At 44.2% G+C, this 112,358-nt stretch overlaps 1 protein-coding gene across 3 annotated transcripts; it reads right to left on the bottom strand.

The window, feature by feature from the left end:
* Positions 1 to 25,777: 25,777 nt before the first annotated feature.
* KAT6A (lysine acetyltransferase 6A) lies at positions 25,778 to 99,238 on the bottom strand. 3 transcript variants are annotated; one of them, XM_035117427.3, is made up of 17 exons: positions 99,016 to 99,238; positions 96,455 to 97,383; positions 73,754 to 73,862; positions 71,555 to 71,670; positions 69,691 to 69,772; positions 68,944 to 69,079; positions 67,561 to 67,877; positions 66,663 to 66,781; positions 56,068 to 56,183; positions 54,603 to 54,744; positions 53,601 to 53,762; positions 51,563 to 51,656; positions 44,723 to 44,954; positions 39,723 to 39,936; positions 36,091 to 36,807; positions 34,694 to 34,991; positions 25,778 to 30,801 (listed from the first exon to the last, which is right to left on the bottom strand). In XM_035117427.3, exons 2-17 carry the CDS (start codon positions 97,055 to 97,057, stop codon positions 28,148 to 28,150), a joined length of 6,111 nt encoding a protein of 2,036 aa, XP_034973318.1. In that variant the 5' UTR covers positions 97,058 to 97,383; positions 99,016 to 99,238; the 3' UTR covers positions 25,778 to 28,147. The 3 variants fall into 3 exon arrangements, with proteins under 3 accessions (XP_034973318.1, XP_060132411.1, XP_088527503.1); XM_060276428.2 differs by having other exon boundaries at positions 39,729 to 39,936; XM_088671377.1 differs by lacking the exons at positions 96,455 to 97,383; positions 99,016 to 99,238 and adding an exon at positions 75,466 to 75,687.
* Positions 99,239 to 112,358: the final 13,120 nt, after the last annotated feature.

The following is a 112,358-nucleotide window of genomic DNA, read 5'->3' as shown; positions in this document are numbered from 1 at the left end:
CTAGTTATCTCCCGCTTGGACTACTGCAATGCGCTTTACATGGGGCTACCTTGATGGTGACCCGGAAACTGCAATAAATCCAGAATGCGGCAGCTAGACTGGTGACTGGGAGCGGCCGCCAAGACCACATAACACCGGTCCTAAGAGACCTACATTGGCTCCCAGTATGTTTCCGAGCACAATTCAAAGTGTTGGTGCTGACCTTTAAAGCCCTAAACAGCCTCAGTCCTGTATACCTGAAGGAGCATCTCCACCCCCATTGTTCAGCACTGAGATCCAGCGCCAAGGGCCTTCTGGCGGTTCCCTCACTGCGAGAAGCAAAGCTACCAGGCAGAGGGCCTTCTCGGTAGTGGTGCCCGCCCTGTGGAACACCCTCCCATCAGAGGTCAGAGAGATAAACAACTACCTGACATTTAGAAAACACCTGAAGGCAGCCCTGTTTAGAGAAGTTTTTAATCTGTGTTGTTGTTGTTGTTTAGTCGTGTCCGACTCTTCGTGACCCCATGGACCATAGCAGGCCAGGCACTCCTGTCTTGCACTGCCTCCCGCAGTTTGGTCAAAGTCATGTTCGTAGCTTCGAGAACACTGTCCAACCATCTCGTCCTCTGTCGTCCCCTTCTCCTAGTGCCCTCAATCTTTCCCAACATCAGGGTCTTTTCCAAGGATTCTTCTCTTCTCATGAGGTGGCCAAAGTATTGGAGCCTCAGCTTCACGATCTGTCCTTCCAGTGAGCACTCAGGGATGATTTCCTTAAGAATGGATAGGTTTGATCTTCTTGCAGTCCACGGGACTCTCAAGAGTCTCCTCCAGCACCATAATTCAAAAGCATCAATTCTTCGGCGATCAGCCTTCTTTATGGTCCAGCTCTCACTTCCATACATCACTACTGGGAAAACCATAGCTTTAACTATACGGACCTTTGTCGGCAAGGTGATGTCTCTGCTTTTTAAGATGCTGTCTAGGTTTGTCATTGCTTTTCTCCCAAGAAGCAGGCGTCTTTTAATTTCGTGCCTGCTGTCACCATCTGCAGTGATCAAGGAGCCCAAGAAGGTGAAATCTCTCACTGCCTCCATTTCTTCCCCTTCTATTTGCCAGGAGGTGATGGGACCAGTGGCCATGATCTTGGTTTTTTTGATGTTGAGCTTCAGACCATATTTTGCGCTCTCCTCTTTCACCCTCATTAAAAGGTTCTTTAATTCCTCCTCGCTTTCTGCCATCAAGGTTGTGTCATCTGCATATCTGAGGTTGTTGATATTTCTTCCAGCAATCTTAATTCCGGCTTGGGATTCATCTAGTCCAGCCTTTCGCATGATGAATTCTGCATATAAGTTAAATAAGCAGGGAGACAATATACAACCTTGTCGTACTCCTTTCCCAATTTTGAACCACTCAGTTGTTCCATATCCAGTTCTGACTGTAGCTTCTTGTCCCACATAGAGATTTCTCAGGAGACAGATGAGGTGATCAGGCACTCCCATTTCTTTAAGAACTTGCCATAGTTTGCTGTGGTCGACACAGTCAAAGGCTTTTGCATAGTCAATGAAGCAGAAGTAGACGTTTTTCTGGAACTCTCTAGCTTTCTCCATAATCCAGCGCATGTTTGCTATTTGGTCTCTGGTTCCTCTGCCTTTTCGAAATCCAGCTTGCACTTCTGGGAGTTCTCGGTCCACATACTGCTTAAGCCTGCCTTGTAGAATTTTAAGCATAACCTTGCTAGCGTGTGAAATGAGCGCAATTGTGCGGTAGTTGGAGCATTCTTTGGCACTGCCCTTCTTTGGAATTGGGATGTAGACTGATCTTCTCCAATCCTCTGGCCATTGCTGAGTTTTCAAAACTTGCTGGCATATTGGGTGTAGCACCTTAACAGCATCATCTTTTAAAATTTTAAACAGTTCAGCTGGAATATCATCACTTCCACTGGCCTTGTTATTAGCAGTGCTTTCTAAGGCCCATTTGACTTCACTCTCCAAGATGTCTGGCTCAAGGTCAGCAACCACACTACCTGGGGTGTACGAGACCTCCATATCTTTCTGGTATAACTCCTCTGTGTATTCTTGCCACCTCTTCTTGATGTCTTCTGCTTCTGTTAGGTCCCTACCACTTTTGTCCTTGATTATGGTAATCTTTGTACGAAATGTTCCTTTCATGTCTCCAATTTTCTTGAGCAGATCTCTGGTTTTCCCCATTCTATTGTTTTCCTCTATTTCTTTGCATTGCTCATTTAAGAAGACCCTCTTGTCTCTCCTTGCTGTTTTTTGGAAATCTGCATTCAGTTTCCTGTATCTTTCCCTTTCTCCCTTGCATTTTGCTTGCCTCCTCTCCTCCGCTATTTGTAAGGCCTCGTTGGACAGCCATTTTGCTTTCTTGCATTTCCTTTTCCTTGGGATGGTTTTCGTTGCTGCCTCCTGTATAATGTTACGAGCCTCCATCCATAGTTCTTCAGGCACTCTGTCCACCAAATCTAAATCCTTAAACCTGTTCCTCACTTCCACTGTGTATTCATAAGGGATTTGATTCAGATTGTATCTTACTGGCCCAGTGGTTTTTCCTACTTTCTTCAGTTTAAGCTGGAATTTTGCTATAAGAAGCTGATGATCTGAGTTACAGTCAGCTCCAGGTCTTGTTTTTGCTGACTGTATAGAGCTTCTCCATCTTTGGCTGCAGAGAATATAATCAATCTGATTTCGATGCTGCCCATTTGGTGATATCCATGTGTAGAGTCGTCTCTTGTGTTGTTGGAAGAGAGTGTTTGTGTTGACCAGCTTGTTCTCTTGACAGAACTCTATTAGCCTTTGCCCTGCTTCATTTTGAACTCCCAGGCCAAACTTGCCAGTTGTTCCTTTTATCTCTTGATTCCCTACTTTAGCATTCCAATCCCCTGTAATGAGAAGAACATCCTTCTTTGGTGTAATTTCTAGAAGGTGTTGTAGGTCTTCATAGAATTGGTCAATTTCACTTTCTTCAGCTCCGGTAGTTGGTGCATAAACTTGGATTACTGTGATGTTAAAAGGTCTGCCTTGGATTCGTATCGAGATCATTCTGTCATTTTTGAGATTGCATCCCATTACAGCTTTTGCCACTCTTTTGTTGACTATGAGGGCCACTCCATTTCTACTACGGGATTCTTGCCCACAGTAGTAGATATGATATTCACCCGAACTGAATTCGCCCATTCCCTTCCATTTTAGTTCACTGATGCCCAGGATGTCGATATTTATTCTTGTCATCTCATTTTTGACCACATCCAGCTTACCTCCACTCATGGTTCTTACATTCCAGGTTCCTATGCAATATTTTTCTTTACAGCATCGGACTTTCCTTCCGCTTCCAGGCATATCCGCAACTGAGCGTCCTTTCGGCTTTGGCCCAGCCGCTTCATCAGCTCTGAATCTACTTGTACTTGTCCTCCGCTGTTCCTCAGTAGCATGTTGGACGCCTTCCGACCTGAGGGGCTCATCTTCCAGCGTCATAACTTTTCTATGCCTGTTGTCTTTGTCCATGGAGTTTTCTTGGCAGGGATACTGGAGTGGCTTGCCAGTTCCTTCTCCAGGTGGATCACGTTTAGTCAAAACTCTCCACTATGACCTGTCCATCTTGGGTGGCCCTGCATGGCATAGCTCATAGCTTCTCTGAGTTATTCAAGCCCCTTCGCCACGACAAGGCATTGATCCATGAAGGATCTGTGTTATTTGTGAATCTGTGTTATTTTAATGTATTTTTGTATTTGTTGGAAGCCACCCAGAGTGGCGGGGGGGAAACCCAGCCAGATAGGCGGGGTATAAATTAATAATAATAATAATAATAATAATAATAATAATAATAATAAAGTGAAAATGGATTAATTCCAATAGAGAATGAAGAAAAACAAGATGGACAAGCACCAGCCGGGGACAATATAACTGACCTTAAAAAAGAGGAGGAAGAAGTATGGAACATTGTTCCCCCAGTGGGAGAGGGGGAACAAGACTCATGTTCGATTCAAGGAGTCCTCAAAGAAGAACCAGCGTGTAATAATGTCCTCCCAGTGAGAGAGGGAGGGCAGGATCCATACTGGGGCCTGAGCTTAAGTGGAATAAAAATTGAGATAGGGCTGAAAAGTGGATTAATTAATGAATTTTAGATTGAGGATAGTTGATGATTGTTGTTGTTTTTGTAGATCAGAATTGGTTGTGAGATAATGGAAAAATTCCGTTAGAATGATTTAAGATGATAAATGAAAATAGCTTAATTTAGATTTAAAAATGGACCCAGTGTGGGGGGAATCGAGGAAGTCCACAATGTCAAGTTAATGTAAGAATCAATATGTTTTTTTTCTTTTTCTCTTTTATTTATGTTTTATTTTTAATTTTTGCTTCTTGTTTTTTGTTTTTGTGATCGAAATGTTTGAAAATTAATAAATATTATTTGAAAATAAATAAATAAATTTAGATTTTGATTAATTAATGAATTTTAGGTTGAGGATAGTTGATGGGTTTATTTTTTATTTTTTTGTAGATTAGAATTGGTTGTGAGATAATGGAAAAATTGTGCTAGAATGGTTTAAGATGATAAATGAAAATTGCTTAATTTAGATTTAAAAATGGACCCAGTATGGGGGGAATCAAAGAAGTCCAAAATGTCAAGTTAATGTAAGAATTGATATGTATTTTTCTTTCTTTTTCTCTTTTGTCTATGTTTTATTTTTATTTTTTGCTTTTTGCTTTTTGCTTTTGTTTTTGTGAATTTTTGTATTTTGAAATGTTTGAAAATCACTAAATATTATTGGGGGGGAGATGGCGAATGGAACTTAGTCATTGTGAGCTCTTTAAAGAATTTAAAGATTGTTTTATAATTTAAAAGACTGTCTTATGTTTTAAAGATTGTTTTAATGAGCACAGAAGCCAGATAAATCCAAATATTCCGCAGTTTTTCCTGTTTTACTGGCTGTTAACCCTGCGGATTCGGATACATAGACAGAGTACAGAATAAAGGAGTGCGGCAGTAATTTATTAGTATATTACTCCTTTGGAATAAGTCATTCACAATCAGGAGGACCTCCCTTGCTAGCGTGGGAGATATTTCCCGGCTTTGTAACTCTGAGAGTAAAAAGAGAGATGACTCAGCAACCGGGTAGCCCTGCTGATAAGAGGAGAGGAGCTGGGAAATGTAGCAGAGAATCTGAGGACATAGAGGATTTAGAGGAATTGGCCCTTTCCAAGCAAACAAAAATTAGCGAATTTTTCCCTGGAAAAACAAAGGATATTTTCAACATACCGGTTTCAAATAGCTTCTCTCCAATAGCAGAGATGACTGAGGAGGAGGTCATGCTGAAAAAATCCTCTGATAAACAGTTTGCTAACTCCCCAGGCAACAATGCCACTAAATCAAAAGGCCTAAAAAGGATTCAACTATGGTTATTCTGCCCAAAGACCCTACTGCCGTGTTTCTCCGAAAATAAGACACTGTCTTATATTTATTTTTCCTCAAAAAAAAAAACCCCACTATGGCTTATTTTCAGGGGATGCATTATTTTTTTCCTCCTCCTCCTCCTCCTCCTCCTCCTCCTCCTCCTCCTCCTGCCGCGGCCAGCATTGCTGCTGCGCCTATCACTATGTCTTATTTTCGGGGTATGGCTTATATTCCTTGAATGCTTAAAAATCCTGCTATGGCTTATTTTATGACTACGTCTTAAAATAGGGGAAACAGGGTAGTGAACGAGAAAGCTGCCTCTCTGAAATATTATTTGAACACTCAGCCACCATAGACCTGGTTGCTAAAACTGTGGACTACATCTTTAAATATATAAGAGACATCCGAGGATCCCTAGAGAAGATTGTCTCTCTTGTATCTTTAAATCGCAAAGAGAGACTTTCAGATACCTTATTGGATAATTGGACTGAACAAATGCCCAGAGCATCTGATTTTACCCAACCAATCTCCCAGGTTGACTGCAAATATGAAAATACACAAATTAAGGAAGAACAGCATTATATATCTTCTCACAATCTCCTCTTGCAACCTACTAAAGCAGGCATCCCCAAACTGCGGCCCTCCAGATGTTTTGGCCTACAACTCCCATGATCCCTAGCTAACAGGACCAGTGGCCTGGGATGATGGGAATTGTAGTCCAAAACATCTGGAGGGCCGAAGTTTGGGGATGCCTGTACTAAAATCTGCTTAACTGTCCACCCCTTCAGAGGCCAGGTGGTTAATTAGTCCTCCAAGAACGATGCAAAGAGGCACTTAGCTGGTTTTCTGGGGGTAAATCCCCATTCCATCGATTTGAACTGTATTGATCATATCAACAGTAAGCCACAAACGCAGAGAGTAATACTCTCCTTTGAATCCAAAATGTTCCCAGCTTCTATAATGTCTTTAAGAAGCACTCTAATCAACTTTGGAATTTTTGGCGCAAGAGTTTTTATTAATATTAAGATTTGCCCTCTCTTACTCAACTGTTCTTTTAAAAGGAAAGCGGCCAAGCCTGAGGACCCTCCAACTACTATGACTTTAACACCTTTGACCCCAGATTTAATTAGTTGGACAGAGGCCCCCTTCCCTCCTCTGACGAAGGCCACTCATTTAGATAATTCTATGGAGGATGAATTACTCTTATCCTTTTCCCATTTGCCAAAATCTGAACGAACAGAGACAGGATGAGTTACTACTCTGTCTTTGTAACTCAGAAGATCATGCTAATACAAATAAGATGAACCCCTCCTCTAATTTAGATCGGAAAACGGGACATGAAGAATTCCCGATGTTGTTTGAATTTACATGTCTGACTTGTCTAACGGAAGCACCCACCGAAAACCTTGTTGTGCCCCGCATCCCGACATTAAAGAATTTACCACTTAATGGATGTATTCACCACGACTATGAGAAGACCTTGGACACTGTTGACAAGATGAATTGATTCTCACCCTTCCTTCTGTCCTGGGATGTTGCTGGATGGCAATATAAAACAGTGGATAAAGATTTCATCAATTATGTGTCACAGTTTAAGATCCTCCTCCTCCAAGAAACTTGGATGCAAACCCCATTTGAACTCCATAATTATTTTGCCTTCCACTCCTGTGCTTCAGTCGGACCAAAAGGGGGGAGACCCTCTGGAGGTTTGAGTACCTTTGTGTCGACCGCCTTAAGGTCCTGCCCTAGGCAATTGGGAATTGACAAAAAATGGGTTTTTGGTTGTTATTTTCTAGCCATTTTAAGATCATATGTATTAATGTTTACATCCATCCACTTATGAAACATAAATGTGTGGGATGAGCTGGAAGATTGCGTCCTCAGCCTCCTTATTTTAACGCACGATTAGGTCACTCTGACGAACAGCTGATAAATGAATGTGGAATAGGTGGCCTAAATGTGAATGCTGAAACCTGGCCTCTTTTTAGACGACGATCACTAGATCCAGTTGCTAACTTTGCTGGTGCATGCCTTGAAAATTGCCTAGGGTAAGTGACCATTTGCCTTTAAACCTTAAGAGGATTGAACTATCAAGATCCCCCAGACGCTGGCTCAGCCCGCAGGCAGCCAAATCCAACGACCTAAAACAAAGAGGTAGATCTAGAATTAAATGGTCCTCTCATGTTAATGATAACTTTAGCCTTTGGACACAATCAGCAGACGGCCAGCTTCTCCTAGATAACTTGACCTCTGACAATATCAAAGGGACCTCCCCAATCGATCAATATAATCTATTAATCTTAAAGCTTCAACCACTGTTTTTGAGAACCAGAAGCCCCAAACAGGATGGGTGGGTGCCCTATTAATAAAAAATGGTTTGACCATGAATGCATCCAAGCAAAACTTATCCTTAGAGAATGTTTTAGGGCCTTCCATCAATGCGCCTACAACAATCCCTGCAGATGTATGGGAAGAGGACTATAGTGCATTGTTCAGGGCTGACGACAATTGTCACAAAAGTTGTCAGCATGTTGGTGCAGGTTTGGACTGCCAAAAATTGATTAGCTCGTGAGGCGCCACCACGGAGCAAAACTTCATTTGTATTCCATTTGTTAAATGATAATCACAACCTGAAATCTTTAATCTAAAAAAACTCAAAAGATTTTTTTCTGAATAGCTGATGCTGGAAATTTTAATTGGAAACAGTCTTCACCTCCTCCTGTTGCAAAAGGTTTCTTTAGTGGTGTCAGGGAGAAGGCAGATTGGGATCTACTGGTAGATTGCTGGATGCAAAGTTTTCTTATTTCCAACTGTTTGATAATGGCAAACCCCAAAAGAATTGACATTATTGAAATGAAGAAAGTGGAGGGTGGGGGCAGGGATGAGAATCAAATTAATTATTATTTTATTTTATTTTATTTATCACAAATGTAACCCTAGTTCAGTCAGGTATAAAAACATATGTTGGGGATCAGAAATATTTTATTACATGTCTCTTTTGTACCTGGCTCCTGTTTGTGAAAGCATAAGAATATTCTGTGTTTCTGCATATCATTCTCAGCATGAACCCCATTTACATAGTAAGTGTCAAACACTGGCTCATGTAGAGATACAACAGACAAAGCATTGGCAACAAAGGGGAAATCGCTAAACCACAGAAAAGGGAGAATGAGGTCCAATATCTCACTGTATACAGCTCACACAAAAACTGAGAACCATGAAGTGCTGTTGTCCAGTTTGCCCTACCTACATCTTCATTGGGAAAGCAAGCCCAGGACAGGGACAACCCTACACACTGCAGTGATATGGCAAAAGGACCAACTTCCCAGTGGATACTGATTGGGAAGAGGAATGTCCAAAGCAGTGACTCACACAGGATTGCAACGGGGGCCTCCTCCTCTCTGGGTAGTTGCTTTTGGCTCAACAAAGCCAACTTATTTCATCAGTGCCTTCCTCAAAACACATTTTGGGAATGATTCTTTTATTGGGGCAAGGCAAATTTTGTAATGGATATGGGGGGGGGGTGAAGTTTCTTAAGAAAAGTCATTCCTGGATTGAACCTTTCTATGTTTTGAAGTGCTCTCTAATTATGTATCACGGTTCTATAACGGTTGGCCACCTGTTGATTCTTTGCTGTGTTCTACTGCATTGTAATGTTTTCATTACTCAACAAAGTCTTTTTTAAGAAAAGAAGAAGAGTGATTCCAGTTATTTTCATCCAAACTGGAGCTAATAAAAATGCCTGCATAATATTTGCAGAAATATTAAAACCCTCCTAAGGCAAAACTGTCATTGAAATCTGCAAGCCTGTACTAATTTTCCTGGGAGAAAGCCCTGCTAAACTTAATGGGTGGTTGGATGGCCATCTGACACAGGGGCGTAGCCAGGATCAAAACTAGGGGGGGGCAAGCCATGGTCGTTCAGGGGTGGGGCCAAGGCACAGAAGGGGAGGGGCCACAAAGTGGGCGGGGCTAAAGGGCCAACGGGCCTGATGACATCGTGGCGGTGGCAGCAGCGGCCACCTTGTGCTTCTGGGGCTGGTAGCGTTGGCGGCTACCCTGCTTGGCTGGAGAGGACGGGAGGGTCGGGCAGGCGAGAGGGGGTGGCAGGGTGGGCGAGGGCGAGGGCGAGGCAAGACATGGCCGCAGCCACGACGGCTCCGAGGCGTTGCTGCATATCAGCATAATATTTCAACCATGGTTCAAGCCCCACCTTAGGGAAAAAATCCTGCATTGCAGGGGGTTGGACTAGATAACCCTTGTGGTCCTTTCCGACTACAATTCTACGATTCTATTGATATATTACCATACCATATGCATCGTTTTGCTTTCTTGAATTGTCCTACTCCTAGGCATAGCAGCCAACTCCTAGAGGCCTAGGTGCCTCTCCCCCCCCCCCCAATTACTGGTAAATACCGTATTTGAAAGAGTCATCCCCATGTGGGGCTTATCTGCCCCCCCCCCCGTATTTTATTAAGGATGGAAGAGGGAGGGAAGGAAGGAAGAAATAGAGAGAGGGATAACTCATATTTGTGGGTGCCTCTGGGTGACGCTGTGATGCTGGAACTCTGCATGTACAGGAGCCTTGTAAGCAGCTTTCGCTCTGCTTGATTTACAGCAGGCACGTCCAACAGGTAGATTGTGATCTACCAGTAGATCACTGGATGTCTGTGGTAGATCACTGGTAGGTCACTGGCACCCCTAAAAAAAGCTCACCCAAAATTTTCCTCCTCCCTCAAAAAAGTTGAACTATGACCTGAAACCCTAAACAAAAATGGGCCTCCCTCCTAAAAGAAGCTCAACAAGTTTGACCTAAACCCAAAAAAACAGGGCTTCCCTTCCTTTAAAAAAAAACTCAATAGCTTTGACCTGAACCCCCCAAAAGGGGGTAGATCACCCCCAGTTTTAAACTCTGAGTAGATCAGAGTCTCTTGGGAGGTGGCCACCCCTGATTTACAGTATACAGATGCAGGAGGAGGGGCAGACTAGAACACCAATGCTTTTTATAAACATCACTGTGTCTGTCAAAGCTACAGCCCCCCCCTTTCTTATTCACTTCTTTTTAGCCTTGCAGAGCCACCTTATTCAAATTGAATCCTCTGAGTCTGCACCCTCATTAAATCGCCAATAGAACTCTTAATGCTCCTGAATGCTCATTAACAACTGCCACTTAAGAACAATAGGGTGAAATGGTCAGCTATCGAATCTTGCCTGGGGATATATGCTCCATTGTCTTAACTGCTTAACTACTGGTAGCCACTTTGCTTTATTTATTTGATGTGTTTTTGTTACTGCTGTGTCCCCGTCCCCCCCCAGCAAGCGGAGACTTAGCTGCTCTTGCTAAAGCAAAGCCCTTTCCACTTCAGTTTTTGGAGGGGAAAAGTGCTGGTTATGGTCTGTAAAATACATTAATTTTTTTGCTTCTAGGGGGGGGGCAGCTGCCCCCTCCTGCCCCCCTGCCTACGCCCATGATCTGACATGGATGCTTTAGCTGAGATTCCCTGCATCGCAGGAGGTTGGGCTAGAGGTGGCTGTTTGCATCCTTCCCAGCTCTGTGTGGGAAGAGAGCCAGTGTGGTGTAGTGGTTAAGAGTGGTAGACTCGTAATCTGGGGAACCGGGTTCGCGTCTCCGCTCCTCCACATGCAGCTGCTAGGTGACCTTGGGCTAGTCACACTTCTTTGAAGTCTCTCAGCCCCACTCACCTCAGAGTGTTTGTTGTGGGGGAGGAAGGGAAAGGAGAATGTTAGCCGCTTTGAGACTCCTTCGGGTAGTGATAAAGCAGGATATCAAATCCAAACTCTTCTTCTTCTCTGCAATTCTAAGATTCAACATATTGAGACTTGTTCTAGTTGCCAGTGCCCTAGAGCCATAAACCATTCCAAAATTCCTGAGTTTCCAATCAAGGAAGTGAAACTAAGCTCTGCCCTCCATCAGTTTTCAGATAGGTCTGTCTGAAAGTCATGTCATCATAACTGTTATGTTTATCATCATCATTATTATTTAAATAAATTGAAATAAATATTATGTTAAAAAATCAGCCCCCATATACATTACTACATTTTCATTGCCCTGTTAAAGGAGTCATTCCTATACTGTGTTATGAGGAATGAATTGATGGAATGATAACTTCGCTCCTGTGAGCCAAAAGCAGCTACCCAGATAGGAGGAGGCTCCCTGGAATCACAGAATTGTAGAGTTAGAAGAGATACCCAAAGGGTCATCTAGTCCAACCCCCTGGAATGCGTCATTGCAACTCTATGTGTCATCTCTTTGGGCATCTCTCTTCCCAGTCAGTCTCCACAGCCTCCCTGTTCTGGGTTTGTTTTCCCAAAGATGAGGTAGGTATCCCAGACTGGAGAAGAACACTTTAAGGCTTTCAATTTATATCCCACCTTCTCTCCCAATGAAGCCCAGGGCATCAAACACATCAACAACAATATCATTAAAGGCATTCCAGAAACAAATCCCATCCTCTCCCATCCTGATTCCATGGATGCCGACAGGAGTATCTTTCAGCCAGTATCTTTTACAATGAGGAGGGGCCTGGTCAAGATGCAGAGCACCTGCTTTGCCTGCAGAAGGTCCTGGCCTCAATCCCTGGCACCAGCACAAAGGAATGGGAAAGATCCTTTTCTGGAGAATCACTGCCCAGCAATGCAGACAATACTGAGCTAGCTGGACCAATGACCTGGCTTGAAATAAGGCGGCTCCAGATGTTGTGGAGCAGCCCACACCAACAGATGTTTTGGACTACAAATCCCATCAGCCCCAACCAGCACATGCTGATTGGGGTTGTAGCCCAGCCCATCAGGAGGCAGAGAAGGTGGCTGTCTAGGGTGGCTCAAAGCCTTGTGGGAGGGGATGCAGAAGGTCCTAGCTTCAACTCTTGGCAGCGTCTCCAGTTATAAAGGCCCACATAGCGGAGGATGAGGAAGACCTCTGGCTGAGATGCTAGAGAGGCACTGCCCAAGGGAGTGGATGGTCCTGGGTTGAATGGGCAAGTAGGCTTACCCAGAGCATAGGATCACTTGACCACGGCCCTAAAGCCATTGCATTCTACAATGATTTACTCCACCCCAGCTGCAACCAATTATACAAAGGCATCATGGATGCCTACATGCTGTTGGAATCCATCTGTCTGGAGAGACCATGGAGTACGTCTCCGGAATGAAGCCACACCGCTGAAATAGCAACAAACGAAGTGACCTCCCCAGGGTGCAAGCCTGGGCAGTATGTTTGGAGGTCCTGGGTTGCCCAGACCCTGCTCTCGGCCTTGCTGGTTTTTCCAAGGGAAAGTAAAGCAATACCTTTGGCACAATCTTGGCTGCGGAAGTTGCTGGAAGGAGGCATTCATGGTGCCATCCAACCCTCTTAGGGACTTTTCATCTCGCAAAGATACCCTGCAAGACAGAGGGAGTTTAGGATCAGTGTTTTCCTTCTTCTAGACAGGCTACCATCCCACCATGACAAGCCCTTGTTGTTGTTGTTGTTGTTTAGTCGTCTTAGTCGTGTTCAACTCTCCGTGACCCCATGAACTAGAGCATGCCTTGGAAAATCTCACTTTCTTCTCAAAGCTTCTCCTTTTTTATGTCCATGGAGTTTTCTTGGTAAAATACTGGAGTGGTTTGCCAGTTCCTTCTCCATTTAGTCTAAATTATCGGCTATGACCTGTCCGGCATAGCTCATAGCTTCTTGGAGTTATTCAAGCCCCTTCACCACAACAAGGCAGTGATCCATGAAGGGGATGACAAGCCCTATCTGCCCCTAACTTCCCTCTACAGCATGTGCAGAAACTGCCTTCTTGACCATTAGATCCACTCTTGGCCTTGTGCACTCAATCTGCCTGAGCCAGTCTTTGCAGGCAGGGGAAGTCCCTCACTCACGAGGGTATGAGACCCATCGGCTAACATCATCTGGTTTAGCCAGCCAGTTGAAGCGTGTGGTTGCTGTCCCCTGCTGACAGCTTCTTGCAGCCACAGGGTTTAGTAAGCAGAAAGAGACAGGAGAGGAGAGGGACCAGGAGACAAAGAGGCAGGCTGGTGAAGAATCTGGGGGGTCTCCCCCTCCTGCTGTGACCAGCTCCCCTCCCCCCCCCAGTCTCCCAGGACCAGAAGAGGCAAGAAGGTGGCAGAGCAGAGAGAGACACATGGACAGTCTCAGATTGCTTGAGAAGGACCCAGGGGAGGAGGAGACTTAGAGAGTGGTGGGAAGGCAGGAACTGGCAGTCCTCACAACTGCCTCACTGGGGCAAGACCTACTGGGAAGGGGTGCTGCTGTGACCACTAGGACTGAGCAGTTTTGTTTATTTGAATAAAAAGTTAACTCCACTGACATCGGGTGCTTTGTTGCTTTATTGTTGAACTATGCTTAACAGCAAGTGTAAAGCTGCGGATTTTTGTGTGTTTGGAATGTAGCCTATAGTACAAAACTAAGAGTCACATTTGTTGCTACACCCACTTTTGCCTCTGGCTACACCCACCACTGGTGTGCGGCCCCCAGAAAGTTGCCCATGAAGGAATATGTGCCTGTGGGGCTCAACAAGGTTCTTCACTCCTGCTATTGTGGGGAAAATACTGGGGAAATATCCATTCATACACTCAGTTAGGAAGGACAGGCACAGTAAAAAGGTAAAGGTAAAGGGACCCCTGACCATTAGGTCCAGTCGTGACCGACTCTGGGGTTGCGCGCTCATCTCGCATTATTGGCCAAGGGAGCCGGTGTATAGCTTCCAGGTCGTGGCCAGCATGACAAAGCCGCTTCTGGCAAACCAGAGCAGCACGTGGAAACGCCTTTTACCTTCCCGCTATAGCGATTCCTATTTATCTACTTGCATTTTTGACATGCTTTCGAACTGCTAGGTTGGCAGGGGCTGGAACCAAGCAACGGGAGCTCACCCCGTCACAGGGATTCGAACTGCCGACCTTCTGAACAGCAAGCCCTAGGCTCAGTGGTTTAACCACAGTATTTACTGCTAAAATCTCAATGTCAATGTCAATGTTACTGTTTGTTTGTTTGTTTGCCTGCCTGCCTGCCTGCCTGCCTGCCTCTTAAATTTCTATCCCATCCTTCTCCCAGATGAGCCCAGGACAGCAAACACAAGAGTGATGAAAAAATTAAAAATATTTAAATCAATTCCAATACAGGTGCAGACTGTGAAAGATCTCTACAGAAAAGGTTTGTGGGAAGAGGAAGGTCTTCAGCAGGAGCTGAAAAGGCAACAGAGGCAGCACCTGCCTAATCTTCAAGGGGTGAAGGTAAAGGTAGCCCTGACCATTAGGTCCAATAGCAGACGACTCTGGGGTTGCGGCACTCATCTTGCTTTACTGGCTGAGGGAGCTGGTGTACAGCTTCCGGGTCATGTGACCAGCATGACCAAGCCACTTCTGGTGAACCAGAGCAGCGCACAGAAATGCCGTTTACCTTCCTGCTGTATTTACCTTCCTACCTATTTATCTACTTGCACTGCATGCTTTCGAACTGCTACCGTAGGTTGGCAGGAGCTGGGACCGAGCAACGGGAGCTCACCCCATCGCAGGGATTTGAACCGCCAACCTTCTGATCGGCAAGCCCTAGGCTCTGTGGTTTAGACCACAGCACCACCCGCGTCCCACAATCTTCAAGGGGAGGGCATTCCAAAGGGCAGATGCCACAACACTCAAGGCCCAAGTCCTGCATTTTGTGGAACAGACCGCCTGATAAGTTGGTACAGTGGTACCTTGGTTCTCAAACTTAATCCATTCCGGAAGTCCGTTTCAAAACATTCCAAAACCAAGGCGCGCTTTCCCATAGAAAGTAATACAAAATGGATTAATCCGTTCTAGACTTTTAAAAACAACCCCTAAAACAGCAATTTAACATGAATTTTACTATCTAACGAGACCATTGATCCATAAAATGAAAGCAATAAACAATGTACTGCAATCACAGAATCAATCAGTAGCTGAACTGGGTCCCACAGTGTCACAAAAACAAAACCACAAAATAAATAGCAAAAACAGGCAGAACGCAGCGTAACACTCAAATCGGAAGCGGAACACTAAAAACGGAGCATGTTCAGCTTCCGAAAAAAGTTTGCAAACCGGAACACTTCCGGGTTTGCAGTGTTTGGGTTCCAAGTTGTTTGAGTACCAAGGTGTTTGAGAACCAAGGGGCCACTGTACCTCCAGGAGACCCTCCCACCTCCAGAGGTATATGTGTGGTGAGATGACCTTTCAGGTATCTTGGTCCCAAGTTGTCTAGCACTTTATGCAACAGAGTCAGAACTTGTTGTTGGTTGGCTGGTTTGGAGCATTTGTATCCCACGCTTCAGCAAAACAGGCTTCCATTAAAACAAGGCAGTCCCTGGCCACTGGCTTACAATCTAAAAAGACACAACACACCAGAGAAAAGGGATAGGGAGAAAAGCAGAGTGGGGATCAAATGCAGGCACAATTTTTTTAACAGTTGCTCTTATACTGGCCAGCCAGCACAGTTCAGTGGGAGAAGGTGCCTGGTGGAGCTGGTCTTTTGGCAAAGCTGATGGCATGAGCCCTGCCTGCTTCCCACCTCTCCTGCTGATGCAGGACTTGGCCCAGTTGCTCAATATTGCCATCCCACCAAGGTCCAGGGCAGCGCAGCCTGCCAGCAGCCACTGGGGAAATATGAGAAAGGCAGGAGAAAGGAACCTCTTCATGAGCATAACAGAAGACAGATGGTCTCTGAAGGGAGCTCAGTCTATGAGCTGATGGGACAGGCCCCTCTCAGCAGTGGGATGGAACCGGCTCCACAACCCAACCTGCCAACCTTTGCCACTACATGCATTTGCAAAGGTGTGTGAGGCTTTCATGTTCCTGCACGTTTTTGAGGATGTGCCTTAATTTGCTATTCTCGCCTCTCTGTTATCTACTTTGTTACTGTTTGATTATATTTAATTGTTTAATATTGCAGGGTTGCATTTAGATTTTACTGTTCATTGGAAGTGACTTTAGATTTTTTTAAAAAAATACTGAAAATATTTTGGTTAAACAAGATAAAGTGGAAAAAGGAAACAAAAGGTGCATAAAAATGAAGTGGCTTTAGATTTGTCTTTTGAACCTTTAAAAACAGGTATTTTTTAAAGAAAGAATGATTTTGTGCTGTTTGCACACATATGGAAGGCCAGCGGCTGTTATTTATCGCTTTGTAAGTACAGAAACGGTTCAGCAATGGACAATGCAACCCAGGAAGGTTGTGTGATGCCTTTTCACTTGAGAGTTGGTTCACACATATGGGCTCATCAATCACTGACCCATCAAGGAATGACCTACAGTCATAGAATCGACTATGAGGCTCATCTTGTCCAATCCCCTGCAATGCAGGAAACGTTTGCCCAACGTGGCCTCAAACATGTGTGAATGGCACAAGACAGATGAATCACCAGAGACTTGTATCTTCCTATCAACTGAGCAAGTAGATAAAAGTTGGGTTTTTTAAGGCTCGGGGACCAAAGTAGCCTTCTACCTGGCCCTCAGGACTCTTCCCAGGCTACATTCCTTCCTGAGCTGCACCCCTCCCAAGCCCTGCTTCCTTGAGTGTTTTTGCCTGGCTGCAAATCCGATCATGCTTTAGGCTCCATTCACACTAATTTAAATCAGTATCATCCCACTTTAAACAGTCATGGCTTCTTCTCCAAAATCCTGGGGACTACATTGTCATTAAGGCTGCTGAGAGTTAAGTTAGCTGTGTCTATTGATTTCAGTCAATCTACTTTTTAAGCAGGACTATCACGAGACATAACCCATAAGTGGGAAATGAAACCAAATACAACCAAGCAAATTAAAAGATGATTAAATACTGACATCCCAAAACAGGAGATAGACAAACATCAGGGGCTGGATAATGGCTCAATAGTCAATGAAAGCCTACTAGAACTGGGTTTGGGCATGGGGGGGTTTACCCCTCCATCCAGCAAGGAAACCAGAGGGGCCAAACATACATCTGGAGAAAACATCCACAGAGAAAGCCCGATCCTATGTAGCAACCAACTTACTTTCAATGGCAGGAAATGGTCAGACTCTGCCAGCCCAGCCCATCCCCCCATCAGAATGGGCAGAAAGTATCATAAAACTGTCCTTCAGATACCCTGGACCATGTGGGATTAAAAAAAAAATGCAAAACCATGACTTTGAATTAGAATCAGAAAGAAATGTGCTTCTGCAAAGACTCCAAAAGAAGAAAGTGGAAAATGTTATAAAAAGCAATGGGGAATGTTCAGTTATTGAAATGTTGCCTCCACCTAGTGTTTAAAAGTGTTGCTGAGCAGTGCAGTTTGTTCTCTCGTCTGGCTTGCTCACTAGCTGAGGTTGCTTTCGGTTGCCAAGCCTCATACTTTTAGGCCAACCCTGTTTGCACGTTGATCATGTGTGTGGCCTTAAGCACCGTACAGAACAGAGCCAGCCATTTGTTAGGCATAATTCCCCTGGTTTTTTATTCTTATTATTCTTTCGTGTAAGCCAGGAATGGCTGCTATTTCTCCTCCTCTCCAGTGTGAACTTTAATAACATGGATGGAACCACAAATCATGCTGCCCCTCTAGAGCTATGCTTATTCTGCCATTCTGTGGTGAAACAGTGTGAAAATGGGCATCAATATTTGTACTTGGAACTGGCCAGATCAACAGTCGCCCCCAAGATGTCTGCTTTGCCCATAGTAGGCGCCAGAAACAGGCCGTGCCAACTAATCTAGCTTGGTCCCCATCTGTCTTCTGCTGAGTTCTAAAAGGGCAATGTGAAGAAACTGGGAGACGAAGCCAATGCCCCAGAAGACAGAATCAGAATTCAAAATGACCTTAACAGATTGGAAAACTGGGCACAAGCTAACTAAAGGAATTCCAATAGGGACAAATGTAAGGTTCTGCACTTAGGCAGGAAGTATCACAAAATAATATTGGGAAAAACTGGGTATTAAGAGTGCTAACATAAATCATATACCCCAGTTTCCCAGTGGCCCTTCAAAGTACGCTTCACGCAGAGTTTATAGAAAAACAAAATACGCAAACAGAAGTTGACTTAGCTAAAATAAACCACCAAGAGTTTAAAGACTTTCCCAACCTAGCATGAAACCCCTGACTAGCAGAATACTGTTTAAAGTATACAGAAGAAAAACAAAAGGTTGGCTTTCTTTAACAGAAAAACAAACAGACTTGGAAGAGACTTTAAACTAAAGATAAACGCTCTCTCCCAGCAACTTTACATACCCACAGTCCAACCCTTCAAACCTCCCTCCATACTCCCACACAACTACCACACAAAATGCTTTCCAACAGAGCCTTATATACATGGAGTAGAGCCCACGCCTGTGAGCAATTAAACAGAAATTACCAGCACCTGTTTTTCTTAAACAGACAGCATTGACATTAGACCGGCTCAAAAGCAACTTTGATCATTCAAGAAACCCAACAGGAAGAACCAGATGCACAAATATAGGATGGGGGACACCAGCAGTACCTGTGAAAAGGTACCACGAGCTTAACATGAGTCAACAGTGTGATCCAGCAGCAGCACAAAAACCTAACACTATTCTAGGCTGCATCAACAGACATACAGTGCTCAGATCAAGGGAAGAAATATTCCCACTTTCTTCTGCCTTCCCTCAGGAGGTTATGGACTCTCCTTCCTTGGAGGTTTTTAAACAGAGGTTGGATGGCCATCTGTCATGGGTGCTTTAGCTGAGAGGGGGTTGGACTAGATGACCCATGGATCCCTTCTATGATTCTAACCCCACGCCTTGCTGGATCACAAACCAAGGAACAGGTGAGACTCTTGCCTTCTTGGCACAGGATTCTAAAGTTTAATTGTCAGAGATAGGACAGGTGTCCTATCCCTGACTTTGTGCTCTGCTTTGCTCTAGAGATCTTTCCCCACCTCCTCCTTCTTTTCGGTGTGGACCTGTAGCACATGCTTATTCCCACTCTCTAGGCTTTGGGTTACAGATTCTTTTTATTCCCTAGAACTAATGTGCAAGTCCCCTTCATGGATCAATGCCTTGTCGTGGTGAAGGGGCTTGAATAACTCAGAGAAGCTATGAGCTATGCCATGCAGGGCCACCCAAGATGGACAGGTCATAGTGGAGAGTTTTGACTAAACGTGATCCACCTGGAGCAGGAACTGGCAAGCCACTCCAGTATCCCTGCCAAGAAAACTCCATGGACAAAGACAACAGGCATATAAAAGTTATGACGCTGGAAGATGAGCCCCTCAGGTCAGAAGGCATCCAACATGCTACTGAGGAAGAGCGGAGGATAAGTACAAGTAGATTCAGAGCTGATGAAGCGGCTGGGCCAAAGCCGAAAGGTCACTCAGTTGCGGATATTCCTGGAAGCGAAAGGAAAGTCCAATGCTGTAAAGAAAAATATTGCATAGGAACCTGGAATGTAAGAACCATGGATAATGGTAAGCTGGATGTGGTCAAAAATGAGATGGCAAGAATTAATATTGACATCCTGGGCATCAGTGAACTAGAAGGGAATGGGCAAATTCAGTTTGGATGACTATCATATCTACTACTGTGGGCAAGAATCCCGTAGAAGAAATGGAGTGGCCCTCATAGTCAACAAAAGAGTGGCAAAAGCTGTACTGGGATGCAATCTCAAAAATGACAGAATGATCTCGATACGAATCCAAGGCAGACCTTTTAACATCACAGTAATCCAAGTTTATGCACCAACTACTGAAGAAAGTGAAAATGACCAATTCTATGAAGACTTACAACACCTTTTAGAAATGACACCAAAGAAGGATGTTCTTCTCATTACAGGGGATTGGAATGCTAAAGTAGGGAATCAAGAGATAAAAGGAACAACTGGCAAGTTTGGCCTTGGAGTTCAAAATGAAGCAGGGCAAAGGCTAATAGAGTTCTGTCAAGAGAACAAGCTGGTCATCACAAACACTCTTTTCCAACAACACAAGAGACGACTCTACACATGGATATCACCAAATGGGCAGCATCAAAATCAGATTAATTATATTCTCTGCAGCCAAAGATGGAGAAGCTCTATACAGTCAGAAAAAACAAGACCTGGAGTGAAGTCAAATGGGCCTTAGAAAGCACTGCTAATAACAAGGCCAGTGGAAGTGATGATATTCCAGCTGAACTATTTAAAATTTTAAAAGATGATGCTGTTAAGGTGCTACACCCAATATGCCAGCAAGTTTGGAAAACTCGACAATGGCCAGAGGATTGGAGAAGATCAGTCTACATCCCAATTCCAAAGAAGGGCAGTGCCAAAGAATGCTCCAACTACCACACAATTGCACTCATTTCACATGCTAGCAAGGTTATGCTTAAAATTCTACAAGGCAGGTTAAAGCAGTATGTGGACCGAGACCTCCCAGAAGTGCAAGCTGGATTTCGAAGGGGCAGAGGAACCAGAGACCAAATAGCAAACATGCGCTGGATTATGGAGAAAGCTAGAGAGTTCCAGAAAAACGTCTACTTCTGCTTCATTGACTATGCAAAAGCCTTTGACTGTGTCGACCACAGCAAACTATGGCAAGTTCTTAAAGAAATGGGAGTGCCTGATCACCTCATCTGTCTCCTGAGAAATCTCTATGTGGGACAAGAAGCTACAGTTAGAACTGGATATGGAACAACTGATTGGTTCAAAATTGGGAAAGGAGTACGACAAGGTTGTATATTGTCTTCCTGCTTATTTAACTTATATGCAGAATTCATCATGCGAAAGGCTGGACTAGATGAATCCCAAGCCGGAATTAAGATTGCCGGAAGAAATATCAACAACCTCAGATATGCTGATGACACAACCTTGATGGCAGAAAGTGAGGAGGAATTAAAGAACCTTTTAATGAGGGTGAAAGAGGAGAGCACAAAATATAGTCTGAAGCTCAACATCAAAAAAACCAAGATCATGGCCACTGGTCCCATCACCTCCTGGCAAATAGAAGGGGAATAAATGGAGGCAGTGAGAGATTTTACTTTCTTGGGCTCCTTGATCACTGCAGATGGTGACAGCAGTCACGAAATTAAAAGACGCCTGCTTCTTGGGAGAAAAGCAATGACAAACCTAGACAGCATCTTAAAAAGCAGAGACATCACCTTGCCGACAAAGGTCTGTATAGTTAAAGCTATGGTTTTCCCAGTAGTGATGGATGGAAGTGAGAGCTGGACCATAAAAGAAGGCTGATCGCCGAATAATGGATGCTTTTGAATTCTGGTGCTGGAGGAGACTCTTGAGAGTCCCATGGACTGCAAGAAGATCAAACCTGTCCATTCTGAAGGAGATCAGCCCTGAGTGCTCATTGGAAGGACAGATCCTGAAGCTGAGACTCCAATACTTTGGCCACCTCATGAGAAGAGAAGACTCCCTGGAAAAGACCCTGATGTTGGGAAAGATTGAGGGCATAAGGAGAAGGGGACAACAGAGGACGAGATGGTTGGACAGTGTTCTCGAAGCTACGAACATGAGTTTGACCAAACTGCAGGAGGCAGTGGAAGACAGGAGTGCCTGGCGTGCTCTGGTCCATGGGGTCACGAAGAGTCGGACACGACTAAACGACTAAACGACAACAATGTGCAAGTATGTTCAATGGTTGAATTGCTGCCCCCATACCGGCAAGTTCACAGTCTGAAGCAGCCTCCATTTATGCCTTCTCCAATTCATCTAATAAACCAATGAAAGATTAGCATGTAGGTTGAAATGTGTAGTTCCTATAAAAAAGGTCACAGGTTCAATTCCTACCACCTCTGTTTAAAAGAAGTGGTGGGGACCTGTGGCTCTCCAGCTGTCAAGACCCCAATTCCCATCATCCCCAGTCAGCATGGCCAATTGTCAGGGATGAGTTGTAGTCCGTCAACAGCATCTTAAAAAGCAGAGAGGACGAGATGGTTGGACAATGTTCTCGAAGCCACCAAGATGAGTCTGACCAAACTGTGGGAGGCAGTGGAAGACAGGAGTGCCCGGCGTGCTCTGGTCCATGGGGTCACGAAGAGTCGGACACGACTAAACGACTAAACAACAACAAGTCTGTCAACCTCAGGATCTCCTATCTCCCCATTAAAAAGGTGAAGGACAGGTGGTAAGAGAGCTGCTTCAGACCAAACAGCAGTCTTTCCTGTCTGGGTACCCTCCAGCTGTTTCGGACTACAACTTCCATCAGCCCCGACCAGCACAGCCATGTTGGTTGGGGCTGCTGGAAGTTGAAGTTCAAAGTAGGAAGGCACCAGAGTTGGGGAAGCCATAAAGAGCTGCTGCAGGTCAAGTACTAAATATGGCGTTAGGTAGGTAAATGGTCTGAGCTCACCATAAATCAGCTTTCTATGACCATCATCTATGGAATCATAGAATAGAATCACAGATTAGAGTTGGAAGGGACCACAAGGCTCATCCACTCCAGCTGCCTGCAAATCTTTTTGCCCAGTGTTGTGCTAGAACTCATTTCTCAGCAATGCTGTGTTGCCCATCTGCTAGGACAGGGGTCCCCAAACTAAGGCCCGGGGGCCAGATGCAGCCCAATCGCCTTCTAAATCCGGCTCGCGGACTGTCCGGGAATCAGCATGTTTTTACATGAGTAGAATGTGTCCTTTTATTTAAAATGCATCTCTGGGTTATTTGTGGGGCCTGCCTGTTGTTTTTACATGAGTAGAATGTGTCCTTTTATTTAAAATGCATCTCTGGGTTATTTGTGGGGCATAGGAATTCGTTCATTTTTTTAAAAAAATACAGTCCGGCCCCCCACAAGGTCTGAGAGAGAGTGGACCGGCCCCCTGCTGAAAAAGTTTGCTGACCCCTGTGCTAGGATCATTCTTGGTTGTTTGCCTGGCAAAACTTTCCTCTGCAAGACTGACAGTCATTAAGGAGAACTTTGCCCCAGGATGAGAATGGAAATCGTGTGCCAGCGGTGCAGCAGCAGCAAGAGGCCCCATTAGCAAAAACATGCCTCTAGTTAAGAACAGTTTCAGGTTAAGAACAGACCTCCAGAATCATAGAATCATAGAGTTGGAAGAGACCACAAGGGCCATCCAGTCCAACCCCCTGCCAAGCAGGAAACACCATCAAAGCATTCTTGACATATGCCTGTCAAGCCTCTGCTTAAAGACCTCCAAAGAAGGAGACTCCACCACACTTCTTGGTAGCAAATTCCACTGCCGAACAGCTCTTACTGTCAGGAAGTTCTTCCTAATGTTTAGGTGGAATCTTCTTTCTTGTAGTCTGAATCCATTGCTCCGTGTCCACTTCTCTGGAGTTCTATATGACATCCTTTTATATATTTGAACATGGCTATCATATCGCCCCTTAACCTTCTCTTCTCCAGGCTAAACATACCCAGCTCCCTAAGCCGTTCCTCATAAGGCATCGTTTCCAGGCCTTTGACCATTTTGGTTGCCCTCTTCTGGACACGTTCCAGCTTGTCTGTATCCTTCTTGAACTGTGGTGCCCAGAACTGGACACAGTACTCCAGGTGAGGTCTGACCGGAGCAGAATACAGTGGTACTATTACTTCCCTTGATCTAGATGCTATACTCCTATTGATGCAGCCCAGAATTGCATTGGCTTTTTTAGCTGCTGCATCACACTGTTGACTCATGTCAAGTTTGTGGTCTACCAAGACTCCTAGATCCTTTTCACATGTACTGCTCTCAAGCCAGGTGTCTCCCATCCTGTATTTGTGCCTTTCATTTTTTTTGCCCAAGTGTAGTACATTTCTCCCTGTTAAAATTCATCTTGTTTGCTTTGGCCCAGTTGTCTAATCTATTAAGGTCATTTTGAAGTGTGATCCTGTCCTCTGGGGTATTAGCCACCCCTCCCAATTTGGTGTCATCTGCAAACTTGCTCAGGATGCCCTCAAGCCCATCATCCAAGTCATTGATAAAGATGTTGAATAAGACTGGGCCCAAGACAGAACCCTGTAGCACCCCACTAGTCACTTCTCTCCAGGATGAAGAGAAGCCATTGATGAACACCCTTTGGGTTCGGTCAGTCAGCCAGTTACAAATCCACTGAATGGTAGCATTGTCTAGTCCGCATTTAATGAATTAAGTTCGTAACTAGAGGTACCACCGTACAAATTTAAATCCAGGAATACTGCACCTGCCTTTTAGAGTTTTAGGGTTGAAGGTAGTAGAAAGCAATAGGTTTGGGAAGAGCAGAAATGTCAGGGGAGACTCACTAGTCAGCAATATCCCAGGATGTCACCTTGATTGGTAGAAGCCAGTTTCCATGTGTTTCAATTTAAGCTTCCACCTTTTAATCCCTGAAGCTTTTTAGCTTAGACAGTTGACATCCTACAAATATTGTAAAGGGTGCAGAGTGGGCAACAGCCAGTTTGAAATGGAAAATTGCATTTTACAAAATTTAGAATAAAGTGCAGCTCAAAAAATCTGGTGCTAGAAGAATCCAATTTTCACCCACAACCAGGCTTCAGCTGGACTCTGCATTGTGTAGGTCCAGTTCACCTCCTGCTTTACCTTCTTGCCCTTAACCTGAGACCACTTTCCAGTTCAGCCCCCAACCTGGTACCCTCTAGGTATTTTGGACTACGATCCCCATCAGTCCCAGTAAGCATAGCCATAATACAGCCAAGCATCTTATGGAAGTGCTGGCTAGGAGATGCAGTCCAAACATCTGGAAGGCTGTTCTTGTTGCTTAGCTTTCATTTTGGGAGGCTTTAGTAGTTCTTGAACAAGCAAGCTCACTAGGACAGAGTTAGTCCCCACCCCCACCCCGGGCTGCCTCCTAACACAGGTGATAGTTGGAAATTTTCTGATTAGACTTTGTAGTTACCAATCCAGGGGCTTAACCCAGCCATGGAAGGCTTCTATTTTGATGTCCAATCTAAAGCATCCCGCCCCCACCCCCGATATTAGCTAACCAAGACATGAACACATAGTCTCACTCAAGCCTCATCCCCACATGCCTCAGCGGCTCACTGCAATTTATTGCATGAACTTCAGTATAAATGGAGGACTCTACCAAGTTGGTGCTTTGAGGGGAACAGTTAGGCCACATTCACACAGTGCATTTAAACTACTAGGATACCAACTTATGGCTTCCCTCAAAGAATTATGGGAGCTGCAGTTTGCTGTATGTGCTAAGAGTGGATAGGAGATCCCTATTCCCCTCCCCACTCATGGAACTACAATTCCCAGGGTGGCTTACCAACCATTCTCTCTTCACAGGGAGCTCTGGTCAGATAGGAAAAACATTCAGCTTTGGCGCTGTTCAAAGTATGCTCTCTTCCATTCATTGCCGCCTGAGCATTTGGGGGTGATACCGTAGCATGTCTAGAGTTTTCCCCACTGATAAACCTAGCACACACACAGTGTCCATCCTGCATGCTAAGTATCCAAAGAGAGACCCTTGGCTCTCCAACGTTTCAGAGGAAGAAAAATTTGATGTGCAAAACCAGACATCCAAAATGGCTCAACATAATTTATTTTTTTATGTTAAAATGTACAGAGTTCTTTTGAAAGTACTTGCTAGAAAGGGGGGAGGGAAAAAGTGATATTACATACAAGGAGAGGAAGGGAGGCCGGCCGGCCCAGGAGCGCATGACATGGAGAATTACAAAGGGTTTATCATCCAGGCACCCCTTCCCCTTTTTAAGCTTACAAGTCACCAAGAACAAAGTACAAAGAAGTTACAAAACAGGAAAAGCAAATATAAACAGACAGGAATAGACGCGGCTTCATTTTGTACATGCGGCTTTAGAGGCATCTGGAACTCTAGTCACACACTCTAGAGATCTCTTTAAAGAGAATTTTCATCTTTCTTAAAATAGTCTTTAATATTCTACAACAAAGATAAAAAATTTTAAAGATGGAATGAAATGAAAAAGCTCTTTTTTTTAAAAGGCATCAAAGTCACTAACAGTGAGTTTTTTTTAAATTTCTTTTAGAAGATTACCAAGTTTATTTTGCTAAAAATACATTATTATTATTATTATTATCATTATCATTATTATCATTATTTCTTAAACAGAAGGGGGGGTGACAGGTACCAATATTACTGTGTCAGATTTTTTTTATAATATAGAAAAGAACATTGGGTTCTCTACAATAGTTCTACAGTCACAAAGGTTTGTGGAAAAGAGGGAGCTGCCCAATTGATTTTTAAAAACCATACAAAAAACCCAAAACCAAAAAAGGTTAACAGCAGACAAAAAATAATAATAAAATTACATGGCCCTTGTGCCAACAGCTTTGCTTTTGACACCCCGAAAACACCCTGCCCCCCTGCAACCAGGAAGCAATGCCAGCTCAGATGACCAGGGAAGGAAGGAAGGAAGGAGAGGGCAGCCCGAGACGTCTTTCGACACAGATGAGGTGAGCCTGGATTCATAGATATATACAGGGACAAGGATCCTACACAGCCTTGTACACATGCTGAAGAACTAAGAGAAAATGAGGGCTGGAAGCCCCTGGGATTCTGCTTTTATACTCAACAGTATAGAGGAAGTCCATTTTAGTGCAGTTGAACCCCCCTCCCCCCTCCACAACTGCCTTTCAGGTTTCTTTGAAAAAAAATTCTTTACACATCTAAGTCAATCTAAGTGCGTCTGTAGCTCTACAGGAATATACAGAGAACTTTACATTAGAAGGATAAGCTACATGTCCCCCTCCTTATCGTTAGTTGATGGTGTGCCCCCAGGTGTGGCATCTCTTCACAGGATGACGGGATGGATTGCACTGCACGGACTTGCCCTGCCCTCCTGTCCTGTCTCCCTCGCCTTCCCTCCTCTGGCCCCCCAGATGCACACAGCTGAAGGAACACCCAAGAGTGACCCTCTGCAAGCTGCTAGAGCCCTACGATGCACCTCGGGGCAAAGAGGCCTACGCTCAGCAGTGCTGGCAACAGGCCAGCCAGGGAAGAAGGTGGCAGGCTCTTGACAGCCATTGAAATGTGTGCAAGAACCTTCAGAATCTCAGTCCATAAGCAGAGTTGTGTCCCAAGATTCACATGCCAGATTTCCAGCTGCAGGGCTCACTGAGCATCCCATCTCCCTAACCTCCCCCCGCCCCGCTTCCCGGCTGCACTTAGCTTGCTCTCAAGATGCTGCTGCTAGGCCAAGGCAATGGGCGCACTTTTGAAGTTACATTTAAACTGTACTTTAGTTCAGAGAGAGAAAGATGGGGACAGAGGAGAATAAACCACTCAGAGTTCCTATTTCTGGAGGGGTGGCAGAAGAGGACCAGAAAGTTTGCCTTGGGCTCTATTATCCCATCCTTAAGCCGCCACCTCAAAGCCTGCTGTTGGGCCTGAAGTAGGAAAGAGAAGCTAGGGGAGGGTGGGAAGGATCTGACCTTTAGAGATGGCACCATCTTAGGAGCTGTGCACAAGGGACAAATGGAAAAGGAGAAAGAATATGGCGGCTGAAAATGAGATAATATGACAGTTTTGAACACTCTGCCCAGATGGTCAGCAAAGTAAGACTCTTTGTTAAATTACAGAACGGTTTTGTGCACATTTTCAATTCCCTCCCTGAAAAAAAATAAAAGTAAACCCAAACCCCATTTTAAAAATGGATTTGCACTGTGAAGTGTTTCAGGATCATGAAGGGAAAACAAAGACCCAAACCAAAAGAACCCCACAAAACATGAAAAGAATAAAGACCAGGCCCCCTAAAAATAAAATAAAATAAACCCAAAGGGAACAAAACCCCATCTAAGATCTACAGCAATATTTAACTGGAAAAAGGTCCATTGTCTCTGGTTTGTCAGTATAAAAGGTTCCTTTATTTATAGAGAGATTTCATTGAGTTCTTGAAAGACGGCAAGTTTATCTTGCTCATCTTCTCATGTAGGGTCCGTTGAGAGACTGCTTGGGGACCCCAGCAGCATTCATGTAGCTGTGATGAGAGGGGCCAGTGTACATCATATTCCCATGAGGGTTTGGCTGCATAGGCTGCTGGGGATAGGCCTGGCTCCCCATCATTCCCATTTGCATCTGCATAGGATACTGGGCTGTCTGGTTCATGTAGGCAGGGTTGCTATGGTAGCTGCTGTTCATCATGGGCTGGGTCATCCGGTAGCTGTTCATAGCATTCAGGGTGTTCATATTCATGGAGTTGACGTTGTAAGGGGCGGTGGGCATCAGGTTCACCCCCATGTTCATGCCGCGCTGGACAGCCAGCGTTCGGGGGCCAGCCTGCATGGCAACCGCAGGGGGGCTGCGCCCGTAGAGCTGCTGCTGGTGAGCAGCCGCTGAGGGCAGGGGTGCCGACTTGGAGCGGATGGAGATGTGCCCCTTGACGGGCATCTGCCCCTGCAGCCTCTGGGTGTGGGGGATGCCGATGTTGGTGGTGGACATGTTGCACTGGAGGAGGGGCGAAGCGAGGTTCATGGTGGTGGACGCCAAGTTGGGAGGGGGTGTCATGGTGGCTTGTGCTTGGGGCGTCCCGGCCAATGGGTGAGACGGAGCCAGCTGCGCCAGGCCAGTGTTGGACAAAGACACGCTGGTTGCATAGGAAGTCACAGCGGGGGAATGGCTGTAAGGCATGGCATGAGGGTCCATTATGGTGTTGGTCAGCTGCTGCAACTTGGCTAGGCTGAAGGTGGCCGAGGGCTGGGAGTAGCCACCGGCACCAAAATCCCCAGGAATCCTCTCGTAGATGCTGATGTTGCCCGTGCTGCCGGATTCCGGGATTTCCATGATCATGGGGGCTGGAGTGAAGCTATTGTTCATGCTACACTGGGACAAGGAAGGCTGCTGCTGCTGCTGTGCTGGAGGAGGGGGCTGCTGGGGCTGCTGGGGCTGCTGGGGCTGGGGGGGCTGTGCCGCCGGCTGCTGGTTACTCGGAGGCCTTTCAACCACGCAGCTCTGGGGGGACTTGATATTGCAGTTTGTGGCAGGCTGGACGCTGCCCTGGGGCATCATGCTGCAGCTGTTGCCCATGCTGGCTATTTGCTGGGTAACGACGCAACTGTTCTGGGTGAGGCTGCTGGAGGAGGACAGGCCGCCGTAGGAGCAGCTGCTCTGAGAAGAGTTGTTACCACAGATGCTGCCCCCCATGGTCGAGTCGTAGCTGCTGGGGTTCTCGTAGTTCTCTGTTGTGCTCTCGATGCTGCCGAGGTCACTGAAGCCACTGTCCACCACCTGCTGAGAATGGTCCGATACGGAAGGCACATCCATCATGGGGCTGGTCTCCATGTTCTGCATAGAAGGGGCGGAGAGAGAACCTTGCTCGGGGCTTATCTGGGTGTAGCCGCTCTCCAGGGCACTGGGCACGCTGGGGCTACTGACGGAGCGCACCGACTGGCTAGGGTGAGACTGGACAGAGGAGATGGGGCTGTTATGTTCCGAGGCCTGGCAGTCCTCAACCATAGACATCTGAGGATCCTCTTCCGCTTGGGTGTAGCTCTGCAGGTTCTGACAAGCCGCCAGGGTCTCCTCGCAATCCTGGTAGGCTACGTCGTGCTCATTGTTCTCCTCCTCCTGCGTCAAGGACTGCACTGCTTGGACGGTTTCAAGATCCAGTTCGCTGTGAGGGATTGGTTCCTCTTCCTTCAGCTCAATTAATCTTTCCTTAGCATGCTGCTCTTCCTCTTGGTCATCTTCGGAACCAGGAACAGGATCTGATCCCACCGATGTCTCATGGGAGGCTTGCTCCTCCTCAGAATCTGCCTCTCCCGCACTCTTGTTCTTGACATCCTCTTCTCTGCTGTCCTGTGTGCTTGTTTCTAAAAAAGGCTCCTGAGCGTCAGGCTCTTCCTTTAGTCCCTCTGTTGCTGCCTGCTCCTCCAGTTCATTCTTCTTGGCAGGCTCCACCTGCCCATCATCTTCTTCGTCATCTGCATCGTGGTCTTCATTCTGGTTTGCCACAGCTGCCACTTCCTCCTCCTCTTCCTCCTCCTCACGCTCAGGTTCTTCCATCTCCGGCTGCTCTTCTTCCGACTGCCTCTGCTCTCCGAGGCTCTGGGGCTTCTCCACCTCTTCCTCCAGGTCAGGTTCCTTAACTTCTGCTGCTGGGCTGCTGTTGCCGCTGCTGTTGCTGCTGCCTAAGGGAGAAGCCCCTCTTGCTTCACTGGCAGCTGCACCTTCCTCTTCCTCTCCCAGGTCCCCAACTTCTGGAGGCCCTTCTTCTTCCTCCTCTTCTTCTTCCTCCTCCTCCTCTTCTTCTTTCCTTTCCTCTACAACATGCAGAAGCTCTTCCTTCTGCTCAACAGGCTCTTCCTTCTCCTGCACTTTTGGTTTGCGACCTGGTTTCAAAGCAGCTTCCGTGGGGTCAGCTGCCTCTTCAGTGGCAGCTGCCAAGACCTTCCCTCTCTTCAGCTTGAAGCCTGGCTTGCGGCCAGGCCTCTTCTTCCAGTGGATGGGCTTGCGGCTTTTGCCCTTGGGCCAGCCCTTCTTCTTCTTCAGGGGGGTGGAAGTGTCTGGCTGGAGTGGGGAATCTTTCGCTTCACATTTTCTCAGCACCGAGACTGGTTTCAAGGTAGGAGAGCCTAAAGAGGAGGGAAAAGGAGGGGGGAAAGGTTAAGCAGCTGGACCTCTTGTCCCAAGTCCCCACTAGGGCTTGCAGCTGAAATATCTGTGGTTGATTAACCACCTGCCTGTTAGTATTAAAGGTAAAGGTAAAGGGACCCCTGACCATTAGGTCCAGTCGTGACCGACTCTGGGGTTGCGGCGCGCATCTCGTGTTATTGGCCGAGGGAGCAGGTGTACAGCTTCCGGGTCATGTGGCCAACATGACAAAGCAGCTTCTGGCAAACCAGAGCAGCACACGGAAACGCCGTTTACCTTCCCGCTTGGAGCGGTACCTGTTTATCTACTTGCACTTTGACATGCTTTCGACTGCTAGGTTGGCAGGAGCTGGGACCGAGCAACGGGAGCTCACCCCGTCGCGGGGATTCGAACCGCCGACCTTCTGATCGGCAAGCCCTAGGCTCTGTGGTTTAACCCACAGTGCCACTGCCTGTTAATATTACATACTGCCAAAAGCTCTATAGAGCTGCTTCTCTAAGATGTTACAGGAAGTTCAAGGTAATGTGCAATTAAGCAAGTTACCACTCCATATCTAAAATAAATACTGTATTTCAAGCTGCCTTTTGCACTCAATTGTTGCCCCCACAGCTGACTGACTGAAGATTTAGTCTGCTATAGTCTACTAATTAAACCTTGTAGCCCTACCTAAAGAACAAACTGCACATCTATTGGAGGGTGGGGCTGGTGTGTTAGAGGAAGGAGATTCAGATGGGTCTCCTGACCTGAAACTGCTTTCTTTCTCTCCCACCTTCCCAGTTATTGCATTTACACCTCAAGCCTTGAAAGGGCACAAGCCCAAAGGGCTCTCAACCAAAGGTGAGCAGCCAGAGCAAGAGATGCTGGCCAGTGAGATGTCAATCAAGTGGGAGATGAAGCAAGCCAATGGGCTGGTGGAGAAGGAGCACATGGACACTGGCTGGCTGCAACTATTATCTCCTAAAATAAGAACTATTTCTGCTGCTCAGCTTTTCATGGGAAGAGCCTGCTATTTAAAGGACAGGCAGAAAATCACTCCTTGAGTTTGTAGATAATGCAATGAACAAATGAAGCTGCCTTGACAGAAGGAATTTTCTCCATCCAGCCCACCGCTGTCACTGACTCTTCAGAGCTGTGGGTCACTATGTCTTTTCTTTGCAGCACTTGTAGCAGCCTATAGGCACCATTTCAGTATTTCTGCTTTAAGGTTTTGCTTAATGTTTTACGGGATTGTTATGGTGTTTAAATATCATGTACAGACATTTGGGTTGTGATTTTATTATTGCAATTTGTGTGTTCCACTTGGAGACTTTGTTGTATTAAGCGGTGTATATATAATCTAATGAAATGAACATATTCGCAGCCACCAACTACAGCTTGTGCCATGGCATTTGCAAAGATTGCCCAACCTTTTCCAGCTTTGAGATGTACGACTTCCCAGCTCTGTGGCACAGGGGTGTAGTAACAACTGTGATAGAACTAGCCGGAGCCTGCGGCACTCTTAGACAGCAGTAGGGGTACCTGTGAGCCAGGCTGAGGCTGCACTCCTGGTGGCCTCTTGCACAGCTGTGCTGTGGCTGGGACTAGAAGCGAGCTGCAAAACTACACAAAGGCACAGGGCACCACAGGGACACACAGTGTGCACACTGCAGAAAGGCCTTTTCATACTTTAGAGCTCAGCCCCCCCCCCCTGATACAGCCCCTTTCCCATGTTCACAGTGCATTAACCAGCAGCCCAGGGGGGCAAGTATGGCTATACAATTTGGGGGGTGGGGGGGGAGTGGGATAGAGAAGAACTGAAAGAATAATTCATAGCTTTGCACAAGAGGATCATTTCCTTGTGGATTGTGGTAAGAGGGTCAGTTGGAGCCAAAAGCCTCTGCAAGGTAGGATCTTCCACACACCTCAATCTTCCTAATTCAATCCACAGCATCTATCTTGCCAACAGCTGCTCCCATGTGGCATACTAGCCTCTCTCAACCTTGGGCGCACAGATATTGTTGGACTACAACTCCCATCATCCATAGCCAGCAGAAGCAACAGTCAGGAATGAGGGAAGTGGTAACCCCAAAACACCTAGGAACCCAAGGATGAAAAAGGCTGCTCTACTGGAAGGAGGAGGAATCAGTGGGAGCAGATTCAAATGTTTTGTACTGCAGTTTTGAAAAAAGGTAATAGAGCATTATAGCCAAGTATTTTACAGTAATTGACTCATTCACATGTAGAGAGCATAACCATCTGCTTAACAGATTACTACAAAACTACACTTAACAGAACAGGGACATCTGGGCTTAGTGACTGCTGTTTAACCTCTTAAAAGTTAAATGCAGCTTAATAGTCTAAATTCAAGGCTAGATGCAAAAGCACTTTGGAGAAGGTTAAGAAGCTACAGCCTAGCATGAACTTTTCCCACCATGTCATCGACGGCAAAAGGAGAATGGCAGGAGGGTGAAGAATGAACTAATTCCGGTTCTTATGGAACTGAACAAATGCCTATTAGATGAAGAAATGTGGACTGCTACTGTCTTATAATGGCTTGGTAACAGATGAATGGAGGGTTGCAGATAAAGGATCAGACACAGAACATCCTCAATGATACTGCTTTCTATTATGTAACTTAGTTTTATGATCTTATATTCTGTTCTCTGAGGAATGCTTTTCCAGCTCTTTGATTCCAGAAAAGGCATTCAGCTAATCTAGAAAGAAGGTACTTAAAGAGATTCCTGTAAATCTAGTCTTGGGGAATCTAAAGCCCATGCAGCGGACACTGTACATTATGTACTGTGCAGTCCATTCTGTGTACCCCTTAGGAGTAAGCTTTTGACTGAAATACTGGAAATGATTGCTATAAAGAATGATTCTGATAAAATGCCTTGTTTTCATCATGGATATAAACAAAACATTAAAAGAGCTTTTATATGCAGCACCTGCACAAAAACTAGGCCAGTCGGAGATGGTATCTGGTTGCTGAGAGCCTTTGGTTCATGTGGCATATATATGCTGACTACAGGACTCAAAATGCCCGTGCTTCTGCTTTGCAGTGACTGATCTCACTAAATGAACCACACTGAAACTAACAGGCTATGTGATGGAAGTGGGTGCTTTACCTTCTACTTTCTTACCACCAGGTGAAAGGAGGGACAACAGATGCCTGCCCTGGTAAGCTTGCTCATTGTTGTTGTTGAATTCCCCCACCCCACCCCTACCAGTAGGCCATGGAGTTCATCCCAGTTCCTTAAGCAACTTGTATGTCACCAGCTGGCCCCCTGGGGCTTGGCCTTTGCCCTCATCCCTTTCAATAGAAGTTTCATTGCCACCCAAGGCAGGAACGGGGAACCTGTGGCGCTCCGGATGTTTTAGCCTGCAACACTCATGGCCATACTGGCTGGTGGAAGCCCAAGAACCTGTGTGTGTGTATGTGTGTGTGTGTGTGTGTGTGTGTGTGTGTGACAGATTGCCCTTGGTCCAAGGGCTCTGGTAGCTCTTGCCCTTTGTCTTTTCCCACATCCATGCTCTCCCCACATTTTCTTCCCTAGTTGTCACATCTCTGGCGATCCTGCAACCCCTTTTCCTGCTGCCCCTTCGCAGCTTCCAACTGGTCTCCACAGCTCCTCCTCAGTCCAACCACACGAGAGCATTTCTGCCCTTCAACATGCTGTAGGGCAGCTGGTGGCAGAGAGGGATGGAGCGAATGCTCTAGCCAGGGCCACACACTGCATAACTCCTATACAGGAAAAGTCACGTATTCCTGGGACTGGGCAATCTTGCATGTTTCATATGGGCACTGAGTGCAGGGAGGGAGCAGTTAGCTACCTTTCTTATAGCAAGTTACACTGCACTGAAGCACCCACTGACAGCTTTTCTTGAGAAACCTACCAGTGGCATCATCAGACTCCTCTCCACCCTGAGATCCTCTCTTTGAGGAGGGCCTGTGCCTGAGGGAGCCTTGGGGAGAGAGGCGGCGAAGATATCCCCTCGGGAACAGCTCACTTTCTTCCTCGTCCTCCTCATCCTCCATCTCAAAGGTGGGCTCCAGTTGAGGCATGGGCCTTTCAGAATCGGAGTCCTCAAAAGGCTCATCCAGGACCTCAGTCGTTTCAGAGATGGTTTCTGTCACAACGCTGCTGTTGTGATATTTGCGCTTGCGGACCCGCCTCTTCCGGGGAATGGGCTTCTGCACAAACAACCACAACCAAGTGACAGATGGTTACATACAGCACAACTCAGTGAGGCATGTTTCCCACTGAAAGTGGGAAACTAACAGAGAGAGAAGCTCTATAGCATGGGGAGAGGAGACATCCGGGTAGGGGGCATTGTCATTTCCTATGGGTTCACATTGGCCAGGACAGGAAGGAGGGGAGGCGACTGGAGAACATGTAAGTACTCCAGTTTCAGGACTGGCATATTCCGCCCCTACCCCCCCCCCCACCCGTGTCAAGGGCATGCCAGGCCCCCCACTGCACCTACCATCAAAATACGGAGAGTAGAGAACTAACTGTAGCTGCAACGAAGAGGCCTCTGGAGACATTCTCTGCCCATAGAGAGAAGTCCTCAATATCCTAGGGCCCCCCAGGGCCCTCTTTCAAAGCCTAAACCTACTGCATTTCCCTGGCATAAAGATAAAAATCTCAGAAGCCAGAAGACCCGTTGGATAAGAGTCCCAATGGTTGTGAGTGAGACGTCACTCCCTTAACTTGCAAAATGGGGGGGGGGGTTGAAAGTTCCCTCCCTGAACTGCTACTTATAAAACAGTAAATTTGCAAAAAACTAAATTACAAAATTAAGTTTTTCTGGGCTTATTATTATTAAAAGCATACACAGTCCTGAATATGATCACCTTCTTACGCATAGCACATAAAGCCTACAAACCAGGGGTAGGCAACCTAAGGCCTGTGGGCCGGATGCGGCACAATCGCCTTCTCAATCCGGCCCACAGATGGTCCGGGAATCAGCATGTATTTACATGAGTAGAATGTGTCTTTTTATTTAAAATGCATCTCTGGGTTATTTATGGGGCATAGGAATTCATTAATTCCCCCCCCCCTCAAAAAAAAAGTCCGGCCCACCCCATGGTCTGAGGGATGGTGGCTGAAAAAGGTTGCTGACCCCTGCTACAGACTCAATAGCTTTTAAGGAACCTATCCAAGGAATGAGAGAGATTCAACAGGCAAGCAGAAGCTAACACGGGCAAAAGGGTTCAATGTGGAGCTACAAGGAGAAAAACTCTGAGTTGTGTGGAGCTGCTAAGCAGACAGAAAGGGAGAAAGACACACCTTTCGCTTCAAGGTGGGTTTGGTGAGAACTGGTGGGGAGGTGGAGCAGGGGCTGACAGGCTCCTCCCCCTCCTCTTCACTGCTTTCACTGAAGTGCCTCGGCAGTGTCCTCTCACCCTCGCGGTGTTGCTGGGGTATTCGGTCGCACTCCTTGGAGAGTCTGCCTTTGAGGGGCTCGTGGGTCTTAAGCTGCCCTCTCCACACTTCCATGCCTTCGCTGTATCTCCTCTGAGTCACCGAGGGCTTCTCCCCTTTGCCATACTGCCCATGGGAGATGGGGGACTTTTCCTCATCTTTGCCAAAGTGTCCCCGGGGAGCCGGGGACTTTTCCTCACATTTGCCACACTGTCCCTGGGAGGAAGTGGTTCTCTCTTCAGTCTCCCCAAATCTCTCTCGGGAAGCAGCAGCAGCAGCGGCAGCGGCAGCAGCTGCAGCTGCCTTTTCCTGACACTCCCCACAGCGACCTCCCCTGGCCATGGCTGACTTCTCCTCTAAAAGCAGTTTCAAATCCTTCTCTGCAAAGGACTCCCGTGGCTGTTTGTTCTTCCGACGGCCCCTCCGTGGAATCTGGTTGTTTGCAGGAAGACCAGCAAGGGGAAGACTTTGTTTGTTTGGCCGCACAGAATTGGCTGGAGAAACAATGTCTGGCTTTTTTTCACTCTCCAAAGGAAAGTAAGACTCTCTCTCTTTTTTCTCCCAGGATACAGATTTGATCACCTGGTATAAAGAAGAAAACCAAACTATTTTATTTCAGACTTTCATGCAACTGTTAATTCCTACAGACATCAGGTTGCTGAGAAAGTTGGTTCTGCAGCCAAAGATTGGGAAAATCTTGATCTCTCCTTCATTCCACAACTCCTGGTCATGTCCACCTTTCCTTTCTTCCGATTCCCCCACCAGTTTTCCTCTCCCACATACCTCCCCATTAGCTAGCCGACTTCCACCCTCAAGCCCACTCCCTCTTCCTGGGCCCCACCACTACTTCCCTGCGTTTTCTGCTCTCCTTCCTTGGCCTCAATTTTTCTACACTTCCCATGCAGGTCTACCAATGACTATGGAAAACCTCATCTGAACAATCCTATCCATCTTTCCATCCAAGCTGCATAAATTTCCCGTCACTATATAGGCCACATAGGGAATATTTTTATTCCGAAACTGGGTTCATGAGTGCAATAGACCCCAGGGGTTTAAGTTCGGATGAGCCAAATTATCAGACCTAAGCCCATTATTCAAGAATAGTACATGCACTGTTCCATGATTCAGTCCTAATCATCTCCAGTTAAAGGATTTCAGGTTGCAGAGTAGGAAGGCTTCTGTCTTGAGTGCAGAAAGGAGCAAAGCCTGTGAGATCTTTTGTAGTTGTTGCAGCTTGATGACAGGAACAACACTTCTAGTAGTCAGACCATTACATGCCCTCTTCACCCCCGTCCATCGTGGCTGGCAAAATCCAGCAGAATGTTGGGTGGATGGGTCCAAGGAGTCATAAATGTCTTACTATGTGAGGAAATTAAGCCCAATACCTGCATCCAGTGGTTTCAGAAAACTACGGCCCAGTCTTTAGTATTTCATTTCTGAAAAACGTGATAGTCAGCAAGTGGCAGGGGTATCTGGGCAAAGGTGATCTAGACCCATTTCAGACTGATTTCATGCCCATTTTTAGTATTAAAACAGCCTCAGTTGCCCTGACTGATTGCCTTTATCAGAAGAGAAAGACCAGGAGGTGGGAACAACCCTTTTGGTTCTCCTTGATCTCTCAATGGCTTTTGCCATCATTGACCATAGTCTCATTTTGAAACCAATCAGGGGGTTGGGAGCTAGAGGCACTGTATTGCAGCAAATCTGCTTCTGCCTGCAGGGTCATTACCAGAAGGTAAGACTAGAGGAATGTTGCTCAGCCCCATGAGTTCTGAGCTGTGGGGTCCCACGGGGTCCATTATGTCTCATATGCTAATTCAACATTTATATGTTAATATCACACAGCTCTCTTCCTCTCCCTCCTTCCATCTAAATCAGCAAAAGCTGTGAGGTTGGACTGGTGCCTGGCTGAAGTGATGAGCTAGATCAGGCATGTCAAACCTGCGGCCCTCCAGATGTTTTGGCCTACAACTCCCATGATCCCTAGCTAGCAGGACCAGTGGTTGGGGAAGATGGGAATTGTAGTCCAAAACATCTGGAGGGCCGCAGGTTTGACGTGCCTGAGCTAGATGAAGGCCAATATACTGAGACTAAACAGTGGGTGATTCTCGGGTCCTTTGCAGTCCAAGAGCATTCCTGGATTCCAGCCAGGTGGCTTCTGCAGATAGGAGTGATTGCACCCAAATTAGGCTAGTTTGCCAGCTATTAGCCTGACCTCAGTTGCCCATACTCTAGTGATTGAATACAATCCAGAAGCTGCCGCTACAGCAGAATAAGGTTGCTAGGTTGGTGAGTGGGGCAATTTGATAGGTCCTGGATGTGCTTCACTGGCTGCCGGTGAGCTACCAGTCTGAATTTGTACCAGTAAACAAACCCTAAAGGGCTTGAGACCCAAGACAGCCTCCCTCAATACCAACCGCCTCGGGCCCGAAAACCATCAAAGCAGGCCCTTTTGACAGTGCCACCCCTTCTTGGGACTTCCTGGTTGATGTTGACCCACGGCAGGGCCTTCTCAGTACTGCAGTGATGGCCAAACTTGGCCCTCCAGCTGTTTCAGGACTACAAATCTCATCATCTCTAGGTAACAGGACCAGTGGTCAAAGATGATGGGAATTGTAGTCCCATAACAGCTGGAGGGCCAAGTTTGGCCATCACTGCAGTACTGGTTCCTCACTTATGGAACCCCTTCCACAACATTCAGGAGGTTTTGAAAAACATTTCCATTTGTCCAGGTATTTACAACATTCAGGAGGTTTTGAAAAACATTTCCATTTGTCCAGGTATTTAATGGCTACAACATACTAATTTAATTTTCTAGCCTAATGTGTTTATATCCCACCCTTTGTCCAAGGAGCTTAAGGTGGTGTACATGGTTCTCCCCCTAATATAATCTCTGGAACAATCCTGTGAGGTAGATTAGGCTGAGATGCAAGGACTGGTCCAAGGTCATCCAGTGAGCTACATGGCCGGGGGTGGGGGTCTTGAACCTTGGTCTCCTGGGTCCTAGTCCAACACTCTAATCATTGCACTGCACTCTCTTCCTATTTCTAGCAACCTGGAAATTATTAGCTGTGAGGATACGTGGCTGTTTTTAAACGTTCCCAGGTGTTTTTAACATTCTAAATATTTTGTTAGTTTTTGTGTTTTCTTGTTTGCTGCCCTGGACTCCTTTGGGAGAAAGTACTAGATATAAATTTAAACAATAAATAATGGTTTGGCTCAGGATAACGAAGTTTCATGTTTATTTGTTCCTACCCCACCTTTTCAAATAAAATTCCTCCCAATGTGGCATATGTAGAGGTTGGGCAAATTAATACAGACTTGATGGAAAGATAAAGGGGATCCACTTTTCCCATTACGTTCCTGAGCAACTTCAGCTGGCTTTTAGCCATCCTTTTAGCACCTTTTCATCCCTCTGCCATACGGGGCACACATGTGGCTGCTTTGGTAATTACTCCACAATTGCATGCATATATAAATACCTATTCCTCACTGACCTCTACCTCTCTTTCCCTTTGCTGTGGTTGCTGCTCTTCATTTTCCCCATCTTCAGCTTCTTCTCCTTCTTCTTCATCCTCTGAAACCACTGAGTTTGAAACAATGACAGGAGTCCAGCGTAGGCATTCTGGATCTACAACTACAGGCCGGAGATTCAGTTTCAGCTTTGCCATATGGTCTTGGATAAGCTTCTCCCGCCGGACAATCACAAATCTGAGAATGAGGAAAAAATGATTCAGCCAAATGTTGACGTTTAAGTACAGGTAACAAATGTACAGATGCAGGGAGGAAGGGAGGGTGACCAGCAGGGGGGTCCCAAAAGACTGTCACATTACTGAGCAGCTGCCATAGTCTGGATGGATCAAAAATAGGCAAATGGATCAAAATAGCATTTGAGGTGCACAAATAGGTTAAAGTCAGCTCTGAAATTCCTAAAGTGACTCATGTGAAATTTTGACAAAAAGTTGTGTATGACATTTCTTTCTCACTTCCCTTTGAAACTTGCAGCCCAGAATCAAACTCAGATGACACTGGAACTGATGCCGAGTGCAAGGTAATGAAGAATCCTTAAAGGCAGCTAAGCATCTGTTGCAGGAAAAGAAAATATATCTACCAGCTTTCCTGGCTTCTTGTGCCTCAAAATGGCAAGGTATTGGAAGGCTCTTAGTGCCTTGGCTAAAACGGCAACAATCTCAAAACCCCAAATCCTGCAATGCAATGATTGTGTTTTAGCAACAAAAATAAGCTCCAAAGCCAAAAAGCTTGGGCTGAGCTTCCCAAAAATCTCAGGTTTGATTTAATAAAATGCACATTTCTATCCCTATTGTTTGAAAATGTGCTGATGTCTCAGAAATCAAAGTAAATCAGCAAGTTAATCACATGGTAGTGTTTATATCCCCTTGCAATGCTAAAATTATAGTAAATAAAAGAAACCTGCAAATTTGATTGATCTGCAGGATTTAGAACAATTACAGAATTCAGCTGCTCTTGGTGAAGAATTCTGATTGCCTGAGTACAGAATTACTTTTTAGTTAGCCTTAATGATGAGAATAAGCAATTGTGTTTTCAGCAGAAGTGAGTTTGCTTCAGTGGGGCTTGTACTCTTTTGTTCAATGTATTCAACACAAGGTCTGTACGTGTTATGGAAAAGTTTCCTGTTCCCATTAGCTATGCTAGAGGGTGGAGGAAGCAGTTGGACAAGGCACTGAATGCCTGCACTGTGACTACTAGAAATTTTGGGACAGACAGATGAACACTAGAGAATTTTCAGCTGTATGGGATCATTGGTCTTACCTGAAAGGAATTTCTCTATGCGTGTAAATATAGTCTCAGTTGAGATGTGAGCTGCCCCTAGTGCTTTATGGCATAAACACAAACTGTTTCAAAGGCAGTTACGTAAATTGTCTCTTTCCCTCTGTAGCACTAGTTTTTGTTCATGACAAAACTTAAGAGCAGAAATGTAACACAAAAGAAACAAAAACACAGACAAGCATTCAACTGCACAAACAACAACCTAACCATACAACACTGTTTGTTCCCATGACAAACTCACACCCCAGTAACTGGCACTGTGAAATATAGAGTGCAGCCCAGAGACTATCATTACATGCACAGAGAAATTTTCCAGATAAGACCAGCAGTCCCTTCTCTTGTGCATGTAAAATGGTCTCAGGTGGAGTGTCCAAAAGTGTGCCCATGTAGCTGCCTATTGGTCTAGGAGTCTGTGCTGCAGCCAAGGCATATAAATCCATTTTGTAGTGCTTTGTAAATGTGTAGTAACCTCCTGCAGAGGTCTGATCATTTGGCCCCTGCCCCAGTAGCTGAGTGTACTGTAATTTTATATGGTGGCATCAAGTGCAACACATTATATGGCATATTTATTCAGGCCCTATTCAGGTCACTAAGACCAAGTGGAATTTGAAACTCTCTTTCCTAATCCATTTGAATGAAAAGATGCAAATAATGACTGTCTAAATGGCTTTGTACATGCAAGTGAATCTTCAAAGATCTTTTCACATCCAGAGAATGCCATGCCTTCTCTGCAGGATGTTCAGGTGAAGGACAAAAAGTTGGAAGAATGAGCTCTTACTGTCCATGAAAATGTGTATTGATTTTCAGACTAAAAGAAGAATCACTCCATAATACTACTTGGTCTTGATGCAGCGTATGAAGGTGTTTGGCTTCAGATAGCGCATTCAGTTCAGAAACTTGCCTTGCTGAAGTAACAGTGATAGGAAATACAACCCTAAATCGTAACAAACATAGAGAATGATTTTGAATGTTTAAACGTTGGTCATTGCAGAGTCTTTAGCTCTGTATGCAATTCCACCTGAGGTATGGGTAGGTTTATTATTGTAGCCTCTTTAAGAAACTAAGGAAAGGAAGAGCACCTGAAGAAACCTCCTGAGTGTCAGACAAGACAGACCACAATGCTGATACCTATCTTCACAACGTGTTGGGGTGTAAGTCCTTTTGGAGGGGAAAGACAGAAAATCTCTAATGCCAGCCCTATCCTATCCAGCTGCACTCGATTCTGCTTGCACCAGTGCAGAAATGCTGACCATGCTGATCGATAAATACAAATTGGAGAAGGATATCTTGAAGCTAGAATGGTATTCACCAAATCTAAAGGCAAGCCACTCTTCAGCAAGCACTTGTGTTCAAACTTGGTCAGGTTCAACCTGTTGAGGAAGAAATGGCCCTTGTGACAGAACGTTGCATCTTCCTGGAAGATGCCGGGTGGTCACAGCCAGTGCAACAACCTCTGAGAAACAAGGTCTCCTTCGCCAATTCCCTTTGAAGAACTGTCTGACATTGCCTTCTCAACAAAGCCTCATCCAGGATTGTGAAAACTGCTGTGCCCTCTCAATGCCACCACTGGTCAAGGATTGAGACTGGGGCTTCTGTAGGGGCTTCCCTGCCGTTACTGCTCTGCCTTTACACACTGACTGCTTCCACAAAAGGCAGTGGCAGCTGACCCGGGGTGAGCTAGCTAAGCCCTGATAAGCTCACAAACGGTGGCTACTGCCTACCTAGGAAGCACCAGTTATAGCTGCAGAACTGCAGTTGCTGCCGACATGAAGCCTTTCATGCTCAGTCCCCTCAGGGATCCCATAATGGCAGCAATTATGTTAGGTGTTATGCTTGCTGCCACAGATGCTTCCAGGTCTCTTGTGTGCTGGTGCTTCCTTATTAACTTCCATGCTGCTACTGCAGGCACTGACAGTCTTTAATTATTTCCCCCCCTAAGCCAGAAAAGGCATGGGGCAAAAATAACCACAACATGGGAGACAGGATTGTAGGGAGACAGGCTGTTGGAAAACCAGGAAGAACTGAACAGACACAAAATGGTGGGGTGGATTTTTGTTTTTTGTATTTAAGCAGCACATGGGCGGGAAAATGGGCTGGGCCTAAACTTAAACTGTGGCTAAATAAACAGAACATATGCAGAAGGCAACCAATATGATCAAGGGTCTGGAAACCAAGCCTTCTGAGTAGTGGTCGAAGGAGCTGGGTATGTTTACCATGGAAAAGAAGAGACTGAGAAGAGATATGAGAGCCATCTTCAAATATCTCAAGGGCTGCCACATGGAAGATGGACCAAGCTTGTTTTTCCTGCTATAGAGGAGCAATGGCTCCAAGTTACAAGAAAGGAGATTCCATCAAGAAGAACTTTGTAACAGTAAGAGCTGTTTGACAGTGGAACAGACTCCCTCAGGAGGTTGCAGACTCTCCTTCCTTGGAGGTTTTTAAGCAGAGGTTAGGGTGGCCATCTGACATGGACACTTCAGCAGATATTCCTGCATTGCAGGAGGTTGGACTTGATGACACTCGGGTCCCTGCCAACTCTACAATTCTATGATTCTATGAAAAAGGTAAAAAACGGACTGTTATAGAAGAGTGGCAGATGAAAATGATGGACTTTGCGGAACTGGCAAAGCTGACGGGGGAAATCCAAAACCAGCAGGACCAAGTACTGTATTCCAAAAAGACTGGAGTAAATTTACACAATATTTGAAAGATCATTGTAAGCAATTAACAACATTAGTAGGATTATCTGAAGACTTGTAATGAGATTTTTTTTTACCTTTCTACATTTATTTAAACTTTGAGGTATTTTGTAATGAGTTATATTAGAATTGGAAAACATATAAAATGCTGTGAGATAAAGGTTACTTTTGAAAGCCAAGAGGTGGGAGGGAAGGAAGTCGATAGGCTCTAAAGAGCCAAAGAAGTTAAGCGGATAATAATGGTGTGACTATATATGTTTAAAAGGGGAAAAAAATTCAAAAAAAATTTAAACGGACTGTTAAATCACACACACAAACTGTTCACACTGAGTGAGCCCAACACACACCAGGGGAAAATTATTTCCTTAATGGGAAAGTCACACATACTCCAAGAGCCCCACCATAAACTCCTCACACCACAATCATAGCAGGCAATGCCAACAAGGAAAAGAAAAGAGAAGCTTCAAAGTCAGCAAAAAAGACACCAGGGACCGACTTCAGCAGTGGCTTCAGTCAGGCAAGAATTTAAAACTGGCGCTTCAGATGGAGAGAAGCAGTTTAACTGCCTTTAAGCAAGTCAGTGTTTGCACCATCAAGCACTTGGCACTAAGCTGAGTTCATGTCTCACCTGAGACCATCTTGCTTGCACAGGAGAATGTCCCCATCCCTCTACATTAGCCTGCTTTGAAATTAATTTTGATGCACCTTGAAAAGATCCGTATCTTGAAATGCAGAATATGACTATAGTAAGTAAATTATGTAATCCCTCTGCTTCCCACATTCTGAAAGACATTGCCCTCAGTGTACCAGAACAGTAAGGGTTAGAAATTTGTATGATTTGAGTTTTGGCCCCCCTTAAGAGGAAGCAGAGTTTTACACCCAAAACTATTGCACTTTTACAGTGCTTCCACAGAAATCTCCCATTGGGCACAGCCATGTCTTTAATTATGACCCTGCCATTTCTGGCCCTCCAATTCTACGATGCTCACTGATCATTCCGGAAGTCAAGCATTCGCAGGTGATGCAGGGTAGAAGTGATGTCTTGAGGGCAGATGCCCGTCAGTTTGCTTAGCTTCTTGATGCTGAGTTGCTTGTCATTTTGGTGATAAAGGCACTCCAAGATTACGCTTTTCCAATAAGCCATGTAAGATAGACGACCCAAATCAGATAGCGGCTTCTCTGGGGATCCTGCTTGGCCTTCACGCTTTGATAGGAGATAACCTGAGAGAAAGCAGAAAGCACTTAGGACTGGGCTTTGTACGGAAGCTAGCCTACCCTCTTTGAGTGTCTGCTCCTTATTCAGCTATAAGGTCAGGCACTCTGACTGGAATTTAAGTCCACAACAATAGCCAACGGCTCCCACAGGACCCAGAAGCTCTTCTCTCTAGAGGTCACCAGCATTTCCCGCCCCCTTCCACACAGAGTACAAGGAGATACATGACCCTAATCTGTGCTGAAGGCATTTTGAATTTTTCAGAAACATGGACAGAACACCCTCCAATTAAGACCTTCAATTTCTGAAAAGGTCAACCAATCCCCCCTAGCCACCAAGAAGTGTTTCAGTACCAATTCCCATGGGATCATGGAAGCAAACGCTGGTAAATCAGCGGGAAAGGTCTTGCAGGCTACACTATGTCTAACTGTAAATGGATATAAACCGTGCCACTACGTGGCAGATTTTTTCTGTTACAGTGAAAAAAGTGAAACTTGCAAAAAAAAATATTGCAGAGCAGAACTCCTTCTGCTCAGGGTTCTGGTCAGCAAATCATGGCCTTTCCCCTGCCCCCCCCTCCCTGCAATGGCCACAGTCGCCACTAAGCCTTCTCATTCTTCACACAGTTGTTTGGAGAATTTCCCCCTCCCTTTTGTTCATAGAATCATAGAGTTGGAAGAGACCACAAGGGCCATCCAGTCCAACCCCCTGCCAAGCAGAAAACTCCATCAAAGCATTCCTGACATATGGCCGTCAAGCCTCCACTTAAAGACCTCCAAAGAAGGAGACTCCACCACACTCTTGGCAGAAATTCCACTGCCAAACAGCTCTTACTATCAGGAAATTCTTCCTAATGTTTAGGTGGAATCTTCTTTCTTGTAGCTTGAATCCATTGCTCCGTGTCCGCTTCTCTGGAGCAGCAGAAAACGACTTTTCTCCCTCCTCTATATGACATCCTGTTATATATTTGAACATGGCTATCATATCACCCCTTAACCTTCTCTTCTCCAGGCTAAACATACCCAGCTCCCTAAGCCGTTCCTCATAAGGCATTGTTTCCAGGCCTTTGACCATTTTGGTTGCCCTCCTCTGGACATGTTCCAGCTTGTCAGTATCCTTCTTGAACTGTGGTGCCCAGAACTGGACACAGTACTCCAGGTGAGGTCTGACCAGAGCAGAATACAGTGGTACTATTACTTCCCTTGATCTAGACGCTATACTCCTATTAATGCAGCCCAGAATTGCATTGGCTTTTTTAGCTGCTGCATCACACTGTTGACTCATGTCAAGTTTGTGGTCTACCAGGACTCCTAGATCCTTTTCACATGTACTGCTCTCAAGCCAGGTGTCGCCCATCCTGTATTTGTGCCTTTCATTTTTTTTGCCCAAGTGTAGTACTTTACATTTCTCCCTGTTAAAATTCATCTTGTTTGCTTTGGCCCAGTTGTCTAATCTATTAAGGTCATTTTGAAGTGTGACCCTGTCCTCTGGGGTATTAGCCACCCCTCCCAATTTGGTGTCATCTGCAAACTTGCTCAGGATGCTCTCAAGCCCATCTAATCACTTCTCTCCAGGATGAAGAGGAGCCATTGATGAGCACCCTTTGGGTTCGGTCAGTCAGCCAATTACAATTACTGAATGGTAGCATTGTCTAGCCCGCATTTTACCAGCTTCTTTACTAGAATATCATGGGGCACCTTGTCAAAGGCCTTGCTGAAATCAAGATAGGCTATATCCACAGCGTTCCCTTCATCTACCAGGCTTGTAATTCTGTCAAGAAATGAGATCAGATTAGTCTGACATGACCTATTTTTCAGAAACCCATGCTGACTTTTAGTGATCACAGAGTTTCTTTCTAGGTGCTCACAGACTGTTTGCTTAATGATCTGCTCTAGAATCTTTCCTGGTATTGATGTCAGGCTGACTGGGCGGTAATTGTTTGGGTCCTCTCTTTTCCCCTTTTTGAAAATAGGGACAACATTTGCCCTCCTCCAGTCTGCTGGGACTTCGCCTGTTCTCCTTGAATTCTCAAAGATAACTGTCAGTGGTTCTGAAATCACCTCTGTCAGTTCTTTTAATACTCTTGGATACTGTAGTTCATCTGGCCCTGGAGACTTGAATACATCTAAAGTAGCCAAGTATTCTTGTACTACCTCCTTACTTATTCGGGGCTGTGTTTCCCCTGCTGAATCATCTGCTCCATATTCTTCAGGTTGGGCATTGTTTTCTTTTTTGGAGAAGACTGAGGCAAAGAAGGTATTGAGGAGTTCTGCCCTTTCTCTGTCCCCTGTTCGCATTTCACCATCTTCTCCTCTAAGTGACGCCACTGTTTCCTTGTTTTTCCTTTTGCTACGGACATACCCATAAAAACCCTTTTTGTTGCTTTTAATTTCTCTAGCAAGCCTGAGTTCATTCTGTGCTTTAGCTTTTCTGACTCTGTCTCTACACGTGCTGGCTATTTGTTTGAATTCCTCTCTGGTGGTTTCCCTTTTTCTCCATTTTTTGTACATATCCCTTTTAAATCTTAACTTGGTTAAAAGTTCTTTAGATAGCCACCCTGGCTTCTTTAGGCACCTTCCATGTTTCTGTCTCATTGGTATTGCCTGAAGTTGTGCTTTTAATAGTTATGCTTTTAACAAACTCCCAACCATCATGAACTCCCTTCCCTTTTAGTATTTCTGTCCATGGGATCTCAACCAGCGTTTCCCTAAATTTTCTGAAGTCAGCTTTCTTAAAGTCTAGGATTTGAGTCTTAGTATGTTTGGTTGCTCCTTTCCACTGTATAATAAACTCGGTCACTGCCACCTAATGATCCTGCCACTTCCACCCCACTAACCAGGTCATCACTATTGGTTAGGATCAGATCTAAAATGGCTGATCCTCTTGTTGCTTCTCCCACTTTCTGGACAATGAAGTTGTCTGCAAGGCCAGTGAGGAATCTGTTCGACCTTATGCTCTTGGCTGAGTTTGACATCCAACAAATATCAGGATAGTTGAAATCCCCCATTACTACTATCTCACTTCCTTTTGAATGCTTGGCCATCAGTTCCAGGAAGGCATCATCTGTGTCCTCAGTTTGGCTTGGGGATCTATAGTAAACTCCCACAATGAGATCGCTGTTATTTTTCTCTCCTTTAATTTTGACCCAGATACTCTCAATTTGGCTTTGAAGTTTTAAATCCTGAATCTCTTCACAGGTATACACATCTCTGATATATAATGCCACTCCTCCTCCTTTCCTGTTTGGTCTATTTCTCTGAAATAGATTGTATCCCTCTATTACTACATTCCAATCATGAGACTCATCTCACCAGGTTTCAGTGATGCCTATTATGTTGTATTTAGTTTGCTGTACCAACGCTCTATTGTTTGCTGTTCCCCATGCTCATTGATTGTTTGCCTTTCTGCAAACCTTAAGGTTTCCTCCCTCTTCCTAAAGCATACCTCTTTCTTGTTTTTTTTTAGCTGCAGCTCCATTTTGGCCATAATCCCGTTGGCATTCATCAGCTGAGCTTGCTATGAGAGGCAAGGATAGATAGGCAGGGCCTCCAAACAACCACAACCAATGACATGATCAAACCACTTTAGACCATCCTTATGCCCTATGAAGCAAGTTGCTAATGGAGGATGTGCGTGAACTCCATCATCATTTATTAGGGAAATCAGATGGTCCAAGAATTATTTCAAACATAAATGGCACCTTGTATTATTAGGTGCCCAAATAATGGTATTGTAACTCTGAACAGGGGAACATATAATGTATTACTGGAAATTAAGAGCAATTTTAGAGGACTAGAAATGTAGATTCTGTATAGGTATGCTCAAAACAACAACTCATACCTCTGTAGACAGGGAATCCAAACATAATTTGATCCCATTTTCTGGCAAACTCCCTCTAGGTCAACACAAGACTGTTTGGGAACTGGAAATCCAGGCACTTCTTTATCTCAAATGCTTATTTTATCCAGAGTATTTTGGTCAAATTCCATTTTCCTGGCCCTCTTACTATTTTTTAGTACTTCCCACAGTAATTCTCTCTTTCACTCCTGCTGTTTGAACACAGGGCTGACTGTATCAATTCACTCCACCTTGCTAGATCCAAAATACAACCATTAACAACCGACTCACTTTCTATCAGACATGTTATTTTTACCTTTGCAACCTCTACATATGCCTTCATCTCCTTCTCTTCCCTTATTTTCCAGAGAATTATCCTAAAGCCACTGATGTGAGCGATTTTATAGCAGATTTCATGTGGACCCTAGTCCACAAAAGTATATGCCAAAATGTATTTGTTTTGTATTTATCATGCCACAAGGCTGCTGTCACGTAACAGGGTGATCTAGCCAAGCCTACTGGTTTGAAGCAAGTTGTTTAACAGATACTCGTGAAATACATAGGTGATATGAAGCTTTTGTTAGCCATGGAAAGCCCATTCAGTTCACACTCCCTATGACTTGCCCTCATCAGCAGGCAAGTTGCAGGGTTACATTCTCACTGCTACTTTAAAAAACAGGCCTGGAGGAACCTCCTGCTCCTGCTCTACAGGTGTTGCTGGACTACAATGACATTTTTGGCCCCTGGCCATGTGGCTGATGGGAATGTCAGCCCAGCAACATATGGAGAGACACAGGGTTTCTCTGTGGGTAATCCTAAGGACACTACATTACGTCACTCAAGCCTTGAAGTCCAAGGGCTGCTACAAGATACCACTGTGAGGACTAAAAGGCAGCTGCAACTTGATTTTCCAGGTGCAGAATTCACCAAGGATGCTCTTCCGCCCAGGTAGCAGGGCTCACCATTCACCTGTCTGTTTAAAAATTCTGTTTGAATCAACTCCCTCCACTCTTCATTTGTAAGTTCAAATACAAAACCAACCAACCTTCATAATCTGGTGACTTTTCACAAACCTTCAACTTGCACATCAGTCTTGGCAATGTGATAGTAAAGCAAATGAAGGAGCTACTGTCTCAAGGCAAGCACTTATGTAAACTAAGCATTAAAGCACACTGTACTGCTACATGGACAAACTTTAGCATTAAAAGAATGCTAATGAAAGGGTTTTGCTGCTGGAAGTTCTTTAGCAGGAATGGGGAACCTGTGGCTCTGCAAATGGCCTCTGACTCCCATCAGCCCCAGTCAGCATGACCAATGGTCAGAGCCAGACGTCCCCTCGTCCGGTTCTACAGTACATGTGTTTTTTCCTGACGATGAGTGAGTGAGCATCAGCATTCCTTCAAGAATGAATAATGTGGGCCTCACTCCTCACCAAATGGAAAGATGCCCGTCGGAAGTGATGGTCAGTGATAAAATTAAGAAGGATCTTCCTCATTTAAAAGATAGAAGGACTTGGCGAAAGGCAGTTAGCTTAGCTTTGGAACTGGCTCTTTGCTTTCCCTCCAGAAAGCAAGGTGGCTGTATTCCCTTTGCATTTGATGCCACTGCCATTGAGCCTTCCAGAAAAGGCACCTTGCTTCTTTGTTTTCCTTTATGTGATGATCATAAAAGCTTTAAGGATATATGTGCCTTTGTTCCTTTGTAATATTAATATTTTTTCTTGAATATTTAGTACAAAACTAATTTGAACAGAAAAAAATTGAAATTCTATATTTAATGCCTACATTTCCACAAGTTATAGAACTCAAAATTAGCCATGTATACTGAGATACGTTCATACTTCAGACAAACATTTATAATGGGAAATTAAACAACAACACCTGCATAGATATGTCATAACCATCAGTAGGGCCAGTTAAAAATGTTTTGCTTTCTGCAGTGAAAGGCAAGATGGTGCCCACAGAAGCCAGCCTGACTGGCAGTTCAAACTGATTTCCGCACCTAGCAACACCTCTACCACATCAGAAAGCTTTGGGCTACAAGGCAGGCTTTGAGGTACACACAGCTCCCTCCTCCAATAGGAGCAAGTGGTCAGGGGGCTCAGAAGAAATGGGTGCCCTCACCAGACCCAGCACCTGCTGCTTGAGGCAGCTACCTTGTTCTGCCTAACAGTAGGGCTGGCCCTAATGGTCTGCTTTGCTCTCTTCTGAAAGAAGAAGCCCGTAGTAGATTTGCAAACTGGTCACCTTCCCTAATCAGGTTGTGTTTCAGACAAAATGCAAATAAATTTATGCTACTGTTTGTCAATAAATTCACACAAATATATGATCAAAAAATAAGAAGTGGGTCTTCAAATGCTACAGGTGAGTCCCAGGAGTGAAAAGGATAAAGACTACTGGTAAAGGATTTGATGTGTTTGTTAGCCACTTTGCATGATAAAGTGGAAAAGACAGGATATAAACAGCCTTTTAAACATACAAATAAAATTTCTGCCTCTCCACACAGCTAGGAAAGCAGGAAAGAAGAGCAAATTCTGAAGTGCCATCTTAGATGTCCTTGTGGGCTGATGTGGGGAGGAGGGGGACTTGTGTGCAAGCATCTGGGGTGCAAGAAAGCAGTTGGGGAAGGGATGCCGGCTGGAATCCCAAAAAGTAGGCAATTCAGATAATTAATGATCTTGAAATAAAGTGCAACTTAAGAAACACTGCTGGAGAATTGCATGGTTTCATAAACTAATCTGAAGCTGAAGAAAAGGGCAGAAAAATGAGGATATACTTACTGAAATCAATGAGGAACCTGCCATAGCCCTTGCGCTGGTACTGGGGAAGAATCATTATGCAGGAAACATTGTATTTCTGCTGGCAGTGCTTCTCCTAGTAAGAGAGAGAGAGAGAGAGAGAGAGAGAGAGAGAGAGAGAGAGAGAGAGAGAGAGAGAGAGAGAGAGAGAGAATACAGACAATTAGCAAGATGGAAAAGAACTTCTTCTCGATGAGGAATTAATTGGGGTAAATCACAATCACCCCAAAAGCAAGTCTCCAAGGAAAGAATTCAAGACATTATCAAGCCACGGAACTTCTGTGATCACAGCCAGGATGAAAAAGGAAGAAAGAACTATCACTGAGCACACAAAGTTGCTTTCTGCAAAGCTGTATCATTCATGCCCCTAGTGCAGTAATGTCTACTACTCCAAGTGACAGTGGCTCTCCAGGGTCTCAGTCACATAAGCCCTCCCAGTCCTGCTACCTGTGTTCCTTTTTAGTTAAAGATGCCCAAGAATGAACCTGCACCACCACCAGAATTATGGCCCCTCCCCTGTAATACATTATTTCAGGGCCTTGTACTTACAGCAAACTTCTCCCCCTACTTCCCCACAAAGGGCTTTTCAAATCCTCAGAGATTTCCAAAGCAATAAAGAATCTTTGTGGGGGGGTGGGGCTAAGACAAAATAAAAATCCATCTGCAGGTGGGCTTATGGGATATAGGATGGCTACATTAGTATTTCCTTTTCTGAAAGTGTTGAAGGAAAGAACAACTTCTATTGGGGGGGGGGTGTTAAGACGGGCCTTTCAAAGTAACTCTCTGTCACTGTGTGAGGAATACTAAAGCCACATTCAGCCTCCATGGTCTCTTTCCCAAAATGCAAACAAAAGCTCTGAAATGAGATCAGCATCTGATTTGAGAAGCCAGCTCATTGGAGGTAACAATTAATGTTTACTTCACCAACTAACTCTCCTCTTCACCTCCCAAGGGACTAGGAAGTCATTTAAAACCCTCTCCCCTCAGAGCTGCCAAGCTGGAATTCATGCTCCTTAGAGAATACACTCTGTTCAACAGCATAAAAAAGAAAGCTGCTTTGATTAACTGCTTCAAATCCCTGGATTCTGTTTGGAACCCATAAAAATATACCCATAACTTCAGAAGTGTGACTGGACACTAGTTTGGTTATATCCAATACACTAAGGAGGGAGAAAATTTAGATCTGCTGAAAAATGAATCACTTTCAGTTTACACACAATTCAAATCCAATTAGATTTTCTTAGATACAAGTCATACCAGTGTGAATAGACTTTTCCAGAGGTATAGCCATAGAATGATGGCCTTAAAATAGCAAGTCTAATCACACACAAGACTTGACAGTAAGAACAAAAGAAAGTTAATAGCCTTTTTGCACACACTAGGTATTTGGCCATAGTCAGGGTTGTGTGTATGAAGCAAATCACACAAGCACAAAAAAGTGTGAAATGCAATATTGGGTGCAGAATTCAGTTTACTGAGAGTTTCAGTCTCAAAAACACATTCCCAATTCCCAGCCTTTTTTCTTTTAAGTGCAAGCATAGGCATGTAAAAGTGTAGTTCCAGTAGTTAAGCAAAGGCCTGAAGTGCCTTGTGCCTCTCATGATTAGCAAAAACAAAGCAACCAATTAGTAAAAGCTTAAGAATCCAGCTTTTCACCACCCAATATTTGGATTAACTTGGTGCATATTTTTTAAAAAGTGCATGATAGATATGCTCCTGGTTTATAGTTCCCTTAGGTATTGTCAAACTACAAGAAAGAAGATTCCACCTAGACATTAGGAAGAACTTCCTGACAGTAAGAGCTGTTCGACAGTGGAATTTGCTGCCAATGAGTGTGGTGGAGTCTCCTTCTTTGGGGGTCTTTAAGCAGAGGCTTGACAGCCATATGTCAGGAATGCTTTGATGGTATGTCCTGGTTGGCAGGGGGTTGGACTGGATGGCCCTTGTGGTCTCTTCCAATTCTATGATTCTATGACACCCAACAGAACACCAACAAGTGGAAATCCCCACCACCACTCACCTTGGAGAAATAGCCAACCAGGTGGCAACCCTTCATGTCATTTTGCGTCAGCACATAGAAAAGAAATGGCTCCACATCATAATAAAGCGTCTTGTGATCCAGGAAGAGTTTTGCTAATAGACACAGGTTCTGGCAGTAAATGGTACTGACGTTGCCATCCACCTTAGAGAAATGGAGAACAGGTCAAGACACCATCCCTTGTGAACTGCTAGCAGGCCACAACATAAAATGATCTGCTTAAATCAAGTAGGATTATACCAAACAGACACAAACCATCTAAGGATTTGTAGCTTCAAGAACTAAAGGATGCAGCCTGAGGTAAGTAGTCACTTTGAGGAGAAGCCCAAAGCGGCCAGCACTCCTCACACTACCAACCTTTTCCAAAGAGGGATGTACATAATTAAAAATGCCAATATACTTCTATCTTGGAGCCAATCATTACCAAATGGACTGAGACACTCATTAAATATTACAAAAGTAAGACAGTTCTGGGGGTTTTTAAAACAAAAATATAACACACACATATAAATACAGTATATAATAAATATGTGGGTCTGTGCTAAACCCATTTCCTACCAACCAATTCTTCACTCCAAACTGTTGTTCTGCCCAAAGTGGGCTGCCCTCAGCCTCCCAAAGAGGGGATTCTAGCCATGATTAGAGCCCATTACAAGGGAATTAGGGCCTTCTCGGTAGTGGCGCCCGCCCTGTGGAACGCCCCCCCCATCAGATGTCAAAGAGAAAAACAGTTACCAGATTTTTAGAAGACACCTGAAGGCATCCCTGTTTAGGGAGGCTTTTAATCTTTAATCAATTATTTTATTTTTCTGTTGGAAGCCGCCCAAAGTGGCTCGGGAAACCCAGGTAAATGGGTGGAGTATAAATAATAAATTATTATTATAATATTATTACAACAGTTCTTCTCTGGGAAGCTCACAGCAGATTAAGCCCCAGAGCTTCAGGCAGGTACATAAACAGCAGCTAATAATCTTTGACACTTACCTCAAAGACTGAAACATTGCTCTTCCTGTAAATTTCATTGGCTGGGGGATGAAACCAGCCACACTTCTTCATGTGTTGCTGAAGGATAGTTCTGCTTTTCATATACTTAAGACAGAATTCACAAATGTACAGCTTAGGCAGCCTGCAAGATTAAAGGCATGGATGCATTGAGCAGTTTTGCAAGGTAATCAGTACTGTTATCTCTACTGTGGCAATTCCCACAAAGGTCCATTGCCTTAAAGCTGGGTATACAGGAGGCAATATAGAAACAAAAAAAAGCATAAGAGCAGGTTAAAATGTGTAATTTGGTTGGATTCAGTTACTGAGACTGAGGGTCTTAACAAAGAGCTCTTAGGATTACTTCTAGCCTATAGTTTACCAAGGGTGTCCATCACTGGATATGAAGGGACCCCATAGGCCCCTTTCCAGTACTGTCCCTCCCCCCTTAATTTATGCAACTGGCAACTGGAACATACATAGGAAGCTGCCTATTATCGAGTCAGACCTATTGGCCCATCTAGCTCCGTATTGCCTCCACAAACTGGCAGCGCTCCCCTGGGTTTCAGACAGGGGGCCTTCCTACCTCTACCTGGAGATGCTGGTGATGAAACCTGGAACCTCCTGTATGGAAAGCAGATGCTGTACTACTGAGCTATGGCCCTCCCAATCATACAAATTTCAATAAAATAGAAATTCTGCTCTTCTGTTTCTTTGTTGCACTGTACAGAAAATAAAGCAACACTTATATTTACAAAACGTTTAATAAAACAAAGTCTTTCAGTATGTTAATCCCAAAGATAGGAGGAAGCTCAGCTCTGATTAGTCTGAATACTACTTTCAGTTATCACTAAATATTGTCTGGTTTTCCTTGGTTATAAGTAGAGCAGATCTGTACCTATACAGTATGTGAAGATCAGATAAACAAGAGGAACCCAACACAATGTGACATGCTAACATTTCTGTGCTTGTGTTTGTTTAAAAGCAAGTTGCCAACTCTCACAGTTGCAAATAAAATGCCTTTACTTCAAGAAGAAAATCAGTGGCAGAAGGATCTGAGGGGGGCCGGGCAAAGTTTCAAAATCCTGTGTCTCCAATCCTTGCTACTATTTTTGCACACCAGCCACTACACTCAAATTTCCATGCTCTTTGCTCTCTCCCCCCCCCCAACCCCCAATGTCACAGTGCTTACTAAAATATATTCAAAATTCTTTGACAGCTTCAACCTTAAAAAAAATGTATGCTAAACAAGCAAATACCTATATATAATATATATACACTGCATAATGTAACTTGGTTACACATTTGGTTTGTTCAGAGGACATCCAGTCCTAATTTTAAGGAAGAGCATGTCTTTACAGTATGAGCTTGTCAGGCTTAACACATAGTTACACTTCATTTCCTACTCTTGCTAAACATTCAGCTGCATAATGTAAGCTGTATAATGGAGAGGAGGCCTGTGTTGTACCTGGAATACTCTTGTGGGTATGGAGAGGAATACCAGGTGTGGATTTCATATTTCCCAAACTCGATGACTGATGGACAGCGGACTTGTGGATCAGGGGCTCCTGTTACTCCTACTTTCTGTAAAAGAAACAAAAACAAAGCACTACTTAACAGATCCAGCTATCCAGCAAAGAAGGAAAAGCTTTGGGATAGCACAGTTTTCTTCCTCTGAACTAATTCACAAAGCAAGAAAAATATAAAGCCAGCTGTGCTAGTAAAAATGCAAGTCCAATCCGTCTTAGCATTATGCTTGCCAGTTAAGAGTAATATAAAGGAATTAATAGCTGCTTAATAAATCCAAGGAAATAACAGACTCCTGGAAAAGCAAAAGGGAGGGAGGGAAGGAAGGAAGGAGGTGGCAGGCAGGCAGGCAGGAGCGTATCCCAAGTGCACTTGTAATAGACAGCACAGAACCTGGTTAGGAACTGCAACAAAAGGCAATGGGTGACCTACGAACCTACAAACAGGGTTTTGTTTTGTGTAAGTTTTCAAAACTCAAGATACAACACCTCTCTCTGAAGAATATTTACATCAAACCAGAAAAGTGTCACCAAAAGAAGTATATAGAAATACCCAGATTATGGGGTGCTATCCAGTGGAATATGCAATGAAATCAAGTATTTCATCTCTACTTATTTCAATGGGTCTATTTTGTGCACAACATAGTTGGGTATCACCCATGTTCTTCAGATGCAAAGAAAGAAAATTCATTTTAAAAAATATGGCAAAGGTGTTTTGCAAGAAGAATCATGGCCATCAACCCTTAAGGAAATTATCTTCCTTTGGGGCAATCTGCATACCTCTGGCCTCCATTGTTATTTTCCATGCATGTATAAGGTAAAATATAGCTTTCCCTTTCTACTCCCCCCTCCCCAGACACATTATCTTCCTTATATACACTATGAAGAATTGAGGATGCTTTGCAAATTACATCTACATGTGAAAGCACAGGAGTGAATGGAAGAGAGAAAATGCTGGTTAGACTTCCAACACTCTTTTCTCTCAGTTTACATTGTGTATTGAGAAAAATAAACTATACATTAAAAAGACTTGCTTAGTGGCGATATTACTATTATGCCTTGCATCAGGGGTGGCCAACTCCAAAGAGACTGCGATCTACTCACGGAGCTAAAAACTGGCAGTGATTTACCCCCTTTTTAGGGGTTCAGGTCAAAGTTGTTGAACTTTTTTAGGGAGGGGGAAAGCCAGTTTTTAGGGGTGCAGGGGAAAAATGATGAGCTTCTTTTAGGGGAGCCAAACTTGTTGAGCTTCTTTGGGGGGAGCCAGTGATCTACCACAGAAGTCCAGTGATCTACTGGTAGATCACGATCTACCTGTTGGACGTGCCTGTAATACACCTATAAGTTCTGTAGTGTGTGTTCACATTGAGCTCCTAATGCTGTTTTTAGTGACAGAAGTATTTCAAATCCCAGGACATTTGGAAACATCAAGTTCTAAACAAGTGCTAAAAGCATTTTATTTACTATGAAAGGTCCATCTCTTACCTTCCCTCCCTTTGCACACTCCCACATTTCTTCAGCACTATGAAGTCAGTGCAGATAGTCCTTCAGTAGGGGCCAATTGGGTCAGCTTAGCCAACACAGAAACACTTGCTTAAAGCAATTTCTTTTCCCCTTTGTTTTTCTATAAACTATGGGGCACTTTTCAATGCTCAGATGTAGAAAGTGGCATCCAAGTCTCCTCCTTTCTCTCTCACACAGCTCAGTTCAAGTACAATCCCAGGCTATACTTAGGTGGTTCAACAAGCCTCACGCACTTGCCTCTACTGTAATCCAATTCTTCAGTTGACAAACTATGCACTTTGCTTGCCCTACCAAGCAGGACTTTAACTCAGTCTGCATGCCTGGTTTGGAGGGCAACCAGAGCTAAAGTCTGCCTCTGTTTGGCTGGAACTGCAAGGTAACCCCATGCAGTGCAGCATTGTGGGATTGGAGGGAGGGCAGGAGCACCCAACTACAAGTTTTGCTCATAACACTCCAAAATGAGGTTTGGTGATGCAAGCATCAGTCCTATAATTTAATTATAACATGGGGTGCCATCAGTTCATAAATATTTATACCTGTGTCCTCAAAAAAACATGATTTATTCGACTGAGAAAAACCCATTGTGCCCATGTGTTTCCACCTCGTTCAGACTCTATTTTCAGACTTTGTTTGTAGTCTAAGATTTAACCAGTTTCCCAGTTTGGAAGTAACAGTAAACAATGGTTTTAACAAACCCTTAATATTTCAGTGCAATGCATGAGAAAAAAGAGCACGCAGGCATAACACTCATTCTCAGTCTTATAAACCATAGCATATTTGATTGAAATTCTTTCATCTGTCGGAGAGCCTTGGGGATAGAATAGAGCAGATAATTTATCCAAATAAATGGTCTCAATGACCAAAAATGCACCCTTAACACAGACTTAAATGACAGAGAACTTATCCCTGTAACTGTGTAGAAAAGACTTCTAATTTAATTTCACAATATAAAAGTGCTAAACAGGAACTGGTGACCAGCTTATGTCTTGAAATAATATTCATACTGATTTACTCTTTACCCAAACTGTGCTAAAAGCACTTTGGAATTCTCTATCATGAGAGATACTGTTGGGATTTTAAAGGACAGTGGTCTCCATCCTGGTCCCTTCCAGATGCTTAGAACTCAAACGCTCTTTATAGTAGTTGTAGTCCAAACATGTGGTGGAGATGAAGATGGGAAGGGCTGGATTAGGATAAGAGCTTTATCATTGGCCTCCACATTTAGGGCCAGTTATACCTGACTACCAGGAGAAGGCTCCTCCCATGAATACTAGAGACCCCTGGCTGGCCAGTGTTGAAACAGGATGCTGCACTATGATGGACCTTTGGTACTATTCGGCAAGGAAATCCTTCTGTTTTTATACAAAATTTAAGGCAGAACCATTTTTTTTCTCCAAAAGTCTGTAGACATTTCTTGTTTTGCCATTTTTTTCCCACTTTACATTTGAATAATCTCATAGCAGCAATAAGGTAACAGCTATAATCACCAAATCTCTTTGTTCTTCCCTCTTATCTTGCCATGCCAGAAAGCAACCTGATATACCTTTCCACAGCAATACACAAATAAAATCCCTCAGTTACTTAATAGTGTGCACAATAGCAAGTTCAACTGCTCTAAACATCACCTCTTTGCCACTGATTGAGTCCCAGGGCTCTTTCTTCCCCGTTTCTTTTTTAAGGAAAAAAACCTGAGGGATTGGATGGGTTTTCCTAAGGGAAAGGCTGCAACAGCCAATTTACTTTCCCTAAGATACAAAATATCCTCAGTCAAAAGAGAAAAAAGCACACAATAGCCAAATCAAAATCATGTTTGATGCTAGAAACTGTCTTGCAATTGGCTCCTCAAATATAATGGGTAGCACAAGTTCAATCACCCAAACTGAAACTCAAGAATTCTACCACCTGATAGAAGCCAATTTAAGAACACAGAAGAATGAGAGAGACACAATACAGTATCTATGAAAACCCACAATTCAAAAAATCTAGTTTAGAATCGCTAATCCCAGACAGGACAGCGTTGAAATTAATCAGCTCACAGTCTGTTGCCAACAGAACCACACTGGTTTACACGGAGATGCTTCAAGGATGCTCTCAGACTGCACCTGTGGCACTGCCTTGCATGTTTGTGCCTTCCGGATGGCCACTGAATTCTCCTCCAAATAGATGCCTGAGATAAAGGTGGAGTCCCAGTTCCAGTACAACTGCTTGCACATCATAACAGCTCAAAGTCCCATCAAAGCAGACGTCCAACTCCCACAATGGTGGCACCAGGCCACAGACCACTCTCTCCCTCCCGCAGATGGTCTCTCTCCAACAACTCAGCTAGCCATTCTTGCACCTCTGCTCAGCGTATTCCAATTTGCTCAGGTGTGGCACTCTGCTCTACCTGCCTACGCACTGCGTCAGCAGCTCAGCTGAGTTTAACCCAATCCCTGCCAAACTCACACTCACAAGTCTTTGCAAAGTTATATACAATATCAGCAAGAAAAGATAACAGTAATATTTATCAGAAGTTGCAAAGAGATGTAGGGCTGCTTAGTAACTCCTGAGCAAGTACTCTGGATTTAACACCATGTTAAGCAATTACTTTCAAATATCAGAAGTCACTCTACATTGATCAGAAATTAACTAGTTTGTGCTGTCTGAAAGGCATCCTGGACTGAAGCTGGCTGACCAAAAAAACCTGTTACAAAAATAATATATTTGCACCAGCCATTCTAATTTGTACACAGAGTGCACCTATATAAACACAGCTAAATATAAGAGAGTCAATTTCAGAGGACATCATTGTGGTCCTTACTTGAATGGCAGCAGCTAAAATATTTGTGGTCTTTGCTGTCACCAGCTTACCTTGGGACTATAAGAGAAGACTCATGTAATAATTAATCAACTAAACCTCCTGGATGAGATAACGATGAGCAGTGTTACAAACTCAGATATATAAGCCAGGTGCCAAGTGGCACCATAAACCTTGGTTATGGCCACCACAATGGAATATCTATTCACCAGGGGGTTGGACTAGATGACCCTAAGGATCCCTTCCAACAATTTCTATGCTTCTATGATCTCAACTACATTGCTTGACTGTCCCAATATGTAAGAAGGAGAAATGCAGCGGAAATGGAAAAGATGTAAACTATGGAGTAAGGCAGAGGTTTTTAAACTGTGGTTTGTGAGTTCCATTTGGGTGGCCTGTGGAGAGGCTGTAGCACAGTCAAATAGATCTGTATTCAGCCCTGCACTTACTTTCCTTGATGTGATGATGGAGGACTCAGATGCCCAGCAAGGGATCCATGATTTGCATAGCCGCGCAGAAGCACAAGACTCACAACTTTTACTGCACATGGGTGATCTGGCTCAATTGAGACGTCAGTCGGCAACCTGGTGCCCAGAAATCTCCATGTCGTTGCAACTGGACCCTTGCCAATAGCAAATGTGCCTAGTGCACAGTGAATTCCGTACACTGATGATGAGGTGATTACCTCTTTAAGCAAATATTTGTAAAAAGAGCGAACTAGCAACACACGAGTCTTTGTTTCTGTATTCCTTTCACCACATGGATATATATGACCTTGGAATGTTCCTGTTACAGAAATACCAACAAGCTTTCTTTCCAATTCCTTCATCTGCTTGCTCCAAAGGTTCTGCTGGCTTTTGTATTTGTCTTCTTCCAGGTGGAGGGCCATCAACACACACACCCCGAAACAGAACCTATAAGCCTCCCTTCCCCTGCAGTTTTCATAGAATCATAGAATCATAGAATCATAGAGTTGGAAGAGACCACAAGGGCCATCCAGTCCAACCCCCTGCCAAGCAGGAAACACCATCAAAGCATTCCTGACATATGGCTGTCAAGCCTCTGCTTAAAGACCTCCAAAGAAGGAGACTCCACCACACTCCTTGGCAGCAAATTCCACTGCCGAACAGCTCTTACTGTCAGGAAGTTCTTCCTAATGTTTAGGTGGAATTTTCTTTCTTATAGTTTGAATCCGTTGCTCCGTGTCCGCTTCTCTGGAGCAGCAGAAAACAACCTTTCTCCCTCCTTTATATGACATCCTTTTATATATTTGAACATGGTTATCATATCACCCCTTAACCTTCTCTTCTCCAGGCTAAACATACCCAGCTCCCTAAGCCGTTCCTCATAAGGCATCGTTTCCAGGCCTTTGACCATTTTGGTTGCCCTCTTCTGGACACGTTCCAGCTTATCAGTATCCTTCTTGAACTGTGGTGCCCAGAACTGGACACAATACTCCAGGTGAGGTCTGACCAGAGCAGAATACAGTGGTACTATTACTTCCCTTGATCTAGATGCTATACTCCTATTGATGCAGCCCAGAATTGCATTGGCTTTTTTAGCTGCTGCATCACACTGCTGACTCATGTCAAGTTTGTGGTCAACCAAAACTCCTAGATCCTTTTCACATGTACTGCTCTCAAGCCAGGTGTCGCCCATCCTGTATTTGTGCCTTTCATTTTTTTTGCCCAAGTGTAGTACTTTACATTTCTCCTTGTTAAAATTCATCTTGTTTGCTTTGGCCCAGTTGTCTAATCTGTTAAGGTCATTCTGAAGTGTGATCCTGTCCTCTGGGGTGTTAGCCACCCCTCCCAATTTGGTGTCATCTGCAAACTTGCTCAGGATTCCCTCAAGCCCATCATCCAAGTCATTGATAAAGATGTTGAACAAGACTGGGCCCAAGACAGAACCCTGTGGCACCCCACTAGTCACTACTCTCCAGGATGAGGAGGAGCCATTGATGAGCACCCTTTGGGTTCGGTCAGTAAGCCAGCTACAAATCCACTGAATGGTAGCATTGTCTAGCCCACATTTTACCAGCTTCTTTACAAGAATATCATGGGGCACCTTGTCAAAGGCCTTGCTGAAATCAAGATAGGCTACATCCACAGCGTTCCCTTCATCTACCAGGCTTGTAATTCTGTCAAAAAATGAGATCAGATTAGTCTGACATGACTTATTTTTCAGGAACCCATGCTGACTTTTAGTGATCACAGAGTTTCTTTCTAGGTGCTCACAGACTGTTTGCTTAATGATCTGCTCTAGAATCTTTCCTGGTATTGATGTCAGGCTGACTGGGCGGTAATTGGTAATTGTTTGGGTCCTCTCTTTTCCCCTTTTTGAAAATAGGGACAACATTTGCCCTCCTCCAGTCTGCTGGAACTTCGCCTGTTCTCCAGGAATTTTCAAAGATTATTGCCAGTGGTTCTGAAATCACCTCTGCCAGTTCTTTTAATACTCTTGGATGTAGTTCATCTGGCCCTGGAGACTTGAATACATCTAAACTAGCCAAGTATTCTTGTACTACCTCCTTACTTATTCTGGACTGTGTTTCCCCTGCTGAATCATCTGCTCCATATTCTTCAGGTCGGGCGTTTTTTTCTTTCTTGGAGAAGACTGAGGCAAAGAAGGCATTGAGGAGTTCTGCCCTTTCTCTGTCCCCTGTTTGCATTTCACCATCTTCTCCTCTGAGTGACCCCACTGTTTCCTTGTTTTTCCTTTTGCTACGGACATACCCATAAAAGCCCTTTTTGTTGCTTTTAACATCTCTGGCGAGCCTGAGTTCATTCTGTGCTTTAGCTTTTCTGACTTTGTCTCTACACGTGCTGGCTATATGTTTGAATTCCTCTCTGGAGATTTCCCCCCTTTTCCATTTTTTGTACATATCCCTTTTAAATCTTAACTCAGTCAAAAGTTCTTTAGATAGCCAGCCTGGCTTCTTTAGGCACCTTCCATGTTTCCGTCTCATTGGTATTGCCTGAAGTTGTGCTTTTAATATCTCCCTTTTAACAAACTCCCAACCATCATGAACTCCCTTCCCTTTTAGTATTACTGTCCATGGGATTTCACCCAGCGTTTCCCTAAGTTTTCTGAAGTCGGCTTTCTTAAAGTCTAGAATTTGGACCTTAGTATGCTTGGTTGCTCCTTTCCGCTGGATAATAAACTCCAGAAGAGCATGGTCACTCCCACCTAATGATCCTGCCACTTCTACCCCACTAACCAAGTCATCACTATTGGTTAGGACCAGATCTAAAATGGCTGATCCTCTTGTTGCTTCTCCCACTTTCTGGACAATGAAGTTGTCTGCAAGGCCAGTGAGGAATCTGTTCGACCTTATGCTCTTGGCTGAGTTCGACATCCAACAAATATCAGCATAGTTGAAATCCCCCATTAGTACTATCTCACTTCCTTTGGAATGCTTGGCCATCTGTTCCAGGAAGGCATCATCTGTGTCCTCAGTTTGGCTTGGGGATCTATAGTAAACTCCCACAATGAGATCACTGTTGTTTTTCTCTCCCTTAATTTTGACCCAGATACTCTCAATTTGGCTTTGAAGTTTTAAATCCTGGATCTCTTCACAGGTATACATATCCCTAACATATAAAGCTACTCCTCCTCCTTTCCTGTTTGGTCTATTTCTCTTAAATAGATTGTATCCCTCTATTACTACATTCCAGTCATGAGACTCATCCCACCAGGTTTCAGTGATGCCTATTATGTCATATTTAGTTTGCTGTACCAAGAGCTCAAGTTCATCTTGTTTATTTCCCATGCTCTGTGCATTAGTATACAGACATTGAAGACCGTTGATCATTCCCCCATGTCTCTTATTTAAGGATATTTTCGTCCCACCACTAGGTCTGCATGCTGCTTGCTCCATTTGGTCCTTGATATTCGGATGATCATCTTCAGCATTTGATAGACTCCTACCTTCAGGACCACTGTCTCCCTCCCCCACATAATCTCCCTCCCCCACATAAGTCAGTTTAAAGCCCTCCTGATGAGGTTTTTGAGTTTCGTGGCAAAAACATTCCTCCCAACTTTTGTGAGGTGCAGTCCATCACTTGCCAGAAGTCCATCTTCAAGAAACTGCAGACCGTGATCTAGGAATCCAAACCGTTCCTGTTTGCACCATTTGCGAAGCCAGTTGTTCACTTCCCCTATTTTTCCCTCTCTCCCTGGGCCATGTCGTTCAACTAGGAGGACAGAAGAGATGACAATTTGTGCATCTAATTGCTTCAACTTCCTGCCCAGAGCCTCATAATCATTTTTGATCTTCTGTAAGCTATGGCTTGCAGTGTCATTGGTTCCCACATGCACCAAAAGGAAGGGGTATTTGTCGGTGGGTTTTATGATTCCTTGCAGCCGTTCTGTTACATCTTTGATCTTGGCCCCAGGTAGACAGCACACCTCTCGAGACATCTTGTCAGGCCCACAGATTACTGCTTCTGTACCCCTCAGTAGGGAATCCCCAATCACCACTACACGCCTCTTCATAGGCTTGGTTGGGATTCTTCCATGCGCTGTCCCTTCCAAGGTTACCTGCATATTCCCAGAGGACTGACTTGGTTGCTCGTCTTCATATTCCTCATCAACTGTGATGAGGGAGAGATCCTCAGGTGGAGTCTGTTTCTCGTCTTTCATGAGCACTTCAAAACGGTTGTGTAATTCTAAGCACTCAGAGCGATCCCTGGGCCTTCTACTTCTATGAGTCACGTTCCTCCATACATCTGGCTGCTGTGTTGGGGAACTGACCTCCTCCTCAGGGAGATCCCCTGTCTCCTCCTTGGTGCAGACAGTGTGCTCTGCTGCATCCAAGAAAAGCTCCAGCTCTTTAATTCTCTGGAGCGTAGATACACGCCCCTGAAGCTGCTGCACCTTCTCTTCCAGAAGGGCAACCTTGTTTTCTAGTAGGGCAACCAACTTGCAATTGTTGCAGGTGTAGCTACCCACATCCTTTGGCAAGAAAACAAACATTGCACAGGAATTGCAGGTGACAACGGTTGTTCCCTCCACCTCCATCTTGAAAACCTTGAGGTCAAGGGGGAAAGAGGAAGAGGCCTAGGTCCCCCCTAACAAACGTGTGAGACTTGCTGCCCTAGATCAAAAAGATGGGTCAAACAGGATATATTCTATCTGCACCAATACAGCCATGCAGGAGCTGAAGGGCCACACTTAGACAGATGCACACAAACATGGAATATTGAACAATCTACCATGCCTCTGCATTATGTCAGTGTCCTTTATACAGAACACTGAAAAACAAGCAAACTCCCCTCACAAATTCCAGGCAAGACCTTGCAGAATTCAATGTGTACAAAAACAGGGAGGAAGAAATGTCCAATAGAAATGGAAATTGGGGGGGGGGGTACAGACTTACTCTCATTCAGTTTTGAAGCAAGCAAAGCTATTGTATAGCTTTGGCATGCAAGTCTCACAATTTTGGACAATCCTCAATCCCCACTCATCAGCCCCATATATTATAGCCCGGCTATAATATTTTAAGTTTGCCTCAGAGCTGCCTGCTTCTCTCTCATCAGCATCACGCCTCATCACTTCTTATCAACTGGCTGGTTCCCAGAAAATCTTCCGTAAACTACCTGCCTCAATTCTTCTCAGTACTATGCATCTTATGACTAATATACCCCTGCAAAAAGGTAAAGGACCCGACAGTTAAGTCCAGTCGCGAACAACTCTGGGGTTGCAGCGCTCATCTTGCTTTACTGGCCAAGGGAGCTGGCGTTTGTCCGCAGACAGTTTTTCTGGCTCATGTGGACAGCATGACTAAGCCGCTTCTGGCAAAACTGGAACAGCGCACGGAAATGCCATTTGCCTTCCCGCCGGAGCAGTATCTATTTATCTACTTGCACTTTGACGTGCTTTCGAATTGCTAGGATGGCAGGAGCTGGGACAGAGCAAAAGGAGCTCAACCCGTTGCAGGGATTTCATAGAATCATAAAGTTGGAAGAGGCCAAAAGGGCCATCCAGTCCAACCCCCTGCCAAGCAGGAAACACCATCAAAACATTCCTGACAGATGTCTGTCAAGCCTCTGCTTAAAGACCTCCAAAGAAGGAGACTGCACCACACTCCTTGGCAGCAAATTCCACTGTCGAACATTTGAACCCTAGGCTCAGTGGTTTAGACCACAGTGCCACCCACACCCCTGTAGGAGTCTACCAACCATACCTTTGCATGCAAGCTTCATTCAACTTTACCTGCAGTGCTTGCTCCTGAATATCTCTGAACAACTCCATATCTTTCTCAGTCATGACATCTGGACCTCCAAGAAGCCATTCTTCATTTTCCTGTTTTCCATCCCAGCCATCCTGATTGTCTGAAAATGACACACAACGACAAATGGAATTTCCTGAAATTAAGCACCTGAATATGTAAGGATAAATAACTATCTAAAAGGGGTTATTATTGCACTATGAAGTTTTGAAGTTCATGGCAGGCTACCCCTTTAGACTAAACTGTGCCTTACTAACATAGACCCTTCCACCCCACCACCTGGCAGCTTCAATTCTTCCAGTGATATAACCATTCCACTCTCACCCATCAATACCTCTTGGCTTTGGGAGAAGGGATAGTCCCCTGGACTGTGGAAATGCACTCTCAGTCTAAACCAACCTCACATGGCTGTTGTGCAAAGAAAATGGGGAGGAGAACGATATATGCCACCTTGAGCTCCTTGGAGGAAAGGTGCAATGTAAGTGTAATAAAAGAAATAAATATTCTTACAATCTTAAAAAACACAAAATTATACACAATAACCTCCACTGCTTGAAAAGATATATTACAGTGATTTTAGCATATACACTTTGCCAAGGTTCATGGCGTATCTGAAGATGACCCTTTAATTGTATGTGGTTGTTTTATCTTTGTTAAATATTTTATATATATATATATATATATATATATATATATATATATATATATATATATTCATTCTACTTCTTCCACCCAAGTACCTTCAGCAGAATGTATTGTGCCCCAACAGCATTTAGGATAATGTAAAATGCAAAGTGCAGAAGTTTCTTCAGAATCTGTTCTCAAATTGAAAATTAAAAGTGCAGAAAATAAGAAGAGATAATACCCTCTGCAATTAGCTACCTGTAGGCCAGTCTGAAGTGCTTGATTTCCTATTGTCTTTTCTCCTGATCCTATACTGCTGAGAGTAATCCACCACTTCTCCTCGAGCTTTACGCCCATCAGGGGATGGGGTGAAGAATTTGGTAAGGCCATCAATGAGCCCTTTGGTTTTCTTGTTGAATTTCAAGGTGGTGCTGGCATCTCTGCAGAACTCCAGGCTGTCGATTTGCTCCAAATAGCCCCCTTCTGACGAACAAGTTGACTGGCTGGATAGGGCAGTCTTGCGCTTACGACCTCGACCAGGTCCCGTCTGAACTTTGCTGAAGGGGGCTTTTGATCTAAACAAATAGTAAAGAGGGTAATAGAGACTTACAGAAAGAGAAGCTATGCAGGGCATTAGCCAGCTGATAATTTCAAACTCTTCCTTGGGCAGTAAAGATACCTGCAGTGCAATTTAATGGAAGTTTACTCAGAAGCAAATCCAACTCTGTTCAATGAAGCTTACTGTATGGTTAAGTGTACACAGAATTGGAGCCTCCCCAAATTTCTGAGGAATCTGGTATTTTGAATAAAAATTAAGTGTATAGGAGTTACGTACTTAATCCCCCCCCAAAAGCCACAAGAACTCAGTGTTTAAGAGCAGTGTATAATGATCCTAATGGCAAGGCTTGTTTGACCCTTCAGAGAGTTTCCCTCCCGCACCTTTCTGACATGGAACTCTAGAGCAAAATGGCCAGCCATCCAAATATTCAAAAGCAGCAGTGACATGGATCGTGTCCTGTGTCCGGTAAAGCAACAATCCAAGCCCCCTCCAGATTTCATGGATGTGGAAAAACCTTGAAAAAGAAGTGAGACAGAGTACTCAACTAATGGCAGCAGAACATTCTGCCCGTCTAACTTGAGAGGCCTCAAACTAACAGAGCAAGGTGGATGCTCAAACTTATTTTATTGAAGGAGGGAAGCTCATCGCTTACTTTAGATTCAGTGGGAATGCAAGCTAAGAATGGCCATTGTTGTTATCCGGCATAGAGATCTACCTCCTAAGCAGAGGCTCGGGTTGCTTGAAATCAGCACAGGAAGGTGTTTTTTTCTGAGGACTAACCGCCTACACTGAAAGGTGTAAACAGGCTTCTTCTACAAATAAAAAAAATGTGAAAACCAAAACAAATGCTGAGTTTTAGGAAGCTGGGAAATTAATGAATCTAACAAAGTAAAAGATATGCCTTGTGGCATATTCAGAAACAAAAAGCATTAAAAATTTGGACAGAAGTACTCATAATCTTTCCAGAACACGTACCAAAATATTTAACCCAACAAAGAAGATGGAACATCTCTAACAACAGAACTGCATAGCTACCCATATTCACACTCTACCCACTGCCACCAAGTTTTGGGAAAACTTACGATGCATTTTGGTTCTTTAATCGGTTTTTGGGACGTCCTATTGGGTTGGCATAACGCCGCTTTATCTGTGCTGCCTTCTTGTGTAGAAGTTTTCTTCCTTTTTTACGTGGCCGACATATCTGACATATCCACATGCCTGTAAAGTGAACAGACTCATCATAATATATGTCAACATTTGTTAGCATGTTAGTGCCAGAGAACAATACCCTATTATTTATATAACCTAAGAATAGCCCTCGCTGGGCACGCAAGTGGCCCATCTAGTCCAGCCTCTGTTCTCACAGTGGCCAACCAGATGCTCATGGGAAGCCCATAAGCAGGACAGGAACACAACAGCAATGCTCTCCCTGGGACTGTATGTAGTACTGCTTGAGTGTTCAAACACTTCAAATACATTCTCCACCATCACAGAATCATAGAGTTCCCTACCACAACTTTTAACATAGGGTAGTAGCATTAGGACTCTCTACTGCAGACTTTTGAGGGGTGGGGATGAGGAGGAGGAGTTGAGGCTGACAGGCTTGTGGTTTCCCTAAGGAGAAGGTCAGATTCAGGCAATGGTCTTCTTTGTATCTCACAGGCTCACACTCTTAGCCACTACAACACTCTATGTAAAGTGATTCAGAACTCTTAATTAAACCTATGCTACTATTCTGTTCTGCCTGTTAAAGACATCTATAATCTGAAGGCTAAAAAGGTTGTTTGTGTGAGTTTCTCCCCCTGCAGCATCTTTTAACCCTTTCTTACCTTTTGGCATCCTGGTCAGAGGGGGGTCACAACATTCCATGTGAAAGCCACGATCACATGAGTCACAAAATAGCATATTATCCTGCGAAGCACAGAAATTTCAAGTTACTGCAATTCATATGCAAACTCAAGCACTTAGACCAAGAACACTCTTTTCTGTTATCATCAAATATAACCACTATGATTCTAGGCTGGGAGGGGGTATTCCAGCTGCTGGCTGGTATCTTCGTTCTTGTGCAAGGATGAGGAAGGGAAACTACAAGAAATATATAATCAGAAGCCGCTGTTACGCTGTGGCCCTCACACTGCAGAGGGACCGCATGGGCAGGCAGCTTCTTTAAACTGCTCTGTTGAGGGGCGAGCGGCTGCCCAAGCCTCAGCAGAGCAGTTTAACGAAGCTTTGACTCTGGCTCACATGTATGGGTATGTAGGCGATGAGGCAATCCTGGTCTCAAACTGGATAGGGCTTTGTACACCAATACCGGCCCCTTGAACACAGCACGGTAGCTAATTGTGCGCCAGTTAGAGTAGCAGTTACTGGTTGCAAGTGCTGTTTCAAACTGTTTTCACTGCTTTGTTTCTATTAAGAGAAAACTATCATTTCCTGTTCTGGTAATATTTTATTGAAAAGTTGGTTAAATATTTTCTAGATAAATATTTGCCTATATCCATTATGCAATCAAAGGAATAAACACTGAATTAATGAGGCAGAAAGAATATTTTGCTTATTCTATTTACAAAACTTTTCTTCCTATTTTCCTTTAAAATATTTGTATCCTACTTTCCTGCTTAAAAATCATTTGAATTAGCATAAATTAGCATAAATCCAACCAATATACAGTGGTACCTCTGGTTAAGAACTTAATTCGTTCTGGAGGTTCGTTCTTAACCTGAAGCACCACTTCAGCTAATGGGGCCTCCTGCTGCCGCCACGCCGCCGGAGCACAATTTCTGTTCTCATCCCGAAGCAAAGTTCTTGAGGTACTATTTCTGGGTTAGCGGAGTTTGTAACCCTGAAGTACCAATGTAGATTATTTTTTAAAACAATAGCTTGCAGAGAAAATTGCAGTAAAAACAAATACAGTGGTGCCTCGCAAGACAAATGTAATTCGTTCCGCGAGTCAATTTGTTTTGCGAAAAATTTTGTCTTGCAAATCGCAGTTTCCCATAGGAATGCATTGAAATTTCTTTTTTTGCCCATAGGAACACATTAATTAAATTTCAATGCATTCCTATGGGAAACCGCAATTCGCAAGACGAATTTTTCGCAAAACGAATTCGTCTTGCGAGTCACCATCAGATCGCAAGACGCATTCATCTTGCAAAAAATTCACCTTGCAGGGCATTCGTCTTGCGAGGTACCACTGTAAACTCAAATCTGAAGTAGGGAGAATAACCAAGACCTCTCCACTAAATACTTCTGGAACAGGAAGTTTTAACGTGTTAGTGAAACGCAAGAACATAGCCTAGGTGCAATGGCCATAAAGGTCCTGTCATGCATACTAACCCACCTAACCTCAGAAAGAGCAGCACCAGCAGGCTCTTTGGGGAGAAGCCAGACCCCCTTAAGATCTCAGGCTGTTCAGGGCTTTGAAGGTTGATGTTAGCATCCAAAAGCAGATATGGAACCAACACAACCGATACGACAAACGCTCTCTGCAGCAGCACCACAATTTGTAGCAATTAAAACTTCAACATAATTTTCCAGCACAGCATGCTGTAGTAGTAGTAGTCCAGCCTGGACATTTGCACTGTGCACATGTCTATGGCAAGGTCCTTGTAGTTATTCACCTCCAACTTCAGAATCTCATGCAATTAGTTAGAATATGAACATGATCCAGAAGGTGAATGTCCAGGTACTCACAGCATTCTTGCCCTGATCTCGACAGGAACTGCATGTTTTGCACTCAATGCACTGCCATCGTAAGGCCTTCACACGAACTGTTAACTCTGGGGAGAACTTCAGGCAGGATGGATGACCTATACCAAGAAGGTGAAAACAATTTCAGTTAAACTAAGTAGGAGCAGCCTGTGCTCAGGAAGAGCAGGTGGTACAGGTTCTATTGCAGTTAATATTTGACATCTTAAAAAGACTCCAGTTCTGCCAGAGCAGTTCAGTGTGTGGTTGGCACTCTGGGATTAACCCACAATATGTGTTTTTGGAAGGGAAGTTGGTTTCGTGCCCAAACACTCACTATTCAGGGGAAAGAAGAAACAAAACCCTTGAGGAATTGCATGAATGGTTCTAACCGAAGATGATTCCAATATGTACTTAAGTACTTCCAGAAATAAAGATGTGCCTAAATAATGCCAAAGAAGCTGTTCATGAGGAGAGCTTTGTAGATTAGCCCCCCAAGCCTGCAATCACACCTGCTTTTTATTCAAAAGAGGAGCTTACTGGGTTTCTATGTTGGACACGCAGGAGGCAGAACCCTGTCCAGTTCATCCAACATAGTAGATGGCAACCGAGGTACAGATAGGTCCCTGCTTTCTTTGTGAGACTCCTGCACTTCAGTGCTGGACATACAAGAGGAAAAGCTCCTTCCTGTGTATCTAGCATACAATTAAAGAAACCGGGTTCAATAACAGAGACACAGACTGTCACTTTGTCATCAGCTCACCATGTTTCTGTTAAACGCAAAAGAGATTCATTGGCTGTGAGTGTAGCACAGAGCTTTCCAAACTTTCTTGTTGGTGACACACTTTTTAGACATGCATCATTTCATGACACAGTAATTCAGTTTTACTAGCAAACCGGAGGTTAAACTAACCCCTTTCCAGCCCTAGGAGGAGCATGGGGAGCGTTCACACGGCATACCTACACACTGCAGCCAACAGACTGTGCTGCGACACACGGTTTGGAAAGCTCTGGTTTAGCACATTAACATGGTGGGTTAATGGTGAAAGGGTAGAGCCCTTCTTGACTCCATTTCCAACCTCTTGGTTTCTATGGTAGGCAGGGAGCTTTACCTCCTATGCATCTAGTGCACTGCCAGAGGATGCGTGAAATGCTCTATGCCTATACTAGTAAGCACATAGTTTCTACGCTGGATGGGAAGGGGGGCTTCCATTTCTCCTTAACCAGCATAGGAACCATGTGGGCTGTCAGCAGATGTGAAGAGCACTCCATGGAGAAGCTCACTTGGTTTCTGCAACGGGTGCAGAGGAGGCAAAACACCAACTTCCATGCCCAATATATAAATGCAGTGGGTTGCCAGAGGACAGCCTGAGCATTCTGTTTCTCTTCCAGGCGCTCACTCAGTTGTCTGGGTGAAATTCCACCTACACTCACCAGGCAAGCAGCTAAAAACAAAGCTGCATTAGGCTAAAGGGCAAATCTGCAGGGGACTTTTTTACAAATTGTATTCCCTGCACATTGCACTCATTTTTTAATTGAGCTGTTGGTGGTATCCATGTGACAAAGAGTCCTTCCCAGCCTACAATGAATCTTCTTTCCAAGCAACTTCTCTTTTACTTCTCTTTCGGCAGCAAAACTCTAGAGCAAGAAATACTTTACCACACTGTACCACAAAACCATTCAGCCCCAACATGAACTCTGGTCATGTTAAGTTTTGCAAGTTTCTGCACTGCTCCAAGCATTACCGTGTTTCTCCAAAAATAAGACACTGTCTTATATTTATTTTTCCTCAAAAAAGCACACTATGGCTTATTTTCAGGGAATGTCTTATATTTTTCCTCCTCCTCCTGCCGTGGCCGGTATTGCTGCTGTGCCTATCACTATGTCTTATTTTCGGGGTATGGCTTATATTCCTTGAATGCTTAAAAATCCTCCTATGGCTTATTTTATGACTACGTCTTAAAATAGGAGAAACAGGGTACCTCAGAAAACATAAAACTACCTTAATCCCTAGCAGCATAGCCAAGCATAAGGAGCAGTATAACTACAGTGGATATTGCCCATGACAAGCAGTCTTGAAGCAATTCTCCAACTGGGTTAAAAAGGTGTTGTTGTTTTTTAATTTAGCTTGTTAAATGTGCACAATGCATTTGCAGGGCACCAATTCAATAGATCTCATTGCCCAAAATGCAGGCAGCCACCTACCACTATTGCCGCAATCAGCACAAGAAATGAGCTCTTCAGGTTTCTTTTCTCGGTTTTGTTCTTTTGTACCAAGGCAGAAGCTGCAGATTGGGATTGGTTCAGCAACTGGCTGTGGGGGAAGGAGACGGAGAATAGAGATTTTCATTAACTGCATCATATTTGCAAAGCATATGCTGGATGAAGACATTAGAGCAGAGAAAGGTAACTCAGGTCAAAAGTATTGAGACATAAACAATTCATTTCCTAGGGCAGCATTAGAAGATCAGATATATAAGCAAGGCACCAAATGGTTCCTTAAACCAAGGTTAGAGTCACCAAAACAGAATGTTTAGTTGCCATTTTGGAGTAAAACAGCTCTGAAGTCTTGTTTTTCAAATGATGGGTTGACTGTGATTGATTCTCAGTTAAACATCTGGCTAATTCAGATGACTACCTTGAGCCAGGTTAACTTTGAGAACTTAAAAGTCACTTGATCCAGGGATATGTCCATCTACACAGTACATTGGCCTATTCCAACCTCTCTTTCTTAATGGTGACATAATAATGCAAGAATATTCTTCACCACCATGAGCAGGGCAGTGAGGTGGGGTAAGTGAAGACAAGCTATAACTATTAACTATAACTATAACTTCAGGCCAAACAGGCCAAACCCTACGCCAAAGGATAAATGGACATAAATCTGACATCAGGAACCACAAGACAGAAAAACCAGTAGGAGAACACTTCAATCTCCCAGGACATTCTATACAATATCTCAAAGCAGCTGTTTTATTACAGAAAAATTTCAGGAACAGACTGGAAAGAGAAGTTGCTGAATTGCAACTCATTACCAAGCTTAAAACCATGGAGCCACCTGGGATGAATAAAGACATTGGATTCTTATCTCATTATGCATGATCAAGCTTTCTTTAGCGCCTCAGCCCTTGCTTCCCCCCCCCCGGACCAATTGCAGTCATCAGCAGTCGTTAACAGCCATCTACAGGTTTACCACTCCCATCAGCCCATCACCCATTCCCATCACCCCCACCCTCTGAATATACATAAGGGTTTGGTGGATTCTGTTTCAGTGTATCTGACGAAGTGTGCATGCACACGAAAGCTCATACCAAAATAAAAACTTAGTTGGTCTTTAAGGTGCTACTGAAGGAATTTTTTTATTTTGCTTCGACTCAGACCAACACGGCTACCTACCTGTAACTAGAACTATAACATTGTTTACTGCTCCTGCTCAGGCTGCACACACAGAGAAAGCATATTGGTTCCGGAAATTCATTCCGATTATGCAGACAAAATATAACAGGATGTGGTATTAGTGAGTGGAAAGCGTCAAGACCCAAGGATGATCAGAATAGGGTGGGGGGAGACACAGGGGTGAAACCTGCCCTCTCCACAGTATCTCGCCTCGGCTTTGCAGACTAGGCCACTTTCCACACTAGGTCAAGTGGAGGTAGGGGCCTGCCTGGGTGGGGGAAATTAACCTCTAAAAAATTAACCTCTAAAAAAACCCCCACATAATAAAATCCATTAATCCCCATCTATATATAGATAAATGTAAAAGAAGCATGTGGGAGAGGGGGAATCATAAGGAAAAGCCGGGGGTGGGGAGCCACAAACACCGTCAAACCAACCCAAACCCCAAAACAAAAAAACCAAACAAATCCTCAACAATAAACAGCCCCCAAACCCACCATTGCACACAAATACAGTGGTACCTCGACTTCCGAAGGCAATCCATTCCGCGGCACTCTTCGGAAGTCGAAACCTTCGGAAGTTGAAGCGTCCATTTCGCGCATGTGCGATTTTGCGCTTTGCGCATGTGCAGAACGCACGCGTGGCGAAAATACTTCCAGGTTACCAGACTTCGGAAGTCGAAACCTTTGGAAGTCGAGGTACCACTGTAATAAATGTAAAAAGGGCATGTGGGAGAGGGGGGATCACAGGGATAAGCCGAGGGTGGGGAGAAGATTGTGAAAATTACAGGGATAAGCCAGTATGAAGAACAGAGTTTTTGCAGTGCTATTTTGGTGAGCAACTAATCCCCCTGCCCCTGAAAGTTAGGCGGCCCCCCAAAATGAAGTTTTAACCCTGCACCCCCCAAAAAACAGGTGATGAAACAGGTCATTTCCCCTCTCTAAAAAAAAGCCCACTGAACCCCACTAAAACGTGGGTAGAACACCACCAGTTTATAAGACCACTCCCATATCTCAAACCCTTCCCACTTCTGACCCACAAACAAAAAACACCCTACAAAACTAAACAAAATACCACCTTAAAAAATAAACCTCTAAAAAAACCCCATATGTAAAAAGGGCATGTCGGAGAGGGGTAATTGCAGGGATAAGCCGAGGGTGGGGAGCCACAAACACCGTCAAACCAACCCAAACCCCAAAACAAAAAAACAAAAAAATCCTCAACAATAAACACCCCCCAAACCCACAATCACACACGAATAATAAATGTAAAAGGGGCATATGGGAGAGGGGGAATCACAGGGATAAGCCGAGGGTGGGGCGGTGGTGGTGGGAGAAAGGGATGGGGAAACATCATGGATCAGAACAGGGTGGAGGAAATCACACTTCAAAAAATTAAAAATACAAATAAAACTACCAAAACAAACAAACAAAAATACACAATCAGAAGAAGATAAACAAAACAAAACAAAACCATAAATACAAGGACAAAGTTGAAACATCCGGACAAACAGAATACATCCTACAATTCAAAAAACAAAGGTATTAAACCATAAACTTTCAAACTAAAAATGATTTCAATACTCTAAAAAAAAAAAAACCACAGCAACGCGTGGTCGGGTCAGCTAATTATTTAATAAATCAGAAGCAAGAAAAAAAATGCCTAGGGGTGATATTGGACATTTGGATGACAAGGGAGTCAAATGTGTGCTAATGGAGGAAAAGGAGACTGATGGGGAAATGAATTAATCCTTTCAACAGTATTCACTGCAGATGGGCAGAGCCCTGTGCCTGAACCATAGCTGTCAAGTTCTCCCTTTTTAAAAGGGAAATTCCCTTATGCTGAATAGGCTTCCTCACGAGAAAAGGGAAAACTTGACAGCTATGGCCTGAACTAGTTGGAGGAACTAGGGTAAAGAGTGGTGACAAGCCTTAGTGACAAAACAAACCAACAAACAGGAAATTGAGAGTAGGAAAAAGTGGGCAGCTCCCACACTGGAGAAATATTTAGTAAGTGGGGGTCAACCATGGATCTGTATTGGGACAAGTACTTTTTCACTTGCTCAGAAACAATCTGGAGTTGGGCTGGAAAGTGAGAAAGTCAAATCTGGAGATGGCAACAAATTGAACAGGGTTCTAGAAACAAGAACTCCCAAAGGAGCTCTCCAAACTGGATGGATGGGCGCTAAAAAAGCAAATGCAGTTAAATGTCAGGTAGTGCAAAGTTATGCACAAGGGGACAAAAAAAAATCCTAACAAGTGAACGAGTTCTGGAAAATCCTGTATCACATCGACCACAAGAGGTAACAAGCATCATGCCTAAGCAAGGACTTAAACCTGAGTTTCTCATATTTAAGTCTTTCAATGTGCCAGAGAGTCAGTGTAGTAGACTATGACCAGAGAGACCTGGTTCAAAATCCTCACTCAGCTATGAGGCTCCCTGGCTGACCTTGGGCCATTCTCTCTCTCTCTTTCTTATCCTAAGGTGCTGCAAGGATGAAATTGAGGAGGAAAATATACACAATCCCAAGGTTCTTGAAGGAAAGGTGGGGTAAAAATACATTCAACACAGAATGCATGAAAATTAAACAATTACATCCCACAGGCTGCCTCTATATGCCCTGACAGCATACAGTAAGGGAGGTAGGTCAAATCATATCACCACCCAAATCATATTAACAAGACACTGGAGGAGGAAGATACCCCCATAGAGTTTAAGTGGTAATGGTCACATTTATTTATTATTTTAATTAAAATGATCAGATGGCATCTGTGCAGGTCCTATAAAACATAAAATCATAAAACATTTCCAAGTGTTCTGTCCTTATTACAGCAGTGCAGGCCATCAAGGGGGGGGGGGCGCAAAACAGTCAAAACAGTTTGAAGTTTTGTTTTTTCCCCTGGAGAGGAAATAAATTGCAAACAAGTTACATAGATGGCCAGAAAGAGAGAAAAGCCATAACGATGTACTGGATGGGGAGATATAGGCAAGAAAGAGCCTTTGCACTAGCACTTGGGTACTATTGTGATATTTGGAACTAATGTATTTTTAAAACTCTCAAAGTATAATAAATCCTAATACACACTGACAACAGCTGAACTCCGTTGACCAGTTGCATCCTGATAGAATCCTATTAATGTGCATAGGTTTTCAGAATGGAAGCTTATCTCCTGCTGCAGTCTACCTAAAATTCCACCCAGTTCCTACCTCAAGCCCATATAGAACAAGCCAAGAATTTGTCTCCTGGGAATACACTTACTCAGTACTTTTTTCCTTAAAAAATGTTTGGGGTACTCTCATTTTCCTACACATATTGAAATACTGCCCCTCAATGAGGCCAAACTTAGATTCACGAAATGTTTAGGGGTATGCATAACCCTGCGTCCCCCCCCCCCAGGAAAAAAAGCACTGCACTTACTACAACTTAAAGAATGCAAGACAATTATACTTTGTTCAAGAAGTTGATAAATTAATCACTGCAACTTCAAGGTTCACTCATTAGTCTGAATACAACCAATATCAACATGGCGGTGGATTTACCTGCTACACTGAAAATATGTATCCGCTGTTCTCATTCTTAAAAGAGACCATGGAAAGTGCAACAACAATCAAGCACAACAACCTTTTAACATACTCAAGTGCCAGTACTCTCGAAGCTTCCCCAAAATACAGCCAGAGTTCCCACATGAGGATGAAGTGCATCTATTGGCTGAACTCCGTTGCTTGGGGTGGGGGTGGCAGCTAACCTGGTCACCTGGGACAGTGCTCAGTCACTGAATGGGAAGGAAGAGCACTAGCCTCTACAATGTCACAAGTGCCTGGTCTTCCAAGTGCTTGGTACTATTGCCCCTCGTATCTGATTTCACTATTAATGAAAGGTGGCGACTCACAACAGCAGAGACAATATGCCTCTTAGGCTATGGGACCCCTGACCATTAGATCCAGTCGTGACCGACTCTGGGGCTGTGGCGCTCATCTCACTCTATAGGCCGAGGAAGCTGGTGTACAGCTTCCAGGTCATGTGGCCAGCATGACTAAGCCGCTTCTGGCAAACCAGAGCAGCGCATGGAAACACCATTTATCTTCCCGCCGGAGCAGTACCTTTTTATCTATCCAGTACTTGCTTTGATGTGCTTTCGAACTGCTAGGTGGCAGGAGCAGGGACCATGCAACGGGAGCTCACCCCATTGCAGGGATTCGAACCGGCGACCTTCTGATCGGCAAGCCCTAGGCTCTGTGGTTTAACCCACAGTGCCACCCGCGTCTAGGCTATAAACTAGAAATGGAAAAAATCCAGCAGCTCAATCGCTTAACATAAACAGGAAAACATTCTGTTTAGAAGGGTTCTAAAAGAATATTCCATTACTTCACCTAACAGCCAGTTCCTTAACAAAAGGAGAAAATTCAATAGTAAAAAGGTTCCCACCTCCATAGATAAAATACATTGCTTATTTTCACATCAATTGATGGTTCATTGTCTTTCCAATGTCCTTTTAAAATATATGAGAAAACTGCCCTCTTTCTTTCTTCTCTCCCACTATAGCTTTATCTTTTTTTACTTTCACCAATGTGAATGTGATCAGGAATCCTAGTTTTCTTTTCAAAAGAGCTATCTAGCGTTTTTAGGTGCACAAGGAACTTTTGAGCAGGTACAAGCAAGCGTGTCAGTGACAATGTTTAGTCCTTAATAAGCTCTTCTCTGCTCTTAAGAAATGGTTTTCCTTCTCAAACCTATTTCCAACAATACTGACTACCTGTTTCTCCTAAAATAAGACACCATCTTATATTTATTTTACTTAATTCCGGCTTATTTTCGGGGGGTGTCTTATTTTTTTAATTACCGGTAAGTACCGTATGGTTCTGGGCGCCTGCCTCCTCCTGCCGCGGCCGGCGTTGCTGCTGCTGGGTCCCGCTGGCTCAGGGCTCCACTCGGCGCGCGCTGCTGGGTGTTTTGGCAGGGCTGCAGCAGTGGCAGCATCTGGTTCCAGGCCACAACCCAACAGGCCTCTTCCTCTTCCTTGGCGCCCTCCAGAACTGTGCCTAACACTATGGTTTATTTTCGGGGTATGTCTTATATTTTGCCAACGCATGAAGATCCTGCCATGGCTTATTTTATAGGTACGTCTTATTTTATGAGAAACACCGTATGCCAGGCATAGGCAGACTCCACCCTTCCAGATGTTTGGGACTACAATTCACATCTTCCCTAGCTAACAGGACCAGTGGTCAGAGATTATGGGAATTGTAGTCCCAAATATCTGGACGGCCAGAGTTTGCCTATGCATGGACTATGCCTTCCAAACCATAAAAACTTTCATGAACTGTGGTAAAGAACAAAAAGCACGTACATTCCCACCATATAATCTTGATAGACACTTATCTACATACAGTGGTACCTCGATTTATGAAGTCTGTTCATAAACTGAAGCGTTCATAAACTGAAGCGAACTTTCCCATTGAAAGTAATGGAAAGTGGATTAATCCATTCCAGACGGGTCCGCGGAGTACTCAACCTGAAGCGTACTTAACCCAAAGCATGGGTGTAATTGGTTCCGGAAGTCTGTTCATAAACTGAAGCGAACTTTCCCATTGAAAGTAATGGAAAGTGAATTAATCTGTTCCAGATGGGTCCGCAGCGTTTGTAAAACGAAAATTCGTAAACCAAGGTGTTCATAAACCGAGGTTCCACTGTAATCACAGTTGCCCTGGGAATGCAACAAAGGGAAGGAAGAACTCTTTGGCCCCTGCCATCAGTTTCATCACTTCTACCATACCAAAACCACCAGCAAGGGAAGAATGGCTTCATCAGCTGAATATAAATGTTCGTTTATTCTGGGTTGTTAAACTGATTGTTCTCCCCCTTTCCATAGTGTTTGGCCTGTAAGCCTGAGTGCAGGATCTGTGTCTCATTGTTTGACTGATGTGAGCCTACTTTGGGAGGCAATATTCATCTGCAGTGGGATAAAAATACTGTATAAAGTGAAACTAAGCATCATCCCTAAATTTTTCTTAGAACTGCAGCTGCCTTCTCTCTTAATTCCCATCTTGTGTTCTGCTGGCGGCCATGAGTATTTGTCTCCTCAGTCTGCACTACTGAGAGCAGCAGAAACCTTCCCTGGGACTGTTGCATCTGCTCTGCACTATAAAGAGCTCTCAGCTTTTGCCTCCCAACCATATACCGTATATCACCACACTATTAACCAATGCTGGTCAAATGTGACAGGCCTTCATAAGTAGATGCTCACTAAGTATGCCACCTAAACATGATTACACAGCACTAGAAAGAAAACTGTTTCATCTAGAACACAAATTACTGTGCTAGGAATCTGCCCATTAAAAATAATTGCCAAACAACTACTGTATACATCTATTTTCATTGAAATCCTTTTGCCCACTGATTATATCAAACAACTACTGTGAGTGCTAAATTGAAGCTAAGCAGTATTTTGTTAGTCCTTCAAGAACCAAATAACTGCAATTTATCATGACTGCTTTGGTCTTGCTTTGCTGGACCTATCAATTTTTTCATTCTTTCCCCAAATCACAGAGATAGGTGTATGTTCTCATTTTGATGAAGTTTAAGGGCAATCACATTGGCTGCATCTTCACTAGTAGGCTGCATCTTCACTAGTAGGTATATAAATCATTAACCAAACAGGTGAAAAAACAGGTCTTGGTAGGGGGCACTCTTGCTTGTGAATAAGGCAAAGACACTGCTGCCAAATTTATTTTGCCACAAAACTGATGTAAGAGATTTTGCAATACCAGTGCAGTTACACATGAAACTGTAAATGAATACATGGAGTGAAGAACGACAAGCTCTTAGTCACAGCTCCATATCACTTCCCTGAACAGATTTTCCTGGTAGGTTTCCCAAACATTCAAGAGGGCGAGTTAAAGTCAAAGAACAGGAATGTCAGTTCTCCAATTCAATAAGCACCAGAAATTTGTTCTCAGAAAAACTGGTTCTTGATATAGGTATCCTCTCCAAGAGTCTGCTCAAAATCCACAATACTTTTGTTTAAAGTAGCCAGATGGCCCCATGATTCAGCACCCAACTCTTCCAAATTACTCATTCAATCTCATATCTTGTCTCTGCCCTCTGCAGTCAACACACATAGGGGCAGCCTGATGCTGCCCCACACTGGCTACAGCCCTGCCCTCCTTTTGCCAATTCTCACACACATTGCATAGCATTACTGTAAATATATATTATCAAACTTTAAGTGGCCAAGCAGATTTGCCCAGTTTTGATAATTTGTGCATGCATGTCTCAAACTTCAGCTTTCCTTGACAAATATTTTTTTTTAAGTATGCATACTCTTTTACACACAGATTCCTGGCTACAATATGAAAAGGAAGCAGTAGCTCTTTAAGGCCTGAAGTGAACGAATTGCTGAGCAACACCATAATAGTTGGAAAGGAAAGATGACAGGCAACACACAAGAGTAGCCACAATACAATGTGGAACTTGACAGGACCATTTTGAGTTCACGGAGAAAGAAAGGAACAGGGTTGGCAAACAGTTCTGTCCCTGGTGCTAAGTTCAGCACTTCTACTCTGTTTTATTTTGCCAATTCCTTGAAGAATGAATGTTTCTTGTTTTTGTTTTTAAGTGCAAACTACCGCGAACCTTTTTTTAATTGAAAGGTGAATACACTACAGTATTAATATCCTCCCTCTCACAAAAAGGACAATGTTTCTAACAAGCATCTTGAACAGGGTTACCCATTTGCTACCAACTACTCAGCACCAACATTCAGGTTAAGTTACAGAAAGTGAGGGGGGGGGCAAATCTCTTCAGTGGTAGTGGGAAAAGGATACCCTACTGTTCCTCTGTAAGTTGTTCTTATTTGCAAATCCTAGCAAATATATCCAGGAAAGAGTTACTAGCCCACAAAAAATATAGTACAGTAGTCAACTTCTTCACATATATCTATGGCTGTTATTTGTGATACACTGACAGCTTGAAAGGATCACTCACCAGATTTACCTGGTCTCACTGGCCTGAACAAAACTCTTAACACATGAGAAACCATGCACACTGGCTGACTTAATCCAGTCTAGCAACATTACTGTAAATGCTTCTGTTGACAATAAATGGTTTGTGTATTACAGCCCCCTGGGGATGGCTTGTTCTGTGGTCACCAACAGTCACATTAATAGAAAGTCCTAAGCAATAGGATTTTATTCAGCATACTGGTTCAGGTTAATTTGCAAGTTTTTGTGTTTAGCTCCTACCAAAGTTGTCCCTAAACCCAACACTTTCTGAGCAGCTTTTTAAAAAATATATACCTCCACTGCCACCAGCTTCTACATTTTTGCAACATAGTTTGGCCTTTCAGACTAAATGCCAATGTGCTGCCATCTGCTTTGTTTAAAATTCCAACCAGGCCATGTTTGTTGCTTTGCTTCTTGTCACTATTATGGAAACTTGTGAAAGGGTGCCATTTACACAATATGATAGGTTTTTAGGAACCATTTCACCTGTTCACAAATCCAGTGAAACAAATTCAGACTAATTTTCTGGCACTGGGGTTTCCAGAGTTGCACACAGATGGCGGCCATCTGTTCAGAGCCATGGCTCCCCTTGTCAGATAAAGGAGATGAAATACAGCAACTCCCCTAATCGTGCTCCAGCTGCGACAGCCCCTGCTCACACGGGCCAGGTCTCTCCTATCTAATTACACTACAGTACTAGCCACCACAAATCATTTCTATACTGGCTCCACCCAAAATAAACCATTCCATAAACATGTCTACTTTCTATTAGATAGCTTTTGGCTCCAAAGTTTGTTTATGAAGTCTCTGTAGAGGAAAAGCAGCATTAATCATATGGACAAAGGCTGAAGAGACTATTATATTTATGTATCTCCAATAAGTCAACTTTCCAGGGTGTGGGGGAAGATTTTCAAAGCATCTTTCCCATAACAAAAAAGTGGTATACAACACAACACAGCAAAGTTAAAATAAATGAAAAGAGCAGGAACAACTTCATTAAAAAAATTATTACAAAAACAAGACAGCAGCAAAAACAGCAGCAGTGGGATAAATCAACAGTTAGTAGATCGTGGTGACAGGAGAGACTCAAGACATACTTCAAGCAGGAGGATATTGCACAATGTTGGTGCTGTGATAGGCCTTGCTTTACACTGGAAGGCCGACCCATCCAAGCCTTCGCAAAAGAAAGAATCTGAATTAAGTCCCTCACCTGCAGAGCTTAAGTGTGATGATCTTCACACAGGAGTAATCATTTCCTGAAATAACCAGGACCCAGGCTACTTAGGACTTTAAAGGCAAAACTAAAAACCTGAATTGGGCATGGAAGCAAACAGGCAGGCAAGTGCAGCTGTTTCAGAGTAACTGAAGCAAACAACATTCTGCACCAGCTGAATTTCTCAAGCCATTTTCAGTGGCAGTTCCACATAGAATGCATTGCCAAAATCTAGCTGGCAAGGCCTAGGTTTCTCTGGTAAAATTAGCTAAAGATGATAAATGGCACTCATGGCGACAACCACAAGTTGGAAATTTAACAATATCCCCAGACAGTTCCCAACTCATCAACCCAACAACAACTGCATGCAAAGTTTATAGACATCATACTGCATATGGAGCCAATATAAAGGAAAAATAGGAAAAAATAGATTTGAACATTATCAAGTTTACTGATAACACTGAAGCTCATCTCACCCAGAGATTTCATGTGGACAGCTGCTGAGGGGGAGGAATAAAAGGAACCACAAAATCTGGACTCAATCTTCTGAAAAAGTACAGAACCACTATAATGCAATGGCCCCAATCTCCAGTTTAGAAGAGTATTGGGATTAATGATACATAACAGGAAAGTTGAAGAGATTTAGCAAGGTCAAACTTCTGTCCTGACTGCACAGGTTGTCAGTAAGCTTATTGGGGCAGCTTTGTTCCCAAGAATGTAATTCACTCTTTCATTACCACTTAAGAATTATTATCAAGCTTTGGAAAAACCCATGAGAGACTAGTCTTTACAGATTTTTACTGGTTATTTAAGTAAACTTTCAGCCTGAAAAAGGGTGGGGATCCACTTCTTCATTTCATCATCCCAACTGTCCAAGTCAATAAACTCAGTGTTGTGTAGGGCTATTACCTGCCATTCCTCAACAGAGCACCTGCCCAATGCTGTGCTTCAGCTGCCTCCAACAGAATCCCACCAGGAAGGACACAGGGCTCCTTTTCCTGCTGCCATCTTGTTTTAACACAGAAAAGCAGACTTTCGAGCCTTTGATGAAGTTCTTGAGAGATTAATGCAAAAATGTTAATATGTACTCAAGCTCAGGTTTCATTTAGATTTATAAGAGACTGATTCCCATCCACCCAGCATCTGATTTAAATAAGTCGGATGCACAACCCACCCAGGGTAAATGCTTAGTACCAGAGTCAGTTTAATTTCCATTTGCTTTTGCTTTTGCCTTGAGGAAGGCCTCCAAGCCTCATCAGGAACCTCCAAGTCTGCTGTAGGCCTTCCAATTAGATCTGCTTTGTCTAGACTTAGAGAAGCAATCCGAGTTTGTTTTGTCTTAGTTTAACTGGGAAAACTCAGCTTGTCTCAAAAGTCAGTTCAAGTGAATTTAATTGGGTTTACTCACAAGTGGGGATAGGATTGCAGCCCTGTGCCATGATATCTCTTGGCATATCCCCTATATCAGGGAGCCAACCCCCAGCATTATAAATGAAGATATAAATAGCTTGTTTACTTCCTGTGCTAAGCAGCATTAAACTATACTCCTTTTGCCAAAAGGAACTGTTGCTGTAGTCCAACAGAATAATGTTTAGTTTAACTCAATCCTCCTAAATGACCCACCAAAAACTACCAGTAAAGCCAAATAAAGAATTTAAGAATATTGTTACTGTTCAATATTAATATCTATATATATAAAAATCTAGGCATTGCGTGCGCAGAGATCACAGCCTTTCTCCGTAACCGCTCCTGTGGACAAAGCTTAAGTGACAAGTCAAGAACAAACCCTGGCTACAGTTCATGGTTTGTCTGGAATGAGACAAACCACAGCCCAGTTTTGAATGTTAATACTAAGCCTAACCATAGTTTAGCCCCAAAGAAATGGGAGTGCCAGACCACCATATCTGTCTCCTGAGAAAGTTCTATGAGACAAGAAGCAACAGTTAGAACTGGGTATGGAACAACTGATTGGTTCAAAAATGGGAAAGGAGTACGACAAATCTGTATATTATCTCCCTGCTTATTCAACTTATATGCAGAATACATCATGCGAAAGGCTGGACTGGGGGAATCCCAAGCCAGTATTAAGATTGCCGGAAGAAATATCAACAACCTCAGATATGCAGATGACACAACTTTGATGGCATAAAGTGAGGAGGAATTAAAGAACCTCTTAATGAGGGTGAAAGAGGAGAGCGCAAAATATTGTCTGAAGCTCAACATCAAAAAAAGTAAAATCATGGCCACTGGGCCCATCACCTCCTGGCAAACAGAAGGGGAAGAAATGGAGGCAGTAACAGATTTTACCTTTTTGGGCTCCATGATCACGGCAGATGGTGACAGCAGTCACAAAATTAAAAGACACCTGCTTATTGGGAGAAAAGCAATGATAAACCTAGACAGCATCTCAAAAAGCAGAGACGTTACCTTGCCGACAAAGGTCCGTATAGTTAAAGCTATGGTTTCCCCAGTAGTGATGTATGGAAGTGAGAGCTGGACCACAAAGAAGGCTGATCGCCAAAGAATTGATGATTTTGAATTATGGTGCTGGAGGAGACTCTTGAGAGTCCCATGGACTGCAAGAAGATCAAACCTATCCATTCTGAAGGAAATCAACCCTGAGTGCTCACTGGAAGGACAGGTTCTGAAGCTGAGGCTCCAATACTTTGGCCACCTCATGAGAAGACAAGACTCCCTGGAAAAAACTTTGATGTTGGGTAAGATTGAGGCCACAAAGAGAAGAGGACAGAGGACGAGGTGGTTGGACAGTGTTACAGAAGCGACCAACATGAATTTGACAAAACTCCGGGAGGCAGTAGAAGACAGGAGTGCCTGGTGTGTTCTGATGCATGGGGTCACAAAGAATCAGACACAACTAATCTACTAAACAACAAACCAGCAGGGAAGGAGTGAAGCAACCATGATTTGTGCTGTGAGTGCCTGCACATTCACACTTAGCCATGGTTTGCCTGAGTGTTACATGTGAAAACCAGTGTTAGAAAAGCTATTGTTATGAGAGAGAAAAACAGAATCGCTAGTCACCATCCTCCCTCCCCCTCCCCAATGCAGCAGCACTTCCTCTTTCTTTTTTCGTAGAGAATTCATTTGGTTCTTTTTGCAATTTGTGGTATTCGGAGGGTTGTAACCAGCCATAGCAAAACAGGTCGTACACAGAGCACATTGAGACTTAAGTTTAGGCAGTAACACTCGGTGAACTTGATGGCTGAGTGGGGATTTGAACCCGGGTCTCCCACGTTCTAGTCCTACAGCCACTCTAACCACTACAGCACACTGGCTCTCACTAAGGTGAACTATTTTCTTTCAGTTTGCAAAGTCACAGCTTCTGTGATAGGTGGAGCTGCCAGTGAAGGATATTGTCTCACTCTGTCCATTCATCCCCACATAACGTGATTATTTTCAAAGTTCTAATGTTTTTATTACTTTAAAGAAAGCACTTCCTTGTGTAAATACGGTAGTACAGGAGCACTTAAGTCCATTTCAAGATCCTTGGTATTTTTTAAGATTTGCCCCCACTGCACATTACTATAGCAGCTGTAGTGTCTTAACTCCATGAGTGTAGATGAGAGGAAGTCTGTGGGAAATGTTTGCTACCCTTCTATATTAATAACTAGGATTTAGCATGAAAACCCTCATACATTTATACAAACCCTAACATGTCATTTCTTCTGACATAAAAAATGGGATTTCCCTAAGAAAAACACTTTATTCACTTCCAGTTAAAAAAAACAGTGCAAGTAATACTGACCATTTGCAGTTTGAATTATAAATGTTGATAGGTCATATTGAAATCCCTTTCACTTAAAAGATCATACAATTTCACACACACCTCTTTCTTCTACAGTCATACCTCGGTTTAAGTACGCTTCGGTTTGAGTACTTTCAGTTTAAGTACTCTGTGGAACCGTCTGGAACGGATTAATCCACTTTCCATTACTTTCAATGGGAAAGTTCGCTTCAGGTTAAGTACGCTTCAGTTTAAGTACACACTTCCGAAACCAATTGTGTATGTAAACCGAGGTACCACTGTATTTCTAAAAGATTATATTTCATAGAATATGCACCAGTTTAAAAGGTGTTTCCCACACAGCTGTTCTGTTTCTCCAAAGCTACTATCTTCCTCTCCCCCCAGTTCATTTAGCACATTAAAAGGCTTCCTGAGGAGCAGGCAGAAAGGGAAGGCTTCAGTCCAAGGACAGTCACAAACCACAAGACTGGAAATATCAACTTGGTCACTAGGTAGTGCTCCAGAGTTACAAAAACAACAACAACTGGCAACCCATTAATTTCGAACACTGGTGAAAATGGTCCACTGTGCCTGATATCTAACAAATTTTACAAAAATACTGAAGAGGAGACCTATTTGAAGCAAGTTACAGCTACTCTCTATTAACTTAAACTATTACTTTAAATAATAGTTAAACTGTTTCCCAGATGACAAATTTTAAAATCAAAGTGTAGCATTAAGCTAAAACCTCTTATCAGTGTCATCAGGATCAAAAAGTATTTACCTAATGGTTCTGAAGACCTTAAATGGAAATTGCCTTACCACAATCCTAAAGCTGGCCAAAGTCTGGCTGAGCATCCTCAGGGCACAACATTAACCTGCACCCCCCACTGGCACCCCAACACTTTTGCACTCAGAGGAGCCCTGCTATGCCTGCCTAAAGTCATATGGGTGCAGCTCTACTGCCAATATTATGCCATCAGCAATAATAGGGAGTATCATATTGGCCTGAATATAAGCCACACTTTTTTTTCCAGATTCCAACCGCGAAAAGTTAAAGTGCGGCTTAAATTTGCGACCTTACAAAACTTGGCTCTTATGATATCACCCCCCTCCTGTCCTGTCTGCAGCTCCCCCAGCCTCCCCCAAAGCTGGGTAGGAAAGAACACAGGGGAGGGAGCACCACGGCACGGCTCCCCCTCAGCTTGTCATGCTGCCAGGAATGCCGGGAAGTGGCCCCCACCTGCAGCTCCCCAGCCCTTCCTGGCCATGGGGGGGGGGAGGGGAGAGGAGAAATTAAAAAATAAAATCAGGAGAAAGGAAAATGGGGAGCCCCTCCACCACCCCTGGGCCCAAGCAAGCTAGGAAGGGCTTTGGAATTGACAGTTCTCCTTCAAATTATTTACTAGCCACTGAACTTTCTCTGCTCACCTAGATTGTCACTTGGCACATAGTATGTTTGCCTCCACCACCCCTCACTTTCTATCACAAAGTGAAGCCGGAAGACTTCTCTCCAACATCATTGCCTTCAGAAACTCCTCTGGCTCCCAGCAAAAAGAAAAGAAAAAGAAAAGCAAGCCACCAGCTGCATAATCGGCAGTAGTGAATTTGGAGTTCCACTCTACCTCTGGCACTGCAGGTATAGGGGGGCAGAGATAAACAATATAAGCAATTTGCACCTAGTCATCAGACTTTCACAAATCAAGAGTTTTGTATAAAATAAGGTATCTGTCAAAAGTAAGTCAGAACTTACTTTTACATTACGTTAACATAAACATTTAAAAAACCTGAATTTTGCTGGCAGATCACATTATCCTTCAGAAATTTTGACCTTACAAGTGTATGCAACCTTGAATAAAAAACCAGAAAGAATAAAAAGATAAAAAACTTAAAATTCCAGATCTCCCTGACAAGACAGTGTGCTCTCAAAAATACTCCCTATAATCAACTGAAAGCAGAGAGAAAAAAATACTTGATATTTGTTGTTCCTCCCCACCCCCACCCCAAACTTCAGATTCCCATGGATAGTGGGTGCTATTGTTTCCAACTGAAAGGAGATAAATGGCTATGGGTAGACCATGAAGGAGCCAAACACATCTGGCCACATGGTTCTTCTCTGAGAATGGTCACAGCATCATCTCAAATGAGGAGGCTGGAGAAACCCAGCCAGATGGATTGGTATAAATAATAAAATGAGGATAAGGATGTGTTTTACAGGGATCACAAATTCAGATTCTGGGCAGTTCCTCCAGCAGTTTCTGTTGAGATCAAAAGTCAAACTCTAAAAAAAATCCCACTTGTTCAACCAGTTCTATGACAGGGAACGTTAGAAACACTGCTGCCTTGATATATCATTCACCTTTTTGCATTCAACAGACGCTACTAGAGTGGTGGACAAAGAATGAAATTGAAAGGCATAGGATGCACAATTGAACCCTAAAAACAGGGGTCAGCAAACTTTTTCAGCCATGGGCCGGTCCACTGTCTCTCAGACCTTGCGGGGGGCCGGACTATATTTTGGAAAAAAATATGAATGAATTCCTATGCCCCACAAATAACCCAGAGATGCATTTTAAATAAAAGGACACATTCTACTCATGTAAAAACACACTGCTTCCCGGACCGTCCGCAGGCCGGATTTAGAAGGCGATTGGGCCGCACCCAGCCCCCAGGCTTTGGTTTGGGGACCCCTGCCTTAAAATCTCAGATGGCAAAAAAGCAAACTACTGAGAAGGCTGCATCACAGAAAACACAACACACCCAAACTTCTGCACAATTTGCCACTGTTTCAAAACAGACTGCAACACTCAGGATACTACTGTACTGTACATAAACAGCATCCGAAATTAATTGGTCGCCAGTCAGTTTTGCGACTCAAGAGCGCCACCTAGTGATCAAGGAGTCCTGTGCAATATGTCTACAGATACAGTAGTCTGTATTCAAGTTTTCAGTTGTCAATGAAATCCCTTACTATGATAAACAGGAGCAGAACTTGAGGAATCTCTCTAAAGCATAAGCATCTACACAATAATTTCCTCCAAAGAATCCATGAATCAATAGTCATAGTTTTAAATAAAATAATACTTTCCTTGTATGAAAGCTATTCATCATTCAAAGTAGTCACAATATACCATAACTTCAGGTATTGCCATATCCAAATGTATCCAACAGCTACCAAGGTTTATCATGATTAAAATAATTCAGCTATATCCAAACAGCCTTAAAGGAATGTCAGGTGGGATTCTGTGGAACTAGAAAAATTCTGAACTGGTAATTACATCACCCAACACAGACACAAGAAGTCTCACAGAAATAACTTCCAAGTTCTTTTCTATACAACCAACACCCAACCGGTAATTCAGCCACACCTAAAACTTGCAGTATGTACTTACTGCTGTACATAGAGTTTTACTTGCAATTATGCAAAATTGGTTCCTCTGCCATTTATTTTCATAAAGTACAAAGTATTTAAAAAGCCATCCTTTTCTTTAACTAGGCATTTTAACCAAGTAGTTAGATTAAAAAGACAAGAGTGGTTTCAGCCTTCAAGGCTACAGTGTGAACAAGTGCTTAAAATGTCAGAGGTTAGACACCATATGAATGAACAAGGTTGTTATTCAAATAAATCCCTCTAAAACATTCAAGAACCACTACAGACAACATGTTCTATGAAACACTTAAGAGTATGGGGATTAGCATTACATCACTGGGAGACCATTGCTACAACATTTAAATATTTGGGTCTTGATATTGAAAAGACTACGAAAACAATTTACTGTATACAACTTGGGGGGGGGTATTATATACTTTGCAACTTACGGTATCAATAAGTCACCATAAGGATGTTATTTGCCTGAGACCAGCCAGTGAATTGCAGGGCTCAGGACAGAGAGTTAACCAAAGACCAGTGTGACTGAACTGTCTGTCCCAAGATATTGATGACTTTGACTTTTAGATTATCTTATTTTGGAGGGAATGTTTGTGTCTCTCAAAACACCTTTTCGCTAACATATGCTGGATTGCCAAATGTTTTTATCCCTTTATATCAGGCAATCCTTTTAAGCACTGACATGGTGCACCTACAACAGCATAGTGAGAATTTAGAAATAAAGCTGGCAAGAATGTACAAAAAAGTATTTCACTGTTGAAGTGGAAGTTAAATACCAGACAGCATGAAATATAGTTTACTTAAATCTATGGCATCACTTTGTTGAGAAAAAAAATCAATAAAGGGTTAGCATACAGATTTGAAACTTAGCAGGGATTTAGACATAGTCAGTTGGAAAGCTTTCCCAAATGCTCAAAAGAACTTTTTTGTGTGTGAATCTGTTCCCATGTTCAAAACCTAACCCAAGACAAGACATGTGATCCATTCTAGGTAAATGCTATGCTCTCACAGCCCCCTCCAAAGCATTTCTACTCAGAATTATTTCAGAACAGAATTCAACAGAATTTTTATTTCTAGTAAGATAGCTTGAAATGACTACCTTAGAAGTTCAGCATACCTACCACCCCGCTCCAGCTACCTCCCCTACATTAGCCACAAGCAGTTCCCCATCAAGCAGTGGCCCTCTCATTTCTCTCCATGGAATATTCAGCAGCTGTATTCCAGATATTTTGGGGGTGGGGGTGGGCGGGGTGGACTCCAAGGGACTCCCTCTGCGCCCAGAGGGAGCCTTGCAATCTTAGTACAGTCGTACCTTGGAAATCGAACAGAACCTATTCTGGAAGTCCATTTGACTTCTTCCAAAACTTTCGAAAACCAAATTGCAGCTTCTGGTTGGCTGAAAGAAGTATCAGAAGCCGCGGAAGCCCCATCAAACGTTCAGGTTCCAAAAAATGTTTGCAAACCAGAACAATCACTTCCGGGTTTGTGGTGCTTGGGAGCCAAAACACCCGAGTTTCAGGGCGTTCGGGATCAAAGGTATGACTGTAGTTACAAAGAGAATCAACTCTTTTTGAAATGTTACTATTGGTCTCATTGGTCCCTATCAACACATATGCACAATCCTGCATCACTCCACATTAGTTGCATTAGTTGCCTTAGGAAATGGAAATGGCCAACAGAAAAGGAATAGTGGATTCAAAATGCTGCTTAACCTTGGAGCACTCATTATTTCTCAGCCTCAGCTACCAGACAATATTATTATGGATGTAAAACTAGATAATCCCCTTCTACACCACCTTTACTCTTTGGAAGAAAGGTAGAGTACTATTAAGGTTTCCAAAACGAATGGGTGCACTCATGAGAGTGGACAGCCCATTACCACTGTAAGAACAGTCAGGAAGAATAGCCTCATGTCAAAAGCAACCCAAACTACTACAAATGAGGTCAATAGGGAGAACAGCTACTATGCCAAACTTTATAGACTTGCTCTGGCCTTCACCAATGCTGGATCACTGGATCATGTAATATCTTTTTCCTGCATCCCAATATTTACGATTTCCAAGATGACAAGTTTGTAGCATTATTGACTAACAGTGTTTACTCTATTTACCGGTATCAACTGAGTAAGACAATGGTCACCTTTGTACCTTAGTAACATATTCACATCACAACCATAGATTTCAAGCTTATATCTACCAAGAAGACCAAATGAGGATGGCAGACTATTTGAAACAGTCAACGAAATTAAGAATGACAGGACACCGTTTAAAAATTATCGGTGCTACACTTTACTTTTCATTTGCAAATAACCAATGTCTGCTTCATTTCTAATGAAGTATCTCTTAAACCAGAACATAAAGTACAACAGAAATCATATATTTCTATACTTAAGATATATACAATATCTAAATCTTGTATAACTGCATGTTCAACATGATTTTCCAAAGCCCACAAAAGCTAGGAACAGAGGCTAAAGACAGAAACTTCCTGTCTTAGGAGAATGACAATATCTGATATCAACAATAAATTATATGGTCACAGACCTGGCAATATAACTGATTCACAAAATCCCCAGCTTTTTTCCTCATCCCATGTGCTAAGTTCACTATAGTAAGTTACATATGACAATCAAAGCTCTTAATCACATCACTGTCAAATAGGCAAATACTTGTCATCCAATCAGCTTGTGGCTTAGCAAGAATGTGAACTCTAGTCTGCCAGCTCTCTGCACTAGACATGTCACTGTCTGCCTCATCATCCAAGATCAATTGGAATTACATTTATGGGTCCTTAGGTATTTCTAGACTTTCTAGCGTATATCAGCATTAAAACTTTCAGCTGTTACAATCACATTGCAGTCATACCTCTGGTTACGTTCGCTGCGGGTTGCGTACATCACGGGATACGAACAAGCCAAACCCAGAAGAACTGGAACAGGTTACTTCCAGGTTCGGCGATTTGCGCATGCGCAGAAGCGCCGAATGACGTCATGCGCATCGCAGAAGCGCTGAATGAGCATGCACAGATTCAGCGCTTCAGGTTGCGCATTGCTCAGGTTGCGAATGGGGCTCCGGAACGGTTCCTGTTCGCATCCAGAGGTACCACTGTACTGTAATCTAATCTTCCTCCCAATTAGGAGAAATGGTAGCTTAGGACTAGCTGATAGAATAAAGTACCTACCAGGTTTTTACTAGCAATAACAAATTTTGAGGAAGGAGGGGAAACTGTGTAACATAAAACTTGGTACACTATCGAAGAAAATGGTCAACTCAGAAAGTAAAACTACAACTTTGAAGTTTTCTATGCTGGCAAGTGACCTGTTTCATCCAGCAGTCCAGAGACGTGGTGATAGGAATGTAAGAAGGGCCTGCTGGATCAGGCCAATGGTTCCTCTAACCCAGCAACCTGCTCTCACAGTGACCAACCAGGGGAGCTGAGAATAAGAGCACTCTCAGAATCTATTACTGCCTCTGAATCTATTTGAATCTATTGATCTATTTAGTGGCAAAGCAAGAAAGCAGAGCCGATTCTGAAGGAGTGAGTTGCAATATTAACTGAAAAGTCAGATGATACAGCAAAGGGTATAAACATATTAATTTCTAATGTTAGTTATCTTATGGCTTTCCCAAACTTAGTATCAGGACGTGTTCATTTTAATGTAACAAATGTAAGAGGTCTCTATGATTATCATATTCATTATATCAACAGCTACTCATTCTTTAACATACAAACCCCTCCTTCCCATTTAAAATACACACCCATTGCATTTCCAAAGTTGCTTAAAAGCAGCTTCCCTCTCTCTTTCCCAGTGAGGACAAAACTTGAGAGGACATGGAAGGTCTTAACGATAAATTCAATACTGTGTATTTGGGAAATAAAGTATCGGTATACTGAAGTTATGAGGTTTATGATCCTAAACCTGATGTACACTATCTGGGAGAAGTTAAGATGAAGCATATTAACTCCACCCCAACTTAGCTGGCCCTCAGTTGGCGCTGTGGTTAAACCACTGAGCCTAGGGCTTGCTGATCAGAAGGTTGGTGGTTCGAATCCCTGTGACGGGGTGAGCTCCCGTTGCTCGGTCCCAGCTCCTGCCAACCTAGCAGTTCGAAAGCACGTCAAAATGCAAGTAGATAAATAGGTACCGCTACAGCGGGAAGGTAAACAGCGTTTCCATGTGCTGCTCTGGTTTGCCAGAAGCGGCTTTGTCATGCTGGCCACATGACCTGGAAGCTATACGCCGGTTCCCTCGGCCAATAATGCGAGATGAGCGCGCAACCCCAGAGTCGGTCACGACTGGACCTAATGGTCAGGGGTCCCTTTACCTATACTGAAGTTATGAGGTTTATGATCCTAAACCTGATGTACACTATCTGGGAGAAGTTAAGATGAAGCATATTAACTCCACCCCAACTTAGCTGGCCTTGAGAGAGTGTAAATAGCTTACCCAGTTCATGGACTTACACGGGCTGAAGAAAAGCCCTGCTGGGGAAAGTAACACCAGTACAAGGCAAAAGGGGGCTTTGTCAAGGGTGGGGGAAGCAGCTCATGATGATGGAGGAGGAGGAGGAGGAGGAGGAGGTATAAACTATGGTTTGCTGCATCCTCACTATCTTCATTCACTGGCCCTACACATAGAGCTCAAAATGCAAGTGTAATTTAAATTCACCCATTGGAAGAGGATAAAAGCCCCCCACCACACACCCTTCCCAACCAGGAGCAGTTAACATGTAGCTTAAAGAGGGACATCACATATCTGTCTCCCTGCGAATCTGCCTGGTTAAAATTGATCTGCTCTCCTCCAAACAAAATACCCAATGCTTGGAAAGAATAATCTATGCACCATAATATGCACAAGGCATATCTGTAGTGCTTTTAATAATGCTGCTTAAAACTGACAGAGCAAAACTGCCTTCTCTTAGTAATCCTTGCAATAGAGGTAAACTGGCATTATCTCCACCCCCCACCCCCACCCCCCACCGACACACACATATTGCAAATTGAAAGATGAGGGATAAGGCCTTGCCTAAAGCCACTTTAGGGTCCTCAGCTCATACTCTTAGCTAACAAACCAACACATTTACAAGTTACTTTTGTAAAAGTAATGTGGAGCACTGAATCTGCCATTCAGCACCCAAGAGCTGGTTAGCAAGTGGTTCTTACCTTATCTTTTTCATGTGGAAGGAGAGATACTGGAGGAAGACAAGAAAGAGATTCACAGCTCTCTTTCCCATCTGCATTTGTGGCTGCTTTAGTATTGAGTTGGTACAGAGGTCCATCTTTAAGGAGTCGCCCATGGCCAATTGCCCGCTTAACAGCCAATCGCAGTTGCTGGTGAAAGATGGAAGGGGCACTGCTTGCAAATAGAGCTGACACATCCTTCTGCCCTTTCAAAAAGCGTTCAATGTTCTTCAAGGATGAGCCACTGGACTCTGCCAAGCCCTCAACTGCCCGTTTAATCAGTTTATTCCAGTCCACGTTTGGTTTACCATCCAACTTTCCATGGTTTCGTGGTTTGGGAAGTGCTATTCGCCCAGGGTTATCAGGATCCTTATAGGAATTAAGTCCCTTATTGGAAACCTTTAATATGGTCCCATCTTTAACACTCAGTTCCAATTGCTCCAGAACTGTTTTTCGGTCCAAACCATGGGACGAAGACACAGCATTGCATATCCTCTCTTCTGAAGGGCGCTGTTTTTGCTTCTTGACCTTTTTAATTGCCTCCAAAATCCACTCCGTGTACAGCGGGTTAGCAAGTTTTACCATGATGAAGATTTCTGTATATCCATAGAGTCGTTATCCCTTATCCCTATACTGAAGGAGTTTCACAGAATGGGAAAACAGATGATCGGAGGATAGGGACCAGTTAACCATAGCATACACGTTGTTTGCCCCAAATTCCTTTTTCAAACATAAGATTTCCTATTTTCCATTAAAAAATATATATCCTGTTAGGAACCAATTCATATTTTCCAATGCCCCCCTCCAGAAAAAAAGCAGCAGGTGTATCATACAGGTGAGATGAATTCAGCACATCTCAATCCAGCTCTTTACATTCCCAATCTGGTATACAAGTAAATAAAATGGTACGCCTGAAAGAAAGAGAAAAGAGAAAACACGAGTTATTTGACTTTTTAACAAGCAGCTCCAAACTGTAAAGTTTTGCTAGCCCCTCAGCACAACAGCGGCAACATAGCTGTGTTAAAAAAGGAAAATGTGTCAAAGAATATTTGGTCTTTAAAAAATCTGAAAGCAATTAAAGATTTGGCATTTAAAATGGCAATGTATTGGGCCAATTCTTCAACAAGTCCGGACTTGAAGCAAAACACCATTTAGAAGGCACTAGCCACCAAAAGAACTGAGGCAAAATCATCCAAAAGTAGAGAAGAAAATCTCATAGAAAAGCCAGCTCATTCTATCTCCTCACCCCGGAAAGAGACTTGCAGGATTACTACCGGTACAAGAAAACAAGCTGGTTGGAGAAGTCACCATCATTTGGGGGGGAAAGAAGGTAAGTTGGGGAGGGGCAAAGGCAACTGCCTAACAAGAAAGCTGCAGAAGCCCATCTAGCCCAACCTTTCACAGCAGCTGAGCCAACCCAACACCTACATGAAGGCTGCAGCTACATATAGGATCCTAACACCTGCTCAAGCTGAGCAGGGTTGGGGTCTGGTCAGTGCCTGAGTGGCAATCACATGTATCCCACCTCAGGCTCCAAGATGTAAGAAAACAAACTTTCAAACTCCCTTAACTTGCAAGAGATGTACAGAAGAACTATAGCGTAATGCACTGCACGCCTTGAGCCCAAAAATAAGCCAGAATGCCGCCTATCCTAACTTTACAGGATAAAGTTTTTACCCTCTTTAGAGTCCCTTTTTCCGTTTTTAAGTTTGCAAGGGGCGCTCAGATCTGAACACCGCAAGATCTGGGGTCGCCGCGAAGCCTAAGGAAGCGCCGAGCATCTTCCGTAGACGATGTCGAGAAAAGGAAAAGTCGCTCGTACCGGTATACGTGCGTGTTTCAAAAAAAAAGCAACAATAAACAACTCGCCGCCAGAGCGAGCGAGGAAAGACGTTATGTAAGGAGAAGCAGGAGGAGAAGCAGCAGCAGCAACACAAGTTGGGTCCGGAGGCGGCGGGCCGTCTCCGTCCTTCGGCCGCTTCTCTCCTCTCGCACTTTCAGGCCCATTGCAAGCAGAAGGAAGCGGGCCCGTCCGCCTCGCCCGCGACTGGGTCCCCGACGGCGAAGCGCGGCCCAAGTCGAGGAGGCCTCGCCCGAGGCAGCCCGGATGCCAAGCAGCGGCGCTCCGGCCTGCCAGGTGCTGCTCGAGGTCGCTCCGGCCCCGCGGCGGCCTCGCCGGGCTAGGCCCGCCCGCCTGCTCGCTCACCCTGGCGCCGCGGAGGCCGACTTGGCCTGCACCTGCCGCCGGCGGGCGAGCGCCGAGGGAGGCGGGCAGGCAAGCGAGGCCGCAGCTGGGCCTGGCGCAGGCGAGCCTGGGCCGGGCCGGAGCAGGCCGCGGGCCTGACGCGAGGAGCCCGCCCGATGCCCGCCCGCCCGCGCGCAGCCTCTCGCTCCCTCGGCTTCGCCTCCGCCTCCTCCCGCTTCTCCTCTCGCCGCCGCCGCCACCGCTGCCTTCGCCGCCGTCGCTTGCCGGCTCGGAGCCGCCCCTCCGCCCGCCCTCGCCCTCCGCGAGCGGGAGAGGCACCGCGACCCCCGCTGCTTACCGGGGCCTAAGCGAGGCGGAGCCCAGGAGCCTGAGGCCGGACGGCGGCGAAGACCCAAACTGACACGGCGGCCATCTTGGGTCCGGAGCTCGGCGGAGGGCGGGGCGTCGAGCAGCGGAACAGCCGGAGGGGGCGGAGCCGCGGCGGGGAGGGAGCGCGCCGCGTGGGGAGGGGAGCCTGGCCGGCGGAACGGCCGAGACGGAGAGAGACAGGGCGCGTGCGCGCCGGCGGCGCCGAGTGACGCGCATACGCGGGCGGGAGAGCGTGTGCCGCCGGGAGCCGGGAGGCGCAGCCGTGCGGGGGGATCCCGCGCCAGTGCCGCGGAAGCTGCCTCGCGAGTCGCCGCGGTCTCCGTGCCCCGCGGGGGCTGCCGGCTCTCCCGGGGCGCGAGCGGCTGCGCTGCGACGGAACTTCAGGCGGGACTTGGTTCCATCCCTGGAAAGCACTTGCGCACGGAGCACGCCGCGAACTGGCTGGGTGCTGCTGCTGGGAAAGGGAAACTACAGTTCCCAAGGGGGTGTCGCGTTCGGTTTTTTGTTTTTGCGCTTCAAATTTTTGCGCCCCCTTAGTGTGAGGGGCGCGGAGATGGTGGCCCTGCTATTGGACCCATTTATGTGCATAATTCCCCCGGAACCAGCGTCACCCCGAGTCGAATGGAGCGAGGAGGATTTCTGCCACAAGGAAACCAAAACCAGGGCATCCGATCGTACACGCCAGAGTCAGACCATTTTCTTTCGGACTTAAGAAGAAACATTTTTGAATCTCAGTTTGGCCTCATTGAGGGGCAGTATTTCAATATGAGTAATTATTATTATTATTATTATTATTATTTTATTATTTATACCCTGCCCATCTGGCTGGGTTTCCCCAGCCACACTGGGCGGCTTCCAACAGAATATTACAATACAATAGTCTATTAAACATTAAAAGCTTCCCTAAACAGGGCTGCCTTCCTAAAAGTCTGGCAGTTGTTTTTCTCTTTGACATCTGGTGGGAGGGTGTTCCACAGGGCGGGTGCCACTACCAAGAAGGCCCTCTGCCTGGTTCCCTGTCGTCTTCTTTGGTGATCCCTTGTAGCCGAGTAAGATTGTCTTCCATAAACACAGGTTTAACAATGAGTCCTAAGTGACTGTGGAGGCCAATTCTGGATCCACATGTCCTTCCACAGTGGGGACATTGGATTCCGGGCAGGAGTTGATCACGATGTGGATTTGCCAAGTGTGCCTTCCTCTTAGCACATTTCTCCCTTGCGTCCTGAGATTGAGTTTCTTCAAAGCTCATGACACCTTTGGAAAAGGCTGTTCTCTGACTGGAGTGCTTGCAGGCCAGTGTTTCTCAGTTGTCAGTGTTTATACTACATTTTTTAAGATTTGCTTTGCTTCTCACAGCAAGGGAACCGCCAGAAGGCCCTCGGCACTGAACCTCAGTGTCCAGGCAGAACAATGGGGGTGGAGACGCTCCTTCAGGTATACTGGACCGAGGCCCTTTAGGGCTTTAAAGGTCAGCACCAACACTTTGAATTGTGCTCGGAAACATACTGGGAGCCAATGTAGGTCTTTCAAGACCGATGTTATGTGGTTTTGGCGGCCGCTCCCAGTCACCAGTCTAGCTGCTGCATTCTGGATTAGTTGTAGTTTCTGGGTCACCTTCAATGGTAGCCCTACATAGAGAGCATTGCCGTAGTCCAAGCGAGAGATAAGTACAGTAGAGCATGCACCACTGTGGCGAGACAGTCTGTGGGCAGGTAGGGTCTCAGCCTGTGTACCAGATGGAGCTGGTAGACAGCTGCCCTGGACACAGAATTCACCTGCACCTCCATGGAAGGCTGTGAATCCAAATTACTCCCAGGCTGCGCACCTGGTCCTTTAGGGACACAGTTACCCCATTCAGGACCAGGGAGTCCACACCTGCCCACCTCCTCTCCCGCAAAAACAGTACTTCTGTCTTGTCAGGATTCAACCTCAATCTGTTAGCCACCATCCATCCTCCAACTGCCTCCAGACACTCACACAGGACCTTCACCACCTTCACTGGTTCTGATTTGAAAGAGAGGTAGGAAAATGAGAGTACCCCTAAACATTTTTTTAGGGGGGGAGCACTGGCCTTAAGTAATCTCAAGCATGTAGGCTTCCTTGGAAACGGCGCTCTCCGTGGAGGATCCATCTGCCAATCTAACCCTGGAGTAGTGGACTCGGGAAGGACACTTGGAGCGTGTGCAGAGTGCATTTCCTTCTCTGCACTGGGCAGACCAAAGCCAAGCCCCAGACATCTCATCCCCTAAAAAAGATTGAGCTGCTCATGCATGCTTCTAGCCCTCACAGCTGATTTTAGAAACTGAGCACTTGGAATAATCATCACCTCTGATTTTGTGTTACTAATGTATTACTGTATTAAAGGTAAAGGGACCCCTGACCATTAGCTCCAGTCGTGACTGACTCTGGGGTTGCAGCGTTCATCTCGCATTATTGGCCGAGGGAACCGGCGTACAGCTTCCAGGTCATGTGGCCAACATGACAAAGCCGCTTCTGGCAAACCAGAGCAGCACATGGAAACTCCGTTTACCTTCCCGCTGTAGCGATACCTATTTATCTACTTGCACTTTGATGTGCTTTCGAACTGCTAGGTTGGCAGGAGCTGGGACCGAGCAACGGTAGTAACTGCATAAATATGCCATGAAAGGCATACAGGCAAAGAAGCCAGAATTTTTGTTTGACTGTACAGTTTAAACAAAAAGATCATTGAGAGGTAATAACTGACCTGTTTGTGTTTGTTAGCTGACCCAAGACAGCATTTTAAATTTGGGGATTGGGAGATGAAATCCATAATGAAGTTCAAAGGACAGATCAGGAATACATTTAAACTGAATTATGAGCAGGGAGGGGGGAGACCACTTTTGTTGTCGTCATTTTCCATATCCCACCTTTGGTCCGATGCAGAAAGGGATCTAACTATGATGACTTCTACCAAGAGTTCGCCATGGTTCCCACTTATTAAAACAGAGCATACCTGGGCCAGTTACCTGTCAAACCTCCCACTTGTCATGCTTAGAATCACTTTCACAGAATTATGATTCCAATCGATGCCCTCAGTGGTGTTGGATGGATGTTATGGCAAAGTACATTATGAAGAGAGGCTTTTCTGTGTGGGCAACTCCTCTGTGGAGGACCTGTGCCACTATTTATTGCAGTGCCCGATTCATAAAACCCCTGTTTCCGAATGGAACTCACTTGAATAGGGTGGAAAGGGTGAAATGGCTGCTGAGCGATACTGATGACTTTGTAACTTATGTGTTGGCAGCTAAGAAGATCAGGAGGAAAGAACTAGATAAAATAGTGCTCAACTATAAAGGGGATTCGTATATTTATTTTGGCACATTTTACTAGAGAATCTTCTGCTATTCTATTTTATGCAACAAACAATCTTAGTAGTTGTGACTGTGGTTTATATTGTATGTGTGGTGCCTGATGATTTTTATGGTTATTGCTGTTTTTCCTTTTGTTATTTTTCTGAATGATGCCATGGTCTATGGCTAGCGCAATGAAAGTCTATGATGATGATGGTGGTGGTGATGATGATATTCCCCCCTTCATAATAAGTATTGAAATATGTTTTCAGCACACTTCAAAATCAATTTATTTTGACATAATGGGATTTTTGGAGCCCTAAGTGTGGTGTGGTAATTAGCATGTTGGACTGGGGCCTGGGAGACCAGGGTTCAAAACCCCCACTCAGCCATGAACCCCACTGGGCATGACCTTGGATCAGGCACCATCTCTCAGCCTGATCTACCTCACAGGGTTGTTGTGAGAATAACGTGGAGAAGGGGAGAAATGTGAGTTTGATACTTTGCATGCAGAAGATCCCAGGTTCATGCTTTAGCCAAAAATGGAGGCCAGGTAGCAAGGATCGTCTTCCCAAGACACGGAAGAGCCAGTGCCTGCCAGAGGAGGAGACCAGGCTGAACCAGGTGGAGCCATGGTCTGACTCCCAAGTTCCTTGTTTGGCAGAGGTACCTCTTGGAAGTAGGATTCAGAGTTCTAAAGAGTCAAAATCTGTGCTGATATTGGAGGGCCCTTGGGCAAGGTCACCTCAGTGAATCCTCACTATGGCCTTACCACACATTTACTCATACATGAATTCCTCTGGGCACAGTTCCCACCAACATGCAGAGCAGGAGGTGAGCGGCTCTTCCTCCTGCTCTTCTCCACAGTCAGCTCTGGTACCCCTGCAATTACCTCTGAGCTACAGCATCTCTGTTATCCATTCCCAGAGATCTTGTAGCTTTCTCCACCAAGTCCATGGCTGCTCTGCTAATTGACCAGAGATGGCCATTTCTGTGCAGCATGCAAACTCCTAATCTGATTCTGTGCATATTTACTCAAAAGTAATATCCACAGACTTTCAAGCAGGGAGGGGGAACCTTTGCCACTCCATGTGTTGTGGGACTCTCATCAGCTCCAGACAGCCTATGGCCAGGGAGGAGGATGGAGGTGGTTCTCCAGCACCATCTAGAACAAGCATCCCCAAACTTTGGCCCTCCAGATGTTTTGGACTACAATTCCCATCTTCTCTGACCACTGGTCCTGTTAGCTAGGGATCATGGGAGTTGTAGGCCAAAACATCTGGAGGGGCACAGTTTGGGGGTGCCTGATCTAGAAGGTGTGTACAAGGCGGGGCACTTAAAAACTCTTTCTGAGGCAGGAAAACCCAGCATGGAGAGAACTTTTAAGCTCCCTGCCTTTCTTACGAGGCTCTGGGAAGGTCCTGCATGGGTCCTGGAGGCCTTCACAAGATCCTGTGAGATCTTGTACAGCCCCACAATATCTTGTGAAGGCCTCCAGAGCCCATGCAAGAACTCCCCAAAGCCCAGGAAGCAGCACAGAGAGCTTGAAAGTGGTTTCAATGCTGGGTTTTTCTGCCATGGAAAGAGCTTTTTAGTTCTCCACCTTGTGTAATTGCATGGCCAGCTGCCAAGCATGTAAAACTGTAGTCGCACAAGTTAAATGCATGCAATCTGCAAGTCAACTGTACCAACAAGGCAGGTGTGCAGGTAGCTGAATGTGCACACCTTGTTAAAAAAATTCCCCATACAGGGACAACAACAAATTCCTTTAAACACACACACACGCACACACACACACACACACGCACACACACACTTTTGCTGTTTTCTGGATTTGTGCAAAGCATTCTGGGGCATGCCAGAAAAGAAATGAAAGCAGTTTTGAATTTTCAGCACACACCTTTTAGATTGCTGTGTAATGTCTGGTGTAGGAATTTTTAAAGCAGTTTGCTTGTACAGTTTTAAAGTTTTGTGCAAATCTGAGGGATCAAAAGTTGCAGCAGGGGAATATAATAGTTATGAGTGTGGGGTCAGGGAATGAAAGCATTGAGGAAGTTGTAGCTGTGGAAAGGGAGAAGTAGAAAGTGATGATTGATTCACCCACCCAAAAAACAGAAGCAAATCATTGGCTATCCCAAGAGGGATAGTTTGGAGCCTGATTTCCTGAAATTTATCAGATTACAGGTCAATCTGAATTTACAGGGGGAAAGCATCAAGACTGGAGTTTTTTGAGGGCATGGACTACACAAATAAAGTGGGACTGCAAAGCTCTGTTTTGTAGAAGTCCTGAGGCTCTTCCACAAGATTCCCCTTAATCTGAAGCACAGAGTGTGGTAGCCAAAGGGACTCCTTTCAGTGGTGGTCTCCAACCATGGGATATTCTCCCTAGCGAGGCTCACCTGGGCCCTTCAGTGACATCTTTCTTGTTTCACCTAGGCCCTTTTTTAAAAGTTCTAAGAGTTTTAGTATCTTAAAGCTGACATTGTTGTCTTAGATTCAGGTAGGTAGCCGTGATGGTCTGATACAGTCAAAATAAATAAAATTGTCCAGTAGCACCTTAGAGACCAACTACGTTTGTTCTGGGTATAAGCTTTCGTGTGTATGCACACTTCTCTATTGCAGTGGCATTTGAGACCTTTTATGCTTTTATCCTTTTTTAATGTTTTTGCTGTATTTATATTTAGTGTTAGCTGCCCATATCTCTGGATACTAATGCTGTGGGTTGCGTACAACACAGGTTATGAACACGCCGAACCCAGAAGTAACGGAACAGGTTGCTTTCAGGTTCCGTGGTTCGCACATGCACAGAAGCATCGAATGATGTCATGCTCATGCACAGAAGCACCAAATTGCGACCCGCGCGTGCGCAAAAACACTGACGCGGGTTGTGTACTGCTCTGGATGCGAACGGGGCTCCAGAATGGATCCCGTTCACATCCAGAGGTACCACTGTATTATTATTATTATTATTATTATTATTATTATTATTATTATTATTATTACTACTACTACTACTGTTAGAATAGAATCATAGAACCGTAGAGTTGGAAGAGACCACAAGGGCCATCCAGTCCAACCCCCTGCCAAGCAGGAAACACCATCAAAGCATTCTTGACATATGCCTGTCAAGCCTCTGCTTAAAGACCTCCAAAGAAGGAGACTCCACCACACTCCTTGGTAGAAAATTCCACTGCCGAACAGCTCTTACTGTCAGGAAGTTCTTCCTAATGTTTAGGTGGAATCTTCTTTCTTGTAGCTTGAATCCATTGCTCCGTGTCCGCTTCTCTGGAGCAGCAGAAAACAACCTTTCTCCCTCCTCTATATGACATCCTTTTATATATTTGAACATGGCTATCATATCACCCCTTAACCTTCTCTTCTCCAGGCTAAACATACCCAGCTCCCTAAGCCGTTCCTCATAAGGCATCGTTTCCAGGCCTTTGACTATTTTGGTTGCCCTCTTCTGGACACGTTCCAGCTTGTCAGTATCCTTCTTGAACTGTGGTGCCCAGAACTGGACACAATACTCCAGGTGAGGTCTGACCAGAGCAGAATACAGTGGTACTATTACTTCCCTTGATCTAGATGCTATACTCCTATTGATGCAGCCCAGAATTGCATTGGCTTTTTTAGCTGCTGCATCACACTGCTGACTCATGTCACCCCTCCCAATTTGGTGTCATCTGCAAACTTGCTCAGGATGCCCTCAAGCCCATCATCCAAGTCATTGATAAAGATGTTGAATAAGACTGGGCCCAAGACAGAACCCTGTGGCACCCCACTAGTCACTACTCTCCAGGATGAGAAAGAGCCATTGATGAGCACCCTTTGGGTTCGGTCAGCCAGCCAGTTAAAAATCCACTGAATGGTAGCATTGTCTAGCCCGCATTTTACCAGCTTCTTTACAAAAATATCATGGGGCACCTTGTCAAAGGCCTTGCTGAAATCAAGATAGGCTACATCCACAGCGTTCCCTTCATCTACCAGGCTTGTAATTCTGTCAAAAAATGAGATCAGATTAGTCTGACATGATTTATTTTTCAGAAACCTATGCTGACTTTTAGTGATTACAGCATTTCTTTCTAGGTGCTCACAGGCCGTTTGCTTAATGATCTGCTCTAGAATCTTTCCTGGTATTGATGTCAGGCTGACTGGGCGGTAATTGTTTGGGTCCTCTCTTTTCCCCTTTTTGAAAATAGGGACAACATTTGCCCTCCTCCAGTCTGCTGGAACTTCGCCTGTTCTCCAGGAATTTTCAAATTCTCTTTCAACAATATGCAATCCGTAAATTTCAAGTTCACTTTCCAAAGCCTTACCCAGTCCTCAGATTGTATCTTGTGACCTAAATGCTGTGCTCACTTAATCATTACTGATTTGACTTCCTTATGTTTAGTTTCCCATTCCAACAGAATATTATACGCCTTCTTTAATAATTTGGAATTATCATCTATGATATCCTTTTGGAATTTGGAAAGTGTGTAAGTGAATCCTCTCTTATTATTTTCTTTGAAGATTTCATTTAATTGCCTGTAGTGCAACCATCTCTGAAAATGTTCCTTTGGGCTTCCGGTTCAGCGCCAGCGCCGATCGGCGGGGTTTCGTCTCGTCTCCGAGGCGACCCGTCTCTGCTAGGAGTGGGGAGGGCAGCGAGAGCGACGCTGCGCCCCTTAGAACCCCGGGAAGAGCGTCCCGGGGGCGAATTTTGTTCAGCGGAGCCCCAATCCGGACTCCCCAACTCTCTGGCAAGCTCTAATAAGAGCCCCGGAGCGAGGAGGGTAGAAGTCGCGGGGGCCATCTTGAACAACAGCGTTAACCTAGCGGAGAGAAGCTCCGAGCCGAAGGCGGAGAGCGCTGGATTCTTTCGAAAAAACGATTTGGAAACAAGAATGTAAGTAACCTCAAAAGATTGGATTATAAATTAATTTGAATTTGGGAGAGAGGGGGGGGAAACGGAAGCCACCACCCCCCACCGGCAACTTAAGAAACAGTAAACAAAAACCCGAAGCCGCGAACAGAAGACTTTAATTTAAAAGGTTCCCTTAAAGACATTGAAAAAGATCTCCCCTAGATGCAGGGTAAAAGAGGAGAAGGACTGTGGATATAAACGCCCTGCAGAAAGAGGAAAAGATTCAGAAAGACCTTTCCTCCCCCCGGGAGCCGGCAGCCCAGACAGCCCAGTGAGCTGATTAGGACTTATAAGCGAAATTTTATTTTCATTTTTGGACTTTTTAGAATCTTTGGTCTATATGTCTTTGAAATATTAGTTTGGATTTTTATGTATTAAGAATTGGAGAATGCAGCCAGTTCGTTAAAATGGGGTCGAGAAAACAAACTGCGACCATTTTCCACCCCATGTGACAAGTTTTGACCTTGACAGGATTGAACTATGTCAACAAAAAGGTATTCGCCTGAGTTCCAGCGGATTGTTTTGACAACCCTGTGGGACGTAAGAATAGGACTATGTCGAGATGAGACACAACAGCAAGAGTTAAGGCAACAATTTCAGATGGTGATTGCGAAATATGATTTCTTAGGGGATGAAGCTACTGAAACTGAGGAGGACGAGTGTGAAAATGATAGTGACAGTGATTTGGAGGATTTTGACAATGATGGTGACTGTGATTTGGAACGTAAAGATGATGACGACTGTGACAATATAATACAAAATGAAGCTCACCACGAAGGAAAAGATGACTTTTTTCTACAAAAAGACATGTGGAGTGCCCCTCTTTTGAGGAGGGTACGATTGGATTTACTGGAACTTCAGAATGCCCACAGGGAAGAAGAAAAAAATAACCAAAGAAGGGGAGAAACTCAGGGGGGTTGTATGGAGGCCCGGATGGCAAAACACTGGAAAAAGGGGGTGGGATGAAGGGAGAGTGGGGTTGTGATTAATAGGATGGATAATCAGGATTATTAGGATTAAAACTGGACTGCTGACCATGGAACTTGCTGGATTGGGGGGACGTAGCCGGAAACTGGGGAAGAAAGGTTAGATTGGGAATAGTTATAGTTTAAATGAGAATTGATTTTGGAAAAAGCTTAAATTAAGGAGGTCTATAGAGGGGGTAAAATTAGGCACGGGAAGAAAAATTGGAGTTCGATTTTTAGTGATTAAGATATTTGGTGAAAATGATAATAGTTAAGCTTTAAAATTGTATGAGGTATAAAGGTAATTATTTTATAGATTAAGAAACTGTTAAAGAGGATAAAAAAGGGATGAAAACCGGGGAAGGGGGGAGGTTGGGGAAGCCCACAAAATATGGTTTATCAATGTTGAGTGGAAAAAAGATTATTTTTGTTCTTTTTTTTTCCTTTTTTTTCTTTTTTTTCTTTTCTTGGTGTAGAATTTTTCTTTTTGGTATGAGAATGGATGGTTGGATGGATGCCTTCCTGCTCCCTGCCCTGACCTCCTGGAGCTCTCTGGTGGCAGGGGGGGGCTCTGGGGCAGGGGAGGGGGAGGAGGACAGAAATCCAATTATAAAATGGACCATCTCTGACTGTTCACCTGCATGGGATACTCCTGTGGCAGGGGAGGACCCATGGAGGGGGGTGGGAAGAAGGTGGAAAATGTGTTTATGTATGTACCGTTTTTTGTAATTTGTAAAATCAATAAAAATTATGTTAAAAAAAAGAAAATGTTCCTTTAGCTCATCTTTCCATTTCAACTTTCCTTCTTGCTCTATTAGTAAATCTCTATACGTTGGCCATGTTCCTTTCATGATAATGCAAATGATAATGCTTCAATGGATGATAGCCACCACGAGGTATTGGATTCCAGTAATTCTTTGCATTTTCCCCATACCTTTATTAAGAACTTTCTAATTATATGATTGTGGAATCCTTTGTGTACTTTTGCTTTCCCATACCACAAATAAGCGTGCCAACCAAATCTGTTATCATGTCCTTCTAACTCTGTTGTCTCTTCTTTTTCCAATTTAATCCAATCCCGAATCCAAGTAAGGCATGCTGCTTCGTAATAAACTTTAAAATCTGGAAGAGAAAAGCCTTCTCTTTCTTTTAGATCTGTAAGTATCTTATGTTTTATTCTTGGCCTTTTCCCCACTCCAGATAAATTTTGAAATATATTTTTGCCATTTTTTGAAGCAGGCATTGTTACTTATTATCGGTATTGTCTGAAAGAACAACAACATTTTGGGCAATACATTCATTTTAATTGCTGCAATTCTTCCAAAAAGGGAAAGGTTCACCCTGTTCCATATTTCTAAATTCCTTTTTATTTCATTCCACACTTTTTCATAATTATCTTTGTAGATATTAAGATTCTTTGTTGTCGGTTGACAAAAACTATTTTACCTTTTTTGAATTTCTATGTCTATAAATTCTGATAACTCTTTCTTTTCTGATTCTTTAAGATTTTTGACTAACAATTTAGTTTTGTTTTTATTGAGTTTAAACCCTGCCACGGGTGTGAACTTTTGATATTTTTATATTACTCTAGGAAGAGAATTCTTTGGATCTTCTACAGTGATAACCAAATTGTCCGCAAAGGCTTTCAATTTATGCTAATTTTTCTTTATTTTTATTCCTGCCACATCTTTGTCAGCTCTAATAGTTCTTGCTAAAACCTCCAGGACCAGAATAAACAAAAGCGGTGATAACAATCTCTGCTCTCTTTCTAACTTGCTTGTTAGCTGCCCCGGTTGGAGCATAAATGTTTTTAATAAATAAATAAAGCAAACCCTTTTCCTTGATCAAATGAATGGAGAATCCTTTACACACACAAGAGCTTTGAATATTGGAATTTATCTCATCCAAGTCTGGATTAGCCTGACTGCTGCAAATAACAACCCAGCATTGTTCAGGAATTCTGAGAAACCAAAAAATCAGTGCAGTTTTTAAATTCAGTGGTTAAATTCAGTGCAGTTTGATTCAGTCTGCCATCTTGATTCAAAATGGCATCTAATTGTATCCAAACTATGGCTGCAAATATTTAAAACCAGGGGTCCCCAGACTTACCGGCGTTTGGGCCGGTTCCCACCGCGCCGATCGCGCGGCGGGCCGGAGGGTGGGGGAGCGCGCGCCTGTGCGGGCTTGCGGGTGGGGGAGTGCGTGCCCGTGCGCATGCGCATGGGCGCTTACTGGCGCGGCGGCGCGCTTCCAGGGTGGGAAAAGCGCCGAAAATCCGTTGTGCGCATGCGTATGGGCCTCCCCCGACCCGGAAGTGCACCAGAAATGACCTCTTCCGGGTCGGGAGAGGCCCATACGCATACGCACATAGGATTTTCGTCGCTTTTTTCCCGACCTGGAAGAGCGCTACCGCGCTGCGCGCCGTAAGAGCGGGTGGCAGGGGTCTTCGCGGGCCGGATTGGCAGGGCAATTGGGCCGCATCCGGCCCCCGGGCCGTAGTCTGGGGACCCCTGTTTAAAACACATCTGCAGGAGTGTTGCTGGTTGATCCCTAAATTGGGGAGGTTCATTTCACAAGAAACCCATCCTTTCGTGTGATTAGCCCAGTATTCTTGGCTGCTCTGCCAACAGAGATTCTGTAGGCGCTTTCTGTTTCTGCTGAAAAAATCTGTTCAGCCAGGCTCATGCAGGCAATTAAGAGTACATTATTATTATTATTATTATTATTATTCATTTCATTTCATTTCATTTCTATACCGCTTTATACTTTTAAGAAAAATCTCAAAGCAGTTTACAGCATATTAAAACATCAATAAAACAATCCAGAATAAAGCATTTCTGAAGAAAATCAAATATAGAGTATACAGTCAAAGCAACATAATTAACAGAAAACTAAAATACTATCTTAAAGATTTCAAAATAAAACATTACAAAGGAGGTCAACTATAAAATACATATTTAAAACAAAGTTAACAAAAATATCTCAAACATTTTTTAAAAATTGCTAAATGAAGTCAAATATAAAATACACATTTAAAACAGCATCGTTAACAAAATAATAAAATATTATCATAAGCATGACACGGCTGTTTGGCAGGCACAAAAAGATGGGGCAGAAGAATCCAATAATTAGGACTGGTTGCCAGGCATAGCGATGTTCCTCTGGCCTCATGAGGAGCCTCTTCAGACAGGGGGGCTGGTGAGTCTGGGCCCCACCCCCTAGACCAGGTGGAAAGGGCCTTGCAGGGAGCGGCCTTCATGCCTCACAGCCGGGTGATCATCCTTTCACAATACTGTAGCTGATTTCTGATTTTGTCCTTTTTCCGTTTTTGATTGTATGATTTTATGCACAATTGTGGTAAACTGCTCTGATATTATTTTTTATGAATAGCAGTGTATAGAGAATTTTTTAGACATAATTAAAATAGATATTAGAAATAGATATAATACCAAGGGCTCTAATCACTTCCCACTAACCCAAGAGGGAGGAGAAAGTGCAGTTGCTTTGGACTTGCTTAAGAAATCAAAGCAGCCTCCTTGATCTCATCTTCAAACAGAAGTTTAATTTCATGCCATCTGTCAGTGCAGCACAGCAAGAGTTAATGGTGGGAGGGTGTTCCACAGGGCGGGTGCCACTACCGAGAAGGCCCTCTGCCTGGTTCCCTGTCGTCTTCTTTGGTGATCCCTTGTAGCCGAGTAAGATTGTCTTCCATAAACACAGGTTTAACAATGAGTCCTAAGTGACTGTGGAGGGCAATTCTAGCTTCCCACATGAAGTGTAAAAATTTTCGGAGATGCCGTTGATGTAATCTTTCAAGGAATTGGAGATGACATTTATAAGTGGTCCATATTTCACAAGCATATAGTAAGGTTGGTAGTACAATAGCTTTGTAAACAAGCATTTTTGTTTCCCTGCGAATGTCCTAGTCCTCAAACACTCTGCACTTCAATCGGAAGAAAGCCGCGCTGGCAGAGCTCAGGCGATGCTGGATTTGGACAGCAGTGTTGGCCCTTGTGGAAAGGTAACTGCCCAGGTATAACCCCCCCCCCTTCAGCTGTTCAGGCGCCTATAAAAGAGCAATAATAATCCGCCTGCTGCTGCTGCTCATCGATGACGTCATTGTGCGTAA

Source organism: Zootoca vivipara, chromosome 6, assembly GCF_965207765.1.
Source record: "Zootoca vivipara chromosome 6, rZooViv2.hap1.1, whole genome shotgun sequence".
In the NCBI taxonomy this organism is placed as follows: domain Eukaryota; kingdom Metazoa; phylum Chordata; class Lepidosauria; order Squamata; family Lacertidae; genus Zootoca; species Zootoca vivipara.
This window is presented reverse-complemented; position numbering and strand designations above follow the sequence as displayed.

What these genes read in the sequence shown, in the direction of transcription:
- KAT6A (XM_035117427.3), bottom strand. Translation starts at nt 97,057, where the DNA reads ATGGTAAAACTTGCTAACCCGCTGTACACGGAGTGGATTTTGGAGGCA. An exon ending in CTTGACTTCCGGAATGATCA is followed by an intron (nt 39,937 to 44,722) that starts GTGAGCATCGTA and finishes CCTCATTCTCAG; the next exon opens with ATTTGTGATTGTCCGGCGGG. An exon ending in AACCCACCTTGAAGCGAAAG is followed by an intron (nt 34,992 to 36,090) that starts GTGTGTCTTTCT and finishes TTGTTTGTGCAG; the next exon opens with AAGCCCATTCCCCGGAAGAG.